Source organism: Phacochoerus africanus, chromosome 15 (assembly GCF_016906955.1).
Source record: "Phacochoerus africanus isolate WHEZ1 chromosome 15, ROS_Pafr_v1, whole genome shotgun sequence".
Classification (NCBI taxonomy): domain Eukaryota; kingdom Metazoa; phylum Chordata; class Mammalia; order Artiodactyla; family Suidae; genus Phacochoerus; species Phacochoerus africanus.
In genome coordinates, this window is record NC_062558.1 from 20,077,083 (window position 1) to 20,198,978 (window position 121,896).

The 121,896-nt window shown below is 42.3% G+C and overlaps 2 protein-coding genes and 1 long non-coding RNA gene across 9 annotated transcripts; 2 read left to right on the forward strand and 1 right to left on the reverse strand.

Moving 5' to 3' along the window:
- The first annotated feature begins 8,103 nt into the window (after positions 1 to 8,103).
- LOC125115820 (histone PARylation factor 1) lies at positions 8,104 to 29,200 on the forward strand. 3 transcript variants are annotated; one of them, XM_047760379.1, is made up of 8 exons: positions 8,104 to 8,218; positions 11,169 to 11,328; positions 13,084 to 13,273; positions 14,791 to 14,889; positions 20,252 to 20,402; positions 24,804 to 24,891; positions 27,246 to 27,418; positions 28,179 to 29,197. In XM_047760379.1, exons 1-8 carry the CDS (start codon positions 8,171 to 8,173, stop codon positions 28,473 to 28,475), a joined length of 1,206 nt encoding a protein of 401 aa, XP_047616335.1. In that variant the 5' UTR covers positions 8,104 to 8,170; the 3' UTR covers positions 28,476 to 29,197. The 3 variants fall into 3 exon arrangements, with proteins under 3 accessions (XP_047616335.1, XP_047616337.1, XP_047616338.1); XM_047760381.1 differs by having other exon boundaries at positions 28,109 to 28,332; XM_047760382.1 differs by lacking the exon at positions 8,104 to 8,218 and adding an exon at positions 8,579 to 8,739 and having other exon boundaries at positions 28,179 to 29,200.
- A 2,011-nt stretch (positions 29,201 to 31,211) lies between these two features.
- CLCN3 (chloride voltage-gated channel 3) lies at positions 31,212 to 121,686 on the reverse strand. Of its 5 annotated transcripts, XM_047762540.1 has the most exons (14): positions 121,474 to 121,686; positions 110,427 to 110,602; positions 67,104 to 67,261; positions 61,323 to 61,422; positions 59,516 to 59,703; positions 57,601 to 57,723; positions 55,461 to 55,667; positions 52,536 to 52,616; positions 51,099 to 51,644; positions 48,739 to 48,925; positions 45,670 to 46,068; positions 39,488 to 39,704; positions 35,591 to 35,666; positions 31,212 to 33,799 (listed from the first exon to the last, which is right to left on the reverse strand). In XM_047762540.1, exons 2-14 carry the CDS (start codon positions 110,584 to 110,586, stop codon positions 33,641 to 33,643), a joined length of 2,601 nt encoding a protein of 866 aa, XP_047618496.1. In that variant the 5' UTR covers positions 110,587 to 110,602; positions 121,474 to 121,686; the 3' UTR covers positions 31,212 to 33,640. The 5 variants fall into 5 exon arrangements, with proteins under 5 accessions (XP_047618496.1, XP_047618501.1, XP_047618498.1 ...); XM_047762545.1 differs by lacking the exon at positions 48,739 to 48,925 and having other exon boundaries at positions 51,179 to 51,644; XM_047762542.1 differs by lacking the exon at positions 35,591 to 35,666.
- LOC125116888 (uncharacterized) lies at positions 100,267 to 103,031 on the forward strand. Its single transcript, XR_007132444.1, has 3 exons — positions 100,267 to 100,342; positions 102,592 to 102,681; positions 102,847 to 103,031. It is a non-coding gene; the product is annotated as an uncharacterized LOC125116888 (long non-coding RNA).
- Positions 121,687 to 121,896: the final 210 nt, after the last annotated feature.

Here is a 121,896-nt window from a genome sequence, read left to right on the forward strand (position 1 = left end):
CAGAACCACAGTAATAAATGTCTGCTGCATGTAAGTCACCAACCCGTGGTCTTCTGTTGCTGCTACAGCTATAAGGGACGAAGGCAGACATGGGTACCAAGAGTCTGCCAGAACAAATCTGTAAAATGCGGAAGTGGTTTTGGAACTAGGTAATGGCAAGAGGCTGGAAGAGCTTTGAGGTTCCTGAGAGAAGCAGCCTGGTTGCCAGGAACAGACCATGAATGGCAATTCTGGAAAGAGACCAGAAAGCATAGGAGTTCCCTGGTGGCACAGCAGGTTGTCATTGTTGAGGCTGAGGTTGCTGCTGTGGTGTGGGTTTGATCCCTGGCCAGGGAACTTCCACATGCTGCAGGCATGGCCAGAAAAAAAAAAAAAAAAGAAATAAAGAGAGCTGCAGAGAACACCCTGATCTTCTTAGAGAATGCCTTAGGAACCCCATATTTTGGTGGAAATACGTGAAGACCATTCCGATGAGATCTCACACGGAAATGAGGAACAGGTCACTAGGGATAGAGGAAAGCCCATCCTTGTCACAAAGGGACAACGAGCTTGGCTGAATTATGTTTGTGTCCGAGGGTTTTGGGGAAGACGCAGCTCGCAAGGGATGAGTGGATATTTGTCTGAGAAAATCTCAAAGAGAGGGTTGAAGGAAGCCTACTCTAAGCTCCTCCTGACTGCTTAGAGTAAAATACAAGAAGAGAGACAAGACTTAAAGATGGGATCGCTAATCAATTGTTAGTCCAAGGAATTTGGGCCGCCCTCCCATCACAGGCCTAGAGCAAGGGCCTGGGGGCAACCCAATTCAAAGGAGGGCCCCCCAGTAGGGGCTCATATATCTGGCTCTCCATTGCCCCCAGGCTGGGCTCGGGGCCCTGGTGAAGCTAAGCCATGGGGGTAAGGCTGCCTCCTCCTGGGCTTCTAAGTCTGCCCTCAGGAGCCTCAGGAGGCAGAGGACCACGTGGGAGGGTGCCCCACAGAGAGCCCTGCTAGGGTAATGCCCATCAGATCTGGCTGACTGGAAGCCCCTCCCACACCCCAGATCAGCAGAGTCAGCAGTGTGGTCAGGAGGCCACAGGTGCTGGGCCCCAACCTGGCACAACCTGGGTGGCAGGCCCTCGAGATCCTTGGGACCTCACCCTACCCAGTGAAGGGAGGATCCAGATCCCCACCCCACCCACAATGGGTTTGGAAAGGCAAACCTCTGCCCAATGGGTCAGAGGGCAGAACACAGGATCAAAGGTTTTTCCTGAAGCGTGATGAGTTTGCCCTGTTGGAATTTGGATGAGCCTGGGACTCCTCTTTTCCTTCTCTCTCTAGGGTGGGAGAGTCTGTGCTATGCTTCCCCCACTCCCCACATCCCTCACCCCTGGCTCTGGAAGCACAGGTTCACCCCTGGACAAGAACTGGAGTCTCAGCCACATGCAATTTCCATGCTATTTAGATAAGACTTAGACTTCTGATTTGATGGCATCTGAGAAGGACATGAACTTGGGGAGGCAAAAAGCAAAATTTTGTTTTGGCAGCCCAAAAAGTTTACTCAAGACACAGCTCAGAACCAGAAAGTAATAACAGGAAAAAAGGACCATCCTGAACTTGACCCTGCAAACCACAGTCCTTGCCAAGGACCGGAGAGGGCTTGTCAGGTGGTCCACTCACCGGTCCCCCATACCAGGCGATGACCACTTCCCACCTAACTCCTCATATCTCTGCATCTTGGCTCTTTCCTAGGATGCTTTCTCCTCTCTCTCATCTGAGAGCTTCAGTGGACCATCCTGATCACCAGTATGCTGCTGATCCTCTCCTGCCCGTGGTCCCTCTTCCTCATGCACAGTGGCTGCCCTCTCTCTCTCTCACTCCCTGTCATAACGTGTATAAAAGTGCATTTTGCCTCCTTCCTAAGGAAAGTGCTCCTATACGTCTGCATGGGGTGGACTACCTCAGAGTCCAGATAGGATGGTACCCAGGGCCGAGGTCATTTTGGGGGCGGGGGGGGGGGGCATCTGGATATGCTTAGGAAATCACAGAAACTGATTCTCAGCATCTCACACTCATGTGGCCCCCAGTATTTATTAAATGACTGGCTGGGTGGATAGATGAGCGGTTGAAAATGTGATTGTGTTGGACATCAATTTCATTCCTAATTTTTAAGTAGTACATTATCCATGCTCATTGTGACATATATATGGCTTCTATAGTTAAAAAGAAAGAAGAGATCTTGGTGTCTTTGCTATGGGATCATCTGTTCTGTAGATACCTGTATTGAGGAGGACAATTTAGTGACTGTAACAAATGATTGCCAACCTTTCCACGGGTCAATGGGAAACATGAATATATGAAGCAGTCCAATCAATTCAGCTGTCCTTAGCTCTCAGTGGTTTTCCTCCCCAAGATGATTGACACGTCCAGGTTCTGTCTACCTTCCCTGGCCCACTTCAGCTAGCCGGCGGAGGAAGACAAAGTGGAGAAAGCAAACATGCCTTTGAGAAAATCTGCCCTGGAATTCCCGTCGTGGCGCAGCAGAAACAAATCCGACTAGGAACCATGAGGTTTCGGGTTCGATCCCTGGCCTTGCTCAGTGGGTTAAGGATCTGGTGTTGCCGTGAGCTGTGGTGTAGGCCAGCAGCTGTCTGGTCACAGACATGGTTTGGATCTGGCATTGCTGTGGCTGTGGCGCAGGCCAGTAGCTGTAGCTCTGATTTGCCCCCTAGCTTGGGAACCTCCCTGTGCCACATGCGCAGCCCTAAAAAGCAAAAAAACAAACAAACCTGGCCTGGATGTGACACACATCTATTCATAGTCCATCAGCAACTTTGTCCCTGGACACACCAGGATGCAAGGTGGGCTGGGAAGTAAAACCCTGGCTGGACCACCACCTCTTTCCTAATACAAAATCACGCTCAGGAAAGGTGAGCACAAACTTTTGGTAAATAGCTATCATCTGTGCTGTTTAACTTCAAAAGGAAAAGCAGCTCAAGGATCCAGTGTTGTCATCACTGCTGTGGTGCAGGTTCGAGATCCCTAGCCTGGGAACTTCCACATGCCATGAGTGGGGCCAAAAAATTAAATAAGTAGATAAACGTATAAAAAGAAATACAAAAGAATTAGCAAAGATTATTTTTAATGGGAATGCCCAATGCTATTTTGAAAATAACACTGCTTCTAAGTGACAAAACATTTTTTCTTTCAATTTTAAATTGCTTTATTTAGAAAACAATCTAGCAATATGTGTATGACACTAAGTTTTTCATGTCTTGGAAACCAATGATCCTTCTGACAATCCACACTAATATTCCAAAATGTAAGGTGTTGATCATGGAGTTATTTATAGCAACAAAATATTAAAATAGATAGGAAATATAGTGAAAACTTATAATAAGAGAATAGTTCATTACCTTTGTATTTGTCCGATGGCATATTTATGTAGTATTAAACAAGGTTGAAATAGTTATGAAGTATTAAACAAGGTTTTCTATGAAGCTTTATTTTTTGGAGCAAGTTATAAAATTTTAAGAGTAGTATTATCTCAATTACTTTTTAAAAAGAAACAGATAGAAAAATACTGACTATACCAAATATTAGCTGAGGTTGCTTCTAGGCGGTGGGATATGAAAATTTTTTCATGCCATTCAAACTTTCCAAAATTAATGTATAATTTTATATACCAAAATTAAAAAATAGGAGTTCCTGTTGTGGTGCAGTGGGTTAAGACTATGACTGCAGAGGCTCAGTTTCCTGCAGAGGCTAGGGTTCAGTCCCCAACCCTGGTACAGCAGGTTGAAAGGATCAGGCATAGCCCCACCTGCAGCGCAGGTCCCAGCTGCAGCTCAGATTTCATCCGTGGTCCAGGAACTTCCCTATACCATGGGTTCGGCCATTAAAAAAAAAAAAGAAAAAGAAAAGAAATTAAAAAATAAAATTGGAGGGTTAGGAGAATGACCTCATATAATACAGATATTACACAGCAGAATTTGGTGACCTCCTTGTATCTGTTCTCCATGCTCCTGTCTCCTTGGCTGTTCTCCCCATTCTTAGTCTTGACTACTGCTTTAATGCCCCCCTAAAATGCCACCTGGAAAACCCCTTTCATCAACTGAACTCAGTCCCCCAACACTGCCCTTAGCTGCTGGGTCATTTGTCATTTCCTGGTAATAACACCACTTGCTCATAATTTTCTGATCAACTCTGTGGTATGCTAAGAATAAAATGATTAGAGCAGTTTTTCTTTTTATGACTGCACCTGTTAGGGGTCGAATCAGAGCTGCAGCTGCCGGCCTGCACCACAACTACAGCAATGCCAGATCCGAGCCCCATCTTCGACCCACAACGCAGCCTACGGCAATGCTGAATCCCCAGTTCACTGAGCAGGGCTAAGGATCAAATCTGTTTCTTCACAGACACTTTGTCAAGGTCTTCACCCACTGAGCCACCACAGGAATTCCTAGAGCAATTCTTTTAAGGAGGTTGATGGGGAGCAGTGGGTCTGGAATATTGGAGTGTGATAAAGACAACCTGGTTCCTTGTCCTCATTTATGTAGACACAGGAATATAGACTCAGTATGTCATTAGGAGTCTTCACTCACCTGTGAGCTCCAGGAACAGGGCAACTGCATCCTCTTGGCCCTTCCAGTGCCTGACACAGTTCTGGTACATAATCAGCACTTAATAAATGTTTTGAATGAGTAAATGACTAAATGAAAGGAAGAGTGAGTAACGAGTTAATGATAGTGATGGCTAATTACTAATGAAGATCAGCTACTCCATTAATATCTCTTGCACATCCATCATTTGCCACTTTGTGCTTGAAGCTAGATTCCCAAATTGTAGTTGAAAAAAAAGTGGATGGTGCATCAGATGGACTTGTCGTCCAGCATAAATGTGAAGACCTGGGAATCTGTGGAGCCTTTTTAAGATGTGTTTGGAGCACCCAGCTAATGCTAAGGAAGGTTACGTGTTCCTAAGTCTACTGATCTGGATTAAGCATAGTTGGGCAGACCAGGCATAGTTTGGACAGTATTTAATCAGGTAGCTTGCAAGGGTCCAATGGTCACAGAAAGGGTCAGCGTGCAGTGTCAGAAATGATGCAACAACTCTTCTGCAGCCTGTCAATGCATCAACTGCCTGGAACCAGCCCTGTCTGAAGCAAAAATGGACACTTCCGACCTCTCCCCGTCCCCTGGACTTAACAGTCACCTGGATTTCCCTAGTTAGGTCCCTCACAATGGAGAGTCCCTATGAGAAGTCCTTTTTTTTTTTTTTTTTTGCCAGGAGAGCCTAGGATGCTAAAGGCGCTAGGGGTTCTGGACCTTCCCAAACCTGGTACTCCAAGGGTGGGCGGTGCCTTGTCAGGGACTCATCCCCATTGCTGGGGTTAATCATCCCCACATCCAGAGCATCTTACAGCTTCAGCAGGAGTCTGGCTGCACCCCAGAACCTGGACTTTCAAGTGCATCCTGTTGTTTATTTGCAGCAGCTCTCATAACGAATGCAAAAAGTGTTTCTTCAAGAGCCCAGAAGTAACATCTGTTATCTTGAAAGCACAAAAAAGATTGGAAATAAGTATGCCTTTTAAAAATATCTCTTGGATCAGGTGCTTACAGTTAGCTAAATCCTAGAATCAATTACTCTCTTAAGGAATACGTAGGAATTCTTTTTTTTTAAAATTGTATTGAAGTATAGTTGGTTTACAGGTTGTGTTAATTTCTGCTGTACAGCAAAGTGATTCAGTTATACATATATAGATTTTTTTCCATATTATTTTCCATTATGGTTTCTCACAGCATATTTAACATAGTAGGAACTTATTTATCCATCCTATATATACTGTTTGCATCCACTAATCCCAAATTCTCAATCCTTCCCTCCTGCCCCGCCCCCCTCAACCCCACCCCATTAACCACAAGTCTATTCTCTATGTGAGTCTATTCCTGTTTCATAGATAAGTTCATTTATGTCATATTTTGGTGTTTTTTTTTTTCATTTTAGAGCTACTCCTGTGGCATATGGAAGTTCCCAGGCTAGGGATCGAATTGGAGCTGCCTACCATAGTCATAGCCACAGCAACACAGCTTGTGGCAACACCAGATCCTTAACCCCCTGAGGGATCAAATCCACAACCTCATGGATACTAATCAGGTTCTTAACCCTCGGAGCCACAATGGGAACTCCAATTTTGTCATATTTTATATTCCACATATAAGTGATATCGTATGGTTTTTGACTTTCTCTGTCTGACTTACTTCACTTAGTATGAGAATCTCTAATTGCATCCATGTTGCTGCAAATGGCATTATTTCATTCTTCTTATAGCTGAGTAGTATTCCATGAAGAATGCAGAGGAATTCTTGATCCCATTTTCATTGCCTTTTGTTAATCCATGTTTCACTTATAGGTCTATCCCTAAATAGTAAACCCAGTGACTTTTAGGTCTAAAAGTGATATCTGTTTTGTAACTACTAATGTTGCCGTGTGTGTTTCCCAATCTCTATTGTCTTTAGGATCTTTTCTATCTGAGCATTTCATTGGGTCTGAGAACCCTCAACTATACAACGATAATATTTGACTGATTTTACTTGTCACTATATAGGCCTGGTAGTCCATGTGTGAATCCTCTCTCTTTAGAATACTACAGAATCAGGTCTCTATTTTCTTTTACATATACTTCTAATGAAATATATATTTTAAAATATAATAACTAGGAGTTCCCATCATGGCTCAGTGGTTAATGAATCTGACTAGGCACCATGTGGTTGCAGGTTCGATCCCTGGCCTCGCTCAGTGGGTTAAGGATCCGGCGTTGCCGTGAGCTGTAGTGTAGGTCACAGATGTGGCTCGGATCCCCCGTTGCTGTGGTTCTGGTGTAGGCCAGCAGCTACAGCTTGGATTTGACCCCTAGCCCGGGAACCTCCATATGCCAAAGGTTAGGCCCTAGAAAAGACCAAAATTAAAATAAAATATAATATAATAACTATTTCAGGGAAAATCAGAGGTCCTGTCAATCACCAATTATTTCCTTTTTTTTTTTTTCGGTTTATTTGTTTTTTTCTTTTTAGGGCTGCACTCGCAGCATCTGGAAGTTCCCAGGCTAGGGGCAGAATCAGAGCTGCAGCTGCCTACCTACACAACACCAGATCCTTAACTCACTGAGTAAGTCTTGGGATTGAATCCATGTCCTCATGGAATCTAGTCGGGTTTGTTACCACTATGCCACAAAGGGAACTCCTTCGCTTGTTTTTTTGTTGTTGTTTGTTCAGTTTGTTGGTTTTGGCTATACCTGCTGCACCACAAGATAACTCCTCCCTTCTTTTCATACAGAACATTTTCCTATAGAAGTCCGCCAGCACAATCACAAACAAAAACGTCTTTTTTTTTTTGTCTTTTCAGGGCCGCACCCGGGGCATATAGAGGGTCCCATGCTAGGGATCTAATTGGAGCTGTAGCCGCTGGCCCACACCACAGCTATAGCAAAGCAGGATCCCAGCCACATCTGTGACCTACACCACAGCTCACAGCAACGCCGATCCTTAACCCACTGAGCGAGGCCAGGGAGCAAACCCGTAACCTCCTGGTTCCTAGTCAGATTCGTTTCCGCTGTGCCACGATGGAAACTCCTTTTTTTTTTTTTTTGGCCACACCTGTGGCATGGGAAAATTCCCAGGCCAGAGACTGAACCGACGCCACAGCTGTAACCAGAGTCACAGAAGTGACAAAGCCAGACCCTTAACCCACCAGCCCTAATAAGAGGGAAAAAAAGAGATTTTGTAATTTTTCAACACAATGAAGAAGAATCAGTGCTGGAAAAGAAAAACATGGTAGGGAAGAGGTTGAAAGATGAATTTTTTAAACGATACAAACAATACGGCCCCGCCCAAGTGAGACTTCGGGAGGAAGGCGACAGCCTCACGGTCCAGGTTCTGGGCCACCGCGCCGGCAGAGATGCTCTGACAGGTCAGCTCCGCGGGGTGCGCACGCGCAGACGGAGAGCGCAGCTGCTGGGCAAGAGGGGTGGGCGGAGCCTCGGATGCCGCTCGGGCACGGGGGCGGGGCGGGGGCGGTGCCTTCCTTATATTAGCGCGCGCTGCGGCTCCCGGAGGCGGTGGGTAGCCCTTGAACCGGAAGTAGTGGGAGGTGCGCGGGCTCTGGTCGGAAGGCTTCCGCCAGCCCGGGCGACAGAATGGTGGGCAGCGGCCGGAAGCGAAGGCCTGGCGGGGAGGGCTCGCAGGTACGGCGCGGAGGCTGGGCGGCCTCGGGTCCAAGGGCGGTCCGTTTATCCCCGGCCTGGAGGGTCACCACGCGCCGAGGTCGGAGCAGAGAGCGGCATCTTGCCTCTCTGCGTCCTCCGGGGGCGGGTTCACACATCTCGGGGGCCGAGTTGAAAAGGCCCTGAACCTTCCTCTTTAGGCGGGTTACCGCCCGAGGGCCTCCCTGGGGGTTGGGGTTGGCATTGTCAGGGTCCCCAGGGCAGATTGACTCAGCCCCCTGCCCTTGAGCCCTGCAGTCCGGCCGCCTCGCCGCGTGTAGAAGGAGCCGAGGTCGAAGGCAGGGATGCGGCGCCAGCTCGGCCTGGAGGGAGTGGGTTGGGGACGGGGAGACTCTGACGATGTTGGGGCGTCCGCTCAGGTTTCCCCGCACCCACACCCCTTCTGTCACCCCTGCAAGTGCAGGGAGGACAGGCGGGCAGAGAAGAAGTAAAAGTTTGCAAAACATCTTCTGGCCACTTTGTCAGCTGGACGGGATGAGCAGGTACGGGAGTGCTATCCACCAGCTGTTTGGTGGATTCTCTTCTGGCTTCTCTTCCCCGGCCCCGCTTTTTAGGAACCCAGGGTAGAGGATAGGGGACAGCCGTCCTGAACTGTAGTTATTGGGGATTTGGAGGTGCTGAACTAGTGTGTGAGGTAAGGCAGAGCTGAAATATACTTAGCTCCGTTTAAGAGGTGGTGAACTGCTTTGACAGAGTGTTAGTGTTAGAAATAAAGCATCAGAAATATAGATAAGTCTATAAGATACTGTAGCTAACAGTAATAGCCAGCATTTAGATATTTATTACGTGCTAGGACTGTTCTGTGTATTTTTGCAAATGATTTATGCCTGTAACAACCCTGTGATATAGGTACTACATATTCCTTTTCTTTCTAGATTAGAAAAGGCACAGAGAAGTTCAGTAACTTGCCCAAGGTGACAGAGGTGGAAATGGGAAGAGTCAGGAATCAACCCTAGCAGCCTAACCATGATGCAAAACTGTCTTTCAGCAAAGTAGATTAAGGCTTTTCTTTTCAACATCTTAAGTTTGAGCCAGTCTTTGAAAGTCTAACCAAAGACAATTAGAAAAACGGAAGGGAGGATGGATCAGGACTTGATAAGTTCCTCCTGTTCTGTGTTTGGAAGTGGAGAGGTAGCATGAAGTGGCTGAATCTGCTGGGGAGCCAGCCCACCTGGGCTTAACTCTCTATTCTTCCACTTTCTAGTTACGGACCTAGGGGAAGTTAACCTCAGTTTTTGCTTCTGTAGATTGTGGGTAACAGTATCAAGCTCATGAGGTAGTTCTGAGGATTAAATGAGTTAAGCCATAGAAAGAGTTTAGAACAGTGGCCTGGCACCATAATAAGTGCGTAACAGGTAATTATTATTGTTACTCATTGTTTTTACTATTATGTATCCCCATCACTTTTTGGATCCATATTCCAATGGCGTTTTTGTTCAGTTTCTTTTCTTTCTTTCTTTTTTTTTTTTTTTTTTTTAAGTCTTTTGTCTTTTCAGCGCTGCACCCACAGCATATAGAGGTTCCCAGGCTAGGGGTCTGATTGGAGCTACAGCTGCCAGCCTACGCCAGAGCCACAGCAATGCCAGATCTGAGCCGTGTCTGCAACCTACACCACAGCTCACGGCAATGCTGGATCCTTAAGCCACTGAGCGAGGCCAGGGATTGAACCCACAACCTCGTGGTTCCTAGTTGGATTCGTTTCCGCTGCGCCCTGACGGGAACTCTTCAATTTCATTTTTTTTATGACCTCAGACAGATACATTATAGTCTTTGGCTTAATAAATATATTGGTGGTCATGGTCCTCTTTACCGTGTTTGTTTAATAGAAAACCACACCTGTGAACAAGCCCAGCCAGGAACCTAAGAGGCTGAATCTTCATGTTCCTCACCTGTCATTTCTCCTTGCCTTCTTCCTGGAACCCCTGCTTAGTGTAGCTACCACCCCGAACTGTATGCTTTCCCTTGTCTTTTTCTAGCTTTATCACCTGTGAGTATTTGCCTGAAAAATGTTTTTTGAACTTCATAAAAAAACTAACATGCTGTATATAATCTTCAGGGACTTTTTTTCTTCATTCAGTATTATTAATGCTTTTCACTTAGCATAGTGTTACATTGGTTGAAAGGCCTGTACCATTCCCCTGTCACTAGGTATTCATTTGTCCATTTTCTACTTTTTTTTTTTTTAATGGCTGCATTTGGAAGTTCGGGACCAGGTTAACCAGCACTGATAGAGAAGGGAGGGAAGGACAGGAGGGACAGGGCCCAGGTCCCCAGAAGGAACACTGCTGCTTCCAGGACTGACCAGTAACCTCCAGCCAGGCATTTTTATCTCTGTGGAAATTGATCTATAAGTATGCGAGGCTTTATAGGCATTATAAAGCCCCACATGCTTATAGAGTGAACCTAGATTACAGAGATGTTGGAGGTGAGTCTGTAACCTAGTTCTGGCGTAAAACAACCTTTTCTGAAATAATTGTTTAGCTAGTCAATCCCCTTGTTTCCAGTTATTTCTGACAATTTGTTTCTGGTGTGAATCTGTTTAAAGGGAAGACATAATGATATCCTGCTTACCAGAATAAGGCAAGACCTGCCTTTTCTTTCTTCTTTTTCTGCTCTTTACTTTTTCTTTTATACTTTTTGGGGGTTTGTTTTCTGTGTTTCCATTCTCTTGGAGAAGTGTGTTTAAAGACTTGCTGTGTGTACCTCTTGACACCTATATATTATAAAGTGTTCTTTCCTTTTTTTCCTTACTCCAAACAATCCCCAGATTTTACTCAGTCATACCATTTATAGAGTTTTAGAGAAAAAGCATGTCTCTTACAGATGCAGGTGAACAAAAATGAGCAATGTTGTTAAGCAAAGTTACTGCAATTGCTTTTGGAGAAACAGAGTTTTGTGTGCCAATTTTCAGTGTGAAAAGCCAGTGGATGTGAAGAAGAGTAAGTCCTGTGAGGCTGACATCCCCACCGATCTTCGAAAAGAAGTAGAAAGTCATTACAGGCTTTCTCTGCCAGAAGATTTCTATCACTTCTGGAAGTTCTGTGAAGAACTCGATCCTGAAAAGCCAGCTGGTGAGTTGTTCCAGAATGTTTCTCCTGCTTCTGCCAATGGAAAAGACAGCAGACTGGACCAAGGGGCTAAACCGATCATGGAAAAGGAACTTTTCCAAACATGTTTTGAATAAGAGAAATATAAAATAATGCTGTAATAATGTCACTGTCACCTGTTACACTGGTAAAGGTATATCACAACATGCTTCAATGACAGTTTGAAGGAAAATGGGTACATAATTTACTGCGTTGCAGGAGTTTGTAGAACTTAGTAGTGCTGCTTCTAGGAACTTATGGATTAGGTGAACCAAAAATATGTTCAATGACATTCGAACAAAAAAATAGAAAATGGCTTAAATGCTCATTGGTTACACATCTGTTCAGTGGACATTTATAGTTTTAAAAGAATGAGGCAGACTTTGAGGAAATGACAAAAGATCATTCCTGGAATGTTTTAAGTGAATAAAGTGTATAGCATATGCAACCATTGGTATTTTTAAGTTGGACACACACACACCCACACCCCCCTGTATACTTCCTATGTGCCTGTATTATCTCTGAAAAGATAGACAAAAAGCTAATAGTGTTTAACAGCTACTTTTCGCTGTTACCCTTTCATACTGTATAAATTTTTAGCTGAGGTGGGAGAATCACCCCCATGTACTATGGACAGAAGTGTGTATTGGTGGGTAACTGAATTTTGGAAGTGTATCAAAATGCTTCACCTGTGCAGCAAAAGTTTTCTAAAGGTATTCGTGGATGTGTACAAACATGTATTAGCAAAGATGCTCACTGAAGCGTTGTTTAGAAGAAGTTAAGAAACAATAAATGCCTATTAACAGTAGAATAGACATAGAATAGTATGAAAGAAACATTTCATACTATTGGAAAATATTTAGATTTTAGTTCAGGATGGAGAACCACAAATCAGACTGCAGAACAGCATGGTCTCCCTTTAAAATACCTCTTTTGGGGGGAGGGGGAGGGAAATGCATTACTACCATATACCAGGCTGTCAACTTAGTAATTTATGGCTAGTGAGATGGGTGGTTTTAGGTTTTTTGTTACTGTAAAAATTAGCATATGCTAGCCTAAGCTCCAGCTAAGCTGAATTATTTCCCCTCCAAATAGAATGTCTCCAGGCCTATTTTCACATGGTTACCTCTCCCAAGAATTTCTTCCTCTCTCCATGCTCACCTGCCTGCCTGCAGTGCTCACCTCCCTCTCAGAGAGCATAGGGCCTGCCTGATGTTGTGCAAGTGTCCAGGTGAACAGACCTTGTGACTCTGGTTGTATTGAACAGCCAGACTTTTGAGTGGTGAAGGGACTCGTCTGGGGCTGGGGTGAGTCCCCAGGTTGTCAAAATTGATAAGTAGCTGAGGGAGAGGAAGGGGGTGAAATGATGTGCTTCTCCCTTCATCTGGATGTTGGAGACCGACAGCAACATAGTAAGGAGACAAGGTGAGCCTTTGCAGCTCTGATATACCCACAGGAACACAAAACAGCCTTGTTTTGGCCAAAATGAGAAACAGCAGGAATGTTTGAAATGTAATCAGTGGTAGAGTTAAGAGGAAATCCTACATGTAAATGCCACTTCATTGCTCTGGTTTCTTTTCCATTAAGTATTTACAACATTTTCACATGTAACTAAAGTTTTTACTTTAGAAACTCCTTTTTAAGATAGTTAGTTGCTTACAAGTATTTTCCAAATGAAAGTCATGATTTCCTAGCTGCCTCCTGAAAGCTACTGTCTAAATAAACTTACTTAATTTATAGATTCACTTTCTCTAAGCCTTGGACTTCGATTAGTGGGTCCTTATGATATCCTTGCCGGGAAACATAAAATGAAGAAAAGGTCAGCTAGCCTGAATTGTAACCTTCACTGGCGATTCTACTATGATCCTCCAGAGTTCCAGACCATTATCATCGGAGACAGTAAAACCCAATTCCACATGGGCTATTTCAGGTAAAGGGTCTCTAAAGTACAGCTGCTGTGCCTCTAACGCTGCAAGTAGATGCTCGCCGGCTTCATTCAAGGTGAAGGCACGCTTTCCCCTGGGGTGGGTACATGGGCTGCCTGCCTTTCTAACCTGCTAACCTACCTGGGGATGGGTGAACTCATTAGGTCTAACCTCACCAGCTTTTTCTCTGTGGTTGTAAATATTCTTTTCCTTTCAGGTTCAGATGAGCTTTTTTAGCTCAAGGAAGATGATTCAGAGCAGTTGGTGTGACTTAAGTTAGCCACGTGCTTCCAGGCATCCTAGAACTCGGATGTGCTTTGGAGTCAGACTGGTCTTGCTATTCATTACCTGGGTGATCCTGTGCCAGTCCTTAGTTCCTGTGACTTTGTGACTCCATTTCCTCTCTTCTTCTAATTATACCTACCTAATAGGAATATTAGGATAAATGCAAGATGCTTAAGATGTTAGAAATAGAAGTGGTGGGGGGTACCTTATCCACTTGTGGAGGTGCGGTCTTGACAGCAGAGATGAGGGGATCAGGACTGGGGCAAATGTGCCTGGGGGTGTCGGTGCTGTGGGCACATGCAGGGCTGGGAGTGGGGGTGCATGGATCTGCTTCTGGCTTAACCGTTACCTTGTCTGAGTCACTTGGTATCTCTGTATTGGTTTCCTCAGTGGTAAACCGTTTGATTAATAGATACATGAGTTGGATCCTTTCACTGCCAGGGTTTTATAATCCTTTCTGTCCTCTTTCTTCATTTTCCACCTTCTTTATTCTTTTCCACAGACTGTAGACCAAGGGTAAATATGATCATGTATAATTACACCTTCTTTTTTTGATAGACTTTATTCCCCCTTTCTTTGTATTTAGGTATAGAAGTAACTAGGTACTAAGGATCTTAATTTGGAGTTTCGTTCTGTAAATAAGATTTGTCATAGTTTTGTTTTGTTTTGTTTTTGTTTTTGTTTTGTCTTTTTGCTATTTCTTGGGCCGCTCCCTCGGCATATGGAGGTTCCCAGGCTAGGGGTCCAATCGGAGCTGTAGCCACCGGCCTACTCCAGAGCCACAGCAACGCGGGATCCGAGCCGCGTCTGCAACCTACACCACAGCTCACGGCAACGCCGGATCATCAACCCACTGAGCAAGGGCAGGGACCGAACCCGCAACCTCATGGTTCCTAGTCGGATTCGTTAACCACTGCGCCATGACGGGAACTCCCAGTTTTTGTTTTTTGTTTTTTTGCTTTTGCCGCACCCTCAGCATGCAGAAGTTACTGGATCAGAAACTGACTCCATGCCACAGCAGTGACAATACTGAATCCTTAACCTTTTGCACCACAAGGGAACTCCTTTTTTTGCAAGGAAGGGTGATATTTCTAAGAAACTAAGAACTTATCCCTGGCACATTCATTGGCAGTTTTTTAAAACATGCAGATATAAATTGTTTATAGAGATAAAATTCTACTTTTATGATAATGAAAAGTATGGGCAGCTAAATTTTTAATATCTTTTGCTTAAACAGGGATTCTCCTGATGAACTTCCTGTGTTTGTTGGTACAAATGAAGCAAAGAAAAATTGTGTAATTGTTCCAAATGGTGATAACGTGTTTGCTGCAGTCAAGTAAGAAAATATTTTAATCCCCCTTCTATTTGTGATAGTTGTTTACAGTTCTTGTATAAGTCTATCTCTAAGGAGAACTGGGGTAACCAAAAACTTGGAGCTGTCTAGAGATCATTTCCATGACTTGTGCAGACACTTATCCACAGTTCAACTTTACACCAAACAATACACCTTTTATGAAACTAATTACCTTAATGAAAATACTGCTTAATCTTGACCCCATCTGCCCAATGCCAAAATGAAAAGGTTTTTTAGTTATCTTAAACACTCTATGTGGCTCAAACAGAAGGACTTGGTGCAGTGAAGCAGGTGTCATCATGTACGCGGGAGGGCTGGTGAGCCTGCAGTGGGGTTGGCTCTCCGATGGGTTTGTCTCTGCTTCCGTCAGGGAGCTGGGACTCCAGGACCTGTGTGGGAGAAATGGGGTTCCCACCTTCTGCCCCTCAACCCCTGGGAGGTTGGGGACTGGGCACTGAGACCACCACAGCCACTACTAAAGGCCAGTCAGACGCCTCTGCTCACTGGCGAGACTGGAGCATGGCCTCTACTCTCCCTGGTGCCAGGGTTGAGCACCTGCTTAAAAGAATTCAGTCTCGCCTGGAGCCCGAGCTGAAGCATTGAGTGGGCGCTGTGGCAGCTCTGCTGGGGCTTGGATCCCAGCTGAGGGAGCCAGGGCCATAGACGTGATTCAAAGCCATTGGCCACAGCTGTGCAGTTGACCAGTGGAATAAAATGAGGAAAGCATCTTAGTCATTTAAATATAAGTAGATCATGTTTTGTGTGACCTCTTATAATACCCTACTTTTTCAAAAAGACTTTTATTCCCTAAGTAGTAAGCTGCAGTTTCTCAAGCACAATTTGAGCAGTTTTAGAGCACAAATTTGCCATAAGCAGAATTCTGTCGGCACACCTCTTGAACTGTTGTACATACCGCTGTATCAAAAGGGCATGGAGATGTCCACAGAAGGCTTTTTTTCTCTTCTGACGCCTCTGAGATGATGATATCAAGTGTTGCTTGCTGTTTGTAATTGATAGAGTTCTTTACACTCTTCACATTCATTGTTGAATTTAAATCTGTGCCACCTTTATTGGAAATGGTAATTCATCTGCTTGTCTGTCTCCTGCACAGCACCTTCCCTGTGGTATGTGCTCTGTAAATCATGCATTCACTCCACAAATACTTGACATGCAAAAAACAACTCAGTTTTCACTAGTCCTGTTGGTCTTACTAAAAAGATACGGCTGTTATCTAAAATAATCCAAGATGGTTCTGGTATTTTTGATAGCTTACTGGAGAACACAGAAAAGGAAAAAGAAAACGAAAGTACACTGGTGATAAATTTATAAGTTAGATGAAGACCAGCAAGTGAGTATTTGAGTTCCTAATGTTATTTCACAGAAAAAGATGTTTACATTCTCCAATAATTTATCTCAGACATAGAGGTAGAAAGATTATAATACTTTTCAAGTATCATACATAGTATAATTTTTTGAGACTTTCCTTAAATCAAATAATCAGAACAATTTATTTCTGTTTCAGCCTGAGTAAGGTCTTTTAAGGCAGACCATTTGTTTTAAACAAATTACTTTTATGCCCAGGGAAATTGTGTAAGATTTAATAGTAGCCAAAGAAAGGCAAAAAATCTTGTATGACTGTGTCACTTTGCTGTACAGCAGAAATTGGCAAAACGTTGTAAATCAATTGTAATAAAAATTTTTTAAAGGCAAAATCAGCCAGCAGGATTAAAGAACGATAGTACCCACTGATGGTTAGGCTTTTGTTTTCATAGGCCTTTTTAGTGATGATCAGAAACCTTTCTGACAGAAGTGCTAATTAGTAAAACATTTAGAGAGCAGTTGGAATAAGGTTAAGTATTTTTCCAAAGATTTCTTGACAAATAATTAACATTGCCAGGTACTGTGCTATACCCTAAATTCAGCAATTTCCATTTCTGTTTATCTGAAGAAATTTTGGATGAGTACACAAATATCTGTATATGTTACAGATTATTTATAAAAATGAAAAATTAGAAAAGACATGCATATCCAGCAATAGAGAAAATTAGGTAAATAGAGAATGTCCATAGAGTGATCTGGCTATTGACCAGGATAGAGTGACCAGGATATTGATTTGTGATTTGGAAAGGTGTTTGATTTATATGAAGAGGTCAAATAACAGAATAGCATGTAATGATTCCATTTTCTTATCCTCTAGTGCATAAAGAGAGAAACTGAGGCAGATTACTTAGCTTTGGACAACAAAATTAGGATTGATTTTTTTTTTTCCTCTGTATTTTCTTTTCTCCAAAATCACTGTAGCAATAGTGTGAACCTCACAGGCCTCCTAAGAGTCTTGGGGGGCCCTGGGGTCCATAGACCACTCTTGGACTACTGCTGTTCAAGTAATAGTTTCAAGCCTGACTGCACATGGAAACCTCCTGGGCTCCTGGTTGAAAGTGCTTCACCTCAGCTCCACTTCAGCACATCTAGAGTAGGACTCAGGAATGTTTTTTAAAAATATGCTTCCCAAGAGTTCCTGCCATGGCATAGTAGGTTATGAATCCGACTGCTGTGGCTCAGGTCACTGCAGAGGCATGGATTCAATCCCTTGCCTGGCTCACTGAGTTAGAAGGATCTGGCATTGCCCCAGCTATGGCGTAGGTCTCAGCTTTGGCTCGGATTCAGCCACTGGCCCAGGAACTTTCATATGTTGTGGGTGTGGCCATAAAATAAATGGCTTTTTAATTTAAAAAAATACATTTTCCAGGTGTGTCCAAGTATAGCCCAGAATTGTACTTCTAGGTAATTTTAATTCATAAGTTTTAAAAATTCACTTCAAATGAACATTTTAAATGAATGATCATTCATTTTGATGAACCTCGAGTGAACACTTCCTTGGTACAGGGCCCAAAAGCTGTTTAAAGCATTGAGCACTTGGTGAACGAGTGAGTGGAGCAGGGCATCAGGTCATGGGGCAGGCACACAGTTAATAGTCAGCATTTGTCTTGCCTGCTGCCCCCATGCTCTCTGCCCCCTCTTTCACTGTATGGGGTTAGGCGGGTGTATTGCTGTAGGCAGTGATTTTTCAAACATGAGCTCAAAGTAAAGTTCCTTTTTTTTTTAAAGTGCTGTACCCAGGACATATGGACGTTCCCAAGCAAGCGGGTTGAACTGGAGCTATAGCTGCCGGCCTACACCACAGCCACAGTTATGCCGGATCCTTAACCCAGTGAGTGAGACCAGGAATTGAACCCTTGTCCTCATGGTTACTAGTCGGATTTGTTTCTGCTGAGCCACATGGGGAACTCCAAACCTTTAAATGGGAACCCAGGAAGTTCTGATGTGTAGTCAGGCTGGAACCCCTTAACTAAACAGATTATCAGACGGGGGTGTTGGCCCCAGGGCTGCCTGGCCACTCCCTGTGAGGTACAAACTTGGTGATGGTAGGATGTCACACTAATGGCACAAGGGTGGTGATGGGTAAATCTAGCTGGCACCTCCACAGGCCCAGGAGTGGCACCAGGTTGACAGCATGACAGGAGGCAGGTGTCCGTAAGAAGGTCCGGATGGAGTAGCAAAGGTGTCAGATCCCTGGCGCTTAGTCACACATCTTCATAACGTTAGATGTAATGACACAGGAAACACATGGGGGCACTTGTGCACACTTGTATTAAGCTTTATCCCGAGGAAGAGGTCTCAGGAGACCGAGTGGTGAGCTCACCTTTCTTCCACTTACTGAATAGTGTGTCTCTTGAACACTGGTTATTCTGACATGAGTATTTGGTAGATGTCTTCTCAAATGAACCAATGAAAACAATTGACTGTATTTCTTGCTAGTGGTAAAATTTAAGATTTCCAAAGCAAAAAGTATAGTTGGGGAAAGTGAGCTTGACAGCATCTTCATCCAGACTTTTCCAGTGAGATTGGTGGTAATATGAATGAATGTGGCATTTTCGTACTGTGATATAATGGACCAAATCAGATACAATGAAGAGTTTAAGTCTTTAGATGATCTGCATAACTTAGTGAACTGATGTTTCCCAAGTGACCATTGCAGGAGTCATGCCAGGCTGCACTCTCCTACTACACTAAATGTAACAGAGCAGAGGAAGTTCTGGTCATCTCTGTGTACACACTGCGGCTTAATTGAAGCGCCGCAGAGCAGAGTGGTGGAGGGGAACTTTGAAGCTGAGCGACAAGAGCTTAGTGCACTGGGACCAAGATAGTCCTGTAATGTGGAGGCCAGTTCTCAGGCCTCCAGTGGGGCGGGGAGCTTTCTGGAGGAGGGGGAGGTGTGTGGACAAGGAGCAGCACGGCCCCAGATGAGGATGGTGGTCAGTATGCCGAAAAGCCATGAGCCGCAGGGCCCAGGAGGCCTGGCATCATCAGTTTGCTGTGTGAAGGAGCCTCCTGATGCACAGGTGCTCAGGTCAAAGTTGAGGTTCAGCTTGACTGTTGTAATCAGAGGACAGTGATTTTGGTGGTCTTGGCTTTAATGGCACTTTAATCCATGCACACTAATGCTGTCCTCTGTGCTTCAGTTTCCCGCTCCATAAAATGGGGATAACAGTAGTGTCCACAGCATCCAGCCCAAAGCAGACTCTCGTGCCTTATAGTGGGAGGGAGAGATCTTCCTCCCGGGAGCCTGTTAGTGGTGTGGGAAGGGGCCTGACTTGTGACCAGCTGGGCACTGTTTTCAGCTCTACATTTTACTCTTGACCTTCTGCTCTGCTGGCAAAAGTCTTAAATTATTTCTGTAACTGGCATTAATATATTAACTATTCACATACCTTTAAGATTGTTTTGGAGGAGTTCCCATTGTGGCTCCATGTGTTAAGGATCTGGCTTTGCCATGGCTGTGACTGTGGCTGTGTATCACCTTGTAAAGTAGTTTTGCTTTCCTTTTATATTTTAAAAATTTATCTTAACATAGATTTGAAGGTCACATTTTAAAAAAATCTTCTCCTTTAAATTGTCTTCTAGCTCTTTAAAAATTGAAAATGCTTTTTGGTATCTCCATACTCTTCTGTTATATCAGACTACAAAGCAGTACACTTTGTCTTACCATCAAGCAATGCAACATAAACTTAGCTTCACCTCAGCGTTTTAAATAATCTCCCATCTTTATTGTAGATATTACGGAGGTAATTCAGACACATCTTGTTTGCTCTTTATGTGACTGGTGGCTCTTTATTAATACTGTGTTTCTCTTGTTCGAAGACTGTTAGGGACCTGAGAGGCTGTGGGTGGCGATTCTTCAGTCTTTTCCTTGCATGGAGTTGGATGGCTCTAACTCGGCTCCCTTTTCCTTCCCAAGATCTGTGTGCCTGCATACTAATGATGGGTTTTACTTCTTTTTCAGATTATTTTTGATGAAAAAACTGAAAGAAGTAACAGATAAAAAGAAAATTAGTCTCTTGAAAAACATAGATGAGAAACTCACAGAAGCAGCCAGAGAACTGGGGTTCTCGCTGGAGCAGAGAACTGCAAAGATGAAACAGAGAGATAAGAAAGTACGACAGTCTGTTGGTCTCTGTTTTCCTCTCTGGGTTCTTTCCCAGCTGCACCTTCTCTTCTCCCCTCCTGCCCTGTCCTAAGGAGAGCTGAACCTGCCTACAGGGCCCCCCTGGGGCTGTAGGCACCTGGACTGGGAGGTCGTCAGCAGGGCTGGGTCATGTGATGTGGCACCTTGACTGGGCTTGTGGAACCCAGGCCAGTCCTGCACAATCCTGAATCTTGGTTTACCAGGTACTCATTTCATAGAGGAGGAAAAGCTTTGCACGTCTTGGTGACTTAGGTTTTTTTTTTAATGGCTAATTTATGGCTAAGGTCTCTTGACTTCGCGCAGGGTGTTCTGGGGTGGAGAAGTAGAGGTCTGCCTTAGAGCACCCTCCATTAGCACCTTGTGGGACTGAGGCATGCAGATTTCTCCTGGAGGTGCTGTCTGAGGAGTCTGCTCTTACTGCATCGTTTCCTTTTGGGTCTCCTCTAGTATCTGCACCAGGAGTGGAGTTTTGTAAACAGCAAATACTTCTGGGTTTTGCACCTTTTGGGCTTTTCACGTAAAATTGTAAGAGTAGGCAAATAAGAAGCTTAGGAGAATTCTGCTTTGGGGCACATGAGAATTCTCCAGGAGCTCGTCCTTGACCCTGGGGAGGAGGGATACCGAGCATCATCCATTGGATATTCCAGGCCAGACGAAGTTCTAGTTAATCCTGAAAGAATTAGAACTAGTGACTGAGTACTTTAGCTTAGTTACAATTCCTTTTCTGATCTCGACTGAGCTGCAGGGGTGATGTTCTGATATATTTTAGTCACTAAATTGCAGTATTACCAATTCTTTCTTAGAATTCTAGGAGTTCCCGTCGTGGCGCAGTGGTTAACGAATCCGACTAGGAACCATGAGGTTGCGGGTTCGGTCCCTGGCCTTGCTCAGTGGGTTAACGATCCGGCATTGCCGTGAGCTGTGGTGTAGGTTGCAGACGCGGCTTGGATCCAGCGTTGCTGTGGCTCTGGCATAGGCTGGTGGCTGCAGCTCCGATTCGACCCCTAGCCTGGGAACCTCCATATGCCGAGGGAGCGGCCCAAGAAATAGCAAAAAGACAAAAAAAAAAAAAGAATTCTAGAGAATTCCAGAGACCAGAAGTAGTCTTTAAAATTGTACATTTGAGGAGTTCCCGTCGTGGCGCAGTGGTTAACGAATCTGACTAGGAACCATGAGGTTGTGGGTTCGGTCCCTGCCCTTGCTCAGTGGGTTCATGATCCGGCGTTGCCGTGAGCTGGGGTGTAGGTTGCAGACGTGGCTTGGATCCCGCGTTGCTGTGGCTCTGGCGTAGGCCGGTGGCTACAGCTCCGATTGGACCCCTAGCCTGGGAACCTCCATATGCCGCGGGAGCGGCCCAAGAAATAGCAACAACAACAATAACAACGACAAAAAATAAAATTGTACATTTGAACAAAACTCATTGGAATAGAACATTTTTAAGTTACTCTAAGACTTCATATTCCCCCTTTCCCCTTCTAGATTTCACAGGGAGCCTCTCCCACCTTGTAGAATGAAAGGAGGGGCCCATTTCTCACCTTGTTGTGATGTGTCCTCCTTTGTCTTAAGATAAACCTTCTGTGAACAGAACAACTGCCAGCACATTCTTTCACCAGACCCTTATTTTTCTACCATCAACTATAGTTTATTTCAAATGAGATTTTGTTCTTCTCCATAACTATAAATTAGATATGATTGGGGTTTGCATTTCATGGGAGTGTTTGTCTTGGTCCTCTCCCCCCACCAAGGTTTAAGTATTTGTTCTTTTTACAAAAATAGCTGGTAAAGGGAGTTCCCGTTGTGCTCCATCAGTAACAAGCCCAACCAGTATCCATGAAGAGGTGGGTTTGATGCCTGTCCTGCTCAGTGGGTTAAGAATCCAGCATTGCTGTGGGCTGTGATATAGGTCGCAGACACGGCTTAGATCTGGCATTGCTGTGGCTGTGATGTACACCAGCAGCTACAGTTTCGACTTGCCTCCTGGCCTGGAAACTTACATGTGCTGCAGGTGCGGCCCTAAAAGACCCCCCCCCCAAAAAAAAAAAAAACTGGTAAAAGCATAAATAAGTGATTTTTATCTTCACAAAGACAACAGGTTGGTGATTATGCTTCCAGATCCTTTTCTTTTTTAAGTTTCTTCTTTTACTACTGTTATTATGAGCTCTTCATTTAATATTTTTCTAGTCCTGAAAAAAAGTTCAGTTCCACTAGTATGTAAGTTGGTGACCGTCCTCACGTGTGAACACACGGATTCCAGTGCGTGGAGTGCTCTGGTACGCCAAGAATCAGGGCTCAGTTCTGGCTGTCCCTCTCAGCACCGTGGCAGCCAACGGGCAAGCAGCATAGCTTTGCAGAGAGGCTTTGTTCTATGTCTGAGTCAGGACAGATCTGAGGCCTCGGTTCACAGTCGTCCTATTTAGCATCCTTCCCACCCTGTCTTGCTCATTGGCTCTGTGCCACTTTACCTTGCTTTGTACTTAAATTTCTCTTTTTAAATGAACATTGATTTAATGTTGCTGTAAAATTAGGGTCCATCATTCTATCTACTTCTGGTTCTGACGACCTTCACCCACCCTAATTGGTAATCTTACTCCTCGTAATAAGATGAGGATTCTGATGCTTTACTAGTAATTGATACCTCTTTATGGACAATGAGTACCAGTAATTGTCAGTGAAAATACATACATACCATGGTTTCTGCTGGGTGTCAGGGAGAAGTTAGTAACTATATCGCTGTTTTCTTTTTTCATTATCAATACTGTTTTATATTATAATTATCACTTCATAATGCTAAACTGAAGGTCTAACTCATAATCTTGAGGACCTGCAGAATGCTGTGCTTATGTTTGAAGTTTAGGCTGCTTAAAATGCTTCACAGGTACAGACTGCCTGCCATAAATAAGCTTTAATCCCTGTATTTGAACTCTTACTCAGTTATTTCCTTAGAAGAATTTCCTAGACTTAGTATTACCAAGTCGAAAATGTGGTTTTTTTTAAGTTTATAAAAGTATTTTTAAAAAGTTAAAAGTGTGTGTATTTGTTTGCAGAATTCCCCAGAGTTAGCCTAGTCGGCACATGCACCTGCAGAGACTGCACACCCCTTTCCACGTGTCCTTGCCAGGGCTGGCCCTGCCTGTCCCTTGCCTCTTTTCCATCCTGATGGAGTGAACCAGCATTGATTCCATCAGCATTTCTCTGAATATAACAGACATAAAGTAGTTTTCATTTATCTGCTGGCCATTTGCATTTCTTCTGTAAACTATGGGAACTTTGCCCATTTTTCTTTCAGGTTAGAATTACTTGTGTTTTAATTTGGGTATTAGTCTTTTCCATTATTTGTAAACTTGCTTTATAAAGACATTAATCTTTATTAATTTTCTTAGGTATATATACTGCAGATGTTTCTCATCAGTTAATGTGTCTTAATTTTGTCCTTAATTTTTACTTTTTTTAATGCATTCAGTTCTGTAAGTCTTTGTTCTTCAACCCAAAATTTTAAAAAATATTTGCCTTTTCTTGTTTTGTGGTTTATTTTTATGCTTAATTCTGAAGTGTAGCTGCAAGTGATTTGGCTATCAGGAGTGAGATACAACTTAACAGTGACTTTTTTTTTTTTTAATTTCCCCACGTGGTAAGCACTTGTTTGGGAACTTATAAGAGATGGTGGAGGACAGGAGAGGGTAAGGGAGTGGGTCCAGGGACCAGGGGTTCGAAGCTTTAACACCGTCCTGCTCTTGGAACACCGCTGGGCCTCACTGAGACGCTGGAGGCAGGTGGTCTGTTAAGGAAAGATGGAGAATAATCCACTAGTGTAAGAGAAAAAGCAGACTGGCCAGGTTATGTTGGGAGTTGTGGCTGGGCCTGTTTGCCTTTGAAAATTAAGTTCACAAAAGCTCCCTGCATGTTATTTGCCTCCATAAAGGGCACCACAAAACCACAACCTCCCTACTTTTGGGAAGTTTGCTGACAAGCCTGAATCTTCCAGGAAAAAACAGGGCCTGAATTTCAGAACACAGGAGTTCTGTCTTCTAGGTTTTCCTGCTGACAACATTGATTCCATCTCCTTCTGGCCCAGTTCCTCAGGCTTTCTGCCTAGAAGGGCCCTCCTTGGCCATGACTGGAATGGAGCCTGCACCTCCTGGAATGGGGGGCTCAGGCATCCTCCCCCGAGATCACATGCCGTCATGTGCTTGACTTCTAGCTGATTTTAGAAAAGATTAAACTTGCCTTGGGATCCAAATTTACTGAAAGGGCACTGAATGGTTTTATTTTGACGTAAGTCTTGGGAGTTTGTGTGCTTGGTTTGGGGAGGGGTTTTCTTGTTTTTTTCTATTTGCCACGATTAAATTTTTGTTCTTTTTCTTTTATGTAGGTTGTGACAAAGACCTTTCATGGTGCAGGCTTGGTTGTTCCAGTAGATAAAAATGATGTTGGATACAGAGAGCTCCCAGAAACAGATGGTAATGTACTTTGTGTGTATGTGAGAGAGAGAGAATGTGGGGGAAGGTTCCCTTAGGTTGAGCAGTAGGTGAAAACATGTGCCTTTGGGGATGGTAACGTACCTTAGTGATGACACAGTCAGGTCCTGGGGCAGTGAGGCAGAACTCAAACTGGGTTTGCAGCTGTGTAACCATCACAGATTATTTAACCCTATTGAACCATGTAAGATGTTAGGAATGGGGAATACCATTCCTAGGGGTGTTTAGGGGTGTGAATGAGTGTCGAAAGTCCTTAGCACAGTGCTTGTCTAATAGTGTTCAAAATAGAGTATTTTACAAGTTTAGAGAATGTTAACCTAATTTTCTAGGTGCCTTTTTCTGAACTGTTCAGAACCTTTGACAGTATAGTCCAATCACAATATAGTAATTACTGAAATAGTGTGCATTTGTCTAATCATTTGTGAAAACTTTTCATCTGTATGTAAGTCTCTTTAGCTTTTAGAAGCTGAAGATCCTTAATTACCTGATGTGTAAGCATAAACACTCTAAGGTGGAGTGTTCATACACAGCATCTAATTATTGCTGCTGAAAAAATGATGAAATGGCTTCTTAACGCCCCCCCAACCCCAGCCAGGATCTGACCCCTTCATGCTCTGAACTCCCAGGTGGTACTTCTTGTTATCCTGTTCCAAGGGGATAAAAATTAGAGGGAAACCAAAATCAGACTCCCTTCAGGGAGACTCAGGTGGTGCTGTCCAGCATGTGAATGGTGCACCCTCTGAGTTTTAGGACAGAACTAGCAGCCTTGGCTGCAGCCCTGCTGTGCAGAGGACTCAACTGGACAGTGTGGTGGCCACAGAGCCATGTGGGGCTTTTCCAGCAGCCAAGCTTGATTCTTAATTTGTTTAAATGTAAAAACAGCAGCCAGTCATATTTATTGTATGTGGAAATGATACTGTTTTGGATATGTTGGATTTGATAGCCTAAAAGTAATTCCATGTTTCTTTAATATGGACACTAGAAAAAGGTTTCACGTGCAGCCCGCATTGCAGGTGTTGGACCAGCTGATCTGTGTGCCATGTCCTCCGAGGCCAGAGGCATGGAGCACACAGTCTGGGGTAAAGCGGGGGGGGGGGGGGGTGTCTGCTGGTCCCCAGTCCCCTCCACCTTTCTGCACTCGTCCCCCACAGCTGTGAGGAGCAGCGTCCTCGCCTCATATGGGAGAGGAGCATGTTGTCACAGAGACCATGGCCTCTGGGCCGTCAGGGCTGTAAAACTGGGCATAAATGTGGTACCTGGGAGTAAAGCCCTTTCCCCCTTCTGCTGCGGTTCTAAGTTTTACATCCAAGGTCATTTTTATCTACTTCTCCCTTTTTCTAACATTCTATCTAGACGCTAGAGCTCTCTGTAGTTGAATTATTTTTGAATAAGAAGTGGTAACAAGATACAGTTAAGGATCCAGTGTACACTCTTGCCTGTGCTATTTGCCAGGAGGTGAAAGTGACTGGGAGTCTGATGAGTCACAGTGCTCAGCAAGTCCCTCTCTGGTCTCCCCCAACCCTGAAGCTCTGTATACATAACCTTTTGGTCTGGCCAGTAATTTGCCATTGACTGAGCAGTTTATACATGTGATTGATGACTCTGTAACAGCCACTCCACATCACCCATGATGCCAGTTTGTCAAACAGGAAGTCAGATTAGATCCCATCCAGTACCTTCCTTCTCATCTCATCCAAAAATAGTGAGAATACACTGAAACGTACAAGTACTTGTTTTTATTTAGATAAATGTCAGTGATTTTCTTTCTGTTCTTACCTCAAATTACTTTGCTGTGGCTGTACTTGCCCCCACTTTGGTAGAAGTGCTGCTAAAGGTTTAATTCTACAGTGATTTCTTGTATCTTTATTTATTTTAAGTAAGGTAAGACAGGGCAAAAAGAGCAAGCTTCATTGTCTATTTGCAATTTTTTTAAAATGCAGCTCCTGGTATGGATGAGCCTGGGGTGGGCCTCCATGTACTCTGGGTCCCATATTGCTTTTGTTTTTCTCAACCATTTAAAAGTGGGAAAACATTCTTAGCTTGAGGGCAGTGAAAACAGAGGTGGGCTGGGTTTGGCCACGGTCCTCGGACCCAGACTAGCCCAGGGAACATCCCTGGGAACTTGCTTGACTCATGAGGACCCGTCCAGACTTAGTCACTCTTGGCTAATACAAGACATATTTTTTGTTTAAGCCATGTTTAAGCTTGAATCTTAAGTACAGAAACGCTAAAATTGCCATAGTAAATGACAGTGCCCCCCAAGGAAGCCTCCAGGGCATTGGGACAAGGGCAGGAGGAAGAAGCTAGGTTACAGGTCATCCCGTGCTTCCTTGCAGCCAACCTCCGGAGAATCTGTAAGACCATCGCTGAGGCCCCTGGTGACGATGAGAGACTGAAAGCTTTCGCGCCCATTCAGGAAATGATGACTTACGTGCAGTTTGCTAACGATGAGTGCGATTACGGGATGGGGCTTGAGCTGGGGACGGACCTTTTCTGTCACGGTTCCCACGTGAGTGAGACACCCCTGCCCCCCCCACCCCTATGCTTCACTCAGGTCGTGTGTCCTGAGCCTTTGCATTGCCACTAAGTTAGGGGTCAGGCTAATGCCACTGTTGGGGGAGCCTCTTTGGGGCCTGCCTTCCTCATAGAGGATTATCAGTAGAAATAATCAAAATGGTTAACAGCCAGAAAGGGTCACTGACCCCTCAGGATAGAGCTTGACCTGCCGGAAAGCGTGAGCCAGCTTCAGAGAAAAGTGACAGTCATCAGAACCAAACAGCATCTAAGAACATTAGGAAAGGTTTACACACAGGTTTGCAGTAGACGTGCTGCGCTTCCCTCAGTGTTTCCACAATAGCAGGAGTCTGGGTCCCATGACGAACCTCAGGCTTATGTGGCAGGGGGACCTGGCGGGCAAAGGGCATGAGTGAGTGTGACTCGCATTTGGGGGGCTTACAGCATCAGCTAAACAAAAATGACGATGAAAATGATGAAAGTCATAACTGGTGGGGATACACTGAAGAGAAGGGACGAGGTCTCTGAGTGACCTTCCCAGAACAGGGAAGCCATTAGCCCACAGGCTCCAGGGTGGGGCCGCCTCCAGACTCCCCACTGGGAGGGGCAGAGTGGCAGAGAGAGCTGCACTTTGTTAAACTGGGGCTTTTTCAGAATATTCTCTGCCTAATCTTCTCTTTTTCAGTATTTTCATAAAGTTGCTGGCCAGCTTTTACCTCTTGCATATAATCTGCTGAAGAGGAATCTCTTTGCAGAAATTATCGAGGGTCACCTGGCAGACAGGAGGAGAGACGATGTGGACCAGCTTGCAGTGTAAGCGAGGGCACCTCTCTGGTGCCCAGGACTGGAAGCATTCGTGTGGAACTTGTTTTTTAAGGGATACTGAAAATAAACTGACGGAAACATTTACTAAAACCTCTTACAAAGCTCCCCTGGCCCGGCTTGCTTTCTCTCACACACAATTGGACCCTGTGTGGTGCCACCTTAGTGCCATGCGGACCACAACCACTGCTGTCCTCTACAGTGTCACAGGAGTCATCACTGATGCCTGAGGACGAGCCCCCCGTCTTCTCCGCCCGGAGCCCTGATGCATGATTCACAAGGGAGACAAGGAATTTCTTTCCGAGACAGTGATCAGAAGGCAGGGGTGTGCTCAGAGCACGAGCCCGGGCCCCTCCCTGGAGGTGGCACTCTGCTGGCTCTGCCCATACTCGGCACTCAGTGTAGCCTGGTGTGTGTCAGTCGGGTGTATAACCAACCTACCACGGGTTTGGACTTTAGTTTTCCATTGGATTTCCAGTTCTGTGGGTAGCTGTATTTTACCAGATGCAGATCCTTCCTAAACCTGACAAAAAAAAAAATCCTGCACCTTAAAGCTCAGAGCCAACTGTGCAGTGCAAACTGTGGACGGGGCCAAAAAGCCCATTATCAGTGTTTCCCTCATAGGAGGGAGGCTGGAGGTCGAAAAGCCCTCAGGTCACCTAGTTTACCCCATTTTGTGGAAGACTGATCTGACCTGCCTCCTTAAAGCAGGTGGGAGGTACTTACCTTTATGACGAAAGGTGAGGACACACTTGGTCAGGATTTTCAATATGGGTCCATGTCTTAACTCCTGCTCAGACTGTGAGCATCATAAGGACATGACATCAGGAGTAGGTCCCTCTCAGTTACACAAGCTCCTGAATGTATATGGATTTGTTAAATACCAAGTATCTACACTGGAGTTCCCATGGTGGCACAGTGGAAACAAAGCCAACTAGAAGCCATGAGGATGTTGGTTTGATCGCTGCCCTTGCTCAGGGGGTCAGGGATCCAGCATTGCTGAGAGCTGTGGTGTAGGGTGCAGACGCGGCTCAGATCTGGCATTGCTGTGGCTGTTGCGTAAGCCAGCAGCTGCAGCTCCAATTTGACCCCCAGCCTGAGAATTTCCATATTCTGTGGGTGTGGCCCTAAGAAGACCCCCTCCCCCCTCAAAAAAAGTGGCAGTATTTAGAAATAGTTAACACATTTTATTCAAGTTATCTTTGATTAAAACAACTGGCTTAGCTAGAAATTCTAGATTCCTTTAACTTTGCTATTTGTTGAGCCAACAGCCTCAAATGTGTTCTTTTTTTAATTTGCCATCTTGTGATCAATGATAAGGATTTCAATGGGATTTCCTATCAAGGAATAAAAGGAGACCAAAGAGTTGAGGTTTTCATCCATTCCTACACAAAGCTGAGTGCATCAGAGCCCAGACTGGCAGCTCCGGTGTAGGAACGTGGTTGTGAGCATCTTCCTAGTAGCCTAGTCTCAAAGCCCAGCAACTGCGGGAGAGCAGGCCTTCCCAGGACAGCACTGGTCAGTGACTGAGAAGCAAGCCCCTTACAACCCACACACCTTCCTCTCTCGCCTTCTACACTGGAGGCCAAAGGCCTTTGGAACCTGGATTAGAGGTACTTTTCTCTCCCATTCAATAGCTACTATGGCTTCCAAATGCCACCTGCTTTCCTGCTCATCTTGTGTCTGGGCCTTTTCGTGAGTAAAGCACTTTGACCCAGAGTTTAACAAAATACTGACCCACCTCAAATTTAGCTAAGCTCACACCTGGAGCTGAAGTGTGTTTTTTTCTATAGAACCTCTCAAATGCAATGCAGAATGGTGCGCCAAGGAAAAAAGTGGCAACCGTCCCAAGGACACATAGCCCTGCAGCAGCTCAGATCTTCCGGGCTGGAGGCCATCTGTCCAAACTGTTCCTGTCACAGTGCCCATAAGGCCCAGTGTCTGAGCAGGTGGCCCTCTAGTACCCTGACCTCACAGTTTCCTCTCAGAGACAGACCAGCCTCTCCTTGTCATCGCAAATTAAGTCCAAGGGGGAGCAACCTGGACTCTTCTTCTGATGTCATGTGTGGCCGCGGGGGCTGGAATACTGACTACATAGCTCAGACAGGGCTCCCTTCACTCCCAACTTAAGCCTCACCCCCACCCCACCGTCAGCAAGTCCCGTTTGTTCATCCGAAGGTCCTGACCACCCACTGGCCAGTCTCTTGACTTCACTCGACTGCCTCAGGTCCCCAACACCCTGACCCCAGCTATTCCCAAAGCCGCACACCCACACTGTCCCACCTCACCAGCTTGACCAGCATGTTTCACTCAGAATCACCCAGTCCCTACCCCAGCCTCACACTGGTTACCCTCCAGTCACATGGCCTGTCTGCAACCACAGGCCTATCTCTGTTGCCAGGTGTCCCTACAACAGAGGGACACCTGGCTCCTGTCCCCCACCAGCTGGGGTCCTGCACTAACTGCACATGGGAGCCATTTCAGCAAGTGTGCTCCACACCAATGGGGAGGCTGTCACCCTGTGTGTGTGTGTGTGTGTGTGTGTGTGTGTGTGTGTGTGTGTCCCCACCGGAGCCGGGCACATGCGATGCTCAGTGAGTGAAAGCGGCAACAGAAGGTCCCCCGACACCAGGAGTCTTGATAGTTCAAGCGTTGCCACCACCTTCCAGGCAATTCTATGAGCAAAGCTCCACATAAAATTTTCTTTTTGGCCACGCCAGGGGCATGTGCAAGTTCCCAGGCCAGGGATCAAACCCAAGCTACAGCAGTGACCTGAGCCTCTGCATGACAACACCAGATCCTTAATCCATGGAGCCAACAGAGAGCGCCTCCACAGGAATTCTTAAAAACATATCATGCAAATCACTTCATGTTTTCTTTCTTGTGACAGCAGAGTGAGAGCAGCTGTCACGACGCGGTGTCGGGCCCTCTGCCACAACAGAGGGAATCAAAGGCCAAACCACACGTTGTCATACAGGTTTTAATAGGTTCTCTGATTGACTCATCACAGTAACCACTTTTACTGTAATGATATGCAGCTTTACTACACTAGTATAAATAAAAACATAAATACAGCTCTAGGCAACATCACAGATTAACGAACTCAGCATTCTTCATGAACGAAGGGAAAGCAAAGCTGAATCAGGAGATGCCGACACCTGTGCCCGTTCTCGTCGCACTCCTCAGGAAGGGGACTCCAATGCAGCTCCTGGCCCTACTAGATCAGCCAGCCGCACACATCCTGCACATCCCATGCGGCTGGAAAGCAGACACACCTCGACGCAGCAGGAGGAAAAGTGGAAAGAGCGACAGAGACAGCAAGAGCTCAGAGAACACACCGCCTCCCACGTCTCAGCAGGAAGATGCACCGAGAGAAGCCATGTCCCCCAGGATGCCAGCCTCTGCAGCAGGACAGGTGACGCAAAAAGGCCTGAAGAGAGAGCCACGGGCCACCAGCCCACACCCAGTGGGATGTGGCGAGGCCGCGGCTGTCGGCGCACACACCACTCTGGTCAAGGGCAGAGCCTAGGAGCCCCTGCTCGGTGAGGACTTGCCTCCAGGCGCCAGGGAACAGGCACAAAATACTAACTGTGGGCAGAGCAACACTCAGAACGCGTTGCCAAATGCCAAGGATTCCGCTCCCCTTTCCACCATCATTCTAATACGGCTTCATGATCTTATGAATCGTCAAGATGGTAAAGATCTTCTGTGACCTCCCAGATCTTACAGATATATTATTATTAACAACTAGGAAGGGAAGAAGCACTTCCAAGGTGTAAAAGCAGCTCACTGCCAGTTGTGTTTCAGAAAATGTCTGCGGGTAATTTTCCTCCTCCAAAAATGCATAATCCAGAATTTTTAGGCCACTCTTTCAAGTAAACTGCCTTTGCCAATAATAGTGAATTAATTAAGACCATGATTAAGACAGATACTTCCATAACCAAAAAATCCAAACTCATCCCAGGACATTTTCAACTCACCCTGCAGAAAACTGCACTGTGGATTCAAATATCCCAGGACACAGGGTGTGACCGAGAACACAGGGCCAGTTCAGAGAACATTTTAGCTGCCACCTCCGCAAGGCCATTGTTTTCATTTGATTTTTCTTTTTAAGGTTAACACCAACTTTTGGTTTTAATCTGTAAAATGATGTGTAGTGTTTCCATTTTCCAGTTAATGAGTCAGAATGGACAGGTCAGAAGACCCCCTGGGGCGACAGTGCAAGGTCAGAGGCGTTTCTGCACCGTCTGATCACAGACAAGAAACCACACCCACAGCTCAAATCCTTGCTCCTACTGTAAACTTGATTCCTAGCTCCATATCTCTAGTCTGAATTAGTCTATAAAAATCACATTAAAAAGGTAAAATTATTTAAGTGCGATATTAACTGATCTGTATTTTATAAATTTTAATCCATAAAAATATAAATAAGAATGGTAAATTTTTAAGAAAGAAATATACATTTAGTGCAAGTTATGAATTACATTTCTTCTTCAGTGTCAGCAGTAAAATACCTTGAGGGAGAAAAAAAAAAAGACTGATCTAATTTCAAGGAAAAGAAAATTCCAGTGTTTAAACATGCAGTTCAAACCAGGTACAGCTAAACAGAGTATTCCTTCTCTTTACTGTCAAAGCAGCAGCATCTGTTTCCTTACGCTCAACAGTACTTGTGTATCATAGCAGTTTTAGAAATAGAAAATTTGCATAAGACCAGGTCACATTATCCATGAAGTCAGAGCGGGAAAAAGAAGAAAAAAAAAAAAAAGGCAAAACATTTCAGTTGATTCTGAACCTCGGCGCACAGGTGAGCGATTTCCATCCCCAACCTTGCGCTGGTGCATGTGACTGCTCCATGCACCTCATGACACCACAACTACACGGCTCAGGGCACAGGAAACACTCCCTCCTGTGATGCAACCTCAGTCAAACCACAGCATCTCAATATGAGAAAGGCCTGCTTCCAAAGGTGCACAACTTAAAGAGGCTTTGTTACAGCGAGCGAGGGAGAGAGAGGGATAAAGAGAGGGAGAACAAAAGCTCATCTGGAATGTAGAAAGGTAATGCTTTAACTATACAATTCATGAGTTAAACACAACAGTTTTGATAAAAAAAGGGCAAGACCTTGCAGTCTTAGAGATGGCTCGATGCAGAGGAATCCTCCGGACACAGGGCCCCACGGCGCAGGTCTGCTGCTGGAGGCGAGGCCAGGCCCGTCCAGGCCACTGCATCCATCGCAGGCTGAGATGACCGCTGCCTCCCTCGTTTCATTCTCTCTCTCCTTTCCCTCCCCAACAACTCCTCCGTTCCACCAGCATTCTTTGCAAACCACACTGCAAAAGCCCAGCTTTTAAATTTCCTTTCTCCTGAGGGAGAAGAGAGCCGGTGACCCCCGGGGTTAAGGAGCTGTGCTGTTCAGCAGGCAGGCCTCCTCCTCAGCCTCCTCCTCCTCCTCCACCTCGGGGCTCAGTTGAACATTATCGACGCGGGGTCTTGGTTTGCCGTCTGGGCCATATGACGGAGGATGTCTTTTTTTGTTATAATACCAAGGAGGCGCCTAGAAAGGATCAATAGAAGGTTGCCGTTAAAATTAAAAGGAAAAGAAAAGAGAAGCTAGGTCCACAGCTAAATCCTTTCTGTTGACAGGAGCAGAGCAAAGCGGGCAGCCTGATTCTGTGTTTGCAAAAAGCACTTTGTAGGTAAAGGTAATTCAACCACCCTGCAGCCATCCTCTGCCGGAGCGAGCATTGTGGTCACTAACAGTGCAGTGTCCTTCCCCCACCCAGACCCAGGATAGCAGTGGAGCGGCTCTGGTTAAAAGAGGCAGAGGAAGTTCCTGTCATGGCTCAGCAGAAACGAATCTGACTAGTAACCATGAGGATGCAGGTTTGATCCCAGGCCTCGCTCACTGGGTAAAGGATCCGGCGTTGCTATGAGCTGTAGTGTAGGTCTCAGACCCAGCTTGGATCTGGTGTGGCTGTGGCTGTGGTGTAGGCTGGCAGCTGTAGTTCCGATTAGACCCCTAGCCTGGGAACCTCCTATGTGCTGTGGGTGCAGCACCCCCCCCCCAAAAAAAGGGGGGAGCAGAGAGGGGAGCAGGGGGCTAATCCACCACACCAAGAGAGAAGCAAAATGTCTGAGACCAAGGCCCTTCGAGAGTCTAATCTTTTTAAAAACCAAAACTAATAATTTAAGGATTGCCTAGCTGTACACAGAATCTTCATGAAAGCACAGGCAATGGAGATAAAATGCACATAAAATGGTCAATATAGACTTTCAATCCCAAACTTCAGAACCCCATGAATAAATCTGTACGACAACCCTAGTTTCTAGTGCAGTTATCAATGTTTTCCTGTTTTGCTTTTGGTCAAAAAAGTTAATAGTGCTTTTATGAAGTCTGAGGCATTAACACTTAATTGAGAGAGAGGTGAAGAATCGGGAGCAGGCAGCCCTGAAGATTACTTATCACCAAGAAGCAGAAAGCAGAACAAGTAGGAGCTACTTCCTATCCTGGGCAGTAAGTCGATCTTAGAGGACACATGAACTTATGAAGTAGCAGCACAGACAGGGCATGTGACCAGTGCTATAGTAGTGAGCAAACCCCAGCAGGTTCCACACAGGTCTGACAATCGCAGGGCAAGATAATTCCAGGCATTAATTGCTAAAGCCGGACAATTTACAGGGTAATTCAAAATTTAAATCTTTAGTCATGAATCCACTAGGACAAAAAGCCAGTTAAAACCAACGCCCTTGACCCTAAAAGCTGCTAACTGCATTCTAGAGACAGCACCCAAAGAGCCGCGGACCCAGGCACTGTGGATCTGCAGGTGCGAGGGGAGCCTCAGAAAATTGACTCACAGACATTCACACGTGTGCTCTGCTCTGTGGGCCATCAAACCCATCTAACTGCTGGCGACCCCAACATCATTCAGCTCGGTGACAAGCTCACACGAGCTTAGATTCCCCTGAGACTACAAAAGACTAGGAAACAAAAATATAGAAGGGGCTCGGGGTCTGAGTGGACCAGGCGTCCGCGAGGCTGGATGTTTGCTGCTTCACTGTAAGAATGTCCAGGAGATTTATGCCTCACCTGCCACTGTCCACACCACCTACAGCCCTTACGTTCACCTGCTGCTCCTGGCTATGGATGGGACGGTCCCCGTCCTCAAGCTTCCCTACAGCGGGTCCCCTGGCACAGACACGGACTGGCGTGAGGGCCAGGGAGATTAACAGTCCCCAAGCTTCATGCCTCCTGCCCTGGCTGGCTAAGGATGGGCTGGCGGAATGAGTGGTGGGAGGGACAGTAGCAGCGCCTCCCCCGGGCCCAGGGAGAGGCTGCTGTGGTCACCAGGGGCTCGGTGCGCAGTGTCAGCTCCTCCAGGTGGGCCAGCATGTTCTTCCTGGTGATGATCCCCAGGACGGTCCTGAAACAGACCACGGGATGCTAATAACTGCGGGGAAGACAGACTGGAAGGAGGTTCAATCACAACCGAGAATGAGGAAAAACCACAACGTGAACGGCAAGAGAGCCATTTCTAAGGAGCTTTAGAAAAATAATCACACACATGACCTGAAATCCCAGGGCCCACTGCATAAATTCTTCAGACTTTCAAAAGTGATAGGACACTCTTTTTAAATATTGGTGGGTGGTTTTCTTATTTAAGTTAAAAATCAAAACTGTACAAGTTCATAACGAAGACGACTACCAAAAACGTACAAAAAAAACTATTAATACACAGCTATAAAACTCTGAAACGTGGTTTCATTTTCAGCGTTCCTTTCTTAGAGGAAGGTGTTTTCTAACTTCTAAACCATCACCATGTGTTGCTACTGAGTGGACCCACCTCCACAGGGAAAAGGTCAGAGGAGGCTTAGCCTTCTCAACTCGGGTGATACAGCCTAAGAAATCCCCTGGATCTTAACATGATTTGGAATTAAAACCAAGGACAACGCCCACTAAGAAAAGCTGACCGATACATGCTTCCTAATTTTCAGGACCCACTAAATGCTACTTCTTAACATAAGCTTAATGAGATGGGTTTATGATCAGGGGTCAAAATGATTTTGACTTTGTACATTGTTAACAAACCATTATTATACACCGAGCAAGAGGGTGGACAAATTCTCATGAGGATGCTTGAAAATAATTTACCTGCTTTTGCTTATTAAAACAAAATTCTGATTGCTGCTTTTATAATGGAAGTAAATGAATTCAACTACAATATACGACAATATAGAGAGCAAATGTCAACTATCTTAAAAAGTGTTCATCTTTAAACTCCAGAAGGCCATCCAGCACGCCTTTTAGGGAAACTGGACACCCCCATTATCTGGTTAAGTCAGCTCTGTGTCTGCTGCCCAAGAACAATACCTTCCTGGAGAAGGTCCCCAGGGGACCAGTCAAGGGCTCTGGTCCTAAACCAGCCACCGAGGGGGTTGCATGGGGTGGGGGGCAGGAAACAGGGAGGGTGGGAATGGGAAAGGCAGCAAAGGGTTCTAGGCTAATGTCTCCTGTGTTTTGTTTTGTTTAAATAATGGACTGATCCTTAAGAACAAACGGATCAGTTCTCAGAGCATGGGAGCAAGTTTCTCTCCAAAAAAGCTCAAAAAGGGTACTTCATAAAATAAGCACTCACTCAGATTCCTTCTCTTTTTGTTTGAGGTAAATTCACTTGCTTGATAGTTGGAATCAGGGTATGTACAAATCTTGACAATTAAGTAAAAGAATTCCAATTCACTTCTTACTCATTCTTTTCTATACAGTTACATGCCATGATTAATCTCAGTTAAGCTCTACCAAACCACAAGGTACATAATGAGGACAAAATGACAGCTTTATAGATTTATAAAGTAATGTCTGCATTTACAGAGTAATAGCCCTAGAAAGGAGGAAATACATACATTCCTTTTTCTAGTTACTGGAGAAGAGAGACTGAGAGGGATGAGGGCAGATCAACGCTGCCTGTTAATTTCACAAGTGCAAGGCAATCAACACAAAATGTGACGCATGTAAAGACGATGCTACTGTTTCTTTGGGGGCCAAGGATGACGTACGAGGAAACTGGGCAGGACCCAGAAACCCCCATCTCAGGAGCACTTCTGCCTCCCTCCATCCCCAAGAGGGTGCATGTGCAACTAGATCTGGAAAATCTTGTACGCTCTTTAGGCCTCAAAGAAGTTCCGCAGTAAAGAAACCTCAGCTGTGTTTAATCCAATGCTTTCCAAACTCTTGTAGCCACAAAACCCTTTCTGAGTAATGCCCGTGAGCCTCCTGCTAGTCCCACCAAGACTAAAAGAGTCCGAGAAATTCAGCTAATTGAAGTAAAAACTGTGGGGAATCTCCAAATCACACCCCCACCCCCACCCACTTTTCTCCTTTCATGTCAGGCTCTAGACTCATCTTTCCCCCAAAAAAAACATGTAGTTATTTTCCACCTCTAAGGACCCAGTACAAAGTATAAAATGCTGACAATTATCCAGAACTTTAGACTCTCCACCAAAATGCAGATGATATGACCTCTCTTCTTTCTATATGTGTAATCTATTTTCCTTGAAGGACAGAAGTAAGGATAATATAATCAAAGCAAATAAACATATTCCTTTAGAAAAAGCCACCATCCCCCCGCCCCCCCCCTCTCTTAGAAGAGGCAGGATCAAGCAAGACTTTCAGCAGCTGCCATGCATCCCCAGCACCTCACTGCTTTCAACAATTACGCGGTGACGGTCCACACACAGAGCTCCAGCCCGCACACAGTGCACCAGGACCCAGAGCGGCATCCACACCGTGGTTATAGAGAAGGCAAGACCCGCCAGGCGCAGAGCCACAACACAGTCAGTGTTTAAGACAATCCAGCTTAGCTTCCTTCCAACTGAGCCTTTTATAATTAAAAGAACCCCAAAGCGGTAAAGCTTTATGAAAAGGTACTACAGTTACAATGTACTTATCAAGTTAAAACCAGAGAAAATACTTCACTGCATATATTTCTTCTCCCATCAGTATCCATGGTATCTGGTAACTTCAAACCCCCTGCCCTTAATCAGGAGCTTTATTCCTCAAATCACTTATTCCCTGTTACCTGAAGTTATCTTAACTGGTCAGCACCATGAAAATACCTACCACAGACCTAGTTACTGGGCTGTGCTGTTTCTACTCCTGACCAAATATGGGCTAACACGCTGTCCCAAAAAATAGCAGTTCAAGAAAGCGCAGAGAGGAGTTCCCTATGGCACTGTAGGTTAAGGATCCAGCGTTGTCACTGCTGTGGTGCAGGTTTGATCCCTAGCCCAGGAACTTCCACCTGCCACAGGTGAAGCACCGCCCCTCAAAAAAAAAAGAAAGAAAAAAGAGAAAAAGAAATCATAAGAAAGAAGAGTTCCTCCACCAGTCAAGGACCATGCAAAGGCCAGCAGGAGACTGGCTTCTGGGCTGGAGAGCTACTAGATCTCTGGATCCCTGAGCTGTGCTGCACCTTCTCAGAGGCATAAAGGGGTCCAACTAGCAAATGTCCACCTGCCCTCCCTCCTTTCCAGAGAGGGGTGGTGTTTATCATCTGCACATTCTGTACAAAGCACCTTTGTAAGGGGCTGGATCCTCTGAGTGTACAGAGCTTCAAGCAGCCCCAGGCGGCGCAGGGGAAGAAGCCCCTCCACGCACAGCCAGACCTGCCATCACCAGAAAGAGCAGCACAGGGGGAGAGCAGCCGAGAGGAGGGGGAGGCAGGCCCCAGGCCCCTCTGACACCTGCCAGATCAAATTGTCCCCTGCCTCCTGTGGAGCAGCAGCGCAGCTTACATGTAAATGGCAGGAAAAACAATGCATACATTTTAAATACACAAGTGTTTACCTGCCAGAAGTTTATTTAAAAGATTTGTGGATGGAAACCACAGAAAAGAGGAAACAGGAGCATTTGCAAAATGTTTTTAGCTAATTCACAAATTTCATTTAATTATATATTACTTCCTTCATTACATGACCAAATAGTAAATAGAAAAATTCTAAAAGTTAATGCTCTGAACATGAAATACACAAAGAGCAGAGGTTTCTGCAGGGCTCCAAGCACTTCGGCCGTGGCCCTGAGGAAATGCCCTGGGCCCTATGCCCAGACACTGCCCGCCTCCCACCAGCTCTGACGTGCTCCTGACAAGTGACACTGTCTGCTGTGGCAGAGACCTGCAGGCCTGACTGGGAGGGAGCAGGCCCTGCGACAGGGGAAGGCACAGCCCGGAGAGGATGTGGACGCACTCACCCGTTGTGGGTGACGAGGCACTGCCGGAGGCCCAGCTTGCGGAAGATGTCCACCACGATCTCCATGGGCGTGTGGTCGGTGACCGTGAACGGGCTCATGTCCAGGATGCTGCGCAGCTTCAGCGGTCTCGGGCTCTCCGCCGGGAGCGATGGTGTGTGCTGCGCAAAGCACACTCGGGAGCTGCCCACGATGCCCTCCTGCTTTTTCCTGGCGCTTTCTGAAGACAGGGAAGACCACAAGTTAAACACTGATAGCTTTTCTTTCTCTTGTTTTGTTTTACAGGCAGCCTGCTTATTCAAGAGATTTAGAAAAATTAATGAATGTCTCCCAAGACTTTGGGTCCCTGCCTTTTTTCCTATCTTCCTAATCAAGAAAAAGTTGACCTAAAAGCCAGTTAGCAATTTCTTATAGTTGAAAGAATTAGAATCCACCAAAACCAAATCACCTTCAGGAAAGAAAAGTACTTTGGGTATAATTACATCACGGGATAGTTTTCCTTGCTGTTTTCTAACTCTGGGGACAAGGAAGCACTGGAACACGGGACTTTCAAAGTCTCACAGATAACAAGGGCACCGATTACCATGGGAACCTGTACCCAAGCAGCCTGCCTATGCTCCAGGCCACTCCTCCCACCGTGGGAATGGCACCACAGGGGACTTCATCTTGTCCCTGCTGCAACGTGCTATCAACCTCCCACCCCTGTGGACCAAAGAACCCTTCCTCTTTCTAGTGTCCAAGCTTAGTGCTCCAGGCGAGTCACTAGGGGGATGAGACCACAGCCACACTCATGACGCACAGGCTGACTTTTCAGGTCTTATCTGCAAAGATGGTTAATTCCCCCTTGCAGGGCTTTGCCTCCACTGCTCCTGCCCTGAGCCTACCTCCACGGCCATCTTGGATGGAGCGAGACAAGTGGCCAAGATGCAGAAAGCTGCAAACGAAGAACAGAGACTACAGGATGGAGGAAACCCACAAAATGGGGTGAACACACAAGACAAATGAAATAGTTTATGTTCCCATCTTGAGTTGGTATAAATTCAAAACTGTGTACAAATATAGTATTTGTCATACTGAACATATTTTGAACATGCATTTTGCTACAAAAATATTTGTCAAAATAATAAGCATCCAACCTAAATGGAGCAGAATAATAAGCAAAATAATAAGCATCCATCCTAAATGGAGCACAGCCCGCACACCAACACTGCAGCTTTCCAGGCCCTGTTTAACCTGCTATGGCCTGCAAACAAGAAGGCAGGAGGTAAGTTCCACTAAGTGCGTCCAATGCCTAAGAAGGGCGTGGACAAGAAAGCCAGAATGGTTTTGAAAAGCGCTCCTTAAGCTGCTTTTAGCCCACAGAAGCATCTGGCTAATGGCCTGTGCAGGGTGCTAAGTATGTCAGCATGTATGGCAGTTAAACTAACCCCAATCATCAACGTGAAACACCTTGGAAGAGCAAGGTGAAGGTACGCTGAGAGACTTAAACACCTAATGATAAAACAATTGCGGAAATTTTTAGAAAAAAGCAATTATATCTAATTGATTCGTTTACCTGCTTACTGGAATGTTCTCAAATACAAGGCACAAGGATAGGGGACATTCAACCTCTGAGTTAAATTTGTTATCTGAAGAATATCACTTTCACATGAATCCAGTAATTATTTTAAAAAGCACACTCACTGAACACTTACTAAGTGCCAGGAAATCTGCTAGGTTTTTTTTTGGAAAATAAAATTTTTTGAATGCCATTCATTCAAAGGCCTTTAAGCCAAAAGTTATCATCAGAGTTTTCACTTTATTTTTATTTTTTGTCTTTTTAGGGCCGCACGTGTGGCACATGGAGGTTCCCAGGCTAGGGGTCAAATCGGAGCTAGAGCCGCCAGCCTACACCACAGCCACAGCAATGCCAGATCTGAGCCACACCCTGCGACCCCACAGCTCATGGCAACACTGGATCTTTAACTCACTGAGCGAGGAGAGGGATTGAACCCGCATCCTCATGGATACTGCTAAGCCACAGTGCGAACTCCAGAGTTTTCTCTTTCTGACAAGATTCAGACTTTTTCTAGGAGTGCACACATTAGTTACACTTCCAGGAGAATGGGAGTGGTTCTATTCCAAAGAAAAATTTTATAAAGTTAATACAAATTTTACCTCCAACTTTTAATATAAAATTATCCCCCCCCCAATTTTTACATTTCATTGTTCCTATTTGTGTTACTATCAAGGGATTAGATTCTCAAAACTCACAAAGAAGCAAGGTACAAAGCTGTCTGGGAGTGCCCATCGTGGTGCAGCGGTTAACGAATCTGCCTAGGAACCATGAGGTTGCGGGTTCGGTCCCTGCCCCTGCTCAGTGGGTTAATGATCCAACGTTGCCGTGAGCTGTGGTGTAGGTCGCAGACGAGGCTCAGATCCCGCGTTGCTGTGGCTCTGGCGTAGGCTGGTGGCTACAGCTCCGATTCGACTCCTAGCCTGGGAACCTCCATATGCTGCGGGAGCTGCCTAAGAAATAACAAAAAAAAAAAAAAAGTTGTCTGTCCCCTTCATTTTTAACCATATGAAACCTGTAGTGACAGGTTCTAAAATAATCACCAGGGCATCTCCAACTCTTTCACTTGTATTAATTTTAGAAAGCAAAAATCTCTACATTCATAAAAGATGTTTCAATTAACTGAGCAGGTACAAAGTTAACTGTAGCTCCTACAAAGAGATCAACAAAAGGCTGGTCCACAGACTGCAGTTCATACTCGTGTAAATCTTTTTTCAGGGTCTAAGGCTAATAAGAGATCCTCTCTCCCAGGTGCACAAGCTAAAGCTCACTCTGAACAGAAGACAGTGGCTGGGGAGAAAAGCATAGCGAGAGACGTGACCACACCGTGCCATGTCCATTCTAATCATGTTCCATATGTCAACAGTATTCACGTTCTCATACATTAACCATCTCCCTGTAAAACTCACAGCTCCTAAGAAAGACACAGAAAGGTGCAAGTACACTTCTATACCTTCAGGTGGAAAACAGGAAGGACGTTTCAATTCACCCTATAAATATTCTCAATATATGCTTCATTTTAAACAAATCACTTGCACAGCTGGACACAAAAATGCAGGAGGAATGTCTCTCTCCATTGGACTAAACATGAACCTGGCAAGCTGTCACTGGGTCCTGCTGAGAGTGCACAGCATAACCACTATGGCCACTATCTGAAAACGTCTTACAAAATTACAAGCACACTACTCTCTGACCCAACACTTCCACTTCTGGAACTTTCCTACATCTGTGCATAAGCAAAACATCAACTACACGAGGTTATCAAAAAACATGAGGCAGCAATTTTTACCACAGCAGAACCACATTAAACCACGAGTGGGAGGGAGGCTGATTGTAAAAACTCTGATGCAGCCCATGGTATGTCCACTCAGTGGACTGCTCTGCAGCTGTAAAAAATGAAAGCAGAAAACCTCACACAAAAGATGACCGAGATTTGCAAAGACGACTGAGAAAACACTCTTGAAAAACAACAAGCTACACAACAGCATGTACTGGATAGCATGGTACAATTTGTTTAAAAAAAGTAAAAAACATACATACATACTTAGGAAAGCACAGAATGATATCCACAGAAAACCTAAGAAGCCAAGCAGACGGCTGCCTATGGAAAGTTAAACTGGTGACCATGAGGTCATGGGTGAGAGCTTTTTCACTATATACTTTTCGTCTTCTTGAACTATGTCAACATACTATCAATACATAAACTAAAAAAAAGGAGTTACCATCATGGCTCAGCGGTTAAAGAACCCAACTAGGATCCATGAGGATGCGGGTTCAATCCCTGGCCTTGCTTAGTTAAAGTTAAGGATCCGGGATTGCCATGAGCTGTGGTATAGGTCGCAGATGTGGCTCGGATCCAACGTTGCTAAGGCTGTGGTGTAGGCTTGCAGCTATAGCTCCAACTGGACCCCTAGCCTGGGAATCTCCATATGACGTGGGCACAGTCCTAAAAAGCAAAAAAAAACAAACAAACAGAGGATTTTGGAGTTTCTGTCGTGGCTCAGCAGTTAGGGAGCCTGACTAGCATCCATGAGGAAGCGGGTTTGATCCCTGGCCTCTCTCAGTGGGTTAAGGATCCGGCATTGCCGTGAGCTGTGGTGTAGGTCACAGACACGGTTCAGAAGTGACATTGTTGTGGCTATAGCATGGGCTGGCAGCTACAGATCCAATTGGACACCTAGCCTGGGAACCTCCATATGCCACAGGTGCGGCCCTAAAAAGACAAAAAAATAAATAAATAAAATAAAAAAACTGAAAAAATAATTTTAAATAACATAAAAACTCCAGAGTTTATAAATAAATTTTGGGGAATCTTATCTTGAGTTTTCTCATTCCTGGATATAGCATATAGCTCACTAGTTAGGCATTCTTTTTTGTCCTTCGATAAAGTATTTCATAGAAATACATATATCAATTACATATTACATCTTATATATAATATGTATTTTAGCATATTATAATAAAACCTAGAGTACAGGTCTATTTTTTCCCATTCAAAACAAAAACATTACCAAAATATATGTTGGTAAATACTTAAGGTGTGTTAAAAAAGGTCACCATGTAATTAACCTTTTTGATGACACAATTTGGTATTTCCTGTGTCTAAAGTACGCTACTCCCTTAAACGGACACTTGCTATCCTAATACTCTATTTCTCAAGACAGTAACAAAACTTTTAAAAGTATATCCACAGAATCAATGGGAATGTAAATAATTCTTAACTTTACAACTTTCCTCTTGTTCTTTTAAAAACCTGGGCTTTTTCCTTTAAACTTTGACATAAATTTCAACTTTCTAACCCTTGTCTTTTTCATTTTTTCATTCCAACTTTCTGACTTGTCTATTTAAACTTACAGAGTAGAAAGGGAAGCACAGAAACTCCTCTCTGACCACAGGGTGGCTGCAGTGCGGGCCAAGAAGCTCAGGCACCTGTTCACAGCCACACCAACCATATGCTGGGCCTTTCTAGCAACTACTATTCTATGGCCTAAAGAGAAACTGGGAATGATGGCCTTGCTAGGCTCTGGAAAAGCCTTCCAGAGATGCAGCTCTTTCCTTAACTAAAATGGATAGTCCCTATGGGCTCTTTTCTTTCTTCTTGCTGCTTTAACAGCTCTTATAAACTAAGTGTCCAGGCTGAGCTGAGAAACACTCCTCATTGACATACCTAGTCCTCCCACTTCAAATGGCACAAGAACTGAAATATTCTACGGTCTCTGTAATAGCGAAAGAGGTTAAGTTGGAGGGACATGGCAGGTTTGTGGGAATGACCCTGGGGACAGGTGAACACTCTACCTTCTCAGCTCAGATCTTCTAATGTACCCTGGGGAGTTTCAAAGCAAGGCCTGGAAGACGACCCCCTCTATCACCTCCGGGCTTGGGGAGAGGAGTCAGGTTGTACAGAAAAGGATTAAAGCCTTCCTGGCCTCCCTGCCAGCACTGCAGGACTGCAAGGGAAGAGGGTAATGAAATTCTGGAGGAGCAAAATGGGCTTCCTCCTCAGAAAAAAAATGTCATTCACCTCCAAGAAATAACACAGTATTGCTGATGCCGTTAAACTCTATTTTCAGGAATGTCAGCACCGAAAAGGACTTAATATTTGTCAACCTGGCCCTTAACCAAAAACAAAAACTCGATCATTATTTTTTCACTTATATATTACAAGTTATACCATAAATCTGATTCCAAAAACTGAAAAAGCAAAACCCTGTGGATCTGGTATAAAACAGATCAAAGATGATGGAATTTTTAGTAACCTTCATTCAAATACACCAACTTTATTAAGTCTAAGAAGTATTTAGCGGAATGCCCTGGCACTGACTTATTTACTAAGGCCTTACACGATGTGCTCTTATGAATATTGTCAACTTAACAAGACTCCTCTGAGCGAGAAAAGAGTCTGACTCCAATCTCAAAAAATAAAGCGATATTTATCTGCAAAACAAACCATGAAGTGTAAATTCCTTTCCTAAAGGAGGTAAAACACAACCCTTGCCCCACAAACTAAATCAACTAGAGCTGACAGCTTTCCTTTCTTTCAGAAATCTACCATCCATTTGCATCTATCTGCAAGGTGTCCAGATACCCACAGACAGAGACACAGGCAGATGTACATGTATCTCTTTAATACCTATTGCGATCGTCAGGTCTCTTCTGAGGGCAAACCCCACTAATCGCTGGGACTCTTTGGACATGATGACAGGAAAGCCGTTGTAGCTGGTCTCGTTGATCATGTTCTCGATGTCGTCCACCGTCATATTGTCCTGGGTCAGGACCGCCAGCGGGGGGTCACTCCTCCGAGGTCTCATGACGTCGGCAGCCAGGGTGGTATGAGTGAACTCTTCTTTTGCATCCAAAAAAGGGTATCCATTTAGCCGTATGTGAGCTTCATAAATGCCTTCCCTCCCAAAGGCATCTCCAACCCACTTGCTGGTCATTACTGCAGCCATAAGGGGGACAATATATTCCAAGCCTCCAGTAAGCTCAAAAACAATAACCACCAGGGAGACGGTCATCCTTGTCACACCACCTGAAAGAAATGAGCACCACTGGTCAGGAAGGACAGGGCCCCACCCGTCAATGGGTGGGCAGATGAACACAAATTATAAATAGAATTTAGTGAAAAGGATTATCACTTTAATAAGATCTAGAGAAACACCAATCTTCGTGTATAACACAGAAGGCTATTAAAATCACATTTCAAAACTGGTTTACTTCATATTTAAAAAAAAAAAAAAATCACAGCTGACCAACTAATACAGTTTGCCATTTTGGCTTACTGCTGTAACAAAGACATAATTTCACCTCATAAAAGCTTATTGTTAATTCTTAAAAATTTTGGTGAAACACATCATGGCTAACTTGTTTACTATTGACTTTCATATTAAACTCACACGGGTAGAATATTACATTAAAAATTTCTCTCCTCTAAATCTCTTCAAAATGAATACATTTTGAGGCCCTGTGACGTACGTCACCAATGTAACACCCCTTCCCTAAGAAAGCTCACCTGAACTCTCCACATTACCTGCCACATCATCCTCTGAATCACCATCTCCACGCAGAGGCCTCCCCACCACCCACAGCATATCTTACAGTTGTGCGAGTCTCATTTCCAACTCTGAGAAGTCTCTGGATGACTCAAGGTCGCAGAGACCACTACACACTCAAAACCAAACTCTATTCCTTCCCGAGAGGGCCCCCATCCAAGCTCCATGACTCCATCGCCAGGCACCACATCCTTCCTGAAACTCAAGGGCCACTCCTGGTTCATCTCTTTACTTTATCCCAACACCCAGACTCTCACCTAGCCCTATCCGGTCTGCTCTGCAAATCTCTCTCTAGGGCCCCTTTCTCAATATTCTATTATAACCTAGTGCAGCCCTGTAGACTCTGTTCGTTGATTTTAATAATTCCTTGACTACAGGTCCTATTACCTTCCTTCCATCTGCTTTATAAGCCATATTCCAAAGTCAGTCTTTCCTAAGTGCCACTCTCACCATGTTGCTTCTTTGCTCAGAAACCTACCAGGGCTCCTCCATTTTTACTTTTATCAAGTTTAAACTCTTCCTGTAATTTCTTAGAGTAAACGTAGAAGAAAGAATGAACCAACTGCAGCCTGCATACCCACCACATACCAGGGATACCCCTGTCAGTTTGTAAAGGCTTTTTTTTTTTTTTTTTAAATAACCAAGCACTTATTTCACCAGGCACTGTGCTAACAACTGTCTATGCATTTTATCTTATATAATCCTCAGAAATAACTGAACAAGGTAAGTACTTATTATTTCCATTTTACAGATAAAAAAATAAAAATCAAAAAGTAAAGGAACTTCCCCAAAGTCATCCCACTAAAAATGGCAAAGCCACAAATTCACTCTGACAAATTCCTTCTCACCAACCCAACTTTACTTCCAAAAGTGTCCAGACTTCAACACAGTCAGTTTCTCCAAAGCACCCGTCCCAATTCCACTGTCTTCACATCACTTAACTCTTCAGCAAAGTCACCTTTAGATCCCACTCCTCCTTGAGAATAAGGTGCATGTGTACCTGCTGAGCCATATGCACCGCCTTCTTCCTGGGCTCCCAAGGGCCTCGGAGACACTCTCAGCCCTGCACCTCATCACTCCGCACTGTGCACCTAGCCAGGGCTGGCCTCCTTCCCCACACGCCTCTCGTGGGGATGGGCCTCGTTCATAGCATCACCCTCTATACCCCACACAATGCTCAAGAGACAGTGGATGGATACCTGCTACTCTGAGGAGGGTGATTCTGCCCGTCACTTTCACTTGATATTACACTTTTGAAGATCAATAACTACATAATTTTGACTCAATGAACAAAACTAAGTCAAAATGTCAGCTATAATTAACTAAAATAACCAAAGTTTGGCTGATATTTTAAATATGAAAAGAAGTAATTTTTTTTATCTTTTTAGGGCCACACCACGGCATATGGAGGTTCCCAGGCTAGGGGTCAAATCAGAGCTGCAGCTGCCAGCCTACACCAGAGCCACAGCAACGGGCGATCCCAGCCGAGTCTGCGACCTACACCACAGCTCACGGCAATGCTGGATCCTTAACCCACTGAGCGAGGCCAGGGATGGAACCTGCATCTTCATGGATACTGGTCAGATTTGTTTCCACTGAGCCACAACAGGAACTTCTAAACTATTTTTCATGTTCAAGACAACAAAAAATAGATTCTTAAGGACTTAATGCAGACTTCCTTTTCCTTTCACTAAAATAGTAGTTACCTCTCTTCCTTTTGCTACAGATGCATCTGAAATGTAGGCAGGCTGATAAAGAGGTCTTTTACTCAGGCCTCAAGGATCACTGAGGAGCCAGAGGAAAGGTGCTCTGAAGCCATGCACGATGCTAATCTTTGGATCCATGCTACAGACTTCAAAGGTAAGCTGGGATCCTTGACAACAAAAAGCAAAACCTCCCTGGACAGGATTTAAATACACCTGTGTTATACCAAGATGTCTCTGTCATGAAGTATCACACAGCACTTAAAAGATGTCAAGTACCATTATGGTTTTGCATTAACAAGTGTTCAGGGACAGGCAGAAAGAAAACCAGCTCTGCATAATGGGTAATTACCCCACCCACCCTCTGCCCATACCCCCCAAGCACCAGCCCTTGCTCAGGACTCCCAGCACAGCACAGCCACTGACATGCACACGCAGTCACGTTACCTAAGCAGGCAGCGGCGCCGACCATGGCATAGAGGCCAGGGGTGATGCAGTCAGCCCCAACCTCACACCACTCCTTGAAGATGAACCAGTCGTGGTGATAGTAGGCCAGCTGCTCCACCGCAATGCCCACGATGCGGCCGGCGATGGCGCCAATGGCCATGCTGGGGATGAACAAGCCGGACGGGACCTGCAACAGGTCAGACACTAGTGAGGCAGGTGTTCCACGCCGACCTGCTAAGGCTTGATTCACAGAGCAGAATCCCAGCACCAACGAAACAACCGCAGACCCCTGTTATAACAGGGCAATCAGCCACATTCTAGACCCCAAAGGAGGGAAGCCCAGGCTTATTTATCCTTTAGCCCAGGGCCTTTTACATACATCCGCACATAAACAGGTGCATAAGGTGGTTAAAAGGAGGAGTTTTTCTCAGCCCAGCACAGGGGGATGACTGTACAGATGGGCAAGTCAGGTCATCAAAAGATATCAAATAAAAAAGGGCACAATAGGCTTTTCAGGAGGTCCCCTGTGGTGAAGCAGTAAAGTTGTCACTGTTGTGGTATGAGTTCTGGCCCAGAACATCCACATGCTGAGGACATGGCCAAAAAAAAAAAAAAAAAAGAGGTGTTTCACTCTCCCGCTACCTAGGCCCCTCGGCCAGCACAGAGGGCAATGTGGGCCACAAGCTCCCTCGTCCCCCCACCCCCATCCTGCCTCTGGCCCCCTGCACTGGATGAGCATCACAGCCCCTCTACCTTAACTCGCTAATATGATTTAAGCTCTATGCCCAGTGAGTGCAGTAAGAGGGAGGATAGCATAATACAGACCATGATTCACACATCGGCACCACCACAGGTCACTGACAGAAGCTGCTCCCACCTGGCTAGGGGCCTTGAGAAGCACACACGGTCATGGCAGATGGTCACGGCCACATGAAGTGTCGGGCAGCATTTTAAAAACAAGGTTCATGGACATCCGATTCCCCATTCACATCACTGACAATCCTAAGAATTACACTTACTGGCAAATCACCACCTAAAGAATATTATTCTCACTTTCACAGATTCAAAAACAGCAACGTCCCAGGGCACAAAAAAGGCCTGGGAGCAAAAGGCCTGTGAATTTTCTCTGAGCCTTCAGGGTCCTTTCAGGCCAATATCCTACAGTGACAGAGCACAGGCATGGGCTCCCCACAGACATCCATGTCCCAACTCTGGGGAATCCGTCTGGCTGCCAGGCAAGGAGGAATTCAGGCTGTCCATCAGCCAACCTTAAAACAGGAGACTGTCCTGGCTGATGGGAGTGGGACCCAAGTAATCACGAAGCCTCCTTAATGTGGAAGGAGGACTTAGAAGAGCTAGTGTCAGATGCTGAAATAAAACAAAGACGTGACCAGCTCTCGCTGGTTTGGAAGACAAGGGAAGGAGGCCTGGAGCAAAGGCATAAGGAGGCTAGAAAAGGCAAAAAAATGGACAGTCCCCTGGAGCTTCCATAAATCCCTGCATGCATCTCATTTTAGCCCAGTGAGACCCAATTTGGATTTCTGATCTCCAGAAGTGTAATAAATGTGTGTAATTTTGTGGTCATCTGCTCCAGCAGCAGTAAGAAAGTGGCTGTAAAACAGGACCACGAATTCTCTGACACTCCCCGCTGAACCTGGGCCTCTGTGACCTCACAGACAAACGATGCAGCAGGAGAAACGGTCCTCCTCAGACACGTACTCTCGAGACCCTGAGTGTGTGGGATCCACCCACCCTGAAGCCAGCTGTGCAGGAAAAATCAAGACAGAGAGACGGAGCAGGAGCCCAAACTGTTCACCCCAGCTGTCTAAACCTGTGCAGACCAGGTGCCTGACACACGAATGTCTCTGAGATGACCAGCCCAACCATTTGATGACGACCGAGTAAGAGGCCATAAACAGAGCCCAGCTGAGTCCTCCTGAGCATCGTGAGCAGTTACCACAAGCCACTAAGTCGGGGTCAGTTGTTAACACAGAAATAGACACCGTGCTCAGCAATATATCCTGAAAAGTTATTTTTTTCATCACTAAAAATTAAACCCCAAAGACAACAGTGTTCTCAGCCTACACTGATGAAGCAACCATCCTGAAAGTTTCAGAGTTCCCACTCTGGCACAACAGGATTGGTGGCATCTTGGGAGAGCTGGGATATGGGTTTGACCCCCGAGGCCGGCACAGTAGGTTAAGGATCCCGTGTTGCTGCAGGTGCAGCTTAGGTCGTGATTGTGGCTCAGATATGATCCCTGGCCCAAGGTCCATAGGCGGAGGGGCAGCCAAAAAAGAAAAGAAAAGTTTCACCTCTCATGCCAAGATCACTTAAGTATCACCTCACTTAGCACTTACCTTGATACCAAAAGTGAAGACTGTCATTATGATTTTGAATATGAGTGCCAAGCATAACTGCCATATAGCTGAATACACACCAAGGCCCGCTGGGCGGTCAGGAATGTCATCGACGATCTTGCTGGCATTCATGTCATTTCTGTAGTCACAAAGGGACGAGGACTCCAGCGGACCACAGTCTGTGAAAAGCTCCTTGATCAGCTCACTGGTATTGAGCCTCGTGTAGGGGTTAGGAAAGGCTATGACCGCAGTGACGGCTGCGACGACAATGACCTCAAGAACAGGGTACTTGCCGAACTTGGTGGACTTGCGTCGACGACACCAGGCAATGTTTGCTCTAATGAAAAAGGCTCCCCACAGCCCCCCAAATACCCCGAGGAGAATAAAGGGAAACAGTTCAAAGAGGTACCATGGTGTATGATACTCCACGTAAAAAAGGACCAGACGGCTGTTACCAAATGGATTGATGGATCTCAAAACAAATGCAGCCACTAGAGCAGCAAAAAATGATCTCCATAGAGTTTTCAGAGGGAAATAATAGCTAACCTAAAATAAAGAAAAGGAAAGGAAAAATGAGTGCTATAACTTTTAAGACATTTCTCATATGTTATAACTTGATGGTAAAGATCAACACTCTAAATTTTGCCTGCAGCTGGAGTTTACATATAATGGATTTTACTGTGGTAAGAAAAATACTATGTTATTAACTTGGGCTATCATATCACTACAAATTCACAAAATCAACTGACTAAAAACGTTTAATAGTAATTTAAAACATCTAGCACTGTATTGTTTTCAAAATGAATTCCACCCCAATTCAATCACGGCAGTTAAGAATAAATGTACTGGAGTTCCCCTCGTGGTTCAGCAGTTAGCGAGCCTGACCAGCACTCAGGAGAACTGGGGTTTGATCCCTGGCCTCGCTCAGTGGGTTAAGGATCTGGTGTTGCCGTGAGCTGTGGTGTAGGTCACAGACACAGCTCAGATCCCGAGTTTCTGTGGCTGGTGGCTACAGCTCCAAATGGAACCCATAGGCTGGGAATCTCCAATATGCTGTGGGTGTGTCCCCCCCACCAAAAAGAAAAGATTTAGAAACTAAAATTTTTAAAATAAAAACAAGGCTATAATTTAGCCAATAAGGATTGTTTTAAATATTTTTTATTAAGTCAAATTCATTTGTGCTTACTTTTATGTCAACAACATTAAATTTTAAATAATCATTAACATTTATACATATTTTTTAAAACATTTCTCAAGAATATATATATTACTTTTTACATAAGAAAGGGTGAAAAAACTTCACAAAAATAAATTTCAAAACTCAAAAACAAAGTCCATCTATTACACTAGTTATAAAACTGAAAAGTGTGCCAAAACACATGTGTAATGATAATTATGCAGCATTTTAACTGTTGGCTGCTCTTTTTTTAAACATACCTCTTCCAGGCTGAAAAGAACTCCTCCAATCGGTGCACCGAAAGCTACTGAGACACCTGCGGCTGAGGCAGCTGATAGCACCTAGAAAGAGGATGTGGCTTACTGCATACATTCTCATGAACTCAAATATATACCAAATACAAGTTCTTCAGGTCACCCAAACTTTCAAAATGCCTTTTCTCAATTTAACTTGCATGTCACCCCTACCCACCCACTTGCAACAAAGGTAAATATTTCTTCTAAAAAGACTCTTCCTCTTCCTCTTCCACTTTAACTGAAAGGTCATTCGTACAGTCAATATTCAGCCAAAAAACATTTGTGCGAGACACAGGAATGTATACAGGATGCAAAGAAGAAAAGGCCATGAATACAGATGACCTTCAAGATGTCGGAGAAGCAAGAGAGAGCATAACTGGGGCTTGGGGGAGAGTGGTTTGTTTTTAAGCAGGCAGATCTCAGAGCTTACTGCTTCATCACTAATAGTCACTCTGGGCCAAACCCTAGTAAAAGAGCCAGGGAACTTAAAACCTACTGAGTTTCTGTGTATTTTCAGTCCTCTGAAGAGATGCCGCTGCTCACACAGGAGCTGCATGTGAACCCACAAACCACGGCCCTGAGGGCAATGTCAGTGCCCAGGGTCCCGACACGTGGGTCACACGGAGAAGAAACCCCACACACAGACACTGCTGCCTCCCACCAGCATGAAGCCCAACACACATGCATTCCCTGAGCATCTACTTGTAATCACTTTCCTATAAGTAGCCCTTCTGCTACTTTACTGCAGTAAACATGTGAGGCTACCAAAGCATTTCCTCAAATGTTGAATTTTGACATCTCTGAAAGAGAAATCTGAAATAATAAAAATAAAATTATAAATGTTAGAGAAGCATAAACTCCATAGTCAGGCAGCTAGTTGGTAAATTAAAAATGAACAAATACTTGTTTTAATTAAATTGTCACTAGCTTTAGAATGCAAATGCTGCTGATTTGGAGGAGAAAGAAGAGGTGATTTTGGTTTTTTGCACCAACATGATTGCAGACAACACACCTAACTGAATTCTGATTCTACATTTAACACAATAAATTTTACAATCACACTAACACCTACATACCTATAACTCAAACACATTTTCATCTGTTTCACAAGCACCTAAGAATCATTTAATTTAAACACATCAAGGAAGTGAGCATAGGAAGAAAGCCAAAATATGTGGCCTAAATGCTTTCCACTAACAACGTGAGCTCTTGCCGTTTGTACACCAAGGTGACAGAATCAAGTTAAGGTCATAAACATGATCAACCGTCAGTGTGTACAGGAAAATCTAGGTGAATTTAATGCCTATAATATTTTATAATAAAGTAATTTTTGTATTTATAATGAATAAATTCAAATCTTACCCCCAAAATGTCAAGGAACAATAGCAGGTAAAGGAACTGAGCTGGGTGGACAAATGTTATAGATCCATCTTAGCCACGAGGCTGCCGTGCCATGCACAGTATGGTTTTAGGTCTGCTCTGGTTCTGAACACAGACACATGTCCACACAGTGGTAGCAGTGGAGCAGCAGTGCAAGCAGTAGACAGTAGTTAAGAGTAAAGATTTTGGAGTCAGAGAAAAACACATCCTACCCACACTCTGACACTTCTTATGTTATCATGGGCAAGTTAGCCCCTTTTAGCCTAGTTTCCTATCTATAAATGAAGATAATGGGGCAAAGTTAACAGGATTAGTGCAGAACTAAATTTTAAATTTAAATCTACACTAAGTAAAGCATTTTAAACAAAGCACCTGCCAGGAAACCAACTACACAGTAAGGAATCAATAAAGTTGGCTGTTTCTGTATCTAGGCCAGGGCTAATTCACAGTCATCGTTCAGGGATGGAACCATGATGCTTCAGATCACCCATGGCCAATGGAAGGACAATGTTTTAGGACTAACATTAAAATGAATGAGAATTATTTCAATTTAAGTACCAGCCTGAAAAAACATTCCACTTTTCTCATTATATTATTAAAAAAAAACAACAGGAGGAAAGGTGCTGTGTGCTAGAGCTAGAGACCTCTGAGTTCTCAATATTTAATGTGATACAAAAACATTAAACCTTAAAAACCCAAAGAGCTCTGTACCATCTAGGGCTGCAGATTAGACTGGGAAAACAGGACAGGACTGGGCTCCCAGAGTCTAGAGCTACTAAGAAGGTCCTAAGTGCCCACTGTTCTTCTAGAAAATATCCACAGCAACCTAGAAACATCAGGGGAACTCTACCATAGATGAAGTTGAAAGGTGTCCTAGAAGATCTCAGGCTGGCCTAAAAAATGGCAAAGGAAACCACCTTAAAGAGTCGAATACAGAGGAAGTGCTATATCCCCTTTGATGTGAGGCTCTCATGTAAGCTTCTGGTGGTCAGAGCCCTTGGGACTTCCCTGAGGGTGTCAGGTACCAGAGAGGCCTCTGCGGATGATACCCCTCTTCCAGCCACATCAGACTCCTCCTCCAGAGGAACACAGCTACGAAGACCTGCCACCCCAGGAGAAATACTGACACTGAAAAATAAGAGTAAGAACCAGGTTCCATTTAGGAAATACTTCACAGGAGGAGAGGTGTACAGCAAAGCAAAATAAATAAATAAATAAATGGCATATCTCTGTGACAGTCAACTGAACCAATGGACACCAGGTAGTCTGTCTAAAACCTCTCTAAAATATAGGAGTAAGTGAGCAACCCCGCTGGGGGAAAGAGTCCAGAAAGATGCCAGAGATTATTCCAAAAAGGGAAAAGCACCACAAACATTCTCGCATCCAATTTTTAACCCAAGTACAGAATTTATCCAAAAAGTAAAGAGTAACGTGTGATCTTCATAGGAGGAAATTCTTCACTGATACAAGTCTATATGATGTTTATCTGCGAGATGAACACAAGCTTACCTCTCTTTTTTTAGCTTCGTTTGTGCTGTACTTCGGAAAGAGGTAGGAAAAGATATTTCCACAGCAACAGGCAACATGTACCAAGGGCCCTTCTTTTCCTAAACTCAAACCTGATGCTACAGCCAGCACTAATGTGATGGTTTTAATCATTAAAGTCCATTTTCCCAAGTAACCTCTGATGATGAATCCACTCAAAATGGTTTTAATCTACAAAAGAAAGATGAAGGCAGCTTACTTTAAGAAACATGAGAATTTGGAGTTCCTGTGGTGGCTCAGTGGTTAACGAATCCGACTAGGAACCAGAGGTTTCGGGTTCGATCCCTAGCCTTGCTCAGTGGGTTAAGGATCTAGCCTTGCTGTGAGCTGTGGTGTAGGTTGCAGATGCGGCTTGGATCCTGTGTTGCTGTGGCTAAGGTGCAGGCTAGCAGCTACAGCTCCGATTAGGCCCCTCCCTGGCCTGAGAACCTCCATATGCCATGAGTACAGCCCTAAAAAAAATGAAAAAGAACCCCCCCCCCAAAAAAAAAGAAAGAAAGAAAGAAACATGAGCACTTAACCAACTTAAGATACTGTCTTGTTTTATTCACCCTGTGCATTTTGGTGGACCATGGACCAATTCACAACTCATTTTCTGAAAGCCTGATCTATTACACTTTATATAACAAATCTGTATAGTAGTCTAACTCCCTCCTCCAGCAGGGACAGAAGGCAACTGTGTCTCATGAACAACCCCAAAACATCAGGCCACCTTAAGGGGGTGCAAACTGTAATACAAGCATGTAATTACATAACCAGGACATGGTAAATCTGAACATTTCTGTCACAGAAATCTAATATAGTTATATACATATCAGAAATTCTTTGTCATAAATATATTTTGCCTTTAAAGATATTATGCCTTCTCAGAGCACTATCATTACGTGTAATATTTTCCTATACTTTAAGAAGGACGAGTAAACTGCTAAACACTACATGGTATTGCTTCTTGTTAAAGATACTCTTAATACAGCTTTAAAATTCACTAAAACTGGAGAGTTCCCATTGTGGTTCAGTGGGTTAAGAAACAGAGTAGCATCTATGAGGATGCAGGTTTGATCTCTGCCTCACTCAGTGGACTAAGGATGTGGCACTGCCGCAAGCTGAGGTGTAGTCACAGACGCAGCTCAGATCTGATGTTGCTGTGACTGTGGTGTAGGCCTACAGCTGCAGCTCCAATTCAACCCCTACCCTGGGAACTTCCATATGCGATAGGTGCAGCCCTAAAGAGGAAAAAAAAAAAAAAAACTAAAGAATTTTCTAAAAGAAATGCACTAGAAAAAGCTAGTAACTTACTGAAAATAGAAAAACAAAACGGAGAATTCACATCGTGTTCAATCTTAAGTATGTTCTTAAGTTATTGATAACAAGGCCCTAAAATTTGTGCCATTGACCCACTATGATCAAATATTTATTTTGAAGTATAAAATGGTTATAAATATTATCTGCCAAATTCAAGGATTCGTAACTTATCTAATTAAAAGATAGTTACAAAAAGAGGAGTTCCTGGCATGGCACAGCAGAAACAAATCCGACTAGGAACCATGAAGTTGAGAGTTCGATCCATGGCCTCGTTCAGTGGGTTAAGGATCTCGTGTTGCCGTGAGCTGTGGTGTAGGTCACAGACGTGGCTTGGATCCTGTATTGCTATGGCTCTGGCGTAGGCCGGGCAGCTACAGCTCTGATTTGACCACTAGCCTGGGAACCTCCATATGCCAAAGATGAGGCCCTAAAAAAAAAAGATAGTTATAAAAAGAGAATGGATGTACTCAAATCCAGCACATAGGAGCAAAACTACTTCATCCAAGGACTTCAGGCTGCACGATATCCTCCAGGCTCCTGGTGTGTACTGGAGCCTCTGACCCTCACTCAGTTGTGCGCTAAAAGCCTGGTGAGGAAAAATCAACCTCCACAGCAAAACCATGAAATAACTACAGGGAAGACATTCTTTCAAGATGTCTACTATCAGCCTACATTTTGAACATTTTCTTTTTTGTGTTACAAACAGAACACTTTCCCAGAAAAAACACTACTTTCTCCCAATACAGGCAAAAAGATAAGTGTCACAATTACTGTTAATGACACTCAGTGCTGCACGGCTTACCTCTGGGATCCCAGAGCCACAGGCATACGGAGCAAACACCTTTACCAGGGAAACGGCAAGGAAGGCAAAACTCAAGGCCCAGAATATGTACATTATGTAGTTCATGATGTACGAGCCAGGACCCTGCAAAGCAAATAGTTCGACAGTAGGAACTTAACTTACAGGCACCACTGATGCAATGCTTCCACCTAAGCAGCATGGGCTCTGGGTTTCCTTCCACAGAAATCCTGGCTCTATGTGAACAAAATATTTAAGTAGAATCCAAAGACACATGTGTATACATACCAAGGAGACTTAATCTAGTTACTACCTTCCTGAGCTTTCTCCCATCCCCCAATCTATTGCCAAGAATCTCAGCTGCACTTCAGTCTCTGCCAACCCGCAACTACTTTCTGGAAACAGCTGGTGAAGACAAGACTGCCTTCACACTCAGATTTCATTTTGCTGCAGTTCTCTCTGACTATCAAGTGAGAAACAGTACACTGCCCCACTCACCAGCAGATATATTCTTTTCAGCTCTGAGATTCAGCTATAACAAAATTTTTAAAACGTATCTGTATCTGATCATGTATATACAGATAAAACATAATAAGTTAATTTCTAAAATGTTCCTAATAGAAAAACAACAGTAAAATAAAAACATTTAAATATTGTAATGTCACAAAAAAAAAATCTAGGGATTTAAGATATCTCCAGTTAGAAAACTTATTTTAACTAAATTTTTGATAATTCATACCTCCCAAACAATTGTGATGTAATGTGTTAAATAGTTTTAATAATTTGACTTAATATTAACTTTTTGGGATTGCACAGGTCCTATCACACTTCTTTTCTACAATAAGAAATACATTTCACTGCAAATCAAAACTACCATGAGATACCACCTCACACCAATCAGAATGGCCGTCATTAATTAAGTCCACAAATAACAAGTGCTGAAGGGGTTGTGGAGAAAAGGGAACCCTCCTGCACTGTTGGTGGGAATGTAAACTGGTACAGCCACTGTGGAGAACAGTTTGGAGATACCTTAGAAATCTATACATAGAACTTCCATATAACCCAGCAATCCCACTCCTGGGCATATATCCGGACAAAACTCTACTTAAAAGAGACACATGCACCCGCATGTTAATTGCAGCACTATTCACAATAGCCAAGATATGGAAACAACCCAAATGTCCATTGACAGATGATTGGATTAGGAAGATGTGGTATATATACACAATGGAATACTACTCAGCCATAAAAAAGAACAACATAATACCATTTATAGCAACATGGGTGGAACTAGAGACTCTCATACTGAGTAAAATAAGTCAGAAAAAGAAAGACAAATGCCATATAATTTCACTTATAACTGGAATCTAATATACAGCACAAATGAACATTTCCACAGAAAAGAAAATCATGGACCTGGAGAATAGACTTGTGGCCTCCTGTGGGAGGGCGGGGGGTGGGGGGGGAGGGAGCAGGAGGGATCAGGAGCTTGGGGTTATCAGATACAACTTGGAATGGATTTACAATGAGATCCTGCTGAGTAGCATTGAGAACTATGTCTAGATACTTATATTGTAACAGAACAAAGGGTGGAAAAAAAAATGTATACATGTAAGTATATCTTGGCCCCCATGCTGTACAGCGGAAAAATAAATTAAAAAAAAAAGAAATACATTTCACATCATAACCCAGTAGACTTTTATGTGATTATGCAGTTAATAAAGGAGCTTCTTGAAACAATACTTAATTTGCTACAATGCATTCTCATATTTTCCACTCTATCCTATTATATTTCTTTGTCTATTTTCCTTTAATGCAGTTGCAGTCATCTAACCTGATTAATTCCATAATTAAATGAACTGGAGACTCATTTCACTGAATCAATTATTCAGCCACCTTGAGACAAAGCAAGACTTACCTCAGCTTGACCTATGATTAATTCTGCCCATGTTTTCCACTGTGGACATTTATCCCTCTCCTCAAATGTTGTTTCATTGGACCCCCAGCAGCACTGCTCGTGGTTGTACCACAGAGCACTCAGGCAGATGCCCTCCTTAAGGTCGGTCATCCAATCGGCAGCAATGTCTATCAGTCCAGCCAACGCCCCTGTGAAAAGATGGCACAGGTGATAAGAGCAGCCCATTTCTGGACACTCACCAACTATCAAGTTACAAGGATCAAGAAAAGCTGGGGACCGTCTGTAAACAAAGGGTCGGAAAAGGAATATTATACCAATTTAAGATTTCCAGATCTTAGTTATAAATAAGTTTATATTACTTTTTAAAAACTGTAAATAGCTATTTTTTTAAATAAAACTGCTATTATTTGAAAGTAAAACTAGTTCCATCATTCAAATTCACGTTGATTTTTAAAATGTGTCTGAAAGATATTAAACATCTTCCAAAGACAACCACCTGGTAGGAGGGTCTCAACTCCGGTTGAGAAATCAGAATTTTTACTACTCTGTTTCAATCTGAAACCCAATTCATAATTTACAAGGACCTTGATCTCATTAAAATGTAACGTGCATTAGAACTAATGAAACTCATGGCATTAATGAATTACACTAACAGATTATCAGGTTTTTTTCTTTAAATACATAATCAAATATATCAAGATCATTTTACTGACACAATACAAATAGTATACAAATCTATGGTGAAAATCTAGGTCCTCTTCATGCAGAAAGATCAATGGGCCACATAAACAGCGGCCAATTAGAGACACTGGGACCTTCCTCTATTCCTTCCCTCATGCTCTTCAATGGCAGAAGTTGAAAGACATTAAAACAGTCCTTCAGATTTGTCTTCACATCTTCAGCCAGAGGGTCCCAGGCACCCTGCATCTCAGAGGGTGAAACTGGGCTCTCGCCTCTGCTCATCCATGTTCTAGCTACATGGCTTCTCCTCTGTAAGACTAAGACCACAGGGCTTATACACACAAAAAGCTTTCAGAGCAGTGCATGGCACAGGAAACAATAAATATTAGTTATTTGTTATGATGCTTCTCTGACCATCTGGTCCAAACCACAGACTTTACAGATTACAAAAAAACTTAGTGAGAAAGATGAACCAAATCGGACAGACACATGAAGTGACAGCACAAAGGCGCCAAGATGACTCTGAGCCTCCTGCCCCTAGTCTTCTATGTAAGAAAATTTTTTGAAAGAAAGAAAAAAGATAAATGTTTTTATTTTTTGTTTGGGCTTTGTTTTCGTTTTTGGCTGCTCCTGTGGCATACAGAAGTTACCGGGCCAGGTCTCAAACCCATACCACAGCTGCAACTCAAGCCACCAATTCAATGACAATGCCAAATCCTTAACCGACTGAGCCGCCGGGTAATTCCAAAACAAATGCTTTTAAAAACCCAAAAGTACTTGGAAGAAAACTTCAGAAAGGAGAGAACTATTTATTGTCCTGTTAACCAAAAAAGGATTGCATTAAAAATTTTCTTTGGGAGTTCCCATTGTGGCACAGTGGAAACTATTCCAACTAGTATCCATGAGGATGTGGGTTTGATCCCTGGCTTTGTTCAGTGGGTGGGGGATCCATTAGGGGATCCAGTAGGTCACAGACAAGGCTCAGATCTGGTGTTGCTGTGGCTGTGGTACTGGCCGACAGCTGTGGCTCCAATTTGACCTCTAGCCTGGTAAATTCCAAACGCCGTGGGTGTGGCCCTAAAAAACAAAAAATAAGAAAACAAAAATAAATAAAAATTTTCTTTACCTGATGCCAGTCCTGTCAGAGTTACTACCAGCCATCCTGACCATGCATCATACAAACTTTTTGTCATTTCCCATGCTGATTCTTTCTTTTTGCTATTGATCTGAAATTAGAAAGGTTTATGCTTCATTTTTCAAACTATAAATAGAAGCCATAATTCTATAATCTAACAATTTTCTCAGTTATTATGCATGGAACAGTACTTTATAAACTAAAAAATGGGATAGGTGAGTTTGGGACACAATCACCAGGTCAGACAGTTGTTATACCTATAAACCAGATGACAAGCATTTTACCCAGAGATCTGTATTTTTAACAAGAACCTCAGAATGAGAGCAGGGCATCCAAAAACCACATAAACTCCGAGGTAGATTGTTTTAAACTGAATCAAAGTTAACTGGTATATATCTTTTTGTTTGTTTTTGTTGGGCGGGGGGGTGGGGGGGTGGTTAGCCATGCCCTAGGCATATGGATGAGCCCAGGCCAGGGACTGAACCTGGGGATCAAACCCACCATAGCAGTGATCCAGATCCTTAACCTGCTAAGCCACCAAGGAACTCCTAGACATCTTTTATATTAACAGAAATAAGACACTATAGATTGCAATGCCTGCCATTCCCTGGTCATTCTAGTTCCAGCAGTGAAGTGGAATGTAATAGTGTTTAAAAGGTAAGGTTAGGGAATAACAGTACAACACCCATAATCGAAGTATAAAATAGCCGTGTGAATAAAGGGGCTGCCAAAACTTGCCGGCCTGTAAACATGTGGGTATGGACAGTTCCAATCCCACTGGCAGGGTCTAATCACTGTGTAAGGCAGAAACGTCCTCGATAACTACAGAGAAGGAGGTAAGGTTAGAGGACGGTTATAGAATTTATTTCTAGATCTCACTCCAGACACAAGAAGGCACGTCTCTCCTCTCTTACTAAGAATGCATTCGTCAGACACTGCTCCCTAACTAGCCCACACCTCTTCCTTTCTGCCATGATGGCTGCCTCACAAAGCCACATTCTCAGGCTACAATTCCAGTGCTCCTTTGGACCACAGGACTGCTGCAGCCAGAATTCAGCAAACCAATCTCTTTCAAACATTTGGTCTATTTCAAGCCACAAGGCTACATTCAAAAGAATCACATGATAAGTTCTCAGTTGAATGAGGCAGTTTACTCCTTCTGATTGTAAATAACCAATCAACAGGTACAAGATATTCTTTAGGATTGAAGGTAGGGAATTCCCTTCAAAAATAATAAACCCTGCATTGCTTTCTCAATAAGAGTAACTGTAATGTTTAATAAAATATAAAGTAAAAATCGGAAGGTTACCTAAATGTTCATCAATATAGTATTAGCTAAGTAAACTGCAGTACATCTATCTAACAAGAAACTCTATAGTCATTAAAAAAGAATGAGGAGTTCGCATCGTGGCTCAGCAGTTAACGAACCCAAGTAGCATCCATGAGGACACACATTCCATTCCTGGCCTCCCTCAGTAGGTTAAAGATCCAGCAATGCCATGAGCTGTAGTGTAGGTCACAGATGCAGCTTGGATCCTGCATTAGCGTGGCTGTGGCGTAGGCTGGCAGCTACAGCTCTGATTCAACCTCTAGCCTGGGAACTTCCATATGCCGCTAATGCGGCCCTAAAAAGACAGAAGACCAAAAAAAAAAAAAAAAAAAAAAAGAAGAAGAAGAAGATAAATGCAACATCATGCAGGCAAGAGTACAAGTGTGTACGGTATGTTAGCATTTATCTAAGAAAAATAAGCACACTAATATATAAGCTTTTTTTTTTTTTTTTTTTTTACGGCCACACCTGTGGCATAAGGAAGTTCCCAGACTAGGGGTCAAATTGGAGCTGCAACTGCCAGCCTATATCACAGCCTTAGCAACTCCAGGTCCTAGCTAAGTCTGTAAACCATGCTGCATTTGCTGTAAGCATACTGCTGGTGAGTGTATTGGTCATGTTATTCTGACATTACATATCTGTGTGTGTACTGGGAGATGAATCAATACATGTGATGTTGACATTTTTGGTTGGGCTGAAAGGATACAGAATTAAGAGCTAAAAATCAAAGCTCTCTAGTATTTAACTTAAATTAGAGGCTTCCTATACACTTAAGAGGTTATGAACAATGGCCAACCCTGAAGCAATGAGCACCCCTAGTGCTCAGACTGCCAACACACTGTGTTCCTCCTAAGGAACCAGAGCTCCTCAGAGAAACAGTTGACTCTAGGTTTGGTGCAGGATACGTTTAAGAGGAGCCCAGAGCCCAGATCACCATGTTTTCTCAGAAAACATCAACGTCTACCAAGCACATGTCAAAGGACACGGGCACCAACCTAAATAAGCTCCCTCATGTCGGAAAAGGAGGAACGTGAGTATCAGGAAGAATAATAATTGTGATGATTTAAACACATCAAATATGTTTGAATGCATGAGTGCATGAAGATACAGAAACAAAAACTAAAAAAAAATCTCACTGGTAAACTCTGAGGATGCTAGTAAGCCAAATGCTTTTAAATGTCCTTCCTTTTCTGTACAATCTGAACTTGAGGGAATCCACATAACTGGTGTGGGAAGTCATCTTAAAAGAAAATCATCAAGCTGACAAATAAAAAATGAATGAGAATTAGATTACTACCATGCTGCAAAATACTGAAATAAATACCTGAAATGATATAATGCTTATCTGCTTCAAAATACCCTGGGGTAGGAGTGCTACAAGTATAACAAAAAGCTCAAGGGAAAGGGGACTTCAGTAGGTAAGTAGACCACTGACATGGAAAGCTTTTTTCTAATTCAATGTTTTAAAAACAATAGTAAGAACATCTACCTGTAGAGCTTCCAGCTTTAATCGACTGCATGCTTCTCTAAGCAAATATTAAAGTATTGAAATGGTATTCGACTTACCTAGAAAGCAATGACTGGTGTGAAGAGCTAGGACAGGCACTACTTCACTTACTGTTTTACTATCTGAACTGTTTTCAAAGACTGTGGACTACTTTCACAATTGGAGAAAAATGGGATGTGTTGTGGTTTCTTTTAGTTTCAGTCTTCTCTAAAATTTTATGAATATAAGTGCTTATAAAGCCTCTCATAATCCTCACTTTAGAACACATTTCAACCCTCCCTGAACATCTTAGTAATTCTGTAAAGTACATCTGTATACATACCTCTGTCAAGTACATACCTCCAATTTACAACTGTGTTCACCTAACAATCACACAAGATACGGAATTTAAAATGTGTCTGATTTAGGCACGCTGGATTAAAACAGTGGTTCTCATCGTGTGGCCTAGACACCCTCTGGGTCCCTGAGACCTTCCCCAGTGGTCTCCAGGTCAAAGCTATTTTCATAGGAATACTAAAACATGATGTGCTGCTTTCACTGATAACGCAAAGCAGTAATAAAACCGCTGGGTCAACACCCCAGTGGCCATGACATCCCTTCACTGCTGCTGACCAGATAAAAGGTGAGGGCCAGGGTCACTTCAGGTCTGTGAGGAAGGAGTAAAAAGTATTATGCCCAGGCCACTGAATTCTCTTAATATTATGTGTGGTAACTATGAACACAGCACTTGTGATGCATACTGAAGTATGAGGTTATGTCTCAAGGAAAAGCATTTGGGCAAAATAAACCCCTTACATAGAACACCATTCTTACTGGAAAGACACCAAACCATGGTTTTTCAGCTTGGAAATTTGACAGATATTTTTCTCAAAAATAAACCTAGTAAGCCTACCATTTCAAGTAAAATAAATGCGTATTTGTTTCCAATAATAGAATTTGATTTTCAACTAAAAACTAGAATTTTAGAAAACTTGTATCCATCACTTTAAGAATGACAGATCCTAACACTTTTTTTTTTTTTTGATGGGGGGGGGGGGGTTAATGCCCATGGCAAGCATTAGTTCAGGGGCCAGGATGAAACCTTGCACCACAGCAGTGACAACACAAGATCCTTAACCTGCTAAGTCACCGGGGAACTCCTGACAGACCTCACTACTTAAAAACTTTTCTGAAGAGATCAGTGTTGATATTAACAAAAGTAGGCTTTGTTGATACAGTACAATGATAGTATATAGTGAAAGTGTCAACGACACAAAGAATTGCATAAATCAGTGAATCAATATTTTCCAAAAGATCATGGCATTATGTTACATTCATCCATTCAAAGTTCAACAGGAACCAACAGATTTTATGTAACAGAAGACAAAAAGTTCACTGATACAGTTTCAAATTACAGGTTGCAACTAACCTTTAAGAAATTACCACTAGTCATTGTGGTGCAGCATCTAAGAATACCCACAGTGATCTGAAAAGGTTATTAAAATGCTCCTTGGGTTTTCCAAGGACATGTCTAGATGAGGTTGGATTTGCTTCATGTACTTCAGTCAAAACATATCACAACAGACTGAATGTGACAGCAGATATGAGCAGTTTTTAGTAAACCAGGCAACAACAAATGTGATTTATTAAAATGTAATATAATGTCACTCTCTCACTAAACATTTTTATTTTGGAAAATATAGTTATTTTTCATAAAAACATGTTTTATGTGACTATGTAATGGATTTACTGTTACTTTTAAATGAATTAATATTTTTCAAATTTCTCAGTTTTAATATCTAACATGGTATACACATCTATTCACATAAATACATAGACCAAAACCCTTTAGGTATCATCAGTAACTGCCTAGAGTTTAAAGGGGATCTGAGATGAAAAAGTCTGAGGACTGCTGATTTAGAACAGAGTTCATGTCCTATGTCTAACTTTCAGTTATGCCGTTTTTAATGTTTCCAGAAAAGATAAATATTGACTGATGAATCTCAGAAGCAGTACTTTTCATAATGAAAACTCAAAGTAATTCTAATCCAGGTTTCATATACATGTATACATCATTATAAAAGGTAATTAATTTGCATAAGCAGTTATTTCATTTACAAGTAAATTTCAGAGCTCAAATTTATAAACGACCTTTTGGAATTTGAAATTTTATTTTCAAGGTTTTTTTTTTTTTTTCTCTTTTAAAATGTATTTTTCAGAGTTCCCATATGGCTCAGCCAGTTAGGGATCTGGCACTGTCACTGCTGTGTCGCAGGTCACTGCTATGGCATGGGTTCACCCTGGCCCAGGAACTTCCACATGCCGAGGGCATGACCAAAAAAAAAGTTATTTTAGTATTACACTACATCAAGATGTCACAATCAACAAAAAAGATAGGTAAGAGGCAGTTTTTAGTGAAGGCCATTCTTTTTTTCATTAGTGATTCATTACTACATCCAATATGCCCTATGCAATTCTGATATTAAAAAACATCTCAGAATTTAAACCAGGAAAGGAGATAAAAGAAAACAGCAAAACACCAGGAAACTATCCCCCCAGCAGACTGCTTCTTTCTCTAACAACTGAGATTATGTAACAGCTTTCCTCTCTCCACAGCTGCTGTGCTGCTCAAAGCCAAGTACCATGCTGGCTTCTACATCTTGAGCTTCCTTAATCTTGCCCCAACTCACATGCCTGTTTTCCCTTCCCTTCCTATTCTGGCTTAGTATAGTTCTTTGATTTTAAACTACTTCAAATCATTTCCAAAAAGACGGCATGTAAGTAAACTTTGAAAAAATCACATGGAGAAAAAACATATTACTTACAAAATACAGGAATTTACTTAAATGTACTTCTAACACAGGACATATTTCGGTAGCCCAAGATCAGTGGCAGAAACATATTATTAAATGATATAATTATGCACTATTAATTAAAAGTGACTGAAAACACTTACCCGTCGATGCCTTTCTCTGTCCTTACATTTCTCACGCACCCAATCAATAGTATGGAAATCATCATATGTACCAACACCTGGAATTGGCTCATCCAGAAGGTCCAGTAAGTGTGTGGAGCTGTTGATGCTGCCTCCGTTTGTCATCGTGTAATGAGTTCCTACAACGCAGCAAGGAACAATGGGCATGTGCAGTGAGGGACAATGGTGAACTACGTGGCCTCCTCAGCAGTCCTTAGTAATTCATAAAGAAACAGTATCACTGGAAATAATTACAATAAAACAGAGGAAGGAAAGCATTAAGAAAATTTAACCAGTTCCTACTGTGGCTCAGTGGGTTAAGAACTCAACTGCAGTGGCTCAGGTTGCTGCGGAGGCCTGGGTTCAATTCCTGGCCCAGAAACTTCCATGTGCTGTGAGCATGGCCATAAAAAAAAAAAAAAGAAAGAAAGAAAGAAAATGAAAATTTATCTAAAACTTGGAAATGAGGCAAAAAGACATGGCCTTTCACATTCACACTAGAGAATCAGAAATGCACCTAACAGTTACTGGGTGCTCGGGGAAGGGAGCTCTGCTGGGCTTACTGTTTACTATTAAGGTGGATTCTGCAACATTGGACAGTGACTTACAGAAGATTGATAAATCAAAAAGCATGACTTCCATCTGGCAAAAGTGTCAAAGAATTGGTCTAGCAAGAATCCTCAAATGCAGTGTGGACTGTGTGTCTGACTGTGTGCTGTGGGGAAGCCCTTTGCCTCCATATGTCTACCTCAGTCTCTCCTCCTCTACATCACTCTGTCATCAAGCTGCCTTCCTCCCTGGACAAGTGTCCATGACACACTTTACAAGCGTGTGATGGTTGTAAGGAGACTGAAGCACAATCACAAAAAAGAAGCTAAAATGGCTCAAATTTGAAAAAAAGTTCAATCTAACACAAAAAAAGAAACACACATCAAACCTACAATATCATGTTCCTCTATCAGATTGGCAAAGATTTAAAAAGTTGGCTAATGTACTGAGTTGGCAATGTTACAGGGAAAAGAGTTCCTGTCACAAAACTATTAGCTGAAGTATAAACTGGTACATTTTTGGGAAGGCAAAACTACACAGATACTCTCCAATCCAGCAAGTACACATCTAGGAATTTTTCCTGCAGTTATATTTGTATAAATCCACAGTTATGCACAGTATGGGTAGAAATCTTACTAATGCTCTAGATAAAAAGCAAAAATAAATGAATGCTAAATGCTCAGAATCTAAAAGAGGCGTCAGCAGAGCAGCCAGAGTATACATGCTAGGCTTTGGGGGCCGTATTGTCATAACTACTCCATTCCATCAGGGCAGGACAAAAGAAGTCAAAGACAACAGATAAATGAATGAGTATGTCTGTGTTTCAGTAATATTTTATTTACAGGTGAAGAGCAACATCCGGCTCAACCCTGACCTCACTCTCTACAGCACAAACCAAGTCAAATGAAGACATATATCAAGAATTTGGGGGAATTCTTGTCATGGCGCCGTGGAACGAATCCGCCTAGGAACCATGAGATCCCTGACCTTGCTCAGTGAGTTAAGGATCCAGCGTTGCTGCAAGCTGTGGTGTAGGTCACAGACACGGCTCAGATCTGGTGTTACTATGGCTGTGGCATAGGCCAGCAGCTGCAGCTGTGATTAGACCCTAGTAGCCTGGGAACCTCCATGTGCCTTGGGTGGGGCCCTAAAAAAAAAGAACTTTTGGGAGTTCCCTGGTGGGTCTAGTGGTTAAGGACTCGGCACTGCTACTGCTGTGGCTCGAGTTCAATCCCTGGCCTGGGAACTTCCATGTGCCACAGGCTTAGTCGCCCTCCCCACCCCCTCAAAAAAATTTCTATATAAAGGGCACTCTTATAGATAGTAAAGGAGATACAAAGATAATGAAGATATTGTTCCTGAGTTTAAGGTGCAAGGTGGGGATTCTCAGTGCAAATTATATTTTAAAACCAAGTTCCAACATTGAAACACTATAAAATCAATGTTAGTTGTGTTATCCACATTTAATCTGTTATAGGGAGATCTTAAGACTATGGTATAGTATATAGAACTAAGTGGGATTAATCCAGGAAAGCTTCCTGAAGAATGTAACTTATAAATTGTAATTTGAAATAATTACACTACAGCTTCACAATGAGAATTACAGCTAGACATATGTCTAAAGCTATTTCTGAAAATAAAAAAAGAAACATAAGATGTGAATACTGTCTGTGAAAGACAGTTTCTATTACTACTAGAAAAGAATTTGGAAAAAAGATGCTGGTCAAGAAACATTTATGGTAATCCAAGATTGAAAATGATCAAACTTGAATCTTCCGCTGTTAGTGGAAGTAAAGACTGATGCACCCGTTTGGAAGAACAATTTGGAAATGTCTTTCAACACCCACAAGAACTGATTCCACAAGTACACACAGACTTAAACAATGTCATTGAAACACTGTCTGTAATACTGGAAAAGTCAAACCAACAGAAATGTCTCATCCATTGATAATTAAATTATGTACACATATGCAATGGAAGTATTAAAAAGGAAGAGACAGTCAAGATACACTGATACAGAAAGCTGGTTACAATATATATTTTCAAGTGCAGAGCAGCATGTTTCGTTTGAAAACGATTTGGTAAAATTTATTTTGATTTAAAAGTTATGTTTAGAAAACAGGAAGAAAAGATATAAAACAAAATGTTAATAATGGTTACCTCTAGGAAGCAGAACTGTTAGAAAAAGCAGAGAATGAACTTTGATTTTCTAAATAACTCTTGTGGATTGATATAGCAATGAAAATTACTTTTCTAAATAAACACACACTATTATTTTAATAGAGATGAGACAGCACCACGAGAACAAAGAACCTCTAATAGATTTATTGCAAGTGAAAAAGCAACAAACTACCCCCAAAAGGCCCAGGCTAGAGTTCTAAACAGCTAGGTAACCTTGGACAAGTCATCTCTTACCTCCCTTTATTTAATACTTTTGAATGTTTGCCTTGGAAAGGTGTAAAACTTCTAAAAGGAAAGTAGTATATTGATTTCACTGTTTTGGCAGAAGCACTCTGAGAATTTACCACTTTGGCTGAGGGTTTAAAGGCCCAATCCCTGGAATGACCCATGTTCACCTGAACAAAACGTACAGTCTGAACCTTATACTTAAAGCTTTATATACATTAGCTCTTTCTTCCTCCCTCTATCCTGATTTTATTCAGTGATTTCCACTTTGTAAAAGCTAAGGCCACAGGTTTTCTTAAGAAAAAGCAACTAGGGAATAAAAACATAAAAGCATTTATAGGCGTTCCCATCATGGCGCAACAGAAACGAATCCAACTAGGAACCATGAGGTTGCGGGCTCGATCCCTGGACTTGCTCAGTGGGTTAAGGATCCGGCATGGCTACAGCTCTGATTAGACCCTATCCTGGAAACCTCCATATGCCACGGGTGCGGCCCAAAAAAGACAAAAAGACCAAAAAAATAAATAAAAATAAATAAAAGCATTTATAATGTCTTGACAAATTTCTCTGACTCCACCTTCTAGATAACATTAAAATCAGTCAAGAGTTACTGCTGTGGCACAGTGGGGTAAAAATCCAACTACAAAGGCTGAGTAAATAAATGTGGTCAAGTGTTAACACTTCAGGAATCTGGGTGAAAGGAAAATGGGATTCTTTGCACTATTTTTCAACACCTGTAAGTCTGAAATTAAAAGAAAAAAAATTTTTAAGTTTACTATGATATATTCTGCAAACTTCAGACTACTTCTCCCTATGTTACCCTAGTCTGGGTAGAGTTGAAGAGACATGAAGTACTACTGATCTTATTAGTCTTTTACACACAAAAAAAACAAAATTTCTATACTATTTCTATACATGCATCCACACCACACATCATCAGCCCCATGGTAAGAATTTCCAGCTATCAGCACTACAAAAATAATAAGCAAACAAGAGTTCCCGTCATCGTTCAGTGATAACAAACCCAACTAGTATCCATAAAGATGCAGGTTCAGACCCTGGCCTGGCTCAGTGGGTTAAGGATACAGCATTGCCTTGAGTTACAGTGTAGGTCACAGACGTGGCTCCAATTCCACCCCTAGCCTGGGAACTTCCATGTGCCTCAGATATGGCCCTAAAAAAAACCCCAAAAACAAAAAACAAACAAACAAACAAACAAAATGGTAATAAGCACACAGAGCGTGTACTCCTCTAACAGACTTCTTTTAAACCAGGATGTAGAGGAAGCCACAGCGCCACACCACACACAGTCACAGAAGCCGTGAGTCCTGCCTCAGGGACTTCAAATCAGTAGCCTGTAGAAACTACCCTGACATCTAATTCACAAAACTATATAGTAATTCAAAATACCTAAAAATCAGAAATCTAGTATTCAAACTTTTTAAACCAGAGGACCCAATGCACCAATGTTTTATGTTTGGGGACTTGTCTATAGTGTCCCTTCGAATTTCTGGGGCTGCCACTGCACATGTTAGGGTAGGGATTAGCCAGAACAGTCTGTGTCCTCAAAAGGCTCCATGAAGATCAGTCTGTCCTGTCAGGCCTAGTTGCTTCTACCTGACACAGCAAGGAGTTCTCTGATAGTGCTGTGGATTAGGATCTGGCATTGTCACTGCTCTGGTACAGGTTTCATCTCTGGCCAGGGAACTTCCACAGGCCATGGACGTAGACAAAAAAAAAAAAAAATTAAAAAAGCTGAGTCTGGGAGGAACACTCGTCGGTCTTCTTGGTTTGGGGATCCCGCAGAAACAGAGATTCACTGTTTTCTTTCAAAATTATTTCTGAAAGATGTCTGACTCCTTATTGTGACTCTTGCTATCAAATTGGCTTGAAAAGTAACCAAGATGAATTTTGGTATGAAAGTAAAATAAAAACATTTTGCTAGTTGATTAAATATTTCTTTGGCTCTGATAAATATAATTAAAACGAATCTCTAGCAAAAGAAAGGTAGACATTTTAACCTGGCTTTAACCTCTCTCTTTTCACCCTCTTTCTTACAGTACTGGGTTATTATTGACAACTCGAAGATATCATACTGAAATCAATTAACATATTTTTAAAAATCTTAAGTCTATCATTACAAAACAACTACTAAACAAAATTCAAGAATCAACTGGCTATTTAAAAAAAAAAAAGGATTCAAACTTTTACATTGCACACATTTTCTTTCATAGTTTGTCCTGCCAAACATGGAAATCGGAGTCACACAAAGAAGGAGAAAGGGTAAGATTTGTTGTCCTACTCCAAGCTGAGTAGGGAACATTCATTTCTAACAGGATCACAGAAATGCCCGCTGAGCCCACATCAGAAGGAATTTTAAAGGTATTATGTTTCCTAACAATAAGAATGGTTTGTAAATATTCCTAATTATTTTTTTGTGTAAGTTTACTGCAACCTAGATCCATTTATAGTTTAACTTAGGGTAAAAAGGGATGAATACAAATAAATCTTATTTGTGTGTTAATAAAATACTTTTTTTTTTGGCTTTGTAAGGCCGCATCCATGGCATATGGAAGTTCCCAGGCTAGGGGTGGAATCAGAGCTACAGCCACAGCAACATCAGATCCGCGCCTCATCTGCAACCTACACCACAGCTCAACAGCAACGCCAGATCCTTAACCCACTGAGAGAAGCCAGGGATCAAACCTGTGTCCTCAAGGATGCTGGTCAGATTCGTTAACTGCTGAGCCACGATGGGAACTCCCTGTTAATAAAATTCTTAAAAACACCGGTATAAGTTGCCCAACTTCACCTCACCACTTTATCTGATGCAGGAATGCAGCTAACACCTTGTAGGTAATGCCACAAGCACAAATTAAAGTTTCTCATACAGAGAGGTGCATTTCTCTTTCCTACAATAATATCTCAAGGGTTGGTTAATTAGGAAATTATAACATGGCTTTCTAAAGCTGACTCTGGGAAGAGAGCTCCAGAAGACAAAGAGGTTTACAGCATGAAAGAAAGAGGTGAGGCTGCACTTCCCTGACTACTGACCTCAGTAATAAAAACCCTTTTTATAGCTGCAGTTAAAAGACATGGTTTACTTGGACTTCCCATTCCTCAAAGCATAGGTGGCTCTCTACGGTGCAAACAGTAGTAGAGATGTACCAGGACACCTTGTGGAAACACTAATCAGCGTTCCTAATCAACACTATTTCCTTGTCCTCTCCACACGCATTCCCCCCACCAATTCAGGAAACACCCACTGCCATGGGAAAAGGAACACACAGCAGAACACAGATTGAGACTGAGCATCATGGCTTCTAAGATTCAAACTCAGGCTCTTGAAACCCAGAGAAAAAGCAAAATCTTAAAAGCCAGTACCTTTGAGCTGTAAGCGATGGGCTTCTGGGATTTCAAAATGTCTTAAGTAAAAAAGCTTAGAGTTTCTGCAATAAGCTATGGATTGAAAAAAGAACAGATGAAGAAGCAACCCTACCTAGTTACATAAGGTCTGTGGGGGAAGCAAGGAGAGAGAATTGAGTAAACAAGAGAGTTAAAATAGTTCAACTGGCAACTGGTTTCAGCTTTGAACATTTTCTACACAAAAAAAGATAAGATCAAACTAGCCACATTTGATCTAAGCCACTAAGCTTTTCATTACTTAGTATATTTTCATTACTCAACATACTTTCTAAAAACCACCTCATGTCAATTAAATGCATATGCACATCATCTCCAATGTACTTCAGATTATTTAATTGTTGTTACATACTATCATTTAGAATTATTTGCATTACAAACAGTATAAACCATGAACATAAGTGTACCTACTTGGTCATTCTCTTTTCCAATTAATTTTTAAAATTTTAACATTTTTCTTGTTCTTCATTTTTGTTCCCAACCTCATGTCCTGATATTCAATATTAATAATTCAAACATAAAATAACCACATTTCCAGTGACTGTCCTCAGATTAGGGTTACTATTTGCATAATGGACCCTTATTGTTTCTGTCTACCGGGTAACCCTTTCCCCTTCTTTCTGAAATAGAACCCAATTATTTGTAGGAAACCTCTGCCCCTTGCTGCTTGCAGTTGTGGTGAGGGCGTCAAGGTATCTTACCCTTCTAATAAAGACCACGCACGCAATCCATGGTAGGCCAAACTACTCCTGGAAATGTGAGCCACGAGCAGAGATATAGAGACAGCAGGAGCCTACTAATTGGAACAACTGAACTTCAAAAGGCCACAGGACAGTCCCCGCTATTTAGATTCCCAGATCCTGGACTCTAAGAAAGTGTAGTCTAAAAGTATTGGCTCCGACATTAAGACAGATCTTTCCAGGAGGTCTGACCACCTTTACCACCCAAAGGCTAAAGAAGAGCAGCACATACAGACCAGGAAAAGGTCATGTTCTTCTCAAGAGAGGCCTAGCAGAGAAATTCCAAGACCTTAATGCACCCTGATGTCGCAAAGACCTAATCAAGTTCCAGCTCTGCCACACACTAGCTATATGAGCCAGCACAAAGCACCACTAACCTCTTAGAGGTACCTGGGTTTTCTCATCCACTTTTAATAGTGTGTGGTATGAGGACTGGAGATTAAACATGTAAAATAGCTATTAATATATCTGACAAATAGTAGGAAATCAATAAATATAAGTTAATTGTTTCTGCTCAAATATTTTGGTATTTAAAATTTTATCAGGCTGTATTACACTACTCATGCGGTATTAATCTTAACCAAGAGATGGACAATATGACAAAGAAAAAGTGTCTTACAAATTTGAGCAATGAGTTCTACAACTGTACAGTGAGTCAAAATCCTATAGTTTTTTGTTTTTTCTTTTTTGGCCATAGCATGCAGTGGCTTGATGTGGGATTTCAGTTAACAGGCCAGGGACTGAACCTGGGCTGCAGCCGTGGAAGTGTCAAATGCTAACCACAGGAACTCCCCTGTAGATTTTTTTCCTAACTGAAGTATAGTTGCTTTACATGTTAATTTCTGCTGTACAGCAAAGTAACTCAGTTATACATATATATTTTTTCTTTATTCTGTAACATTATGGTTTATCATAGCATATTGAATATATTCCCCTGTGCTATAAAATAGGACTTTTTGTTTACCAATTCTACATATAATAGTTTGCATTTACTAAGCCCAAACTCCCAGTCCATCTCTCTCCTGAAGCCCCTCCCCCTCGGCAATCACAAGTCAGTTCTCTATGTCTGTGAGTCCATTTTTGTTCTACAGATAGGTTCATTTGTGCCATATTTTAGATTCCACATATAAGTAATATTATATGGTATTTGTCTTTCTCTGATTTATTTCACTTACAATGAAAATCTCTAGTTGCATCCATGCTGCTTCAAATAGCATTATTTCATTCTTTTATATGTCTGAGTAGTATTCCATTATATATATGCACCACATCTTATCTATTCTTCTATTGGCCATTTGTATACGTTCTTTGGAGAAATGTCTAGTTCTTCTGCCCATTTTTTGATTGGACTGTTTTTTTTTTGTTTTTTTTTTTTGTCATTGAGTTGTATGAGCTATTTGTATATTTTGGAAATTAAGCCCTTGTCAGTATCATTTGCAAATATCTTCTCCCATTCTGTATGTTGTTTTTTCGTTTTGTTTATGGTTTCCTTTGCTATGCAAAAGCTTATAAGTTTGATTAGGTCCCATTTGTTTATTTTTGCTTTTACATCTATTGTCTTGTGAGACTGCCCTAAGAAAATATTCCTACAATTTATGTCAGAGAATGCCTGCTTATGATCTCTTCCAGGAATTTTATTTTATTTATATATTTATTATTTATTTATTTTTGTCTTTTGTCGTTTGAAGGCCTCGCCCATGGCATATGGAGGTTCCCAGGCTAGGGGTCTAATCGGAGCTGTAGCCCCCGGCCTACGCCAGAGCCACAGTAATGCCAGATCTGAGCCATGTCTGCCACCTACACCACAGCTCACGACAACGCCAGATCCTTAACCCACTGAGGCCAGAGATCAACCCGCAACCTCATGGTTCCTAGTCAGATTCATTTTCACTGCACCACGACAGGAACTCCTCTTCCAGGCATTTTATGATGTCTTGTTTTATATAAGTCCTTAAGCTATTATGAGTTTATTCTTGTGAACGGTATGAGGCAGTGTTCTAACTTCACTGATGTACATGCAGCTGTCCAGTTTTCCCAGCACCACTTCCTAAAGAGACTGTCTTTTCTTCATTTTATATTCTTGCCATCTCTGTCAAAGATTAATTGGCTGTAGGTGTCTGGGCTCTCTATTCTATTACATTGATCCACATGTCTGTTTTTGCACCAGTACGACACTGTCTTGATTACTGTAGCTTTTTAATATTGTTTGAAGTCTGGAATGTTATGCCTCCTGCTTTGTTTCCTCAGGATTGCTTTGGCAATTTGGGGTCTTTTATAGTTCCATATAAACTTTAACAAGACACTGTAGATTTTTAACAGATAACTTAATTCATTATGCCCGATGTGCATATAGAAACAAATTTCTAAAATGTGTGGTCAATGACCAACCTTCCCATAAAATGAAAATCTTATAATTTAAATATCACAAACAAGCATCATTGTGACTAAAATACGTCAGCAAGTACAAAAAACTATCCCATCAATGAGCCACAATTGGCTTGCATCTTTCTTGCAAAAATAACTTTACTGATAAGAGGACTTTTTGCCTTATTTATTTTTCCCCCAGACAGAAAACTTTATAAAATTCATGCATATGTATGCAAACACAAATTATTTACTAATATCTATAATCTAAACAAAAAGAGTTTTTAAATTATCTGTAAGAAAATTAAAATTCCCATTACGGGAGTTCCAGTGTGGCGCAAGAGGATCAGCGACCACTCTGCAGCACCAGGATGCAGGTTTGATCCCCAGCCTGGCACAGTGGGTCAAAGGATCCAGGGAGTTCCTGACGTGGCGCAGTGGTTAACGAATCCGACTAGGAACCATGAGGTTGCGGGTTCGGTCCCTGCCCCTGCTCAGTGGGTTAACGATCCGGCGTTGCTGTGAGCTGTGGTGTAGGTTGCAGATGCGGTTCGGATCCCGCGTTGCTATGGCTCTGGCGTAGGCCGGTGGCTACAGCTTCGATTTGACCCCTAGCCTGGGAACCTCCATATGCCGCGGGAGCGGCCCAAAGAAATAGCGAAAAAAAAAAGGATCCAGCACTGCTGCAGCTTCGGCACAGGTCCCAACTATGGCTCGGATCTGATCCCTGGCCCAGGAATCCACATGCTGTGGGGTGGCCAAAAAAGAAAAAAAAATTGTATTATTACTTAAAGAAGAATCTCACCAATGGGAAAAGAATAGTGTTTTCAACATACGATATGGGGAAGACGGCTATTTACATTTAAAGGAATGAAGTTGGACCCTACCTACCTCACATCATACATGAAAAATAACTCAAAATGGATCACAGACCTAAATATAAGGGCTAAAGCTATAAAACTCTTAAAAGAAAACAGGAGTTCCCATTGTGGCACAGTGGAAATGAATCTACCTAGGAACCATAAGGTTGTGGGTTCCACCCCTGGCCTCGCTCAGTGGATTAAGGATCTGGCATTGCCATGAGCTGTGGTGTGGGTCGAAGACGGGGCTCAGATCCTGCGTTGCTGTGGCGCAGGCACGCAGCGGTAGCTCCAACTGGACCACTAGCCTGGGAACCTCCATAGGCCGCTGCGGCCCTAAAAGGCAAAAATAAATAAATACATACATACATACATAAAATATAAATAAAAGAAAACAGCCTTGTCACCTTATGAGGCAACAGTTTTGCAGATAAGCGTTAAGTGGGCAAAGAAAACAAAACAGATAAAAAAGACTATATCAGAATTAAAATAATCTTTCCCACCTAGAGGCCAAATGGTGCATGTAATAGTAACAATAAAACAATCCACATGTTCTAAGTGCTTAAGCAGTAGGAGGTCCCGTTGTGGCTCAGCAGAAATGAATCTGACTAGCATCTATGGCCTCACTCAGAGGGTTAAGGATCCAGCTTGCTATAAACTGTGGAATAGGTCACAGATGCGGCTTCGGTCTGGCGTTGCTATGGCTGTGATGAAGGCTGGCAGCTACAGCTCCAATTCGACCCTTAGCCTGGAAACCTCCATATGCCAAGGGTGCGGCCCTAAAAAGACAAAAAACAAATCTAAGGAAAGGCATTTTTTAACCTCTCTGCAGTGCTGCCTAAGAACCCTGTCATGTTTGTGTGCTTGCAATACCTTAGGTATGTGGGCAGGCTTATCTCCGAAGGTTAAGACTGCTGGTGGTGCCTCCTCTCAAAACACAGAGGCACATGCACGTAGCGCTCAATCACTGCAAGCAGACCCTTTACCATCACCAGCCCTCTCCGCCCTTGGCCCCTAACTACAAGTCTGGCAGAGCCATCAGTGTGCCAGTCTGGAACCCACACCCACACCCTGGGCTTCAGCAGAGGCCCAGAACAACAGCACATCACACTCTCATCCACAGGCTGTTCAGCCTCATCTTAGGCACAGGAAGCCAAGCCAACTGCCCCCCTCCCCCACAGGTATACTTAGAAACTGGTTTTCAAACTGGGACTGTGGCCTGCAGCAACAAACATTTCTTACTGACACAGTGTACAGATAGGCACCTAAGTAAAAACAAAGTTCAGCATATTTACTATTTGGCATATACTCTGATATTTTTGCTTTCTATCTTCTTCCTCTCTCTTTTTTTTTAATACTGGTCACAACTCAACATGCTGAAACCTATAATTTGACAAACACTGAACTAGAGAAACAGAGACATCTAATGAAATTCTCTGCCTTCCCATAAATGAAAACCTTTATATTCCCACCCACTTGTCCTCATATATTTTCTGAACTGAGCTAAAGAAAAAAAAAAGTACTTACCTGTTACATCTTAAACTAAACTAATTTATTAATAAATTTCACCTTCACACATCTTTGGCAGTCTAAGTCTTTTCTCAAAGGGGACTATCCAAGTAACAATTTTACATGCAAAAGTAGGTATATATTTATTTATTTACTAAGATCACTACTTATTACATCTAAGGTCAGCCTCTATAGATGTGAGAACAGTTATCCTTGCTATTTAAGCTCACTGGCAGATTACTGTCCTGTCACACACATGCAAAATATGAATTTGTTTTTTGCCTTTTTTTTTGCTTCTTAGGGCCACACCCACTGTATATGGAGGTTCCCAGGCTAGGGGTTGAATTGGAGCTGTAGCCACTGGCCTACACCACAGCCACAGCAACGTGGGATCTGAGCCACGTCTGTGACCTACACCACAGCTCATGGCAACTCGAGATCTTTAACCCACTGATCGAGGCCAGGAATCAAACCCACAACCTCATGGTTCCTAGTTGGATTCATTTCCACTTTGCCACAATGGGAACTCTATAAAACATATACTTCCTGAAAAAAATTATGGAATGTGGCAGGCAGAAACCTAAAATTCTGCATACTCCCTGACAACCCAGATTCATCTGTATGTTAAGAGCAGGAAGTCAAGTCCCCAGTGCATTTTTTTTCCTCCTTCTGTGACCTTACTGATAGGAAGTGGTCACCCTGGTGAGGGAAGGGAAAATGAATGTTTTAAGGTGATAGTTGAAGTTCCAGAATGTTAGCAGACTTCCAAATAAAAGATTAAAAAGGTAATGGCAAACATGGTGCTAGACTTAGTAGATGGTCAACAGACATCTGCCAGATAAATGAATGTGATAAAGCATTTGCTCTTTACATTTATTTCGCCATCTACTTCAAATGCAAAAACTTGGAAATTAAAACCAAATCCCAAAGAAGCTGACAGAGGATACATGATCAGTAAGTTGCAATGCTAAATTACCCAATTCATTGTTTCCCTCTTTGTTCTACTGACACCCCAAAATAAAAAGCCACATTCTTAGGTAGGGATGATGAAGTGGATATAAAGACATCTGTGTAACTGGAAGTAAGTCCCATGTCCATTTATTATCTTTGCATATATGATAATCTGTTTATTATACAAATAAAAATTCATGAAATTGCTCTTAAATGGCAAAGGGAATAAACTGATAAACTAAAGCAAATCCATTTTTTATCTAATTAAGGTTGTATAGGACTACCGAAAAACTACAAATTAAACATGTTTGTTTAAAAAAAAAAAAAAAAAAACTTCTGGAGTTCTCCTGTGGCACAGCAGGTTAAGGATCCTGCACTAGCACTGCAGTAGCTTGGGTTACTGCTATGGTGAGGGTTTGATTCCTGGCCTGGGAACTTCCACACCCCAGGCCCAGAAACAAACAAATAAATAAAAAATCTTTAAAATACAATTTAAGGTACCAGTCTCCTCTGCCCTTGTGTTAGCATAGAGACCTCAATGCTGGGAAAATAACCAAAATCACAAACCTAATCTATATGGCAGGAGAGCTGCTCATATTTTGATATCATGAAACACAAAACATTTTTAACTTACAAGCCATGAGATGATATAAAATTTTAGTAGTACTAAAAGTGCCAGTTATTTTTAGAAAACAGAGCTAAAGAAAGTAATATGAGCCACATTTTATTAAAGATTTTAAATTGATATACTGTGGACAAGATAAACTTAAAGACAAGCTTTGTTTTATACTATTGTTTTAGAATACAAAGAGTTTTTGACATGAAACAAAGAATCTCTATTTGTTCTTTTAACATACACTTAAATGAATTAATTCAAAAGAAGAGATTTAATTTTCTAGTTGTCTAAAAGATCAGAGGTAATACAAAGTACAATAAGGATCTGAATCCTAAAATCACTTTACAAAGAATCTAAAGAATGACCCTATGGCAGTAAGAACGTCACCTAACATCTAGATTTCCAAATAATGTGCAAAAAATGCTAAGTACCGAAACTTTCAGGAGGGAATAAAAATAAACTCATCTATTGTCATAGGAAGAAAGCTTTACTTAAATATATCTCTGAACTAACAGATATAAAGAAATGATTTCTGGTAGAAACTTAAAAAAAAAAAAAAAAAACCTCAAACATTTCAAAAGGAAAGCCATACTGTCTGTGGTTTAAGACCAGCATTAGCCTGGCAATCCTCTACCTTTCTAAACAACCCCTTCCTCTGACCCGTGACCCAACAGAACTAATGAGGGAACAACATATTAGGCACCCAGTCCATCAGGGCACTTACAACCCGTCCTCCCCACCAGGAAAGCCCTGGCACATCAGGGTGGAGACTCTGCCCACTCTGATAACATGTGTCAAAAGGAGACTGAACTGTCCCAGCCAAGACCCACAGAACATACAGCCTATACCATTCATGAGAAACTTACTTTCTTGGAGTTGTTTCTTTGCTTTGAAACCTGAGAAGCCTTTTTGCATCCCTACCCTACTATGCCCCTCCCCCCCCCCAGTTCCATGGGGATATACACAGTGCAAAGCAAGTATCTCCACCATCAGCATACCAGCCATCTGCATCGAATCCTGCCTTTCCTGTCTTTCTTTCTTTCTTTCCTCCCTCCCTTCACCTGGGGGGCGGGGCACCATATGCAAGGGCATGATGTGGGATCTCAGTTCCCAGACCAGGGTTTGAACCTGGGGTGCAGTAGAGAAAGCAGCCACATTTCTTTACCTCAGTTTTGTCAACAGGAAAATGGGGATTCTAATACTTCCCACTCCACAGCCTGTGTGAGGATTAAAATGTTTTGTTAACACATAAATGAACTGATACAGGTAAGGCAGTGACAATGGTGTATAAATATTAGCTATTATTAATGCTACTATTACTACCACCACTACCACCAAGGTTCCCACAGCACCTGATGGTGCCTTAAGTACATGAGAACTCAATAAAAACTTTGAAAGAAGTAATTAATATTTAAATACTGCTAAAAGCCCCAAAGATCAAGTCCACTGTTGGGGTCTGTTAAAATGAAAAAGAATTCAACCTCCAAACTACCAAGACTTCATGAACAAACATAAAACTAAAATCCAAACAAAACAAAGGTGTTTATTTTTTTCTGATAAAAATGGAAGAGAGATCTTATGAAATAAATTAATAGTTTCTGTACAGGAAATTCACCCCCCCCCCAAATAACAATGTCATGTTAATTTCTATCAACAATATATTAACTAATCCTATTTTTTAATCTACAAATATTTCCATTCTCTAAATTATTCACTTTAGTAGGAACCTCCATCATTTTCCATTTTGACAAGAAGCATTAAAATTTTTTTCTTTTTTTTTTGGTCTTTTGGTCTTTTTTGGTCTTTGGTTCCCAGGCCAGGGGTCATGTCAGAGCTGTAGCTGCCAGCCTACACCACAGTCACAGCAGCACCCGATCCTTAACCCACCAAGCAAGGCCAGGGATGGAACCTGCATCCTCATGGATACTAGTCAGGTTCGTTAACCATTGAGCCATGACAGGAACTCCACAAATTTAATTTACTCCACAAAAGTAATTCCTAACTCTAGCACTCAGGGATTGAGTAAACAGTCTTGTTGCCTTTATTGATATCCTTTACAATTTTATACTTTTATTATCTGCTTCTTCATTCTTTATCAGCCCCAAGAGATATTTCTAGTTATTGTATATAATTTTGTCCTCACGGGGAGGCTGATGCTTTTTCCTGATTTGTGTTAGCTGCTTGTCTTCACATCTCCAGTTTCCTTTGTTCTGACCCATGGCCATGAAAGGTCATAAATTATGGAAAACAAATAACCTCTTACCCATAGATACTAGGAGTCTACAGTACACTCAAGTAAGCCTAGTAACCAACTGATCTGTACTACAAAGATACAATGTTACTTTCAAATAACACTGGCTTATGTTAATGGAGTAAGGTCTCAAGGGATAAGGAATCTATTTGAGCTGCCAATGGTGGGAATGATTTAAACCTTAGCAAGATTCCTAAAGGATTATTTATGAAGATAAAACAGAAACAAAAAACTTGTATTTTAGTAGTAACCATGCCTACTCTCACACAAGCTTTGGCTTATTTCTCACTGCTTGCATACCTTATACAGAGGTAAGGTCCATGCGTAAGTTCTGTCAAAGACTGTCAAGCTTAACACAGGGAATTAAAATTTCTCAAGTGCAAGTCTTCTGGTTTATTATAAATCAACAACCGGATGTTGTAACATCTCAGAGAAAACACAGTTTAATTACTGATTAGCAAATACTGTGACACTTTAACAGTCACCATTCATTCATGTTGCTTCCGGTTTAAAGCAATCCTTACCAGAAAAGGGATGATGAGAACACAGGAAAAAAGAGAGCTTAGGAAGACATTAGAACTGGAAAAACAAACCCAACTATTCTAGGTACTAAAATTATGTGAAATTTTAATGTTCTTTATGCCTTCAGGTAGTTCCCAAAAAAATTCTAAAATTATACATATACATACACATATATTAAGGCAACTAAAAGACAGCGGAATATATGTAAAAGGATCTTCAGTTTTTCTCAAAATCTAAAAAGCAAGCTTTTACTAACAGCAGAATACTATGGGATACACAATAGTACCAATGTTCAGAGACTAAAATACTGTCTAGCACACACAATTCAACTAATAAATATTTGTCACATATTTGCTAAATATGTTACAATTTTTTAATCCTAATGGAACTTAATACTAAAAATATTATCAGAATACAAACTATTTTAAATAAAAGGCTAAATATGCTCTGGAAAATCATAACTTCCTTACGAGTTTCTAATACCATGCAAGTAAATTCAAACTAATGTGGCTCAAAAATGAAGTCGTCTAGCTAAGAGATGTTTCTTAGGTTCAATTTTTTTTTCTAGAACTATCAGTATATTTTTAGAGTAATCAGATTAAGAAAAATGAAAAAGGGCAGTTTAATTAACATGTTCGAGTTCTGGCAGCCCCTGCCCAAAGATTTACATGACTGCTGGGTGCTTTTCTGGTTTTTACAAACCACAGGGGGTTTTTTTGTTTTTTTTTTTTTTCTGCTGTCTAAAAATTGCCCTGCACGTTTTTACCATATAAATTCTTACCAGATACCTGTGAAGACAATGTAGTTAGCTGAACGCATATTAAGTAAGAAATACTGCTACAGAGAGAAAAGCGTTCCTCTTTACTGCCATTTGAAAGTATCCTAAAAGGCAGGTGCAGCCTCTACTATTTACCAACCCAGGGTGCAGTAGCAAGGCGCAGACCGAGGGCCAGAAGCGCCTGCTCCCGCGCCGCTAAGACGGACCTCATTACCTCGCTTGTGCAGCTCGCGGAGGGGGATGCAGTCTCCACCCCCGTCGTAGGGCAGGTACGGGTCCGAGGCGGCGTCCATGGTCCGGACCGCAAGAAGCGGAGAGGAAGAGCGAGCGCACGACTGCCCGGCCTCACTGCCGCCCGCGCGCGCCCCGCAGCCCCACCGCAGCAGGCCCGGGAGCCGCCATGCCGGAGCAGCGGCGCGCGCGGCCTCACGGTGACGTCACCCAGGCGCTGCAGTTGCCCGGGCGACGGCTCGCCTACCCGTCAATCAGGCCTCGCCACGTGGGACGGTGACTAAGCCCAGGGTGACAGACAAAACAGCTTCCACAGCAAGGGCGCACTACAGCAAGACAAGAGAATCTGAGGGGAGCGAAGTCCCGAACACGGAGCCACGAAAGGGAACCTCTGTGTACACAGTCAATGCCCCTCTCATTCTACAAGAGAAATGTATGTACAAAAATGAGAGCGACATTCCAAAAAGGTCTTGTGACTTTACAATATAAATGGTTTAATTTCACGTAAGTCACAAAGATAAGGACCAAGATACCAAAGGCTTCGAGAGACCTGGTTTTAAGTCTATTCATTACCTAAAATGGACTTCTGCAGACTTCTATTGTGGAGTCAAACATTTAGTCACTGAACCGTAACTAATCCCCTTCAGCAGCCTTGTGTTTGCTTCCTTCAAAGAACTAGCTAGTAAGACATTCCAGGTCTGAGGAGAAAGAAACTTAACATACTAAATAACTTTGCTAGCTGTGAAACTATACAAGATTTACTAGGTGGGAAATTTTCCTCTCTCCTAACTTCCCACTTTCCCCACCTCACATACATTTTTTGTTGTGATTTAAAAAAAAAAAAAAAAAAGGCTTTTACTCTTTTAGTGAACTATGTCTCAAAGTGTACTCCAGCTGTCTCTTTGCTAGAAATTTTGTGAATTCTGGAGCTCCTGTCATGGCTCAATGGTTAATGAATCTGACTAGGATCCATGAGGATGCAGGTTCATTCCCCGGCCTCGCTCAGTGGGTTAAGGATCCAACATTTCAGTGAGCTGTGCTGTTGGTCACAGATGGGGCTCAGATATGGTGTTGCTGTGGCTGCTGTGTATGCGAGTAACTACAGCTCCAATTAGACCCCTAGCATGGGAACTTCCATAGGCCACAGACGCAGCCCTAAAAAGTCAAAAGAAAAAAGAAAAAAATTTATAAATTCAGAAATAAACTCTGTTTCAAACCGTCATTCCCACCCATCCCCCCTGCCAAAAAGCAAATGCTCATTTAAGCGGAGTTCAAATTTATACAGCTGCCTCTCAGGTGATTCCTCTAGGAGAATTCTCCTTCTGAAATAGCTATGGTGGGGCACTGCCATGAAATAAAAATGTGCTATTCATTAGGATCAATTCCAGAAGACTCAGAGGTTTCCTAAGTATCAAATGAGCCAACCCTAAGGTCTGGTCCAATTCAGTGCTTTGAGATGAGAAGTGGGGTGGGGCAGGGGAGCAGTGGAGACAGGACTCAAGTGGAAGCAAAGAGAAAAAGACTATTCATTTGTCTAGTACCTCTCAGCTATTTAGCTTTGTTTGTTTGGCCACACCCAGTGGCATGCAGAAGTTCCCAGGCTAGGGATAGAACACAAAACACAGCCATGACAATACCAAGTACTTCAACTCTAGACCACCAGGGAACTCCTATTTGGGAACTTTTTAAAAATTAAAGTTTTTAGGGAGTTCCTGCTGTGGTGCAATGGGATTCATGGGATGGGCAACGTCTCTGCAGCATCAGCATGCAGGTTGGATCCCTGGCCCAGCACAGTGGGTTAAGGATCCAGCATGCCATAAAACGTGCAAGTCGAAACTGTGGCTCAGATCTGATCCCTGGCCCAGGAACTCCATGTGCCAAGGTGTGGCCAAAAAAAAAAAAAAAAGAATTAAAGTTTCTATATTTCAAAAGGTTTGAACCTCAGAAAGAGGTTAAAAATCCTGATAAAATCCCACGGGGGATTTGGAGAAAAAAGGTTCTGGGAAAAGAATATAGACCAGTTCCTGTCATAGGAAGAGTCTATCTAATTTTGATCCTGGCCATTAATATTTATAAGACCATGGATGTTTTCTTTCATTCTGTTTTCTAAATTTATGGAATTTTCTTGGCAATTTTTTCCTTTTTTCTACATGGAGAGAGCTGTCAGAGCCCACCACCTAGGCACGATCCTGTCCCATCCAATTTCCCCGCCAAGAAATTGCTTTTTAAACAAGAAAAGCTAACTTTTAAACAAAGAGCTAATTTTGCTAAATGCACTAAGTGTAAATTTGGCCCTTTTTGGTACATTGTTATGCTAAGTTCTACTATTATAAGATGTTTAAAAATATATGCTATATGGCATTTATAAGTAAGTTAGTTTTTATAGTACTAACTTCTTTGCATGCCTTTATATAAAATGAAAATCTACAAGCTTTCCTTGTAGGTATTTGCAGGCACTCTCTTAGCCTGTTTTTCCTGATTTACAACTTTGTTAAACAAGAAGAGTACACATACTAGCCAGCTAGCACTAATTAGAGGGGGAGGAATACCTTTCCTTATATATTGACAGTGTTGCATAAGTAAAAGTTTTGTAGCATAAGTAAAAGGTTTTGAATATTTTTAATGAATGTTTGTATATGTATGCACATATACACACACACACATAATATAGAATGTATGTGCACAGAGTTTAGAATGAGACCCACCAAACCTAACAATTGTTATCACTGAGGAAGGAATGAAGTGGAAGTGGGCAGGACAATGGAAGATTCAGTTTTACTTTCTATACTTTTATACTGTTTAAATTTTTTAAAACAAATATATTACTTATTATTTAATTTGGAAAAATTACTTTTATAATAATAAATCCAAAATTTAAAATCCAGAAACAAATTTCTCATATTTATGGGGTCCATGGCTGCCACTTTCTCTTGAAGTAAAAGAATATTCCTTAGGCTAACGCGCTTTCCAATTACACTTTAGAGAAGGATAATAAACTGGAAACTGCGGCAAAGAGGACTTTGACACAGATTAGGTATTATCATGCTAAGAACCTGAATTACAGTTATAAAGAGAGCAGAAGATAAACTGGAAGGATTCCTGGGCACAACAGGGAGGCGGGGGAGGTGGGGGTAGACTCAGGACAGAACTTCAAGGCTGAAGTGGTAGCACAAAAAAGGAATTTAAAATTCATAAGGGGAAGGTATTTCTGCTTCCAAATGCACTTCAAATTGCTGTTTGTTTCTGGATAAACCACCTCTCTGAGGTGTGCGAATCAGAGGCAGAGGAGATGACTATAACTACACATATATAACTACATACAACGTTCAACCTTTAAGCCCCTAACACACATGATCCAGGAAATCTACAACATTAAGGAGTACTGAAAAAATAAAATCCAAAACTGTTTTTTGCCTTTATACCTACTAGTTTACAGGAAATACAGGAAACAGAGAAACATGTTAAATGACAGCTCAGCAACACAATCAGGAAATCCCAATATAGAAAACAAATGACCTGATTTGTTCATTTCTTCAACAAATAGAAAAAAAGGAAGGGAGCACCTATAAAATTTTTCAAAACAGATTTAAAAGATACATCAATCAGCTTCAGTGTACAATTTTTTATGAAACAACTGGAGAAATATGAAATAGACAAAATAATTGACTACAAGGAATTACTCATTTTGGAGTTCCCGTTGTGGTACAGCAGTTAACGAATCTGACTAGGAAAAAACAGGTTGCAGGTTGGATCCCTGGCCTCACTCAGCGGGTTAAGGACCTAACATTGCTGTGAGCTGTGGTGTAGGTCGCAGACACAGCTTGGATCTGGCGTTGCTGTGACTGTTGCGTAGGCTGGCAGCTGCAGCTCCAATTGGGCCCTTAGCCTGGGAACCTCCATATGCCACGAGTGCAGCCCTAAAAAGCAAAAAAAAAAAGGAATTATTAATTTTTATATGTAATAGACTTTAAGAGAATTATCTTTTAGACATACATTAATAAAATATACATGGGGAAAAAATAACAGTTGTTAAAACAGACCTCAATGCAGAACTTGATTCAATTTTCTTGGAATTAGGGGTTTCATGCTCTATTTTTTTTAAAGTCCTTTTAAAAAGACACTTGCAATCACCACTACCATTTAACAATTTACTAGAGGTCCCAGCCAGTGCAGGCAAGCAAAGGTGGATGGGTAAGGGAAAGCCATAAGGATTATAAAGAAACAAAATTGTGGCTATTTACCAATGATATATCTTAAAGACCTCACAAACAGATGATTAGAATTAGTAAGAGTTAAAGTTGATGAATTTTTAAAAATCAACGTTCAAAAATTGAATTTCAAAATACAACAGATAGGATATTAAATTTTAAGATAAAAATAGCATTGAATAGCAATAACATCAAAAAATTACCGAGAAAGGAATATAACAAAGAATGAAGACAAAAATTAAGAGGAAAGACTAAAAACTTTTTTTTTTTTTCCCCCACTGTACAGCAAGGGGGTCAGGTTATCCTTACATGTATACATTACAATTACATTTTTCCCCCACCCTTTCTTCTGTTGCAACATGAGTATCTAGACAAAAGTTCTCAATGCTATTCAGCAGGATCTCCTCCTAAGTCTATTCTAAATTGTGTCTGATAAGCCCAAGCTCCCGATCCCTCCCACTCCCTCCCACTCCCTCCCCCTCCCATCAGGCAGCCACAAGTCTCTTCTCCAAGTCCATGATTTTCTTTTCTAGGGAGATGTTCATTTGTGCTGGATATTAGATTCCAGTTATAAGTGATATCATATGGTATTTGTCTTTGTCTTTCTGGCTCATTTCACTCAGTATGAGATTCTCTAGCTCCATCCATGTTGCTGCAAATGGCAGACTAAAAACATTTTAAAAGACCCAAACAGGAGTTCCCATTTTGGCTCAGCAGGTTAAGGACCCAACAATATCTCTGCGAGGATGCAGGTTTGATCCCCGGCCTGGGTCAGTGGGTTAAGGATCCAGCATTTCCATAAACTCTGACATGGGTCACAGATGTATAGCCCCCAGCTGCACCTCTGTTTCAACCCCTAGCCCAGGAATGTCCATATGCCACAGGAGGGGCCAAAAAAAAAAGAAGACCCAAATATATGGAGAAGTATATATGCATATATCATGTTCATGAATTGAAAGATTCTTTTTTTTTTTTTTTGGTCTTTTTAGGGCCAAACCGTCAGCATATGGAGGTTTGAGGGCTAGGGGTCAAATCGGAGTTGTAGCCACCAGCCTATGCCACAGTCACAGCAACACAAGATCTCAGCGGAGTCTGCAACCTACACCACAGCTCACGGCAATGCCAGATCCTTAACTCAATGAGTGAGGCCAGGGATCAAACCTGCATCTTCATGGGACTAGTAAGATTCATATCCGCTGAGTCACGATGGGAACCCCGAAAGATTCAAACTGATCTATATACTTCGCAAAATGCCAATCAAGAACCCAACAGCAATAACTAGGAATAAACCTGACCAAGGTTTATATGCTGAGAACTACAAAACATTAATCAAGGAAATTAAAGAGGATTCAAAGAAATGGAAAGATACTCCATGCTCCTGGGCTGGAAGAATTACTATCATAAAAATGGCCATACAACAGTTTGTCACAAAAGTCTATTGGGTTTTTTTTTCTTTTTTCCTTTTTCGAAATTTATTTATTTAGGCCACACCATGTGGAAATCCCTGGCCCAGGGATCCAACCCACGCCACAGCTGTGAGCTGAGCTGCTTGCAGTGACAATACTGGATCCTTAACTCACTGAGCCACAAGGGAACTCTTTAAAAAAAATTTTTTTTGGCAGCTCCTGTGGCACGCAGAAGTTCCCAGGCCTGGGATCGAATTCCAGCCATAGCAGTGACAATGCCGAATCCTCTAAAAGTAGGCCACCAGGGAACTCCTCTTTTTTCTTTTTTTATGATTGAAGTGTAGTTGATTTATAATATTGTGTTTTTCCTGTTGGGTTTTTTTTTCTTTTTTTTTTAATGATTTTTGTTTTTTTCCACTGTAGTTGGTTTACAGTGTTGTCAATTTCTACTGAACAGCAAAGTGACCCAGTCACACATAGATATACATTCTTTTTTGCACATTATCCTCCATAATGTTCCATCACAAGTGACTAAATAGTTCCCTGAGTTCTACAGCAGGATCTCATTGCCTATCCACTCCAAAGGCAATAGTTTGCATCTATTAACGCCAGACTCCCAGTCCATCCCACTCCTTCCCCCTTGGCAACCACAAGTCTGTTCTCGAAGTCCATGAGTTTCTTTTCTGTGAAAAGGTTCATTTGTGCCATATATTATATTCCAGACATAAGTGATATCATATGGTGTTTGTCTTTCTCTTTCTGACTTACTTCACTGAGTATGAGTTTCTAGTTCCATCCATGTTGCCGCAAATGGCACTACTTTGTTTTTTTTATGGCTGAGTACTATTTATTCCAATGTGTATATATACCACATTTTTTTAATCCATTCATCTGTCAATGGGCATTTAGGTTGTTTCCATGTCTTGGCTATTGTGAATAGTGCTGCAATGAACATACAGGGGCATGTGTATTTTTCAAGAAAAGTTTTGTCCAGCTATATGCCTAAGAGTGAGATTGCTGGATCATGTGGTGGTTCTATATTTAGTTTTCTGAGGTACTGCCATACTGTTTTCCAGTGGTTGTACCAGTTTACATTCCCACCAACAGTGAAGGAAGGTACCCTTTTCTCCACACCCTCTCCAATATTTGCTATTTGTCGACTTGTTAATGATGGCCATTCTGACAGGTGTGAGGTAGTACCTCATTGTAGTTTTGATTTGCCATTTCTCTAATAATTCATGATGTTGAGCATTTTTTCATGTAAAAAAAAAAAAAGACAACCTATGGAATAGGAGAAAATAGTTTCAAATGATGCACCTGACAAGAGCTTAATCTCTAAAATATACAAACAACTTCTACAACTCAATAGCAAAGAAAAAGAAAAAAAACAACCCAATTGAAAAATGGGCAAAAGACCTGAAGAGACATTTCTCAAAGAAGATACACAGACCTGAATGTGAAAGAAAGCTCTTCAAAAATAGGGGAAAACATCTTTATGACCTCTGAGTAGGGCAATTTTTTTAAGACTCAAAAAGCATTAGCCATAAAACAAAAGACTACCTAAGACCACATTACAATCTGCTTATAAACTGTCCATTAGGAGAATGCTACAAACCAAGTGCTTGTATCCCACCAAAATTTATACCTTGAACGCTAATCCCCCATGTTGGGGCCTTTGGGAGGCAATGGAAGTCATGAAGGTGGAGCCCTCATAAGCAGGATTAGTGCCCTTATAACAGAAACTCCCAGAGAGCTCCCAAGTACACAGGAAAACGATGGCCTGGCGGACAAAAAACCAGAAGCGGCCCCTCCTCGCCAGACATGGAGTCTGCCAGTGCCTTGATCTTGGACACCCAGGCTCTAAAATTGAGAGAAACCAGTGTTTTTTTGTTAAAACCATCCTGTCTGTGGTATTTTTGTTATAGCAGCCCAAACAGACTAAGACAGAGAGTGAAACACCACCCATTGAACAAAAGATATTTACAATACATATAACAGACAACATAGAAAAAGAAGTAACTTTTATTTATCTCTAAGACAGACATGCCCAGAGAAAAATCAGTAAATGCCTTAAATAAATACTTCAAACTTTTTTTTTTTTTCAAATAGTTAATTTACATGAAAAGATGCTCCATCTGTTTGGCCACCAAAGAAATGCAAATTAAAACCACAAGCAGAGTCCATTACACAGCGAGCAGATGGACAAAACTCAGTCAGACAACATCAAGTGCTGGTGAACGCGGAGCTAGGGAAGCTCTCATACACGCTCACCTGAGTGTTGAACAGACACAGGATGGAAAACATGACCTATGTCCCAGCAAGTTCACACCCAGACCAGTGAAGTCCGTGCACACACCCACAAGGATACATGGATAATATTCAAAACAGCACTTTTGTAGCCACAGAAACTGTCAAGAACTCAAAGATCCATCAAGAGTAAAATGAGTAGGTATACTGTGGTATATTTATAAAAAGAATGATAGTTAGAGCAACATCACAACAACTACTACCTGCAACAAAGAAGATTCTTGAGAAGCATGCTATATAAAGAAACAAGGGAATACATACGTACTGTATGATTCCATTTATTTAACGTTCAAAAACGCAGCAATGCTAAATTATAATACCAATGATGCATACTTAGATGATCAAATTGTAAAGGAAAGCAGAAAAGTGATGGGATAGGGGGTTCCCTGGTGGTCTAGCAGTTAGGACTCTGCTTTTCTCCACTGCAGCCGGCTTTCAATCCCTGGTCCGGGAACTGAGATCCCACATCAAGCCACTGCACTTGGCAGCCAGGAAAAAAAAAAAAAAAAAGACACATTTTATATACAGAGGAACAAAGATAAAGATGGTGCAGACTTCTCATCAGAAACAGTACAATCAAGCCAACAAAGAAGCAACAGCTTCATTTCTTCAAAGAAGTAATGAAAAAAAAAGTAAACTGTCAACCTAGAATTCTAAACTTAGCAAAAAAGTATCTTTCAAAAAAAAGGTGAAATAAAAATATTTTTTTAAGTTTGAAAAAATGATCAGTGTCTAACACAAGGCTCGGCAATAAAAAAAATATTTTTTTAAAGAGTGACTAGACAAAAAGAAAACAGTATTTATCTCTAGGGAAAGGGAAGGGGGTGTGACCAGGAAGCTTCTGGAGTAAAGTAATGCTTTGTTTTCATAACCTGAGTGGGATGTAAAGGTTTTGTAATAACTCATTAAGCTGTACAAGTATGCTTTACACATTTTTTTCTGCTGTGTGTTACACTTCACAATTGTAAAGTCTTTTGAGTTAGCAATTTATCCTAAACATCTTTAAGTCTTTTTTTTTTTTTTTTTTTGAGGCCGAACCTGCAGCATATGGAAGTTCCCAGGCTAGGGGTCAAATCAGAGCTGCAGCTGCTGCCCTATGGCACAGCAACAACTCAGGATCCGAGCTGCATATGCAACCTACACCAGAGCTCAGGGCAATGCCAGATCTTTAACCTACTGAGCAAGGCCAGGGATCAAACCAGCATCCTCATGGATACTAGTCAGATTCTTAACCCGCTAAGCCACAACAGTAATTCCAACATCTCTAATTCTATTAACACTTAATGTTGATTTATTATTCTTTTTTCCTTCCCCATCCTAAACCCCTCTAATCTAATCTTATTTATAGTCTCAATCGGTTATAGGTAACAGGTTCCTAAGGATTTACACTGACTTTCATTTGTTCTAAGCACAAATTCTTTCCAGGAATTTCCTCTAAATGTTAAGAGTTTCAGAACTGTTTAAACAGGTCCACAGATTCCACAAGATTTTATGTATTTACTTCAGCTTTTGATTGTATAGGCTTAGCTCATAACTACTAAAGCCTTTTTCAACTGAAATTCTTAACTGGAACCATAAGACAAAGCAGTTTAACCAACTATTTTCTCAATTCTCCCAAGAATATGAATAAGTAATGTTCTGTATGATGCATAGGGGCAAAGTAAATTCATCACATCCTGACACCAGAATATGAGAAGTAGAGTACAGGTTCCAAACAATTATTCACTGACATAATTTCAGTTAACTGTCTGTGGACTTCTGTAGAGCAATGACAATAATTACAGGTGATATTTGACATTTTATATATGATAATCAAAACTAAGCTCACTTCTTTCCCATCACTTTTCTGATGATATCCAACCAGTATTTGGCCTGCCATCAGCATTTTAGGCTAATTTTTGTCAAAGCACTACTTTATAACACCAAGTTCACTTTCCTGGTTCACTGGTAACATCCTGAATTACATACATCTCTGCACAAATTTGGGAAGCCCCCTACTCCACACATATTAAGTAGGATATACAGGTCAGAAAATGTTTACAAAGTAGCTGGCAACAGAATGTGAAAGATGTCAAGTGTATTAAGAACCTGAGGTTGCTTAAGTATCATATGAACCTCAGAATTATTTGCTCATTTCTAAAAATAATTCTGAGTAGGCTATGTGAAAGAATTTTGACCTTCTTCCAACAAACAGCCATTAAATGGTAGTGGTAGTGTTTTTATTAACTTAAGAATTTCTAAAAAAAACTCTTTACTGAGGAGTCACAATGTAACTATTTTGTGGTTTTTAAAGGGTTAAGAATTTATGCTGCCAAATTCAACTTTAGAGCCAAATGCCTCACTCACTAGAACAATGCCACCAATGTTATCGGTAGATGCCAGATGAAACAGTAAGACTAAAATCAACCTGTCATCCACTGAAGACATCATGCATAACCTTTGAAAGTCTGTGGCAAAGTCAAATTATGTTAACTCAGAATACACTGCTTGGATATCTAAGCTATACCTCAAGTGTACACTATTAGAAATTTCTTTCTGCCTATAAATCCCCATGCAAGGACACTTTGTTTACTAAAAATTACTCATGGATTATTTCATTAATGTTCTTCCACCTGCAGTTCATATCAAACAAATAACTTTGTTATTCTTATTCACAGAAAGCAACCAATTCCAGCTGTCTTAGCAACATTTAGAGTTTTTAGCAACAATTCTACCCAGTTGTATTCACTACACATTAACAGATATTAATAAATGTCTTCTTCCCAGTAACTTTTTCTAGGAATTCAGAATACATTCATGTCTTCAATTATTATGCAACCACTAGAAATTATTAAGACAAGCTTTGTAACATAAGGCAGTGCTTTTAATATTAACTGAAAAACTTTCCACCTCATAAACATAAGCTAGAAATACAGAGCACTGAACTCCGAGCCCACATTCAAACAATCAGCATGTCTAGCTGACTTCACTGCTGAACCCATGGTGAACACGGCTACTCTGCATCTGTCACCTGCCCGTCAGAGGAACCGTCAACTACCTCCAGAGCTGCCTTAGCTCCCACCTCTCATTCCCTTTCAGTCCCTGTGCTCACATGGCCAGTGAGTAAGCTTTTCACTCTCAGGATAAAGGACCAAAACCTTAAAATGCAGGTTTTACCAGATCTTCAGACTCAGCCCCTCCCTTTCCAGCTCCTAACTCCCCACCCCAACCCCAGGTTCCCCCTGGTATACCTGCACCCCAACTCCCAGCACCCCATCCATGCCCCCTCTCTCCACTGTCAGCTCTCATACCCACATTGCTTCTTTATGGCATTTACCGTATCACCTTATAAGTGTTTTTGGTGGGATTATTATTTATTTTAATGGTACTCTCTCACCAGAGCACAGACCCCATGGGAGAGACACATCACTCTTATTTGCTGCACTGACCCAAGCACCTGGCCCATAAAGGAGCCTAAGAATTATCTGCTGAATGGAATAGACATAGAATTAAGTATAGAAAAAATGTACCCAAATAACTAGTTATCTCCAGGTAGTAGGATTATGAGTAATCTTAATTTACCTCAATTTTATCATTCACATTTTCTACAATAAGCACAATTTGCTTTTATTATTTCCAAGTTAACTCTCTGCAACTCATTTTTTAAAATAAACTTTACTTTGGATGAATCTGATTTATAAAAAAAAAAAGCTGGCAAGACTGTACAAAGAGGTCCTGAATATCTCACCCTCAGTTTCCAGACTATTAACATCCTACATGTCCAGGGTATGTTCTTCTCAGCCAAGAAATGGACACTGGGACATGACCTTCTCCGGCTTCACCAGCTTTCCTGTTACTGTCCTCTCTCTATCCCAGGGTCCCATCCAGGACACTGCCTTACATATAGGTAACACATTCCCTAAACTCCTCTGGTCTTGGTGTTTCTCAGGCTTAAACCTGTTTTTCACGACCTTGACCCATTAAGTGTCCTATAAAATGTCCCCCAGTCTAGCTTTGTCTACTGTTTCTCCTGTGCTCAGACTGGGGTTACAGGTCTTGGGAAAGATGCCACAAAGGTGTCCCATACTGGGGTATGTGACATCCACATGGCCTTATTGGTACTGGTCACCTGGGGTGCTTGGTTAAGGCAATGTTCACCAGCTTTCTGGGCTGCAGTTACTATTTTTCCCCTGTCCTTGGGAAGAAAGTCTCCAGTTGAGCCCACCTCAAAGGAGGAGGGGGTAGGAGGTAAGCCCCTCCTCCAGGAGGTAGGACTACCCACAGAAACTATCTGGAATTCTTCTACTGAGGAGACTTGCTTTTTTTCCCCACTTATTTGTTCAATCATTTATATCAGAATCTATCATTTATGTCACATGTATGTACTCACTGTACACTTTGGTTATAATCCAATTCTACCATTTTGTTTTGTTTTGTTTTGTTTTCGGCCAACTTGTTCCAGTCTTGGCCACTAGTCATCCTCTAAGGTCATTTCCAGTGTTGCTCTGACGCGCCTTTATCTTTTTGGTTTTTGAGCACTTCCTTCCTTCTGGTACTATCCATACTCTGGGCTCACTGTCTATTTTCCTTGCCCCAGCTCTAGAACCAGCATCTTTCCCAGGCAACCAGAGTCGTCACTAAACCCTGAGGTTAATCCTGAAGTTCATAGTAACCTTGGAGTTCCCCTCATGGCTCAGCGGTTAATGAACCCAACTAGTATCCATGAAGACGTGGGTTCAATCCCCGGCCACCCTCAATGGGTTGAGGATCTGGCGTTGCCAAGAGCTGTGGTGCAGGTCGCAGACGCGGGTCAGACCTGGCATTGCTGTGGCTGTGGTGTAGGCTGGTGGCTCCGTCTCCAATTGGACCCCTAGCCTGAGAACCTCCACATGCCACGGATGCAGCCCTAAAAAGACCAAAAAAAAAAAAAAAAAAGTTCATAGTAACCTGAAGTTCAGAGTAATCTGAATTATCATGAACCCAGGATCATCTATATTAATGTCATGAGGTAATCTGTTTGGTGGCTGCACTAAGCATAAATAAGTTTACCTTTGAGACCCAAGCTAAAATCGCCACAGAGGACTCTCATGCATAACAGCAACATTCCCACCATTTATTTTACGGTACTCTTTTATTTTGAATTGGGAGGGTAGACAGATATTTTGCTTTCATTTTTCAGATAGGAAAAATGTGAAGCAGAAGTGATGACAGTGATGTCAGGGACTGGATATTAATACCTGTGCCTTTTCCCTCCTGCATATCACTAGCACTTGGGGCCCCTGTGCAATACAATTTAACCACATGGGGGATGACAGCTCCTGCCACTCCACTGAATATCCTACTGGCTTCAGGTGTCCAGTTGAACCAAAACTTTCCTCTATATATTCACATTTGTTCAATAAATAAGAAGGAAAAAAGACTCCTAAAATTTTAAAATAGGACTCGCTATTATGTAAAACAGATGAATATAAAGCAGCAAACTGGAGTTCCTGTTGCAGCTCAGCAGGTTAAAAACCCAACTAGTATCCATGAGGATGTGAGTCTGATCCCCATCCTTGCTCAGTGGGTTATCGATCCGGCGTTGCCATGAGCTTGTGGTGTAGGTTGCAGACTCAGCTCCAATCTGGTGTTGCTGTGGCTATGGTGTAGGCCGGCTTCAACCCCTAACCTGGGAACTTCCATATGCCACAGGCCCTAAAATCAATCAACCAATCAGTTAATAAAGCAGCAAACTTTTAAGGAGAGTCTATTGTATGTACGCTAACACACCAAACATTTTAAGAAGAGAGGATGAAATAAAGAGCATCCACGGCTGTCCACAATTCACTAACACCCAATCCCTCCAAAGTGTGGAAATAAGGAAAGTAAGATTGCTCATCAAGTATGTAATCAGTACATAACAGATTGGCTCTAAACAGAACAACACAGAGAGAAAAACAGACTTAGAAGCCAACATGAATTACTAGGATAATTACACTGAAAGATAGTGTGTTTAGTCTAGGAGGAAGGCAGGTTATAACCAAAACAAGTAAGAAAAGTCAAGAAAGCAAATATCTGACACAGGAGGGGCCCAAAACCAAACCTGAGAAGTCAGGTAAGGCTTCAAGGGGCATGGGGTCTCAACTGAGAAGCCAAGTACATGTAACAACTGGTACTATAAGCAGAGGAAACAGGCACAAAGACCTGGAGGTCCAGCAGCCAGGCACAAGCCCAAACCTAACATGAACAGGGCCCAGGGCAAGAGTACAAAAGAAGGCCTGTTTGCCATATGGCTAAATGTTTAAAAGTTATAAAGCAAGTTAACAAGCTATTTATGAAATATGTTCTATCCTCCTACATTGACAATCAGACCTTATAGTGACTGGGACGTTTTGGCTCCATTCTGTAAATCTGCAGCCAAATTGGTGACAATTTGGAAAACAGTGCAAAGCATTAAAAAAACAAATTCCGTCAAGAGAAAAACCATTATTTTGCTGGATCTCCCTCTACATCTGTACATATGCAGTATTTTAAGAGAACTGGGGACACATTACATATACAGATTTTACCCTCTTATACAAATCTCTGTCAGGGGGTCTGTGAGGTTAAAACATGTTCACAAAAACCTCACCTGTTATAAAGGGACACCTCTGTACCAGTTTCCTACCACTACTGTAACAGACTACCACAAACTTTGAGCAGTACACATGCACTCTCTTGCAGTTCTGGAAGCCAGGGGTCTAAAGTCAAGGTGTCTTTAGAGTTCCCATCGTGGCAACAGCAAAAATGAATCCAACTCAGAACCATGATTCTTCATTTATTCTTTTTTTTTATTCATTTATTCAAAATTGCCAAGTCCCTTTTATCATGGAAAGTAACCCATTTACAGGACCCAGGAATTATGGAGTGGGGGGCCATTATTCAGCCTCCATGATACCATCTGTTTTTTTCACTCTGCTCATGGTCAAGAGCAATGACAGGTAGAAAGCTGGCATCCAGCACAAATCTAAGCAGTGGCACTAAAAGGGAACAGGGGGTCACTGTATTCTTTAGCACCACGCACTCCTGGAGAACAAAAGCCTGTTTCCCTTCCAAATGTCCCTCATAAAACAAAGTTACTCATTAAATGGAAAGCCCTTCTGCATATTACCCTTGAACATGGTTCCATCCTGAGGAAAAGCACTTGCGTGACAATGTCTGACTTGTGAGCTGAACTTATTTTCATGGGTACCATTTTTACTCAAAAGAACAACTGATACACAAGCTACGGCTATTTAGACTTTGGAATCTGGCAGACATTTTCTCAAAATGAATCAAGTGAACCTGTCTCTTCAAGTAAAACAATGAATAGTACTTGTTGCCAATAATAAAATTCAAGCTTTCCAGCAAAAATTAAATTTTGCTGAACTTATATTCACCAACATGAGCCCGACGGCTTCCCAAGTGTTAGACTTCTGATGGGATTGTGGGATTGGTGGCAACACTACAAAAACGTGATGTGTTGGTTTTGTGTAATAAAATGTGTGAGGGTTAGTGAGATTTGCATAAATCTGTTATGGGCTGAAATGTGTCTCACCAAATTCATATGACAAAAGCCCTAACGGCCAGTACCTCATAATGTGACTGTGCTTGGAGACAAGGCCTTTAAAAAGGTAAATTTAAATAAGGTCACTAGGGTGGAGCCTAATCCAGCAGGATGAGTATTCTTAAGGAAGAAGAGATTAAGACTCAGACCAGAGGAGGAGAGAAGACAGCCATTTAAGAGCTAAGGAGAGAGGCCTCAGAGGAAAACAACAATCCTGCCAAACCCTCTGCTTCGGACTTTTTTTTTTTTTTTTGCCTTTTCTAGAGCCGCTCCCGCAGCATATGGAGGTTCCCAGGCTAGGGGTCCAATTGGAGCTGTAGCCGCCGGCCTACACCACAGCCACAGCAACATGGGATCCAAGCCTCATCTGCGACCTACACCACAGCTCACAGCAAAGCCGGATCCTTAACCCACTGAGCAAGGCCAGGGATGGAACCCGAAACGTCATGGTTCCTAGTCGGATTCATTAACCACTGTACCACGACGGGAACTCCTGCTTCGGACTTCAAGTCTCTACTGTGGCTGTGCCCTTGGCTGACAGGAAACTGTTCCATGAGGTATGCTTATCAACTGATTTGACTTAGTGATCAAACTGTGCAGTACTTTGTGCATTCTGGATTTAAAAAAATTTTTTTTATGATGTATTATGTCAAATTTACTACTGCATGAGTGGAAATCAAGACTTTATGTAGTTTTTACATGTTGTGATAGTTCTTAAAATAAACCTCTCCTAGAAATCAAAAATATATATACATCTTTTGTTGAAGCCATGCAGTCTGTGATACTTTGCTATGACAGCCATAGTAAACTAAAAATCAATCTCCAAATGACAATTTCTACCAGGTACAAAATTATTTTCAAATAACCTACCCATGCATGGGCAATATACCCCCTCAAAGCACAAGATAGGCCAATGGATTTTAATGTAACAGAGGACAAAATGTTTATCAGTATGGGTTCAGTTACCAACTATAATTAACCTTTAAGAAAATACCATTTGTCCAGTTTGGGTGCAGTATCAAAGAATATCTACAATGATATGAAAAGACTATAGTTATATTTCCTCTTTTTCTAACTATTTATTTGTATAAGGTCAAATTTTCTTACTTTTCTCATATGTTTCAACTAAACAACACATCACATGAGGTTGAACAAAGAATCTAGATGTTTTCTATTAAAACAGATTCTAGAGGTAGTTAAAAAACATAAGACAATGTCACTCTTCTAAGTTTATTTTTACTTCAGAAAACACACTTTTTTTCATAAAAATATTATTAATGTTACAATATAAAGACTTGTTTGGTTTAATTTTTTTTTTTTTTCTTTTACAGCCACATCCTTGGCATATGGAAGTTCCCAGGCCAGGGGTCAAATTGGAGCTGCAGCTGCCAGCCTACACCACAGCAACGCTGGATCCTTAACCCACTGAGCGAGGCCAGGGATCAAACCCCCATCCTCATAGAGACACAGTCAGGTCCTTAACCCTCTGAGCCACAAGAGGAACTTCAGGAGTTATTTTTAAATGAATTAAAAAAAGACTGAATTTTTTGTTTTAATTAATACAGTAAATATTGATAGCTATAACTCACATTTAAAAAAACAAAAAGCTTGTTAGTGTCCTCAATAATCTTTTAAAAATAGAAAGAAATCTTGCGAACAAAAGATCTGTGAAATATTACCTTAAAAAATATACTTAAAATGTTAGTCAAAGCCAGGCATTTTGTGGATACATGAGAGAGTGCTTTGTTTTATCTTTTTTTTTTTTTTAAGTGTCTATGGGAGCTACTCCCTTTAAAATTGATCACAGCTGCAATTATCATGACCTTGTCACATGGAATGTAAGTTGTGGACCTTCTGTTAATCATTTATCTATGTTTTCTAGCAGGTACAAAATTATTTTCAAATAACCTACCCATGAGTACAGCCTCCACTTTTCACTAAGAGGCCTTCTCATGGCTTCTATTCAGTCTAAGGTTTTGTCATGCTCTTCAAATTCTTAAAAATGAGCGGATTGTAAGTAAATCACTCTGTTATAATTCTAAAACATAATTCTAAAATCACTATCTACTACATATCAAACCTTCAGCAGAAAATAACATACCATGATGATTTCTGACAGCTTCCAGACAGTCCGTCTATTTCAAGATACCCTAAAATGCATCTATGGATCCTGGCAGAACACCACAGCCAATGCCTGTACCATATAATGATAGGGCCCTTGTGGAACAGGTCCTGCAGAGTCTAGTCAGCAACACAGTTGGATCTTACCTCAAAAGCCCTGGGAAAATCACTGCTATTTACTCCAAGCACAGCCTTGAAAATCAGTCTGGTACTTGGTGTCCATTTCACTAGGTCACGGATTATCCTAACATCAGTAAGAGGGTGTTTGTTGAGAAACTGATTGGGTTTTTCTTCTCATAAACACTGTGAATCACTTAATGACGCAGGGTCCCTCATTTCTTCTGCTGCTACAAAACTTAGAGCCCAATTCGTAGTCTCCCCTCAGAAATGCGATACTGCTAATACGTGTTTATTGGCCCCATTCCTTGCTACATTTTATGCCATTTCAAGATGTGTCCCCTTTGCCTGCTCCTTCTCAAATATTTATGTTAACTATTGAATTTTGTGTGTCTTTATATGCTGCTTTACACCTTTTCTTTCAAATGAAAAAAAACATTAATATACTTTTCACAGTAACTGTTAGCATTTTTTAACCTAAGAAGATCTAAGATCCTGGTTATATGAATCCACTTCTAAGAGACAGCTCGGTTTCTCGTACTAATGCCATGCTTCTTCATCTCTCGAGGCCACCATTCCTCAAACCTTCGTCCCTTGGTTGATGACACAACAAATTACGTACAATCTAGAAACCTGGGAGTGACTCTTGACATGGCAGGTAAGCCATTCTACTCCCATTTCACAAAAGATAAGAAGGGACAGAAGAACCTACATTTTAAACTCGTTACCCGACACTGACACAAACTAATCGTTGAAAGTTAACTTGCTACACACGTGGTTGACCCTGGTTTTCGCCTCATCGGTCATGTTTTTTTGTTCCCAGTGAGGACAGTACCATCTAAGAATAACACTGAGGTTGTACGGATGACTGCTCCTGTGTTTCATTTTCAATGAAGCAAGAACCATATGGTCGTCTTTAATGAAGACAACTCTGACGACAAAATCTTGGCCCTCTTTCCTGCTACTTGTAATGAAAAATTTTGCATTTTCCAAAGAATCTGAATGACAGACTAAAGTGACTCTCTTGCTATACTTAATTAAGTATATATCAAGTCTAACTTTTCAGCTTTCCACTAATTTAAATTTTTGATTCTACTAACTAGTCATCATTATCAAGGATAACTTCTATTTTTTAATCAAGTTCTTGATTATTTAGTATTCACTCTGAACAGTTAAGGCTGATTTCATTTTTGAGATCCATGGGTCTCTCTCTTTAGTTATTTTCAAAACAAGTGCTGTACAAAAAATAAATAATTGAACTATCTACAGGAGTTCATGGAGTCCAAAGTGGTTTATCCCTAACCCTCAATCCTAATCTAGAATCATATTTTAGTTTTAGCGCTATATCCTTTTTTTTTGTCTTTTGTTTTTTGTATTTTTAGGGCCATACCCACAGCATGTGGAAGTTCCCAGGCCATAGGGTCAAAATGGAGCTGTTGCTGCAGGACTACACCACAACCACAGCAATACCAGATATGAGACGTGTCTACAACCTACCCCACAAGCTCACAGCAACGCCAGATCCTTAACCCACTGAGCGAGGCCAGGGATCGAACCTGCAGCCTCATGGATACTAGTCGGGTTTATAACCACTGAGCCACAAGAGAAACCCACTATATCCTTTTTAATACTACTGGAAATGGTCCTGACACCTCAAGTGAATGCTAAATTAAAAGAAAAATGCTCAAGTTGAGGGGAGAGAGTCTAACATATCCAAAAGGAAAGCAACACAAAAGAAGAGAGTACCACTACCAGTTAAAGAGGAAAAATGAGGCTGAGAGACTTACAGGAGTTACAGATCTAGTACCTGGCAGAGCCAAGATGTAAATTCAGGTCTACATCTTGAAAGCCAATGAACATAAGATTTTTTTCCTTTTTTTTTTTTGTTTGTTTGTTTGTTCTTTTTGTCTTTTTAGGGCTGCACTAGTGGGATATGGAAGTTCCCAGGCTAGGGGTCCAAGCGGAGCTACAGCCCCCAGCCTACACCAGAGCCATGGCAATGCAGGATCTGAGTTGCATCTGCAACCTACACCACAGTTCATGGCAATACTGGATCCTTAACCCACTGAACGAGGCCAGGGATCAAACTCCCGTCCTCATGGATGCTAGCTGGGTTTTCTAACCACTAAGCCACGATGGGAACTCCTGAACATAATATTTTTATTCAACCCCCATGCTGAGACACCACCATTTCTTCCCAGTTATTACTGATTTGTTGGGTATTCTAAAGAGACACTAAGTCATAAAAGAACATTTAAAACCCAACTGCTTGTCCTAGTTCCAGTGCCCTGCTCAAGACACCGAGCAGACAGAGATGAGCACTCCCCCTGATGTCGCCCTGGCCCAGCTGGGGCCCGCTTCTCCCAGGATGTTCCTCCCCTAGCTACTGTGAAGAGAACCACATGCTAGGCTGAAAGAGGGGCTATCACCATTGTACCAAAGAACATTCTGACTCACAAATCAGACCTTTCCCACTGCTGGGCCTGCATGTGCTACCTCCACTCTTGGCAATTCTAAACAGGTATCAAAATGACATCCTTTTCTCAAGATGTTGCATTTACATCTATACCACCCAATTTAGCACACATCAAATGCAGCCCAATAAAATCTTTTTTAAAAGTTGTTGTCAACAGTTGTTTCACAACTTGTACCTTCTCCTAGGCTAACTCTGAGGACAGACTGTGTGGAAAACATGAACGGTGCTGACCAACCCTGTGGTCATGCCCCCTTCTCCCTTGCTAACAGAACCTTAATTTTATTTGGTTAGTAATATGCCTAATTCCCAGGAACAAATCATGACTGTTCTAATCAGTCAGTAATCTCATTCCTCCCTGTCAGTCATCGGCCTAGATGCAGACATGTAACCCAATTTTGGCCAGTTATGTAAGAGGAAGACTACTGACTGGGTTCTAGAAAATTACCCTCTCTGATAAGAAAAAGAACAACAAAAGGAGACCCTTTCTTGTACCCTTGCCCCTTCCTTCCTACTGGACATTCTTCTATTGAAAACCATGAACAAAGCCATCTCCCGCATGGGATAGCAGTGTGGAAGATGGAAGGGCCAGGGCCCCCTGTCTTTCTACTGCCCTGTGTTAATTCATAGAAAGAGCCAAAGAGCTCTTTCCAACACACGCGAAAAATGGGATGCTGTTAAATTTCACCTGATTTTTCAAATTATGAATACACATGTTTACTTGGTGTGTAACTATAATTAAAATGAGGGGAAAAAAATCCATTGATGACTAAGAGAGCAAACGACTAATAATAGCAAAATACTGTTGATGTTTTGTAAATCAAAGAGCACTGAAAATACCCAGAGACCACACAAGGCAGCAAGAACTGAAGTGCAAAAAGAAGTGAAATGGGTAGTAACCCAATAGCCCCAGCCACTTTGTGCCGAGCCATTTCTGGTCAGAGCAGCAGCATGACAGGAGGCCCAGGGAAAAGTGGGGCTGAGAGCTTTTGCCAGGCTCACGAGGTCAAGGCACGTGGACTTAATAGAGAAAAAAGAACAGTTCATGCCATAATGCTTTCCGCTAAAAACCATTACAATTCCTAAACTGCATGAGCAAGAGGCTGAGAAACTAAGCACAGAACAGTGCTTAGGAGACTAAAGGATAAGCAGAACTGCCATCAGTGTCAGAATGCCAGGGAGACAGAAACTGAATTTCAGTGACCAACAAAGAGAGAGAGTCTCAGTAAACACACTAGGCTATCTGCTAAAATCCTCAAGGGCTATGCACTAAAAATAAAGTACACCAAAAATAGACTAACCCTCAGAAAGCCTGAAACCAGGCTTCAAATTCTCTCCATCTTTGATGGGATCATTGTAACTGGCTCCTAGACTACCTCTCTGCTCCACACACAAAAAAAGATCTAAATATACTATGGTAAAGATATCAATATCCAGAGCATCTATAATTATTTATACAAGCCACATCTGTGACCTACACCACAGCTCACAGCAATGCCAGATCCTCAACCCACTGAGCAAGGTCAGGGATCGAACCCGCAACCTCATGGTTCCTAGTCAGATTTGTTTCCACTGTGCCACAACAGGAACTCCTCATTCCTTGTTGCTAGAAATGCAAAATGGTACAGATACTTTGGAAGACAGTTTGGCAGTTTCTTACAAAACTAAACATATTATTCGATCCAGGTATCACATTCCTTGGTAATTACCCCAATAAGCTGAAACATCCAAGTGAAAAGAAAAAAAAAGAAAAAATACGCAAAAGAGCATAAAAGACATAAGTGTCTCAGTGAAAAGACCTAATACATGTGAGTGGAGTCCTATACGGAGAGGAAGGGAGGGAGAATGGAAGATACAACATTCGAGAACACACTGGTCAAAATTAATCAAGTCATAATTCAAGAAGCTCTAATAACCCCAGTCAGGATACACACAAAGAACATCAAACTTAGGAACACCATGGTTAAACTTCTGAAAAACCAAAGACAAAGAAAAGTCTCAAAAGATGCCAGAGTGGTGGGGGGATGGATAGTGAGACTGATGGCTGTCTTTTCAACAGAAGGCAAATAACACCAGTATTACATCTTTAAAGTTTTCAAAGAAGCTAACTATAAATCTGGAATACAGCTGAAAATATCCTTCAAAAATAAAGGTGAGGCGTTCCTGCCATGGCTCAGCGGAAACGAATCTGACTAGTATCCATGAGGACCTAAGTTCAATCCCTGGCCTCATACAGTGGGTTAAGGATCCGGCGTTGCCATGAGCTGTGGTGTAGATCACAGATATGGCTCGGCTCCTGCGTTGCTGTGGCTGTGTGTAGGCCGGCAGCTGCACCAATTCAACCCCTAGCCTGGGAACCTCCATATGCCTCAGGTGCAGCCCTAAAAAGACAAATTAAATAAATAAAGGGAAAACAAAGGCTTACACAAAAACGCAGTGAACTTATTGCTAGCAGATTGTAATTAAAAGCAATACTAATGAGAGTTCTACAGGCAGAAAGATAACTATCCCAGACAGAAACATGAAAATACAAGATAGAATGAAGAGCAGTGGAAAGAGTAAAGTGGTGAAATCTAAACAGGCACAGACATAAGATGCAACAATAATGTCTTGTGTAATTTAAAATATGTAAAGAATTAAAATAGAGAGGAGTGTCACAAAAATGCAGGCGGGGGATTAGAAGAGGGAACGTATCTTAAGACTCCTACATTTCCCATAAAGTGGTAAAAGTACTAGAATAGAACAAATAAATCAAGAGCACATCTTATAATCTCTAAACAACCAAACAAAATATAAATGTGTGACTAACAAGTAACAGGAGGAAGAGAAAGAAAGTGAGGGGAAAAAAAACAGCTGTGACAAATAGAACACAAAGAGAAAGATAGATTTGAACCTAAATATATCAATGGCTACATTAAATGTAAATGGACTACATTAACATAAAACTAGTGTGAAAAACAAAATGCATATATATTCTAGGTTTGGACATCAGAATAGACAAATATTTCAATGTAACAAAATAAAAAGTCCAAAAATAGACTGGAGAAACACATTCACTTGATAGATGACAAGGATGTCACTGGGGAACAGGTTTCTTCTACAAATGAGTCAACTAGTTATCAACATGGGAAAAAGTGAATCTCAACACAATTCACGTCACATATAAAAATTAACTGCAGGTAGATTATAAACCTAAATGTGAAAGACACACACAAAAAATAAAACCCCTAGAAGAAAACAAGAGATTATCTTCTTGACCTTAAAGTATAGGAAGTGATCTTAAACAGAACACAAAAGTATAAAGAATAAAAGATGAACTGGATTTCATTAAAGTTGATGGCATCTTCATCAAAAGATTCCATTAAGAGTAGAATTGCATATTATAGAACAAGAGAAGACACTTGTAATACATCCACCCGACAAAGGACTCATAATCAGAATGCATAAAGAATTCACAAAATAGGCAAAAAAGACTGAACAGCCATTGCAAAAGAGGCTATCTAAAAAGTCAATCAAGGAGTTCCCATCGCGGCTTGGTGGTTAACGAATCCGACTAGGAACCATGAGGTTGAGGGTTCAATCCCTGGCCTTGCTTGGTGGGTTATTAAAGATCCGGGGTTGCTGTGATCTGTGGTGCAGGTTGCAGACATGGCCTGGATCCCACGTTGCTATGGCTCTGGTGTAGGCCGGCGGCTACAGCCCCAATTAGACCCCTAGCCCAGGAACATCCATATGCCGCAGGAGTGGCCCTAGAAAAGGCAAAAAGACAAATAAAAATAAAAATTAAACTAAAAAAAAAAAGGTCAATCAAGGAGTTCGGTCATGGCTCAGTGGTAATGAATCTGACTAGTACCCATGAGGATGCAGGTTCAATCCCTGGCCTCCCTCACTGGGTTAAGGATCCGCCATATAGGTAACAGATGCGGCTTGGATCCTTCATTGACGTGGCCAGCAGCTGCAGCTCTAATTTGACCCCAAGCCTGGCAACTTCCATATATTGTGGGTGTGGCCCTAAAAAAAAATAAAGAATCAACATGCAAAAGGCATTTAAGTTCATAAGTAATTAAGGAAATGTAAATAAAGCCCAAAATTTGAGACTACTGCACCCACACTAGAATAGACAAAATTTTTAAAGCAGATGATATTAAATATAGGTGAAGATGCGCAACCCACCAGCACTCTTGCACGCTGCTGACAAGATGTACAGGCCATAATCACTTTGGAACTATCTTCAACAGTATCTGAGGAATTCCCACAGTGGCTCAATGAATTAAGTGTGTCTGCTGTTGCCACAGCTGTGGTGTGGGTCACAGCTGGGGCTCAGATTCCATCTCAGACCCGAGAGTTAACCTATTCTGCAGGTGTGGCCAAAAATGTTTTAAAAATTGTATCTGAGACCCACATACCCTGTCATTTAAGAATGCCATACTGGTGTATAAAACCCACAGAATTGTGTACATCATGTGCATTAAAATATATGTACATGAAAATTCTCAGCATTATTAACAGCCAAAAATCGTAAAAAAAAAACTAAGTATTCTTTTGCAATATATGATGGATAGGATAAATTATTCCAGCATATTTACACAATGGCATACTATACAGCAATGAATCTAAACTAACTACTGCTATATTCAACAACCCAGATGAATCAAAACACAAGTAAATGACACCAGACTTAAAAGTATACACAGTATATAAAGTCCATTTACATAAAATTTAAATACCTGCAAAACTAATCTGTGGTGACAGAAATCAAGAGTTACCTTTGAAATTGGAAGGGAGAACAAGGGAGAATTCTGGGGGAACCATCATGTTTTATTTCTTGATTGAGGCATAGTTAGTTGTATTAGGGTGTTCACTTTGCAGAAATTTATTTTTTTTATTTTTTTTTGTCTTTTTGTTGTTGTTGTCGTTGTTGTTGCTATTTCTAGGGCCGCTCCCTCGGCATATGGAGGTTCCCAGGCTAGGGGTCCAATCGGAGCTGTAGCCACCGGCCTACGCCAGAGCCACAGCAACGCGGGATCCGAGCCGCGTCTGCAACCTACACCACAGCTCACGGCAACGCCGGATCGCCAACCCACTGAGCAAGGCCAGGGACCGAACCCGCAACCTCATGATTCCTAGTCGGATTCGTTAACCACTGAGCCACGACGGGAACTCCAGAAATTTATTAATTTCCATACTTGTGATGTGATGACTGTAGTGATGGCTAGTTTATATGTCAACGTGACTGGGCTAAGGGATGCCCAGATAGCTAATGAAAGATTATTTCTCGGTGTGTCTGTGAAAGACTTTCTGAAAGGGATTAGCATTTGAATCCACTGCCACAGACCAATGCAACTGGTCAAAGTGAAGATCTGAAGAGAACACCAAGGCAGAGGAAAGGATACCCATCTCCTCCTGCCCTGGGACAGCAGCACTCCCGGATGGGGTCCCCCAGACTCAGTCTGAGGTCACCAGCTCCCCAGTTCCCAGGCCTTCAGGTCTGGACTGCAACTCCACCACCAGCTTTCCAGGCACCACCACCCCCGCAATTTGAAGATGGCAGATGGTGAGACTTCTCAGCCTCCACAACCAAAGAGCCAATCTTTCATAATAACGCTCTATTTGTCTCCCTCTATCCATTTTTCTGAGAACTGTCCAAGGAGAGGTGGACACCCCTCTGTACTATGTTATACTTAAATTTTAAAGTTTATCCATATACAAGGTTTTCTTTGGAGGTAATGAAAACTAGACACAAGCGGTAGTTGCACAACAAATCCAAATGCCATGGATTTGTACACTTTAAAATGGTTAACTTTATATTACATGACTCACCTCAAATTTAAAAAAGTAAACCCAAAATGTAACTTCAGTAAAACAATGTATACATTAATGAGCAGATATCCACCACTACAAATATTTAAGAGGTGTAAAGCCAAACTTACCAACTGCTGTATCCCCATCTAACAAATTGTCATCTTCAGAAGTCTGAAAGTCCATAATCACACCTGCTCCATCTAAAAGCTCCTCATCACTACTCGCACTGGTTATACTGTTGTAGCTGTTTCTATAGTAGCCTCTATGGAACAGCTGCTCAGACTCCATTTAGCTGTCTGATTATCTGGAAAAAGGAGGAAAAAAATGGCCTTAGCGTTTTCCCAACATGTAAGAAAAATCACCTAGTTTAACAATTCATTTCCACTGCGCCAAGACAGGAATTCCCAAAAGGAAACTTCTGATCTCTGTTTTTTTTTAAAAAAGTACAAACTTCATTCACCATTACAAGCAGTTGTAAAAAAAAGAATGGAGAATTTCTTCAGGTAATAGTATAAATCTCCAAGATCAATTGTTAAGATAAAAAACAAAGTACAGAGAAATGCTTTGGGTTCCCTCTTCCAAAAAAGTGGGATGTGGTGTAGGATGACATACAGGACATAGTTGGTGGACTGGGTACTGACCATCTCTGGCGGGATCTCCATGACAGGTACCCACAGGAGAACGGGCAGATGCTCAAGTACCAGGTCTGTCCTTTTTCATTATCTTACCAGATGCAAATACTAATTTTAAAATACTGTAATTAAAATATTTTTAAGATTTCATTCTCCTTTCACCATTTTAAACTTTAAACCTTCAGAGCCCATAATCAAACATCAACCATGAAAAATACGTAATAGGCAACAATTCCCATTTTTTTCCAAGTAGATAATAACAAGTAAGCACACAAGTGTGCATTGTTCTTACTCTATATTTTAAAGCCAGTGTAACATCTAAGTAATTTCTTTTTTTTTAAAGCATCTACCTACTTGCTGAACATCGAAATGACAGTTCAACCTAAGCATGCTAGACATTAGCAGCAGACTTGAAAGGTTCTGTGTGGGTACTTGAAAGACAGAGCCGTAAGAGCAGTTCAACCAGTAAACCTGGTAAAACAAGACTTATTAGATATGTCATAATGAGCACACACAGAAAATTAAAGATGAAGGGAATTGAGCACACTCCAATTCTACAGCTGAATTCTAGTACTAAAGGCTTGAAGTGTTTTAAAGACAGTCTCTTGTCCTCAGTAAAATTTCCTGCTACATGTGTAAAAATAATCCCAAAGAACTGTAATAACTAAAAAGTATTTGTAAAGCTTCTACACCTTTTAGAAAAATTAAATACCGATAACTATCTTTAAGAGATTTCTTATATAAATTTCCTAACTTAAAGACCACCTCAGAGAAGGGACACTTTGAGAGATCTACTCTCAGCACCTGGCACAGTGAATGAAACACAATGCATGCATCAAAATGTCAGACTGCTTAGTCAATCAACCAGGTTTAAAAAAAAAAAAGACAGAAAGAGAAATGCATTCAGTCTCCAAAAAATAAATCCCCTCTACAAGGTTAACCTGATCTTGGAAAAATAACCAAAAACTAGCACCTAAGTTACAAAGAAAATCTTAAACAGTTACTGCTTTGAAACTTTATGAATGTTTTATGGCCACCTCTATCAAAGACAGACTATTATAACACACTGAGATTCATTATAATACACTAATTAAAACAAGAGTTTTATTTCAAGGTAAATGTTAGAATAGTGTGAAAATAATTATTCATGCTAAGAACTTTGCAGTATCCTTAGAGTTGATCAAATTCAATATAGCGGCTCTTGAGTAAATAACCAAAAGGCTTTCTTTTTTTCTTTCCATTTTTAGCCACTCTGAGGCATATGGAATTCCCAGGCCAGGAATCAGATCTGAGCCACAGTCAGGATCTAAGGCACAGCTGTAGCAACACCAAATCCTTAATCCACTGTGCCATAGCCAGGGACTGAACCTGTGTCCCAGTGCTTCCAAGATGCTGCTGATCCCATTGTGCCAGAGTGGGACCTCCATATGCCACATGTGTGGCCCTAAAAAGACAAAAAAAAAGAAAAAGAAAATATTCATTTCACTCACCCCTATGAGACATCTAGATTCCGCACCCTTCTTTACAACTGGAGAAACCATTTCTGTTCCAAAACGGTACTACCTCAGGCCTGCATGGGTTACTATTCCTATAAATTCAATAACTTTAAAAAAAAAAGAACTATTCTTATTAACCCAGAAACCCTGAAACATGGCTAGTCCAAACTGCAATGTGTTCTAAAGTGAAATACATACTGGGCTTCTAAGACCTAATGAGAAAAAAGAATGTCAAATATTTCATTAATAATTTTATATTAAGTCCAAGTTGAAATAATACTTTAGATACACTGGGTTAAATAAACATAGCATTAAAATCAATCTCACCATTTTAATGTGGTTACTAAGAAATTTAAAATTACATATGTGTCTCATATTTGCAGCACATTTTTTACAAATTTTTTCCTGAACAGCACTGCTACAAAATATTCAAGACTCTATGGGAGCATAAAGGAAATACACAGAAGGAATCTGGACACCAGTGTTAAACTGTTTTAGGTTCTAAACTCAATTCCCAGGCTTGACCACAAAAGGCTATGTCAGTCATGATACAACAGCAGAAACTCTGCATATAAGCAAAGGAAAACAATACTACGAAATTGTTTTCCTTTTAGATTGTCAAAAACATATTTAAAACCATTTGAAAACATTGTAATAGACCCGGTGGCTTGCAAATATATTCTTGCAGAGCTGTGAAGAGTAGCCATAACCCAGAGAAATCTCAGGGAGAAAGCCTGGTGCACCACAGCAAGTTCCTAAATGACCTACATGAGATCACTCTGACCCCCTCATTTGGTCCACACACTGCGGCCAGCACGGTCTTCTCTAAAAGCAAGACTGATGGTGGTCTCTCCCCACTGTGTGGGTTAAGGTCTTCATCGTTTCTCACCACGCTCAGCAAACCAACTCTTGACCACAGCGCTGAAGCCCCTTTCAGTCCCTGTGCTACCCCTGGGGGTGGGGGGGCATGCTTCCCCCGTGTTCTGGATGCACATTTTCCCTGGCACTCACCAGGCTGTCCTGCCCGCCCCTCATCTCCTCCCTGGGCCTGGCACAGACCCTCCCCTCTTCATCTAGTTACCTCTCCTAGGCATTCTTCAGGGTGCACCTCAAGCATCCCTTTATTGAGTTAAACTTTTAATCAGAGTTTATTAGACTTTAGGCACCATCCTAAGCATGTTACAAATTAACTACTTTAGTATTTGTAGTAAATATAACCACAACCCTGCAGCTTGGATACTACTGTTACCCTCATCTAACAGAGCAAGAAACTGAGGCACAGAGAGCAGCAGCAAGTGGCCGGAAGTCCAGCCGCTCAGGAAAGCCTTCCCTGGCTAGGTCAAGTTCTTGCTGTCAGTTCCCACACTCTGCTTACAGCACTTACTCCAGGTGTAAGGTGGTACTGACTAACATGATTAATTAGTAACGTCTGTCCTCCCCCCAGGTGTCTCGAGGCCTGGGTGTCCATTTCTGCTCAACTCTGCATATTCATGGTTAGCACAGTACACACACCTACTAAGTGCTCCCTTTCTTTTATTCAACTTTTTATTTTGAGATAATTGTGACTTCACGTGCAGTGTAATAATACAGAGAAATGCTGTGTCCCCCTTCCTCCATCTCCTCCAATGGTAACATCGCACAGGACTACAGGACAGCATCATAATCGTGGCATCAACACTGACACAGAACATTCCATTACAAGGACCCCTCAAGCTGCCCTTTAAAGTCACACCACTTTCTTCCAGTCCCTTCCTTAACTCCTGGCAACCTATAATCCGTTTTCTATTTCTATAACTTTGCCACTTCACTCATGTGGCATAAATGACTCTGGGGATTAGCGCTCTGTACTCAGCATAACTCTCTGGAGAATCACCCAGTGGTCTTATGTGTCAACAGCTCTCTCCTTTTAGTTGCTAAGCAGTGGTCCATGACATGGACACACCATGGTTTGTTCAACCATTCATCCACCCAGAAGAATATCTGGCTCTTTTATAGGTTTTAGCTATTACAACAAAGCTCCTGGAAATATCCACGTATAGGTTTTTTTGTGAACATAAGTCTTCATTTCTCTGGGATGAAAGCCAAGAGGTGCAATGGCTGGGTCATATGATGATTGCATGTTTGGCTTTTTTTTTTTTTTTAGGGCCACACCCACAGCATATGGACATTCCCAGGCTATGGGTCTAATTGGAGCTATAGCCACCAGCCTATGCCACAGCACAGCCACACCAAGATCCAGGCCGCATCTGCGACCTATAACCACAGCTCACTGCAATGTCGGATCCTTGACCCACTGAGTGAGGCCAGGGAGGGAACCCGCAATCTCATGGTTCCTAGTCGGATTCATTTCCACTGCGCCATGGCGGGAACTCTGCATGTTTGGCTTTTAAAGAAACTTCCAATTTCACATCCCAATTTCACCTTCCTACCAACAGTGTATGGGTTAGTCCACTTCCCTACATCCTTACAGCACTTGGTATTACTTCTAGCCATTCTGACAGGAGTGTAGTTAGTGATAGCTCATTGTTCTTTTAATCGCTATTTTTCTAACAGCTAAAGACGCTGAACAGACTTTTGTCTGCGTATTTGCTGCCTGCATACCCTCCTCAGTGAAATGACTGTTCATATCTTTTGCTGCTTTTCCAACTGGACTGTTTGACTTCTGAGTCTCATATTTTAGAATATATACTCTAGATATTAGTCCTTTTGTCAGATATGTTATTTGCAAATATTTTCTCCCACCCTCTAACTCAGTTTTCTTCCTTTTAACAGGGTCTATCACAGAGCAAAAATATTTAATTTTGATGAAGTTCAATTTATCAGTTTTTCCCTTATGGATCACACTTTTGGCATTAACTCTAGGAAACTTACCTACCAAAGATTCTCTCCTAAATTTTTATAGTCTTACATTTTACATTTAGGCCTGAAATCCACACTGAGTGAATTTTTGTGTAAGTGGAGTTTGTTTCCACTTTTTGACTAAGGGTGTCCAATTGCTCCAGCACGATTTGTTGAAAAAGTTATCTTCCCTCCACAGAACTGTCTGGGGTCTTGGTAGGGATATCTGTGTGCATATGATTCAGACTTCCCTGCTCTGAGTCTTTTTTTTTTTTTTTTTTGGTCTTTTGTGGGCCATGCCTATGGCATATGGAGGTTCCCAGGCTAGGGGGTCTAATTGGAGCTGTAGCTGCTGGCCTATGCCACAGCCACAGCAATGCCAGATCAGAGCCACATCTGCGACCTACACCACAGCTTATGGCAAAGCCAGATCCTTAACCCACTGAGCAAGGCCAGGGATCGAACCTGCAACCTCATGGTTCCTAGTCGGATTCGTTTCTGCTGCACCACCATGGGAACGCCTCTGCCCTGAATCTTGATCTGTGTGTCTATACCTACAGCAACAACGCACGGAACTGACTGCTGCAGCTTATAGAATTGGACAGATTGACTTTTCACACTTTATTCTCATTTTTCAAAATTGTTTTAGCTATTCTAGTTTCTTTGTCTTTCCACATAAATTTTAGAAAAGTCTTGCCTTCACCTACAGGCTCTTGCTGCATCAGTGGATATCTACAGCAGGAGTGAGCAACAATTCATAACAAATGACTGCTACATCTCTACCTGGAGGCACCATCCACCTAGCAGCCAACATCAGATTTCAGAGTCACTGATGGATGTAGTCAACAACCGTAGACCGGGCACCCAGCATACCCTGGGCTAACAAGTACAATTCCAACCCACCTTCCCAGGCAGGGAAGGGGAAAGACACAAATAACTCCAGCTGCTCGAGAAGCGCCACAGAACAGGTACACATGGTACCTGATGACACCGGGCAGGAGTGAAAGTCTGTCAACACTGAGAAAGGAAGTAGTGCTAAAGGACTGGGATGACTTCACTGGGCCAACCAGGAGGTAAAAAGTCAGTAAAGGACAAAAGTCCATGAGAAAACACAGCAGCATAATGCAGCCTGCTTGGGCAGCATCTGTTAGAGGTGGGGACTGGAGGGCAGCTGGAGGGACAGAGCCAGAGAAAGGGGGCGGGGGGCGCGAATGTCCCGCTAAGGAACTTAGTCCTGTCAACATGTGAGGCAGCTTTAAAAGCGCAATCACCTGATCAAACAGGAACCTTGATGAGCCAGCAGCAGGAAGAGAGACTGAGGGCCCGCCATGGAGAGGGGCCAGGAGACCCTCACCCCAGGAGACCCTGAACAGCCCTGACACGACGTGGCAAGGGCACCACTAACCTGAATCACAGCAACACCAAGGAATGGAGAGGGCTGTGGGGAAGACTTAAGAGGTTGCAGTAACTAAGGCCAGGTGAAGGATGGTGCAGACCACACACCTGAGCCACCTGCTAAGTTTCTGGCTTGATCAATTCACAAATGTGCCTCCCAGTAGCTTCCGGGCCTCGAGCCCTGAGCTGGGGCTAAAGGCCAGGCTGCAGGCCCCTCTGAGGCCACTCGGCAGCCAAGGGATGGTTACCATGAGCCCGCTCGCCCTTCCCCCGCCAGGGCCAGAAGCAGGGAACACACAGAGGAAGACCCTGCAAGCGGGGCTCAGGGCCTCAAAGGTCAGGCCTCTCTCACAGGGCACAGGGGACCACAGCTAAATTTCAAGGGTGTGCCACCTATCTGACGGAAAAGCGGGCACAATCTGAGAGAAAAAAGAAGTGAAACCTCCAAATGCCAGCCACCAGTCTGATGGACAAAAGTCTCAAGAGCAATGGGGGCAGGGAGGTGGCGCTCTAACTGATGGAGCCACTGCATGGAAGGAGCAGGCTCGAGTAAATGTGTTAAGAAATAAGGATGTGGAGCTCCCATCGTGGCTCAGCAGTTAAGGAATCCAACTAACATCCATGAGGACTTGGGTTCAATCTCTGACCTTGCTCAGTGGATTAAAGATCTGGCATTGCCGTGAGCTGTGGTGTAGTTCAAAGACGCAGCCCAGGTCCCAAGTTGCTGTGGCTCTGGTGTAGGCCAGCAGCTACAGCTCTGATTGGACCCCTAGCCTGGGAACCTCCACATGCCATGGGTGTGGCCCTAAAAAGACAAACAAAAAAAGAACTAAGGATGTGAAATATGAGTCAAAGATTAAAATGTGGCAATGAATTTCAACACAATCACTCACTAAAGTTTATAAAATAGCTACTTGTGTAACAGAAATTGAAAAAAATACAAATAAAATTTTTACTGAGGAATGGCATCATATTTATATAGGCATTACAGCTTTCAATAAATTACATTATACATGGTCCTTAAAAGGGATGTGGTAATTTTTTCCTTATAAATTACTATATATCCATATAATAAAAAGCAACACAGGACAGGTGTCACAGGAAACACTAAAATTGTTATGAGAGCTCAGAGAAAAGATCACATTCCTATAATTGATGATGAGAAGCCTTCTTTGGATGAAACACACTTGCACTTTAAAAGATAAGTGGGATTTCATGGGGCAGAGATGGGAGAAGAGGTTAGTTAACCAAATTAAAAGTACTGGCATGAATCAAGCTATGGAGCCAAGAAGGCAACAAAAACATTTGCAGAAGAATAAGTGCACAGAACACAAGTTCAGTACAAGGTTTCACGGTCAAGTAAGTTTGGGTAACGAAGAACAGCCCCGTCTAGCACTGTAACTAGCTCTGTAATGGCTAACAGCATAAGAAAGATTATTGAGAAAACCAAACCGAAATTTATTACAAGTTTCTCAAATTTGTTTTACCAGGGAAATGACCCACCCACCCTTTATAACATCATGAAATCTATGTCAGAATGTCATTATATTAAGAGTATATTGATACAAACTGTCAATACTCACAAGAGGTGACAATAATAAAACTGATTTCTCCCCAAAGTAATATTTCTCAATATTTAATCTTTACTGTTCATTAGCTTGGCTGCAGGTCCAAATTGCTGTACCTTATATACGTTTCTTCAATAAGTATTAAGTGGATAACCTGCTAAAGGAAGTGGCTATCTATTCTGAAGAAAATTTCCTGGTTCATAATTTTTTTTAATCCAGTCAAAAGTTTTTAATCCAGTCATCTAGTTAAATGCTAGATGATTTTAAAAGGAAAAACGAGTTCCTGTCATGGCTCAGAGGAAATGAATCTGTCTAGTATCCATGAGGATGCAGGTTTGATCCCTGGCCTCGGTCAGTGGGTTAAGGATCTGGTGCCAGCTGTGGTGTAGGTAGTGGACCCAGCTCGGATCTGGTATTGCTGCAGCTGTGGTGTAGGCTGGCAGCTACAACTCCAATTCCACCCCTAGCCTGGGTACCTCCACTTGCCACAGGTGAGGCCCTAAAAAGACAAAAAAAAGGGGGGGGGGAACACAAATATAAAACTCAGACTGTAAAAAGGTAAACAATCCGACAAAAAGATGAAAGATGCTATGGAAGACTTACACTCTGAAAACTAAATAATTTTCATGATTTTATAACATAGAAACCGTTCAACTACTTCCCATGAGGTCAAGAAATATATTTGCCGGGGAGTTCCCGGCGTGGCGCAGTGGTTAACGAATCCGACTAGGAACCATGGGGTTGCGGGTTCGGTCCCTGCCCTTGCTCAGTGGGTTAACGATCCGGCGTTGCCATGAGCTGTGGTGTAGGTCGCAGATGCGGCTCGGATCCCGAGTTGCTGTGGCTCTGGCGTAGGCCGGTGGCTACAGCTCCGATTGGACCCCTAGCCTGGGAACCTCCATATGCCGCAGGGGCGGCCCAAGAAATAGCAAAAAGACAAAAAATATATATATATATTTGCCTGTCACCATGCCTGTGAAGTCTTTTCTGATGACACTATTCAAAATTCCAACCTCCTCCCCTATTCTTTATTCAGAGGAATACGCTGTACTCAGAGTACCTAGTTTGTAGGTACTTATTACTTGTTGAAAGAATAAACTGAAAGGATCTTAAAACAAAAAAAAAAAAGAAAGAAAGATATTTGCCTGACTTGGTTCCAATCAAAGTTGCAGATCAAATCTTCGTATTTCAGTAATGCACAAGGGCAGTTTACCCACTGGGTTCATCTTTTTTTTTTTTTTTAATCTTTCATTTTATACTTAGCTGAAGAACATTTCTCTTTAAAAATCAAAATATATAACAGCTACAATGTTTAGATACACGTGAAAATGAAACTCACACTGCCTGGCTTCAGCCTCAGTTCTGACACTGACTGGGATCTTAGGGAAATTAATCAAATCCTCTATGCCTCATTTTCCACACCCCTACAGTGGGAAAAACGAAAGCACCTACTTCAAGGTGAACTGAGATAATCCACAAAATCACTTAGGAAAGATTCTGAATCACAGAATTCACTCAATAAAATAGTAACATATCGGAGTTCCCATTGTGGCTCAGTGGTTAAGGAATCCAACTAGGAACCATGAGGTTGCAGGTTCCATCCCTGGCCTTGCTCAGTGGGTTAAGGATCCAACGTTGCCGTGAGCTGCAGTGTAGGTTGCAGACATGACTCTGGCTTAGGCCGGCAGCTACGGCTCCAATTCGACCCCTAGCCTGGGAACCTCCATATGCTGCAGGAGTGGCCCAAGAAATGGCAAAAAGACAAAATAGATAAATAAATAAATAAATAAATAAATAAAATAAAATAGTAACACATCCACTGCTGAAAAGTTTGACTAAAAACTAAGCTGCAAGTTCTACAAAGCAGTGATAGTGGCCAAACCTCACAGGATACTGCTTTGATATCTGACCCACCACAGAGATCAAATCTGGCTTCCTGAGCAGACCGAAAATTATTACCAACATGTCACAACAGGAAATGGAAAGCCCATCAGCAACATGACCTGGAAAACAGCCAAGTCACTAACATAAAACCGTAATTTCAGCAAATCTTTCCCCGAACTGCATATATCCAAAACCAGGTTAAATATCAGCATTCCTAATATGCTACGTATGCTTGAAAACTCATGCTATAACACAAGTTCCAAGTAAAGATGTCGGTACTACACATTCATATTGACCTTTTAACATATCTTGACCTGTTTTTCAAGCAAAGAATCAATCTTTGAAGAGTATGGGGGGTAAGGTGTGGGAGGAGATGCAATCTGCCAGGGATTCTGCCAAAAGGGGTTGTTCCTAGTAACCAGAGGTCATAAATCACTCAATCTAAGGAAAAACCTATAGGGTTCACCTGGTTTTTAAGCTATACTATGTAACAGCAAAACAATCAACAACACCTTTTGAGGTGAATATCAAGAACACATGCAGGAGCATTTTAACTCCTATCTGCACTCTAGATAGCTACAGATTTTCTAGGGACTCACAAGGCAAGCAAAATTGACATCAGTAAATTATTTCCATGCCTACCTCATTAAGAATCTTCTAAATTAACTCCTAAGAGGTGAAAAGAAAAGCATCTGGAAAGGTTCGACAATCAATGACATAAACCACAGTGATGCTGCAGTAACTGAACTGCACAGCTCAAAGTTTATAGTTGCAAGAACTGAACTTCAGAATAACCAAAAAAAAAAAAAAAAAGTTAGGGTCACTGTTTTCATTTTTATAAAGAATTTTCTTGAACGGAAGCAAATTTCAGCCTCTAATACGCACTGAGGTATATGTAATTATCTTCTATGTGCTCGTTTTAAAATACTCTACCAAAAAAGCGTATTTTATACAAAGTTAATTTCTGGGTCTAAGGTAGCTTCCGGTCTAAGTCAAGACACGAATGTTATCTACATACACAAACTTTGTCTTGACATACACTTAAGTCTAAACTAAAACCCGAGAAGCTGAACATTAACTTTAAACTTGGGCCCATGTCGCGAAGTAAACCCCTCTGCCGGAGCGCACCACCACCACCCCTCCCTGGAGCCTCGGTCCGCTCTGCTCAAGGTCCACAGCGGCTCCCGAGGGAGGCAGGGACCTCAGAAGGGGCGCGGGCTCGCACCTGTGCGGAAGCAGGGTCAGCGTCAAGCAGGTCCGCCCGGCCCAGGAGCGGCCCAGCCCGCCGCGACTCGGGACCGGACTCTCGGGGCCCTGGGCTCCACCCGCTGCCCCGAGTCCAACGCGACCGCCCCAGCTCACCTCCCTCCGGAGGCACTACAGCTGCAGCCATGCTCCAACTCCAGAAGGAACAGGAGCGGCCAGCCACCCAGCACTCCTCATCACCCGGCCCGACTCCGGCTGCGGGCTCAATGCACCGCCGGGGAGGGCTGCGGTTCCGGACCCCGGCCCGACCCACCCGACCCCACGAAGCCGACAGGAGCCGCGAGAGCAGGGCCGACAGGTGCGTCGGCGCCTGACGTCACCGCGTAGCCGTGAACGGCCGTTCGGCGTCCGGCCCCCCGTCGGAGCCGCGTCGGCGCCCATTGGGCCGCTTGGGAGCAGTGGGAGGGTCTTGTAGAAGCAGGAGGCGGTCCATGGGGAGGCGGTGGGCGAGGCCGGGGCACCTGAGGGGGCGGAGCCAGCTGGGGGGCGTCCCTTCCCTAACAGTTGGTCACGTCCCTC

Excerpts from the sequence above, each read along its gene's own strand:
- LOC125115820 (XM_047760379.1), top strand. The coding sequence starts at position 8,171 with ATGGTGGGCAGCGGCCGGAAGCGAAGGCCTGGCGGGGAGGGCTCGCAG. Across the intron at positions 20,403-24,803 it reads TGAAACAGAGAGATAAGAAA|GTTGTGACAAAGACCTTTCA; the intron begins GTACGACAGTCT and ends TCTTTTATGTAG. Across the intron at positions 24,892-27,245 it reads AGAGCTCCCAGAAACAGATG|CCAACCTCCGGAGAATCTGT; the intron begins GTAATGTACTTT and ends GCTTCCTTGCAG.
- CLCN3 (XM_047762540.1), bottom strand. The coding sequence starts at position 110,586 with ATGGAGTCTGAGCAGCTGTTCCATAGAGGCTACTATAGAAACAGCTAC. Across the intron at positions 52,617-55,460 it reads ACGAAGCTAAAAAAAGAGAG|GTGCTATCAGCTGCCTCAGC; the intron begins GTAAGCTTGTGT and ends TCCTCTTTCTAG. Across the intron at positions 48,926-51,098 it reads TCTTCACTTTTGGTATCAAG|GTCCCGTCCGGCTTGTTCAT; the intron begins GTAAGTGCTAAG and ends GACCTGTTGCAG.